We start from the raw sequence: 116,567 nt of genomic DNA on the forward strand, positions 1-116,567 counted from the left end.
CTAGACACACCCTAAGTTTGCAGATGACACTAAGCTAAGGGGAGAGGTAGAGACGCTCGAAGGCAGAGATAGGGTCCAGAATGACTTAGACAAATGGGAGGATTGGGCCACAAGAAATCTGATGAGTGCAGAGTCCTTCCCTTGGGACGGAAGAATCCCAAGCATTGTTACAGGCTGGGGACCAATCAGCTAAGTAGTAGTTCTGCAGAAAAGGACCTGTGGGTTACAGTGGATGAGAAGCTGGATATGAGTCAACAGTGTGCCCTTGTAGGCTAATGGCATATTAGGGTGCATTAGGAGGAGCATTGCCAGCAGATCTATAGAAGTGATTATTCCCCTTTATTCGGCTCTGGTGAGGCTACATCTGGAGTATTGTGTCCAGTTCTGGGCCCTCCACTACGAAAAGGATGTGGACGCATTAGAGAGGGTCCAGCGGAGGGCAACCAAAATGATATGGGGCTGGAGCATATGACTTATGAGGAGAGGCTGAGGGAGTTGGGTCTGTTTAGTCTGCAGAAGCGAAGAGTGAGGGGGGATTTGATAGCAGCCTTCAACTTTCTGAAGGGAGGTTCCAGAGAGGCTGGAGAGAGGCTGTTCTCAGTAGTGACAGATGGCAGGACAAGGAGCAATGGTCTCAAGTTGTGGTGGGAGAGGTCCAGGTTGGATATTAGGAAAAACTATTTCACTAGGAGGGTGGTGAAGCACTGGGATGGGTTACCTAGGGAAGTAGTGGAGTCTCCATCCCTAGAGGTGTTTAAGTCTCGGCTTGACAAAGCCCTGGCCGGGTTGATTTAGTTGGGATTGGTCCTGCCTTGGGCAGGGGACTGGACTTGATGACCTTCTGAGGTCTCTTGCAGGTCTATGGTTCTATGATTCTATTTGCTCATTTCCATTGTCTCAATTTGTTTCAGACAGAAAGCTCAAATACTGGACTGTCCGGTTCAAAACTGGACACCTGGCAACCCTATCTTCTGGGCCTGTGCTGGGGTGAGGATGGGGGCGGTGGTTATCTGCTCTGTCCTTCTCGCTTCTCCCCCAGTCCCTCATGACTGGGGGATTTGGAGGGCGTGGCGGAGCACAGACACCCCAAGGCATGAGGAGAAGGGGCAGGCCTGGCTTCACCACCCCAGCAGGCCTCATTTGGGTGCCAGGCCCAGGGCTAAGTGACAGGACATAGGGGTGTGGGAAGCAGGGCAAGATGCAGCAGCAAGCCCCCATTTTCTTCATAGGGGAATCATTCAACATTTTGGACTGACTTGAAAGGCGTCTGATTCCACTGATCACCCAGAGAGCCCAGCGTGGGGGTCTAAGTGTGCAGGAGGAATTCCTGAAGTCTCCTACCCCACAATGCCCCTCACCCTGACATCTGGGCACATGTCCAATTCTCTACCCGCCGTCCAAGCGGCTGGTTTGTTTGGGGCAGGGGGAGGGGCAGGTGGCCCCCTGGCTAATCCTGTAATCTCATTAAGAGAAGCTGATTAATTGCCAACAATCCCTACAATTAATTAGAAAAGGGGACGGGGAGAGGAGCGGCTGGTGCGGGGTGAGGCAGGTTGGCTGGCAGTGCCAGGTCACACGACTGGCACTGCTGGGGGGGGCGGTGGGGCAGTGAAAGGCGGCACCAGCTGGAAAGGAAGCGGGAGGGGCAGAGGGGGGCAGTCCTGCCCGTTGATCCGTATTTCCTAGCTGTGGATTTTCGCACAGTCGGTTGGTTTAAAGCACGCAGCCTTAAAGCCCTCGCTCGGCGGCGGATTAAGTTCTCAGCCCGTTTGCACAGGGCATATGTCCTGCCATTATGTTCACTTGCGTGTGCACAGAACCTACTAGCATCTTGCCGCCACCTGATGGCCAAGCGTGGCAATGCTGGGCGACTCCCACCCGCTGGGCCCGTTAGGAGGCGAATTCTTTACCCACTTAAGTAATTAGTGGCTGGTGGGAGGCTGGGGTGAGGCCCTGGGTCTAGGACAGTCTCTCCCCTTTGCAAAGCCCTGGGAAATGCCAGGCAGGCAAGGAAAGGGATTTCCCGCACAACCCCAGTAGCTCCAGCGCTGCGTGGAGATGAAGACTCTCTGGGAGGGGACGCCCGCGGCACTGGGCAGGCACCCAGGGTCGGTCACAAGAGTGTCCCCCCCAAACAACTCCCAGACAGGAGAAAGTGGAAGGTCTCTGCAGAGAGGGGACCCCAGAGCCCTGTCCCGGCCCTCCTTCGGGGGCTTGGGTACCCCAGATCCTTGGCCCGGCCCTCCTTTGGGGGCTTGGGGACCCCAGAGCCCTGTCCCGGCCCTCCTTTGGGGGCTTGGGGACCCCAGAGCCCTGTCCCGGCCCTCCTTTGGGGGCTTGGGGACCCCAGAGCCCTGTCCCGGCCCTCCTTCAGTGGTTTGGGGACCCCAGAGCCCTGTCCCGGCCCTCCTTTGGGGGCTTGGGGACCCCAGAGCCCTGTCCCGGCCCTCCTTCAGTGGTTTGGGGACCCCAGAGCCCTGTCCCGGCCCTCCTTTGGGGGCTTGGGGACCCCAGAGCCCTGTCCCGGCCCTCCTTTGGGGGCTTGGGGACCCCAGAGCCCTGTCCCGGCCCTCCTTTGGGGGCTTGGGGACCCCAGAGCCCTGTCCCGGCCCTCCTTCAGTGGTTTGGGGACCCCAGAGCCCTGTCCCGGCCCTCCTTTGGGGGCTTGGGGACCCCAGAGCCCTGTCCTGGCCCTCCTTCAGTGGTTTGGGGACCCTAGAGCCTTGGCCCGGCCCTCCTTCTGGGACTTGGGGACCCCAGAGCCCTGTCCCGGCCCTCCTTTGGGGGCTTGGGGACCCCAGAGCCCTGTCCCGGCCCTCCTTTGGGGGCTTGGGGACCCCAGAGCCCTGTCCTGGCCCTCCTTCAGTGGTTTGGGGACCCTAGAGCCTTGGCCCGGCCCTCCTTTGGGGGCTTGGGGACCCCAGAGCCTTGTAGGGTTGCCAGATGGTTTCAACAAAAACACCGGCCACATTTGACCTTCCATCACAATCTCATTTCTATTTTATCAATTTGTTTCCCGAACAGACAGTTCAAAAACCGGACTGTCTGTTTCAAAGCCGGACACCTAGAGGCTTGGCCCTGTCCTCCCTCAGGAGCTTGGGGTCAGCGGTGCCTGCACTGCCCTCCCCACGGGCAGCTCTGCGGTGATGTACCCTGCTTCGGGGTAGTAGGCGAGTGAGTGCGGGAGCAGAAAGGGTTTTGCCTCCCCCCCCCACCATGCACAACTGGCCGGATGGATTCTGAATTGGTTTCTGCCTGCAGTGCCAGGGGTTGGCCACAGCTGGGCACAGGACACCCGGAGGAAGGTTACTGGAGAACTAGTCCAGGCAGGGGCACCATGGGCTGTTCTGGGGGGCGGAGGGATGCTAACTGTGACTTGGGACCCCCTCTGCTCACTGCTCACCCCGAGCATCATTGCTTAGCCAGCGAGAGTTATTTCACCCCGTCTTCTCAGTGCAGTAAGAGCAATTCAATGAGCACAGATTTAATGGCACCTAGGATTTCGCAGGGGTGAAAGTCACATTTCTCACAGGTATTGTGGTTGGGGGCGGTTCAGGAATAGGGGCAGGAAATCTGGGTGTGTTCAGGAGTAAGGGTTGGGGCTGGGGTTAGGAAGGAGCTGGGGTCAGAGTACGGGTGGGATTTGGGGGTGTTTGGGGTTCAGGAGTAAGCATGGGGGCTGAGGGCGTAGGTGATTCAGGAGTCAGGGCGGGGGCTAGGCATGCAGGGGGTTCAGGAGTAAGGGCGGGGGCTGAGGGTTTAGGGGGTTCAGGAGTAAGGGCGGAGGCTAGGAATGCAGGGGGTTCAGGAGTAAGGGCGGGGGCTAGGAATGCAGGGGGTTCAGGAGTAAGGGCGGGGGCTAGGGGTTTAGGGGGTTCAGGAGTAAGGGCGGGGGCTAGGGGTTTAGGGGGTTCAGGAGTAAGGGCGGGGGCTGAGGGTTTAGGGGGTTCAGGAGTAAGGGCGGAGGCTAGGAATGCAGGGGGTTCAGGAGTAAGGGCGGGGGCTGGGGGTTTAGGGGGTTCAGGAGTAAGGGCGGAGGCTAGGAATGCAGGGGGTTCAGGAGTAAGGGCGGAGGCTAGGAATGCAGGGGGTTCAGGAGTAAGGGCGGGGGCTGAGGGTTTAGGGGGTTCAGGAGTAAGGGCGGGGGCTAGGAATGCAGGGGGTTCAGGAGTAAGGGCGGAGGCTAGGAATGCAGGGGGTTCAGGAGTAAGGGTGGGGGCTGAGGGTTTAGGGGGTTCAGGAGTAAGGGCGGGGGCTAGGAATGCAGGGGGTTCAGGAGTAAGGGCGGGGGCTAGGAATGCAGGGGGTTCAGGAGTAAGGGCGGGGGCTAGGAATGCAGGGGGTTCAGGAGTAAGGGTGGGGGCTGAGGGTTTAGGGGGTTCAGGAGTAAGGGCGGGGGCTAGGAATGCAGGGGGTTCAGGAGTAAGGGTGGGGGCTGAGGGTTTAGGGGGTTCAGGAGTAAGGGCGGGGGCTAGGAATGCAGGGGGTTCAGGAGTAAGGGTGGGGGCTGAGGGTTTAGGGGGTTCAGGAGTAAGGGCGGGGGCTAGGAATGCAGGGGGTTCAGGAGTAAGGGCGGGGGCTGAGGGTTTAGGGGGTTCAGGAGTAAGGGCGGGGGCTAGGAATGCAGGGGGTTCAGGAGTAAGGGTGGGGGCTGAGGGTTTAGGGGGTTCAGGAGTAAGGGCGGGGGCTAGGAATGCAGGGGGTTCAGGAGTAAGGGCGGGGGCTGAGGGTTTAGGGGGTTCAGGAGTAAGGGCGGGGGCTGAGGGTTTAGGGGGTTCAGGAGTAAGGGCGGAGGCTAGGAATGCAGGGGGTTCAGGAGTAAGGGCAGGGGCTGGGGGTTTAGGGGGTTCAGGAGTAAGGGCGGGGGCTGAGGGTTTAGGGGGTTCAGGAGTAAGGGCGGAGGCTAGGAATGCAGGGGGTTCAGGAGTAAGGGCAGGGGCTGGGGGTTTAGGGGGTTCAGGAGTAAGGGCGGAGGCTAGGAATGCAGGGGGTTCAGGAGTAAGGGCGGGGGCTGAGGGTTTAGGGGGTTCAGGAGTAAGGGCGGAGGCTGTACGGGTGAGGGTGGGGCCAGGGGGGCATTTCAGGAGGGGGGGCTCACTGCACATCCTGGTCACTGCTGCTCTTCCTCGGCCCGGTGACTGGGGGGGAGGGCGCAGTTTGCGGGACGTCTCCTTTGCCCTGCCCTGAGTGGCGGGTGAGGGAGGCTCACCCGCTGCACACTGTTCCCGCGCTCCCATGTCCTCCGGGGAGGAGCAGCCGAGGTCCCGCTACACGCCGCTGCCGCCTCCCCCGCCAAAAGGCACAAGGGGGGAGTGTTGGGGGTGGGGCAGCCCTGGACTCATGGGGGAGGGGGGCGCACACCCCCAGCCTGCCCTTGCCCTTGCTGGGCTCCCTGCAGGGGTGCCCCGGGAGCCTGGCTGGGAGCAGCTGCAGCCCAGTGCCCCCGCCTGCCGGCTGTTCGGGCTTGGGCCCCTGTGGCCCTCATGCAGCATGTCCTGCCCCCCATCCCCTTCCGGCTGCCAGGCTGGCGGGCCTGGCTCATGTGCTCAGGGTAGGCGGGTTGCCAGGCTTGGGCTGGGACAGGGATGCCCCCAATCAGATGGGTTGGGCCAGAGGAGAGTGTGGGGGGGCATGGATGAGCTGGGCAGCTGGGTCCCGCCCGTCTGCCTTGCCCCACAGCACTTGAGTCTCTTGAGGCCTGAAATGCCCCAGCCTAAGTCCGGGGCCCATTAGCTGGGTCCTAGGGCAGCCCCAGCCTGGGTTCTCCTGGCACTCAGCCTAGACACTTGGGTGCTGCGCTCCAGGGCGCTGTGGCTGGCTTGCTCCTGCCCAAGCCCAGCACAGGGCGGGAAGGGGGTCGAGGTGCAGAGGGCGCAGGATGCACATACAGCCACTGAGGGGCTGGTTTGCTCTCCCTGCCCCCAGAGCTAGCAGCGGCAGTCGCGGGTCACAAGCAGGGCCTGGAGCCACCCAAGGTATGATGCCACATGTGCATCCCTGCCGCCCCTCTGTGGGTCATAGCCCTTGTACTGCTCCTGGCTGTGGGGGATTCTCCTGCAGCTGAGACCTGAGCAGTGGGGCAGGTGCTGAGCTCTCGGAAGTGGGGTGGAACAGGCCCTGGGGTTCTGATGGGCAATGGGGGAGAGACAGGGCAGGATGTCCTGTCCTGGGCCCAGCCAGCTCTCACAGGCCTCTGCCTCATCCTGTAATTAACTGAGCCACCCCCACGGCCTCCAGCCGCATCCCTGGACAGGGTCTTCACAGTCAGGCAGGGGCAGTGCTGGGAGATGTCCCAGCTGGTGTCAGCTGGTGGAAGGGGGCAGGGCTGGGGGCGTCATCCAGGGCCAGAATCCATCTCTTTCTCTCCGCGGCAGGCAGCCGGCGGCTGGGCGCAACAAGCCAGCACATCCCCAGGGAGATCCTCCTGCAGAGCTAGGGGCTCTGGGGGGCCCCAGGCCACTGGGTAAGGGGGGGGCAGGGTAGGATGGCACCCGGGGTCTAATCCAGGATGGGGGAGATCCAGGGTCTGATGTGGGGTGGGAGGGAAACGGGATGGGACAGGCCCAGAGGTCTGATGGGAGTGGGGGGCATTTGGGGTGGGACGGGCCCAGAGGTCTGATGGGAGTGGGGAGCATTCAGGGTGGGACAGGCCCAGGAGTCTAATGTGGTGGGGGGGCATTTGGGGTGGGACGGGCCCAGGGGTCTGATGGGGGTGGGGGGAGAGAAAGAGAAATCCTGGTTCCTGCTCTGGGACAGTTAGGATGGACAGGGGTTGGGGGGGGGGGGGTATGGGGATAGATAGATCGATCGTTGGGTCGCTGGGTGGGGTGTGACTGACAGTCCCTGGGAAGATGGAGGACAGCACCCCCAGAATGGCTGGGTGACAGAGGGTGGCATCTGCAAGTGCCAGGCCAGGGAGATGGGGCATTGCAGAGGGATGGAGAGCAGTGCCCCCTAGCGCCGGGCTGGGGGATAGGCAGGGCCGGGGGTGGAAGGGCAGTGCCCCCTAGCGCCGGGCTGGGGGATAGGCAGGGCCGGGGGTGGAAGGGCAGTGCCCCCTGGGCTGGGCTGGGGGATGGGCAGTGCCCCCTGGGCTGGGCTGGGCTGGGGGATGGGTAGGGCCAGGGGTGGAAGGGCAGTGCCCCCTGGGCCGGGCTGGGGGGAAGGGCACTGCCCCCTGGGCCGGGCTGGGGGGAAGGGCAGTGCCCCCTGGGCCGGGCTGGGGGAAGGGCAGTGCCCCCTGGGCCGGGCTGGGGGGAAGGACAGTGCCCCCTGGGCCGGGCTGGGGGAAGGGCAGTGTCCCCTGGGCCGGGCTGGGGGGAAGGGCACTGCCCCCTGGGCAGGGCTGGGAAGGAAGGGCAGTGCCCCCTGGGCCGGGCTGGGGGAAGGGCAGTGCCCCCTGGGCCGGGCTGGGGGGAAGGGCAGTGCCCCCTGGGCCGGGCTGGGGGAAGGGCAGTGCCCCCTGGGCCGGGCTGGGGGAAGGGCAGTGCCCCCAGGCCGGGCTGGGGGAAGGGCAGTGTCCCCTAGTGCCGGGCCGGGGGCGGTAGGTAGCTCGCTCACCCCACATGCTGCCAGTACCTGTCCAGTTGTATTTCAGACTCTCAACCTTCCCAGTGGTTCCCATTTATCCCCCTGCCTGGCCCAGCGGCGCCGGCGGGAATGGAGCAGCCGGTCACGGCCTTCCTCTGCCTGCTCCTCGGTGCCTGCGCAGGAGGTGAGAGCAGTTCTGCCGACGTTCGCTGCAGCCGAGCATCCCCGGCGCGACACGGGCCCAGCGTCCCCAGCCTGCCCACCCCCATTCCCCGCAGCCTCCCCCAACGGCCTGCCAGGCATGGTTTCCAACAGGGGCCTTGCACTAGAGGGCGCCATTTTGGAAATTGCATTCAAAACCATCTGAGCTCTTCTGGGTTACAGTCCAAGCAGTGAAAGCATCAATGTTGGGTTTTTGCCCGGCTGCCAGTCCAGAACACCTGCCCATTTCCTTCACACCTGGCTGGCTGTGGAGATCTCACTGGCATCTAAACAAGACAAGCAGGATGAAAAATGGCATCAGAGGATTTAAAGTGATGGTCGTTTCAAGCTCTGTTTTCTCCAACGGTCCCATCAGAAATGTTGCATGTAAATCAACTGAGAACAGCTGGGTCCATTTCCTTCAAACGTGGCTAGTTTTGGAGCTCACAGGAACATCTAACAATAAGCCAGGTTGGATGAAAATGGAACAAGGGATTTCAAGTCGCGCGGTGCTTCGGCGTTGCAGCTTTCTGAAGCTGGGGGATAGATGGGCCATGGCGTAGGATTCTGTGGGATTTCCTCGCATAGAATCATAGAATCCTCAGGCTGGAAGAGACCTCAGGAGTCATCGAGTCCAGCCCCCTGCCCACAGCAGGACCCACCCCAACTCCATCACCCCAGCCAGGGCTTGGTCAAGCTTTAAAAACCTCTAGGGATGGAGATGGACTCCCTACGGAACCCATCCCAGCGCTTCCCCACCCTCCTAGGAAAACAATTTTTCCTAATATCCAACCTAAGCCTCCCCCACTGTAACTTGAGCCCATTGCTCCTTGTTCTGCCAACTACCACCACAGAGAACAGCCTCTCTCCATCCTCTTTGGAACCTCCCTTCAGGAAGTTGCAGGCTGCTCTCAAATCCCCCCTCACTCTTAGCTTCTGCAGACTAAACAAGCCCAACTCCCTCAGCCTCTCCTCATAGGTCATGTGCTCCAGCCCCCTCATCATTTTGGTTGCCCTCCGCTGGACCCTCTCCAATGCGTCCGCATCCTTTCTATAGTGGGGGGCCCAAAACTGGACGCAATACTCCAGATGTGGCCTCACCAGAGCCGAATAAAGGGGAATAATGACATCTCTGGATCTGCTGGCAATGCTCCTCCTAATGCACCTAATATGCCATTTGCCTTCTTGGCTACAAGGGCACCCTATTGACTCATATCCAGCTCCTCATCCACTGTCATCCCCAGGCCCTTTTCTGTCGAACTGCTGTAGCGAGTCGGCCCCCAGCCTGTAACAATGCTTGGGATTCTTCCATCCCAAGGGCAGGACTCGGCACAGCTGACGAATACTCGATTCTGATGTGAAATCTTTTTTAAAAACTAGAGGTTAATGAAGTTCCTCCTGTTTTCTCCGCCAGGGGCCAGTCTGCAGCAGGCTTTCAGGGTGGAGCCGGATAACATCACAGTCCTGGAAGGGGCTGCGGCTGTCTTGCAGTGCATGGTGGACAATCCCTCAGGCGTGGTCCAGTGGGTGAAGGACGGGTTACTGCTCGGACCGGACCGAAGCATCCCCGGATTCCCCCGCTACAGCATGACAGGAGACCCCAGCAAAGGTGAGTGGGTCTCCAGGCAGCCAGATGCAGCTGAGGGTGGGCTGGCTGGAGCCCTCTGTCCCTCCCACGTCCAGCCCAGCTCTGGCAGCTGTGAACCAGCTGGCTACGTCTACATTGGCCCCTATTACGGAATAGGGATGCAAATGTAGAACTTTGGAAGAGGCAAATGGGCGGGGGATTTAAATATCCCCCGCGGCATTTGCATTTTCATGGCCGCCGCTTTTTTCCGGCTTGGAGATAAGCGGAGAAAAGCTTAAGTCCAGACTGGAATAAGAGATCCTCCGGAATAGGGCTTTATTCCGGAGGATTGCGCCAGTCTGGACGCTTTTCTCCGGCTTATCTTCAAGCCGGAAAAAAGCGGCGGCCATGAAAATGCAAATGCCGCGGGGGATATTTAAATCCCCCGCCCATTTGCTTCTTCCAAAGTTCTACATTTGCATCCCTATTCCGTAATAGGCGGCCAGTGTAGACACAGCCGCTGTGTGTGAAACCCTGACAGGCCTTGTTCTAGGACTTCTGGGTTCTATCCCAGCTCTGGGAGGGGAGCGATGTCTAGTGGTTAGAGCAGGGGGGTGTTGGGAGCAGAGCTGGGCACAGAACCTAGGTGTCCTGGACGTATAGATTCACAACCCTTTCTGTGCCATGCCTGGCAGGGGAGCACCATCTGCGGATCGTGGGCAGCCGGCTGGCAGATGATGCGAGTTATGAGTGCCAGGCAGGGCGCTCCGAGGATAGCCCAGGCATTGTGTCGCGCACGGCGCTGCTCAGCGTGCTGGGTGAGCTGTGGGCCATGGGGGGCTTTGGCTCTGGGAGATGGGGGAGGAGCAAATCTTCAGGACCAATCCTCGTCTCCCCTCCCCCACAGTGCCCCCCAAGCTGCCCATCATGAAGGAGTATGAGGCTGACAGCACCGTGACCTGGGTGGCCGGCGTGGAGTACAGCGTAACCTGCAGCGCCAGCGATGCCAAACCCGCCGCAGAGATCTCCTTCAACAAGGGTGCGGCCGGGGGCCTGAGGGGGGCCTGGGCAAAAGGGGCCCCGAGTCTGATCTGGCAAGGTGGGCTAGGCTGGAGGCGCCCATGGATCTGTGTTGGGGGTGGAGCTGGGCTGGAGGAGCCCATAGGTCTGTACTGGGGGGGCAGGGCTGTGGAGATGCCAGAACAGGGCCGTGGGGTGTCCTCAGGGATGCTGCATTGGCTGGGGGGGCTGTGCAAAGAACCTCATTCCCCTCATAGCCCCTCCCACCCCCAGGTGGCTCCCCCCTCCCTGAGGTGTCGCTCCAGGTGAACTCCGGGTCCAACGAGAAACTCTCCAGCACCGAGGCCGTGCTCAGGTGAGAGGGTCCAGGGGATGGGCTGCGCTGGGGAGGAAGGTCCCATGGGCCTGGGCCTGAGGATGGGCTGGAGGGGCCCAGGGGTCTGTGCTGGGGGGTGAGCTGTGGTGGAAGGGCCCGTGGGTCTGTGTTGGGGGGGAGGGGAGGCTGGGCTGGAGGGGCTCCCCACCTGGACCCCCTTGCAAGTGCTAGATGACTCAACCCGTCCCCCTCTGCCCCCAGGGTCACTCCACAGAGCTCGGACAACGGGAAGCGTCTGGTCTGTGCAGCCACAAATGAGGCTGTGTCGGCCCCTTTGGTAGCTGGTGTTACCATGAACATCCTGTGTGAGTCACGCACCCCGGGCCTTTCGCGGGGCGCGCCCGGGACCACTCAGCACCGGGGCTGACAAGCCCCCACTGCCCTGGCCTCCTCACTCTGCTCGGGACTTCTGCCCTTGGTGTCTCCCACAGCCCCCCGCGTGGTCACCCCAGCCGACTGCTTTAACTCCCCCAAGAGACTCAGGTGAACAGCGACCCCCACCGTGGCCCCAGGAACAGGAGTCAAAGACCAGGCGGTGCCCTGCTCAGCCAACCCCTCAGGGGCTCACCCTGCACCCGCAAGACAAGAGCCTTCCTGGCTCGTGCCCAGAAGCCAGCCCGCAAAGGGCAACTGTTGGGGGTGGGAAGCCACGTCAGCGACCAGCCTTTGGTGCCTGAGGGGCGAAGAGGGGCTGGCTCCCTGTTTCAGCCGCCCCCTCAGCCATTCCCGCAGAGCCCAAGGAGGAGACTCGTGCCCATCAGCTGGGCGCTGCCTGGGGGCCCGGCACAGGGACCTTCTGAAGAGCCGAGGTCGGCTCGTGTGGGCCCCTTGAGCCCTTAGAACAACATGCGGGGCTCCGGCCTCTGCCAGCCATCTCCCTCGCTGGCCCGCCCACGGAGACATGCTCACGGCCCACTCCACTGCCAGCCCCTGGAGCCCTGAGCAGTTTGGGCCATGGGGGTCCGTCAGCCACGCCTCAGGCACCCTGTAGACCAATGGGGAGTCACAGAGGAGGTGGACTGAGCCCCCCCCACCCCGTAACTTCACTCCCTGTACATGCCGGCCCATGGCCATCAGCCTTTCCCAGCCAGGGGCACTGCAGGACGTCGTGTGGACATGGATAAGCACAGCTGAGGGCACCACATGCCTGGAGCTGATAGGAAGGCCTGTGCCGAGCTGCTTGGGGAGCGTGGGGTACATTGGCGGGGGGCTGAATGCGTAGGCAGGTTTCCCTGCCCCACCCCCAATCTGGGGACACCTACCAGCTTTCTGTGCGACTCCACGAAGCAAATGGGGTGGGAGGGGGTGAGTTGATAGGGAGGTGATTCTGCCTCTGCTCGTTAGGCAGCTCGTTAATTATGCACCCAGCACCCTGGGCTGCTGCTGTCCCCAAGCACCCACTGAGTGAGCAGGTGCAGCTACACTGAGTCCCCAGGGGGCCCTGCAGAGTGGGGAGGACCGTGTGTGTTTCATGCATCGTTCCCGGCCCCTGTCCATCCATCCGTCCGTCTGTCTGTCTGTGTGGAGTCTCTTCTCTGCCTCCCACTCCCCTGCCCCCTCCTGTTCTGATATCCTGGCAGCCTCCTGCCCCTCAGTCCACAAGAGCTGGATGCCCCTAGGATAGGGGGTATGGTTCAGCCTGGATCCAATAGTTTGTGGTCATCCACAGCTGCCTCCCCAACCCCCGCTGGCCCCACTGACTCCCCCCCCCCCCGTGGCAGGGACAGGACACTGAGTGCAGGCTGTGGGTCCCAGCTCCCCTGCCCTGGGTCCCCCCCCTCCACCTGCAATCTTTGTCTCCCACCCCCAGTCCCGCCCGAGCCACCCACCATTGAAGGACACACGCGCCCCGAAATCAAAGCTGGGGAGACCCTGAAACTCACCTGCATCTCCCGGAGCGGGAACCCTCTGGCCACGCTGCAATGGCTGAAGGTACAAGGATGGACAGCGGAGCTGGGGGTCCAGAGTGAGGGGCCTGGCAGAGCTGGGAGGAGGGAGCCCAGGGCTGGCAAGGGCTGGGGGTCTGGAGGGAGGGCCCAGCAGAGCAGTGGGGGACGCTAGCCCTTGTGCCCACAGAATGGGGACGTGGTCTCCACGAGCTGGGAGACGGATGACACCGGCCGCGCCTCCCGCAGCCTCCTGACGCTCAGCATCAAACCCGAGGACAACGGGGCCCAGCTGTGCTGTGAAGCCGTGAACCAAGTGTCACCCCTGCCCCTGCCAGCCAGCCTCACCCTGCGCGTGGTCTGTGAGTGCCCCCAGTGCCACTGCTCCCCCTTCCCCTGCCGGCCTCACCCTGCGCGTGGTCTGTGAGTGCCCCCAGTGCCACTGCTCCCTCTTCCCCTGCCGGCCTCACCCTGCGCGTGGTCTGTGAGTGCCCCCAGTGCCACTGCTCCCCCTTCCCCTGCCGGCCTCACCCTGCGCGTGGTCTGTGAGTGTCCCCAGTGCCACTGCTCCCCCAGCCCCCTGCTGGCCTCACCCTGCGCGTGGTCTGTGAGTGTCCCCAGTGCCACTGCTCCCCCAGCCCCCTGCCGGCCTCACCCTGCGCGTGGTCTGTGAGTGTCCCCAGTGCCACTGCTCCCCCTTCCCCTGCCGGCCTCACCCTGCGCGTGGTCTGTGAGTGTCCCCAGTGCCACTGCTCCCCCAGCCCCCTGCCGGCCTCACCCTGCGCGTGGTCTGTGAGTGCCCCCAGTGCCACTGCTCCCCCAGCCCCCTGCCGGCCTCACCCTGCGCGTGGTCTGTGAGTGTCCCCAGTGCCACTGCTCCCCCAGCCCCCTGCCGGCCTCACCCTGCGCGTGGTCTGTGAGTGTCCCCAGTGCCACTGCTCCCCCAGCCCCCTGCCGGCCTCACCCTGCGCGTGGTCTGTGAGTGTCCCCAGTGCCACTGCTCCCCCTTCTCCTGCCGGCCTCACCCTGCGCGTGGTCTGTGAGTGTCCCCAGTGCCACTGCTCCCCCGGCCCCCTGCCAGCCTCACCCTGCGCGTGGTCTGTGAGTGCCCCCAGTGCCACTGCTCCCCCAGCCCCCTGCCGGCCTCACCCTGCGCGTGGTCTGTGAGTGTCCCCAGTGCCACTGCTCTCCCGGCCCCTCTGCCGGCCTCACCCTGCGCGTGGTCTGTGAGTGTCCCCAGTGCCACTGCTCCCCCTTCCCCTGCCGGCCTCACCCTGCGAGTGGTCTGTGAGTGTCCCCAGTGCCACTGCTCCCCCTTCCCCTGCCGGCCTCACCCTGCGCGTGGTCTGTGAGTGTCCCCAGTGCCACTGCTCCCCCAGCCCCCTGCCCCCCCCCCTGCCGGCCTCACCCTGCGAGTGGTCTGTGAGTGTCCCCAGTGCCACTGCTCCCCCTTCCCCTGCCGGCCTCACCCTGCGCGTGGTCTGTGAGTGCCCCCAGTGCCACTGCTCCCCCGACCCCCTGCCGGCCTCACCCTGCGCGTGGTCTGTGAGTGCCCCCAGTGCCACTGCTCCCCCGGCCCCTCTGCCGGCCTCACCCTGCGCGTGGTCTGTGAGTGTCCCCAGTGCCACTGCTCCCCCAGCCCCCTGCCGGCCTCACCCTGCGCGTGGTCTGTGAGTGTCCCCAGTGCCACTGCTCCCCCTTCCCCTACCGGCCTCACCCTGCGCGTGGTCTGTGAGTGCCCCCAGTGCCACTGCTCCCCCAGCCCCCTGCCGGCCTCACCCTGCGCGTGGTCTGTGAGTGTCCCCAGTGCCACTGCTCCCCCTTCCCCTGCCGGCCTCACCCTGCGCATGGTCTGTGAGTGTCCCCAGTGCCACTGCTCCCCCAGCCCCCTGCCGGCCTCACCCTGCGCGTGGTCTGTGAGTGCCCCCAGTGCCACTGCTCCCCCTTCCCCTGCCGGCCTCACCCTGCGCGTGGTCTGTGAGTGCCCCCAGTGCCACTGCTCCCCCTCCCCCTGCCGGCCTCACCCTGCGCGTGGTCTGTGAGTGTCCCCAGTGCCACTGCTCCCCCTTCCTCTGCCGGCCTCACCCTGCGCGTGGTCTGTGAGTGTCCCCAGTGCCACTGCTCCCCCTCCCCCTGCCGGCCTCACCCTGCGTGTGGTCTGTGAGTGTCCCCAGTGCCACTGCTCCCCCGGCCCCCTGCCGGCCTCACCCTGCGCGTGGTCTGTGAGTGTCCCCAGCCCTCCCATTGTGTACGCGTTGGGCAGCCTGAGGCAGCCTCTCCTCAGTGAGAGCCACACCCAAAACTCCCACCCCCAGCCAGGCACCAGTGCAGTCCCCAGGAAAACTGAGGCACACCCAGCATTACTACAGAACAGCAGGGGTCAGTAGAAATCCCACGCCACGGAGCGGAGTGAACAGATACAGTCTCCACTTCCTCACAATGTCCCACCCCCACCCTCAGCACCACCGCTCCCTGAGCCTTAATTCCCAGCCCCCCTGCCGGCCAGCCTCACCCTGCGAGTGGCCTGTGAGTGCCCCAGCTGGGCCAGGCTGGGGCTGGAGTACCCCTGAGCCAGCTCCCCTGCCCTACTGTGCCCCACTGGTGGCAGCTGGGGCTGTGGTTCTGAGGTCTCTCCCCCCCCCACTCCCCCAGTTCTCCCCACAGAGGTTTCCATCCTGGGCTCCAGTAACACCCCGGAGAACAAGCAGATCTCTCTGTCCTGCTCCACCGCCCCCAGCAACCCCCCAGTGCAGCTGCGCTGGTGGCTGGGCTGGCGGGAACTCACCACCGCCGAAGTCACCGTCTCCGAGGTCAGTCCCCTGCCACGGGCCTGCTGCTCCCATGGCCACCACAGCTGGAGACACGGCGCAAGAGGAGAACGGGGAGGGCTTGGGGGGCTGGGAGTCCAGACTCCTGGGATCTCTTCTTGCCTCTGCAAGGGGAGTAGGGTCCAGTGGGTAGAGAAGGGGGAATGGAGCCAGGGCACCTAGGTTCTCTCCTAAATCCTTTGTGAATTTCAATGACCCTGTCCCTTTATGGGTGCCTCAGTTTCCCTTGCTACTTAACAATAGAGACTGTCCCATTCCCAGCCCTGCCCAGCCAGTGAGTTCCCTGCCCTGGGGCTAGGTGGGAGCTGGCAACCCTAGATGGAGCAGGCCCTGTGCTCCATTCCCTGCCCACCTGAACCAGCCAGACCCACCCTGGAGCTGGGTGGGAGCCCCAGACCCCCTCCCCCCCTCCCCAGCCAACTCACGCCCTGGGAGCAGGGGGCTGGGTGCCAGGTTCTCTCCCCAGGCAGCGCATGGCGGGACAGTGACCGTCTCCAACCTGACGCACGTGGCCCGGCGCGAGGAGAACGGGCTGCCCCTCACCTGCGAGGCCTTCAACGAGGCCGTGCTCTTCACCCGCAGCGCCAGCCTGCCCCTCAACGTGCAGTGTGAGCCCCCCCGGCAGACAGGCGTGGGGGAGGGATGCCCATGGGAGGTGGGGCTATGGGGAGGGATGAGGGGGCAGTGGGGGAGGAGAGAATAGGGAGGTAGAGCAGAGGGGCTGGGGGGCAGAGGAAGTGGGGAGCCAGAGGAGGGAAGGTGCCCCCCTGTTCTGCCCCACAACCCCTTGCTGAGACCCCAGGTCCCCACCTCTGTGGTAGCCTCCCAGCCCTGCTCCCTCTCACCCCAGCCTGGGAGGGCAGAGAACAGGGGCCCTGGCGATGGGGGAGCGGTGGGCTGCCCCACCCCTGTGGTGCTATTTAGAGGGAGGGTAGGGGACTGATACAGGTTGTCATGACATCGTGGGAGTTGATTGGCATTACACCCTCCTTTCATTCCCCACCCCACAGATCCCCCCCAGAAGCTTTGGATTGAGGCCCCGCCCCCCAACAGCCAGTTCCGGGCTGGCACCAAGGTCAGGCTGACCTGCTTCGCCAGTGGGGGGAACCCAGCCCCACGCCTCGTCTGGATCAAGGTCCTGGGGGCACCGTGCTGTGGGGAGTGGGGCGGAGGCTCAGCGGGAGGCGCCGTGCTGTGGGGAGTGGGGCAGGGGGCTCAGCAGGAGGCGCCGTGCTGTGGGGAGTGGGGCGGAGGCTCAGCGGGAGGCGCCGTGCTGTGGGGAGTGGGGCAGGGGGCTCAGCAGGAGGCACCGTGCTGTGGGGAGTGGGGCAGGGGGCTCAGCAGGAGGCACCATGCTGTGGGGAGTGGGGCAGGGGGCTCAGCGGGAGGCGCCGTGCTGTGGGGAGTGGGGCGGAGGCTCAGCGGGAGGCGCCGTGCTGTGGGGAGTGGGGCAGGGGGCTCAGCGGGAGGCGCCGTGCTGTGGGGAGTGGGGTGGAGGCTCAGCAGGAGGCACCGTGCTGTGGGGTGTGGGGCAGGGGGCTCAGCGGGAGGCGCCGTGCTGTGGGGTGTGGGGCAGGGGGCTCAGCGGGAGGCGCCGTGCTGTGGGGAGTGGGGCGGAGGCTCAGCGGGAGGCACCGTGCTGTGGGGAGTGGGGCAGGGGGCTCAGCGGGAGGCGCCGTGCTGTGGGGAGTGGGGCAGGGGGCTCAGCGGGAGGCGCCGTGCTGTGGGGAGTGGGGCAGGGGGCTCAGCGGGAGGCGCCGTGCTGTGGGGAGTGGGGCAGGGGGCTCAGCGGGAGGCGCCGTGCTGTGGGGAGTGGGGCAGGGGGCTCAGCGGGAGGCGCCGTGCTGTGGGGAGTGGGGCAGGGGGCTCAGCGGGAGGCGCCGTGCTGTGGGGAGTGGGGCAGGGGGCTCAGCGGGAGGCGCCGTGCTGTGGGGAGTGGGGCAGGGGGCTCAGCAGGAGGCGCCGTGCTGTGGGGAGTGGGGCAGAGGCTCAGCGGGAGGCGCCGTGCTGTGGGGAGTGGGGCAGGGGGCTCAGCGGGAGGCGCCGTGCTGTGGGGAGTGGGGCAGGGGGCTCAGCGGGAGGCACCGTGCTGTGGGGAGTGGGGCGGAGGCTCAGCGGGAGGCACCGTGCTGTGGGGAGTGGGGCAGGGGGCTCAGCGGGAGGCACCGTGCTGTGGGGAGTGGGGCAGAGGGCTCAGCGGGAGGCGCCGTGCTGTGGGGAGTGGGGCACAGGCTCAGCGGGAGGCGCCGTGCTGTGGGGAGTGGGGCAGGAGGCTCAGCAGGAGGCACCGTGCTGTGGGGAGTGGGGCACAGGCTCAGCGGGAGGCGCCGTGCTGTGGGGAGTGGGGCACAGGCTCAGCAGGAGGCGCCGTGCTGTGGGGAGGGAGGGGCTCAGCGGGAGGCGCCGTGCTGTGGGGAGTGGGGCACAGGCTCAGCGGGAGGCACCGTGCTGTGGGGAGTGGGGCACAGGCTCAGCGGGAGGCACCGTGCTGTGGGGAGTGGGGCACAGGCTCAGCGGGAGGCACCGTGCTGTGGGGAGTGGGGCACAGGCTCAGCGGGAGGCACCGTGCTGTGGGGAGTGGGGCACAGGCTCAGCGGGAGGCGCCGTGCTGTGGGGAGTGGGGCACAGGCTCAGCGGGAGGCACCGTGCTGTGGGGAGTGGGGCACAGGCTCAGCGGGAGGCGCCGTGCTGTGGGGAGTGGGGCACAGGCTCAGCGGGAGGCGCCGTGCTGTGGGGAGTGGGGCACAGGCTCAGCGGGAGGCGCCGTGCTGTGGGGAGTGGGGCACAGGCTCAGCGGGAGGCGCCGTGCTGTGGGGAGGGAGGGGCTCAGCAGGAAGCATGTGCTGGGGGGGCTCAGCAGGAGGTGCCATGATATGGCAGTGGGGGGGGGCACTTAGCAGGGGGCGATTCCCTTTACCCCAGAAGTGGCTTCATTTCTATGATGGGTGAGCCTTATCTAGGGGGTGTTATATGCCCCAGAGGTGGCTGTATCTGTCACCAAAGGGTGGGGGAGTCTCCGGGCCCTGCACCCCCACCCACAGCCAGACATGACTCCCAGCCAGCAGGCAGGACAGAAGGTTCATGGATTCCCAGGGACACAGCATGGAGCAGCCCAGGAACCAGGAGCAGCCAGCACAGCCCAGCTTAGGGAGAGGGGCTCAGAGCCAAGGCCCCTGCCCCTCAAACTACCCAAGACTAACCAGACCCCTACCAGCCTGGTCCAACCCTGCAGCCAGCCCACCTGCCCTGTGTTCCCCTTCCCAGACCAAAGGTGTCACTTGGCCGGTTACAGAGGCCTTGGCCATACGCACTGGGCTAGGGTAGCTTCCCCCATCTAGGTACTAGTGCAGTACCCAGGGAAACTGAGGCACACACGGGCTACAACAGGACAGTAGCACTCACATGCAGCACAGCCAAGTGAATCCAGTCCCCCTTCTCCACATCTCTGGTCGCTCACTGGGCTCTGGGCTCTCCCGACAGGATACCAAGTCCCTCAGGGAGGGGACCCAGGTGGCCTCGGGCAAGATTGTCTCCAAAGAGCTGATCCTGACCACCAGCCCCAGCGACAACCGGGCCACCTATCGCTGCAACGCCTCCAACGACGCCAAGAGCCCAGCGCTCACCGCCCAGACCCGCCTCCACATCCAGTGTGCGTCCCCAGGCCCGGGGGCAGGGTGGCATGTGCATTACCCCCCCCCCCCGGCCACCGGGGGGGGGGGGCAGCGTGTGCACAAGGCGGAGCCAAGTAACCCCGCCCCTTAAAGGCACAGCCCCCCTTGGGTGGTGGCAGTCATGCACCCAGCTCAGTTCTGCCCCTTTGCTCCCCTCCCACCGCCCAGTTCCCCCGATCGACGTGAAGATCACGACCACCGCCAAGGAGGTGCGACGAGGCCAGGCGCTGACCCTGACCTGCACCACCGGGAGCAGCAACCCCTTTGCCACCCTGGCCTGGTTCAAGGATGCAGAGAAGTAAGAGGGTGCCCCGCTCTCACGACCCATCCTGGGCTGCCCCACCCGCCCCTGCCAGGGCTCCTCATTCCCAACCCACAGCCCTGCTCTCCCATCTTGTGCTGCTCTTGCAGGCTGAAGGGGGTGGATCTGGGGCGGAAGCCAGCAGAGTTCGGGGGGCTCTCCACCTCGGGGAAGGTGACCCTGGTAGTGTCATCCTCGGACAACGGGCGGCGGGTGACGTGCCAGGCTCACAGCTCCATCCTGGCAGAGACCGTCAACACCTTCCACAAGCTCAACGTCCTGTGTGAGAACTTCCCCTGCCTGGAGAGCGGGGCGCTGGGCCCCAGGGAGCGGGGCGGGGGCTCGGCAGGGGTCGCTGGGCCCCAGGGAGCGGGGCGGGGGCCCGGCAGGGGGCGCTGGGCCCCAGGGAGCGGGGCGGGGGCCCGGCAGGGGGCGCTGGGCCCCAGGGAGCGGGGCGGGGGCCCGGCAGAGGGCGCTGGGCCCCAGGGAGCGGGGCGGGGGCTCGGCAGGGGGCGCTGGGCCCCAGGGAGCGGGGCGGGGGCCCGGCAGGGGGCGCTGGGCCCCAGGGAGCGGGGCGGGGGCCCGGCAGGGAGCGCTGGGCCCCAGGGAGCGGGGCGGGGGCCCGGCAGGGAGCGCTGGGCCCCAGGGAGCGGGGCGGGGGTCCGGCACGGGGCGCTGGGCTGCAGGGTGGGGGGCAGGAGCCCAGCAGGGGGCGCTGGGCCCCAGCGAGCGGGGCGGGGACCCAGCAGGGGGCGCTGGGCTGCAGGGTGGGGGGCGGGGGCCCGGCAGGGGGCGCTGGGCTGCGGGGTGGGGAGCAGGGGCCCGGCAGGGGGCGCTGGGCTGCAGGGTGGGGGGCAGGGGCCCGGCAGGGGGCGCTGGGCTGCGGGGTGGGGAGCAGGGGCCCGGCAGGGGGCGCTGGGCTGCAGAGTGGGGGGCAGGGGCCCGGCACGGGGCGCTGGGCTGCGGGGAGCAGGGCAGGAGCCCAGCAGGGGGCGCTGGGCTGCAGGGTGGGGGGCGGGGGCCCGGCACGGGGCGCTGGGCTGCAGGGTGGGGGGCAGGGGCCCGGCACGGGGCGCTGGCCTGCAGGGTGGGGGGCAGGAGCCCAGCAGGGGGCGCTGGGCCCCAGGGAGCGGGGCGGGGACCCAGCAGGGGGCGCTGGGCTGCAGGGTGGGAGGCAGGGGCCCGGCAGGGGGCGCTGGGCTGCAGGGTGGGGGGCAGGGGCCCGGCAGGGGGCGCTGGGCTGCAGGGTGGGGGGCAGGGGCCCGGCAGGGGGCGCTGGGCTGCAGGGTGGGGGGCTCATTTGCTGTTGCTCCCTGTGTGCCCCAGTTCCCCCTGAGTTCTCGGCAGAGCAGCCGGCCACGGCCCAAGCCGTAGAACATGGGGCCGTGGAGCTGCCCCTGCGCGTCTCCGCCAACCCCCCCGAACTGAGCTGCAGCTGGAGCTTCCGTGGGCAGGCGCTGATACCAGGTGGGAGGAGCTTGGGGGCAGGTGTTAGGGGCTCCCCCTGGGGTAGGTGTTGGAATCTCAACCTCCTTCATGGAGTCCCTGTGGAGGTGGAGTTTGGCTGCGGGTGGGGGAAGGGCTGTGGGTCTCCGGGGGCGCTGTCCGTGCCCACACTGGGGGTGGGGGAAGGGCGGTGGGTCTCCGGGGGGGCTGTCCGTGCCCACACTGGGGGTGGGGGAAGGGCTGTGGGTCTCTGGGGGCGCTGTCCGTGCCCACACTGGGGGTGGGGGAAGGGCTGTGGGTCTCCGGGGGCGCTGTCCGTGCCCACACTGGGGGTGGGGGAAGGGCTGTGGGTCTCCGGGGGCGCTGTCCGTGCCCACACTGGGGGTGGGGGAAGGGCGGTGGGTCTCCGGGGGGGCTGTCCGTGCCCACACTGGGGGTGGGGGAAGGGCTGTGGGTCTCTGGGGGCGCTGTCCGTGCCCACACTGGGGGTGGGGGAAGGGCTGTGGGTCTCCGGGGGCGCTGTCCGTGCCCACACTGGGGGTGGGGGAAGGGCTGTGGGTCTCCGGGGGCGCTGTCCGTGCCCACACTGGGGGTGGGGGAAGGGCTGTGGGTCTCCGGGGGCGCTGTCCGTGCCCACACTGGGGGTGGGGGAAGGGCTGTGGGTCTCCGGGGGTGCTGTCCGTGCCCACACTGGGGGTGGGGGAAGGGCTGTGGGTCTCTGGGGGCGCTGTCCGTGCCCACACTGGGGGTGGGGGAAGGGCTGTGGGTCTCTGGGGGCGCTGTCCGTGCCCACACTGGGGGTGGGGGAAGGGCTGTGGGTCTCCGGGGGGGCTGTCCGTGCCCACACTGGGGGTGGGGGAAGGGCGGTGGGTCTCCGGGGGTGCTGTCCGTGCCCACACTGGGGGTGGGGGAAGGGCTGTGGGTCTCCGGGGGTGCTGTCTGTGCCTAGGCAGGGCACAGGATCCAGGGGTGACCCCCTCTCTGTCTGGCTTGCAGAGGGGTCCCCCCGGCACCACCTGCGGGAGGGGGCCAGTCTGTGCATCTGGAACGTGAGCCGGGCCGATGCAGGACCGTACTGGGCACGGTGCCAGAACCCCGAGGGGCAGAACGAGACCCTCCTCCACCTGGACGTGCACTGTGAGTGCCAGTCCCACGCGCGCCCCCCCACTGCCCCTCTCTCAGCACCCCTCTGAGCCCTGCCCTCTGCCCCAGACGCGCCCTCCATCCGCAGCCTGGGCGACCCCGTCTCCGTGGACCTGGGCGCCACAGCTGAGCTGGTCTGCGTGGCCAATGCCAACCCTGCCCCCGCAGGCATGTTCCAGTGGACCTGGCTGGTAAGGGGGCAGCAACCTTTGACCTGCACGGGCCCCGTGCCCCACTCGTGACCTTTGCGCCTGCTCAGGCCAGTCTGACCGGGGCTCATTCCCCTCCCTGGTGTCCTGGCCCTTGCCCGCTGACCTTTGCCCTTCCTCGGCTGGTCTCTGTGCTGAACTCTGACCTTTGACATCTCATGTGACCTTTGCCCCCCTGGCATTTGGATGTATCTTGGACCTTTGACCTTATGTATCCAGCTCTGGTCCTTGCCCTCCAAGCTGTGACCTTTGCACCTTCCCATCCCTGGCTCGGGACCTTTCAGGTGCGCGGTCACCATCCGGCCGCGTTCCTCCCATGCAGTGCTCGGGCGGCCTGTGACCCAGGCTGACCTTCACCCGCGCGTATTTCACTTCTGCACTGAACTCTGACCCTTGACAGCTCCGATGTGACCTTTCTCCCTCCCCCAGATCCTCTGATTGTGTCACGTTTAGCCTTGATGGACTCTGCCCCCACTTTGACCTTTGATCCTCTTCTGACCTTTCATTTTTCTCTAACCTTTAACATTTGCTGTTGCCTGCCCAGCCCCTGGCCCCCCGCTGTGGCCTGTGAGCCGCGCAAATATCAGGGTGACCTTTGCCCTCCCTGGGTGCCCCCCACCTGCTGACCCTGCCTTTCCTGCAGGGGATGGAAGAGCGCAGCCTGGAGGAGCTGGAGCTGGAGCCGGAGGCCTCGGGGGCCGTGGGGCGGCTGCGGATCCGGGGGGCCCGGCGGGCTCAGGCCGGGCTGTACGAGTGCCGTGTGGACAACGGGGTGCCGCCCCCTGCCCGGGGCAGTGCCCGCCTCATCGTGCGCTGTGAGTGCCCCACGCAGACCTTCCCACCGAGAACCCCACCCTGGAGCCCTCCAACCCCAGAGACCCTCACCCCGAGCATCTCCTCACCTCTGCTCCTCCCCTTCCCAACATCCGCCCCAAGGTCCCATCCTGGTCCCCCCACACTGGGGAGCCTTCTCACAAACTGTCTCTTCATCTCAGACTCCCTGATGCCCTCTGGAGCCCCCACCTGGGAACCCCCTCTCCAGGGAGCTGCCCCCCAACAGTGATGCAGATCCTATGTGGCCTTTGCCCATCCCCCTCTGATCTCCCCCCCCCAGGACTTCTCTGACCCTCCCGGAGCCCCCCGACTCTCTGCCCCTCAGTCTCTAGACTGCCCCCCTTTCTCCCTCCAGTCAAGCCAGAGCTCGAGAAGGGAGTGGGGCTGGGGAAAGTGGCCGTGCCCGGGGACAGGAGCTCGCCTGCCTCCCTGCAGTGTCGCGCCCAGGGGGTGCCCAGCGTGCAGTTCAGCTGGGCCAAGAACGGGGCAGCCCTGCCACCCGACAACCCCAGGTAGGGGAGCCCTACGCTGGCGGGGGGGAGGGGACGCCATAACCCCCTAACCTGGGTATGCAGCCAGAATGGCCTGAGCCAGGTGGGGGTGATCAGTCCCCAGCACACTCGCATCGGAAGCCCTGAGACTGGCTGTGCTGCCCCCACCTGGCCCCTCCTTTCCCAGCTCCGCGGCACCGGCACTGCCAGGGCACAGCTGGGCATCGCTTCCAAAGCCGGGCCTGGTGGCCGGCCGGCCCTCTGCAGGCCTGGGGCACCCATGTGGGGCAGCCAGACTACAAGCGCAGAAACCTGGGACAGGCTTTTCCGGGGTAGGGGGGTGCGATTCCTTATCTAAGACAAAGCCCCTGGTATGGGGATATCCAGTCGTCCCAGCCCCACATCCTCTGCCAGACAGAGCTGCCCTCTCTGTTGGACCCCCAGCCGGCGGCAGGAGAGGCAGGTGCTGGGGGGGTGAGAATCACCTTAGCCGGCTCCAATGCCACTCGCTGTTGGTGTCACTGCCTGGCCCCCACCACGGGCCTGCTCTCTGCAGCCACAAGCCGGGGAATTTGCATCCAGCTTGCTGAGACGTGGGGAAGGGGGGATTTTCCGGCAAGGTGCAGGGCTGTCCGCAGGTGAGGTTGGCAACCTGCGCTCAGCTAGGCTGTAACTTTTGGAATCTCGAATCGAGGCTCCCATCGCCCACCCCTGCCATTCCCCACAACCACGAAAACATCAGCTGTTCCAATAGCCCCAGAGTGATTCCCAATAAACATGGGGACACGGACACACACACCCCTTGGCAGCCCCTGGGGAGTGATGCAGAGAGGGAAACTGAGGCAAGCAGCACCTTCGTTAAAACGTCACAGAAAATGCCAGCATTGGCACAGAAATGACAGGATAGGATTCCAGTGTGTCCCCTGTTGCCTGGATACAGGGCACCCCAGTGACCCCAAACTGAGACCTCCCACCCCAGACAAGTGCCTTCCCACAGCCCCTCCCCACCCTGTCCTGATCAAACCCTTGTTCTGGTCCCGTCCTGGTCTTTATTCAGCCCCTGAGCCTGGTTCTGATTCAGCGTGTGGGTCATAAGAACAGCCAGGCTGGGTCAGACCAAAGGTCCATCTAGCCCAGTGTCCTGTCTGCCCACAGTGGCCAATGCCAGATGCTCCAGAGGGAGGGGTCACCCCAGGTAATCCTCACATGATCCCTCCCCTGTCACCCACCTCCAGAGAAACAGAGGCCAGGGACACCATTCCTACCCATGCTGGCTAATCGCCATTGATGGTCCTAACCTCCATGAATCTAGCTAGCTCTTTTTTGAACCCTGTTAAAGTCCTAGCCTTCACCGCATCCTCTGGCAAGGAGTTCCACAGGTACAGCATCTAGGCCTGGACCTGTTCTGATTCAGCGCCTGGGTCCGGGCTGGTTTTGACAGTGTCCTGCCCCAGGTACACGGAGCACACGTGGCACGAGGGCGCCTGGCACAGCAGCACCCTGACCATTGCCAACGTGAGCGCGGTGCACGACTACGCCACCTTCACCTGCCGCGCCAGCAATGCGCTGGGCACCGACACCCTCGACATTCAGCTCCTCAGCACCAGTACGGCCAGGGCTGTGGTCAGGAGTGAGGGGCACCGGCAGAGCTGGGGGGGCATGGGCTGTGGGTCGGGAGTGAGGGGCACTGGCAGAGTTGGGGGGGCATGGGCTGTGGGTCGGGAGTGAGGGGCACCGGCAGAGCTGGGGGGGCATGGGCTGTGGTCAGGAGTGAGGGGCACCGGCAGAGCTGGGGGGGCAGGGGCTGTGGGTCGGGAGTGAGGGGCACCGGCAGAGCTGGGGGGGCAGGGGCTGTGGGTCGGGAGTGAGGGGCACCGGCAGAGCTGGGGGGGCAGGGGCTGTGGGTCGGGAGTGAGGGGCACCGGCAGAGCTGGGGGGGCATGGGCCGTGGGTCGGGAGTGAGGGGCACCGGCAGAGCTGGGGGGGTATGGGCCGTGGTTCGGGAGTGAGGAGCACCGGCAGAGCTGGGGGGGCATGGGCTGTGGGTCGGGAGTGAGGGGCACCGGCAGAGCTGGGGGGGCATGGGCTGTGGGTTGGGAGTGAGGGGCACCGGCAGAGCTGAGGGGGTATGGGCTGTGGGTCGGGAGTGAGGAGCACCGGCAGAGCTGGGGGGGCAGGGGCTGTGGGTCGGGAGTGAGGGGCACCGGCAGAGCTGGGGGGGCATGGGCTGTGGGTCAGGAGTGAGGGGCACCGGCAGAGCTGGGGGGGGCAGGGGCTGTGGGTCGGGAGTGAGGGGCACCGGCAGAGCTGGGGGGGTCAAGAGCTGTGGGTCAGGAGTGAGGGGCACCGGCAGGGCTGGGGGGGCAGGGGCTGTGGGTTGGGAGTGAGGGGCACCGGCAGAGCTGGGGGGGCAGGGGCTGTGGGTTGGGAGTGAGGGGCACCGGCAGAGCTGGGGGGAGCCCAAGGCTGGGGGGGAAGGGCTGCGGGTGGGAAGTGAGGGGCACTGGCAGCAGAGCAGGGTGATCTCTGCCCCCCCCACCTCTACAGGCCGCCCCGACCCCCCCACGGGATTAAAGATCGTGAGCGTCACCCACAATTCAGCTGCCCTGGAGTGGATCCCTGGGTTTGATGGGGGGCTACCCCAAAGATTCCGCATCAGGTAGGACACAGGAGTGGGGACTGTGGCGCTCAGAGCTGGGAGGTGGAGGGGCCGTGGACTCAGAGCTGGGGGCTGGGATGGGTGGAGCTTGTGTTGGGTGGAGGAGATGAGCTGGGCCCCCCGCAACCTCTGGCCTGGGGCACTGCCCCGGAGAAGCTCACAGCCTGGGCTCCCTCACCCCTCTGTGCCCCCCAGGTATCGCTGGCCAGGCGCCCCCAGCGCCCTGTATGTGGACGTGTTCCCCGCCCAGACCCCCGCGTTCACCCTGACGGGGCTGAGCCCAGCTACCCCCTACAGCGTCGGCGTCAGTGCCCACAACGCGCTGGGAGAGAGCGCCCAGGGCCCCAGCATCACCATCACCACCGCAGGTGGAGGGCACCGTGCTGGGGCAGCTGGGTGGGGAGAGCTTTGCTATGGGGGGCTTAGCGGCTGTTCTGTGCTATGGGGGATGCTATGCCATGGCAGGGGGCAGGGCTCCGTGCTGGGATGGGGGGCTCGTGGCCGTGGCGGGGGGCTCATTCGGAGGTGCCATGGCAGGGGGCAGGGCTCCGTGCTGGGATGGGGGGCTCGTGGCCGTGGCGGGGGGCTCATTCGGAGGTGCCATGGCAGGGGGCAGGGCTCCGTGCTGGGATGGGGGGCTCGCGGCCGTGGCGGGGGGCTCATTCGGAGGTGCCATGGCAGGGGGCAGGGCTCCGTGCTGGGATGGGGGGCTCGTGGCCGTGGCGGGGGGCTCATTCGGAGGTGCCATGGCAGGGGGCAGGGCTCTGTGCTGGGATGGGGGGGCTCGTGGCCGTGGCGGGGGGCTCATTCGGAGGTGCCATGGCAGGGGGTGGGGCTCCGTGCTGGGATGGGGGGCTCGTGGCCGTGGCGGGGGGCTCATTCGGGGGTGCCATGGCAGGGGGCAGGGCTCCGTGCTGGGATGGGGGGCTCGTGGCCGTGGAAGGGGGCTCATTCGGGGGTGCCATGGCAGGGGGCAGGGCTCTGTGCTGGGATGGGGGGGCTCGCGGCCGTGGCGGGGGGCTCATTCGGAGGTGCCATGGCAGGGGGCAGGGGCTCTGTGCTGGGATGGGGGGGCTCGCGGCCGTGGCGGGGGGCTCATTCGGAGGTGCCATGGCAGGGGGCAGGAGCTCTGTGCTGGGATGGGGGGGCTCGCGGCCGTGGCGGGGGGCTCATTCGGAGGTGCCATGGCAGGGGGCAGGAGCTCTGTGCTAGGATGGGGGGGCTCGCGGCCGTGGCGGGGGGCTCATTCGGAGGTGCCATGGCAGAGGGCAGGGCTCCGTGCTGGGATGGGGGGGCTCGCGGCCGTGGCGGGGGGCTCATTCGGGGGTGCCATGGCAGGGGGTGGGGCTCCGTGCTGGGATGGGGGGCTCGTGGCCGTGGCGGGGGGCTCATTCGGGGGTGCCATGGCAGGGGGCAGGGGCTCTGTGCTGGGATGGGGGGCGTGTGGCCGTGGCGGGGGGCTCATTCGGGGGTGCCATGGCAGGGGGCAGGGGCTCTGTGCTGGGATGGGGGAGCTCGTGGCCGTGGCGGGGGGCTCATTCGGAGGTGCCATGGCAGGGGGTGGGGGCTCTATGCTGGGATGGGGGGCGCGTGGCCGTGGCGGGGGGCTCATTCGAGGGTGCCATGGCAGGGAGTGGGGGCTCTATGCTGGGATGGGGGGGCACGTGGCCGTGGCGGGGGGCTCATACGGGGGTGCCATGGCAGGGGGTGGGGGCTCTATGCTGGGATGGGGGGGCACGTGGCCGTGGCGGGGGGCTCATACGGGGGTGCCATGGCAGGGGGTGGGGCCTCCGTGCTGGGATGGGGGGCGCGTGGCCATGGCGGGGGGCTCATTCAGGAGTGCCATGGCAGGGGGTGGGGGCTCCATGCTGGGATGGGGGGCGCGTGGCCGTGGCGGGGGGCTCATTCGGGGTTGCCATGGCAGGGGGCAGTGGCTCCGTGCTGGGATGGGGGGGCTCGTGGCCGTGGCGGGGGGCTCATTCAGGGGTGCCATGGCAGGGGGTGGGGGCTCCGTGCTGGGATGGGGGGCTCGTGGCCGTGGCGGGGGGCTCATTCGGGGGTGCCATGGCAGGGGGTGGGGGCTCTGTGCTGGGATGGGGGGGCTCGCGGCCGTGGCGGGGGGCTCATTTGGAGGTGCCATGGCAGGGGGTGGGGCTCCGTGGTGGGATGGGGGGCTCGTGGCCGTGGCGGGGGGCTCATTCGGGGGTGCCATGGCAGGGGGCAGGGCTCCGTGCTGGGATGGGGGGCTCGTGGCCGTGGCGGGGGGCTCATTCGGGGGTGCCATGGCAGGGGGCAGGGCTCCGTGCTGGGATGGGGGGCTCGTGGCCATGGCGGGGGGCTCATTCGGGGGTGCCATGGCAGGGGGTGGGGGCTCCGTGCTGGGATGGGGGGCTCCTGGCCGTGGCGGGGGGCTCATTCGGGGGTGCCATGGCAGTGGGTGGGGGCTCTATGCTGGGATGGGGGGGCTCGTGGCTGTGGCACGGGGCTCATTCGGGGGTGCCATGGCAGGGGGCAGTGGCTCCGTGCTGGGATGGGGGGCTCGTGGCCGTGGCGGGGGGCTCATTCGGAGGTGCCATGGCAGGGGGTGGGGGCTCCGTGCTGGGATGGGGGGCTCATGGCCGTGGCAGGGGGCTCATTCGGGGGTGCCATGGCAGGGGGTGGGGGCTCCGTGCTGGGATGGGGGGCTCATGGCCGTGGCAGGGGGCTCATTCGAGGGTGCCATGGCAGGGGGTGGGGGCTCCGTGCTGGGATGGGGGGCTCATGGCCGTGGCAGGGGGCTCATTCGGGGGTGCCATGGCAGGGGGCGGGGGCTCCGTGCTGGGATGGGGGGCTCATGGCCGTGGCGGGGGGCTCATTCGGGGGTGCCATGGCAGGGGGCAGTGGCTCCGTGCTGGGATGGGGGGCTCGTGGCCGTGGCGGGGGGCTCATTCGGGGGTGCCATGGCAGGGGGCGGGGGCTCCGTGCTGGGATGGGGGGCTCGTGGCCGTGGCGGGGGGCTCATTCGGGGGTGCCATGGCAGGGGGCAGGGGCTCCGTGCTGGGATGGGGGGGCTCGTGGCCGTGGCGGGGGGCTCATTCGGGGGTGCCATGGCAGGGGGCAGGGGCTCCGTGCTGGGATGGGGGGCTCGTGGCCGTGGCGGGGGGCTCATTCGGGGGTGCCATGGCAGGGGGCAGGGGCTCCGTGCTGGGATGGGGGGCTCGTGGCCGTGGCGGGGGGCTCATTCGGGGGTGCCATGGCAGGGGGCAGGGGCTCCGTGCTGGGATGGGGGGCTCGTGGCCGTGGCGGGGGGCTCATTCGGGGGTGCCATGGCAGGGGGTGGGGGCTCCGTGCTGGGATGGGGGGCTCGTGGCCGTGGCGGGGGGCTCATTCGGAGGTGCCATGGCAGGGGGTGGGGGCTCCGTGCTGGGATGGGGGGCTCGTGGCCGTGGCGGGGGGCTCATTCGGGGGTGCCATGGCAGGGGGCAGTGGCTCCGTGCTGGGATGGGGGGCTCGTGGCCGTGGCGGGGGGCTCATTCGGAGGTGCCATGGCAGGGGGCAGTGGCTCCGTGCTGGGATGGGGGGGCTCGTGGGCATAAGGGGGCCCAGCAGGAGGTCTGGAGGTTTTGACCCGACTGGGCTGGTGCCGTTTCAGAACTGCATGTGGTGGAGCCGACAGCTCTGGCGTCTGAGGAACCGAAAGCAGGTGGGTCCCAGTGGGCTGGGAGCCCGGACACAGCGGTTCTCTCCTGGCTTGGGGAGGGCAGTGGGGGCTAGTGGTTAGTGTGGGGACAGGTTGCCTGGGGGTGTGTGAATGGGACCTGACATGTTCCCTCTGGGACACTCGTCTTTGCTTTCCCAGAAGCCCCGGCGCTGCCCGTGGGCCTTGCTGGGGGGCTGAGTGCACTGGGGGCCCTGCTGCTGTTCTCCAATGCCGCCCTCCTCTTCTGCCTGCTCCGACGGTGCCAGGCGCGGGCAGGTAACCCCTCCCCACCTCCCGGCCTGGGGCACTGCCCCAGGGAAGCTCACAACACTGAGTGGCCTCCCCGCAAGGAGGCCCTGCCCAGCTGACCCTTGCTGTTTTCTGGTTCTGACTTGCAGGGATCCAGCGGGAGGCTGAGGAGAGGTGAGTGTCATGGGCAGGAATCGGGGGCGGGGGGGGCAGTTCTGCATCCTGTTGCCCTCCAGCACCATAACACAAACCTGCAGCCCCCCTGAGCTGGGGAGAGAACCAGGGATCTGGCATCCTGGCTCCCACCTTTGCCTTGCAGGAGGAAGCCCAGTGCCATGAATGACTACGGCTCCGGGGAGGCTGTGAATCCAGCCGCCCGGCGCACGCTGCTGGACAGCTACTCAGAGAGCTGCACCTCCTCTGCGGTGAGAGCACAAGGCAGCGTGGAGGCTCAGCAGGGGGCTCTGGGCTGTGGGGAGGAGGGCGGGTTATGGAGTGCAGATGCTGGCAGAGGAGAGATGCAGGCTCAGGGGCTGTGGGGCATGGGTGCTGGCAGGAGGGGAGTGGGGCAGAGCAGGGGCTAGAGGGGCACAGATGCTGGTGGAGGAGAGATGCAGGCTCAGGGTCTATGGGGCGCTGAGAAGCACGATGGGGCTATGGGGTGTGGATGCTGGTCAGGGGAGATGGAAGCGAAGGGACATGGAAGCTGGTGTAAAGGAGATGGGGGCTAAGGAGCGTGGATGTTGGCGGTGGGGAGATGGAGGCTAGGGGGCGTGGATGCTGGTGTAAGGGAGATGGGGCTAAGGGGCGTGGATGCTGGCGGGGAGGAGATGGAGGCTGGGGGCGTGGATGCTGGCAGAGGGGAGATAGAGGCTAGGGAGCGTGGATGCTGGTGGGGGAGATGGAGGCTAGGGGGCGTGGATGCTGGCGGGGGGGAGATGGAGGCTAGGGGGCGTGGATGCTGGCGGGGGGGAGATGGAGGCTAGGGGGCGTGGATGCTGGCGGGGGGGAGATGGAGGCTAGGGGGCGTGGATGCTGGCGGGGGGGAGATGGAGGCTAGGGGGTGTGGATGCTGGCGGGGAGGGGGGAGATGGAGGCTAGGGGGCGTGGATGCTGGCGGGGGGGAGATGGAGGCTAGGGGGTGTGGATGCTGGCAGTGGGGAGATGGAGTCTAAGGAGTGTGGATGCTGGCGGGGAGGGTGGAGATGGAGGCTAGGGGGCGTGGATGCTGGCGGGGGGGAGATGGAGGCTAGGGGGTGTGGATGCTGGCAGTGGGGAGATGGAGTCTAAGGAGTGTGGATGCTGGCGGGGAGGGGGGAGATGGAGGCTAGGGGGCGTGGATGCTGGCGGGGAGGGGGAAGATGGAGGCTGGGGGCGTGGATGCTGGCAGGGAGGGGGGAGATGGAGGCTAGGGGGCTATTTCAGGCTGGGAGGTTGTGACAGGGTCTCTCTGTGGCTCCCCCACAGGGCAGCTCCATGGGTGCCTGGCCAGGGTATGGGCCCACCCGGGCGTATCATCCCCAGCTGTCCTCCCATCCCGAGGGGGAGACAGACGTTGGCACCACAGGTGGGTGAGGCCCCCTGTCCATCCCTCACTCCCCTAGTCCCCCCGCTGGCACCCCCCTAGAGCAGAGCGGCCCCTGCCCGATTCCCAAGGCAGCTGGCCCCCCTCTTGGGCCACAGGTGAGCCAGCGCCCCCTTGGCCAGACAGGCCCCCTTGTTCTTTGTTTGACCCCCCCCAGGTGCCTTTGCCTCTACAGACTCTGTGTTCCATGCCCGCTGGCATGGCCCCCCACTCCTCCATGAATATGAGGACATGATGGAGCCTAGGGTCTATGAGGAACTGGGGGCCCTTTACCCACAAACTCCTACCCCACTGCGCCCAGGACTGGCCCCCTGTCAGGATTACATGGTGAGTGGTCTGCCCCCTCCCCCCACTTCAGCAGCATTCCCGCTTCTCTCCCTGGCTTCGCAAGAGGCGCAGGGTCTAGTGCTTGGAGCAATTGGGGCTGGGAGCCAGGACTGCTGAGTTCTCTCCCTGGCTCGGGGAGGGGAATGGAATGGGGCCCAATGGTTGGGAGGAGATGGGAGCCAGGACACCTGGGCTCCCTGCCTGGCTCCGGGAAGGCAGTGGGGGGTCTAGTGGCTGTTGGGGGAAGGGAGGAGATGAGGGGGCTGGGAGCCAGGATGCCTGGGCTCCCTGCCTGAGCGAGGGAGGGGTGACCAGCTGTCTCTCTTCCCAGGGTACCTATGCATGGAGGGGCCAGGCCCTTGCTGGCTCCGAGGCCCCCCTGAGGATCTACGACCGGGTGGCAGACACCCCACCCCCTGGGGCAGATGAGGAGCTGCCCTTTGAGCTCAGAGGCGAGCTGGTGTGAGGGGGCTGGGGGCTTAGTATCTGACCATGTAATAAACCCCTGACCATGTAATAAACCTCTGCCCACAGGCCTTGACCCCTACTTGGGGGGAGGGACCATGGGCTGGAGGGCAGGGGACTGGGTAGGGAAGAATCAACCAGCTGTCTCCCTCTCCCCCGACAAGGAGCCAGGCAGTAGGGAGTCAATAGCCATTTATTATTCAGGGGTGTCAGGGAGCCACTGATGCCAACACCCCCCACATAACACAGCCCCAGGCAGGCAGGCCTGTGGGGAGATGCAGCCCCCCCCAGGCCGCATGCTCCTGGGCCCAGAGGTGGGGCCAGGATTTCTGCCTGGACGGCTGCTGTTGGCTCAGGGGGATGAGGAAAACGGGGAACAAGATTCTTCAGCTGAAGGGAGCAGCTCTAATGGAAAGGGGGCGGGGACAGAGGACACTGTCCCCGGGTAGGCAGGGCCAGGCCCTGGCCCTGGCCCTATGCCCAGCCTGGCAGGAGAGCGCCCAGTGCTACCCCAGGGCAATAGGCCCAGCATGATACTGGCTGCAGTCAGCCGCTAGGACAGGTGGGCTAGGAGGGGGTTATCTGGGGCAAGAGCCCCACTGATGCCCACAGGGCTAGGCAAGTAACTCTGTCAGTGCCAGTGGCAGGAGCTGAGGGGCCTGGCCCTGGCACACTGGGGGCCGTACAACCCAGGACAAGCTCAGTCTGCCCCCGTGCACGGACAGAGCGCTGGAGTTTGGAGGAAGATGGTGCCACCCCTGATGTGGGGGAGTCAGGGCACAGCTGCATGTAACACTGGCCAGTGCAGAGATGCAGCCACCTCTGGGGCTGGGCCACTGGGCCCAGTGGTAAGTTGAACCAGGGTATCTGGCCTACGGGTTTCTGTAACACAGATGCTGTGTGGGAAGTTTGAACAGGCAAGAAGCATAAACCTTAAACCTTAATTCTTGTGTTCCAACAGGGGAACAAACTTGGGAACCCCCTGCAGGGGTAGCAGCAGTCTGGAGTCCAAACTGCTGTTACCTCCCACGGAGAATGGCTCTTGGCAGTATGGGGGCTATGAAACACAGACAGCAGTTGTGCTTGCTACCCCTAGAGGGTCACTGCCCTGCCATCACCCTTACCACAGTCAGTCCCTCAAGCCTGCTTGGGGGAGGCGGTGCTGTGGTAACTGGGGGTGAGAGGAGACCCAGGGTGGGGGTGGAAGGCCACATCAGACACACAAGTCTGCCCCACACCCTGCCTCCCCTGTGTGAGCCACTGTGGCTCATAAGGCACATTTCACAGAAATGATACGAGTGGGGGCGGGGGAACCCCCACCAGGGGGCTGGACACAGCCCAACCAAGACGATTTCACAGAAATCAGAGAGCCCGGGGCTGGTGCTGAAGGACACACCGCTGCCCCTCTGCCCCAGTAGGAGGGGGGCTGCCCCAGGTGCAGATCTGGACTAAGGAAAGGGACCCCCCCTTCCCTTACAGGGGGGAGGGGGGCAGGGAGGCTCAAGTCAGGACACCTGAGTTCTAGGCTGGGGGGGTGGATTTAGGGGGTTACAGCCAAGGCTGCCCCAGCCATCCCCCTCAGCTGCACTGGCATGTGCCGCCCTTCTGTCAGTGCAGTAGGGGGCAGTCCTATGCCTAGCCCCCCCCAGGGGCTCTGGCCCCCAGGGATGCAGCAGGCAGCAGACCCAGCGGTCCAAACGACAAGAGTGTAGGACCTGGAGAATCCAGGTGTCCAGGCGCAAGGCACCCGGCCTCTGCAGAACCCAGGCCCCTGGGCCCCCTGCCCGCTACAATAAGTTAGTTAAATAGAGACAATATTACAGACGATTTCCCAGCAAAATCCCAAGCCCTCCCCCCTCCCCTTCAGCGCGCGGTCCTAGACACGCCCCTGGCCCTTCCTTCGGCAGCTAGGGGGGCTGGGAGGAGCGGCGGGCAGTGCCAGGGGCTGGGCGCCGGCTCTTCAGCAAGAAGCGCAGCTGGGGAGAAGAGGAGAGGTTGAGTTAGGGGGATCCTGGAGCACCCCAACCCCCACCAAACCCTGCACCCTGGTTATGCTGGAAGGCTCCTGCTTCCCTTGGGGGAAGAGTTGAGGTCCCCTAGGCCTGAGGGCCTCAGCAGGTCCTGGGGGTCAAGGAGGCCTCACTCAGTCTCCTGGGGCAGGGGTCTCACCTGGTCTCCCCCAGGCCCAGGGGGCAGTAGATGGGCCGGCTGTTCGTTCTCCAGGTTGCGGGCACTGGGGTCAGCCCCCCGGCTCAGAAGTAGACGCACGAGGCTCTCCTGGCAGGGGGGGCCTGGCAGGGCTGCAGCCATGTGCAGGGCTGTGTTCCCGTGAGCCTGGGCGGGGGGGGGGGGGGGGGAGGCAGAGGGTTACACACAGTCCCTGCCCCCCCTCCCCCAATGATATGGCATCCCCTCCCCAGCAGGCCTGGCTGAGCCTCCCCCCCACCCCGTGACATGATTCCCCTGCCAGATCAGCCCCCCATTGCATCCCACCCCCTCCCCTTGCAGAATGGCCCCTCCCCAATCCAACCCCCCCCCCTCCCCATCCTCACCTTCATGTTGATGAAGTTCTGGGGGTGGGATCCTGGCAGCTGCAGGAAGAACTGAACCAAGGGCAGGTTCCCGTCCTGCACGGCCAGGTGCAGAACCGTCTTGCTGCTCTTTATGTCCTGGGGGGAGGGGGGGCAGGGATAGGAAGGTGGTGAGCAGGGGCTGGGGAACCAGCCACCCAAATCCCCAGGCAGCTGCCCTCCAGCACACCAAGACTGAAATCTCCAGCACCGCCCCCCTGGAATCAGTCAGGGGAGGGACTGGGGCGGGTCTGCTCCAGGCCCCAGGGGTTGGGAGAGAGCACAGCGCCCACTGGGTCACCTACCTGGCTGGTGTAATCTGCCCCCATGTGCAGCAGGGCCTGGATGCAGGCCAGCGTCTCCTGCAGCCGCTCTGGGGTCGAGGTCCTGGTGTCCAGTGCCCGCAGGGTTGCATTGTGGGAGATCACTGCGCAGTGCAGAGGGGTCTGCCCTGGGGGTGCCAAGGGGAGTGAGGGGCCCATGCACAAGATCTTCCCCCACATAGCATGTTCCCCCTCCCCCACGGCAGCCCCTGCTGGGAGAGGCTAGGAGACCCCCCTCCCGCATGCTCCCCCTCCCACCATGGTAGCCCCTGCTGGGAGAGGCCAGGAGACACCCCCCACCCCCCGCATGCTCCCCCTCCCACCATGGTAGCCCCTGCTGGGAGAGGCCAGGAGACACCCCCCACCCCCCGCATGCTCCCCCTCCCACCATGGTAGCCCCTGCTGGGAGAGGCCAGGAGACACCCCCCACCCCCCGCATGCTCCCCCTCCCCCACGGCAGCCCCTGCTGGGAGAGGCCAGGAGACACCCCCCCCACCCCCCGCATGCTCCCCCTCCCCCACGGCAGCCCCTGCTGGGAGAGGCTAGGAGACACCCCCCCCACCCCCCGCATGCTCCCCCTCCCCCACGGCAGCCCCTGCTGGGAGAGGCCAGGAGACACCCCCCCCACCCCCCGCATGCTCCCCCTCCCACCATGGTAGCCCCTGCTGGGAGAGGCTAGGAGACACCCCCCCCACCCCCCGCATGCTCCCCCTCCCCCACGGCAGCCCCTGCTGGGAGAGGCCAGGAGACCCCTCCCCCCAGCACACTCCCCCTTCCCCTACAGCACCCAGCTGGGCATGTCCTACCTTCAAAGTTCCTGGCCTCCACATTGACAGGGACTCCGGAGGCCATCACAGCCTGGGGGAGGGAATCGGGGCTCAGTTAAATGGGGCGGCGGGGGTAACCCCGGTCCAGAGGCTGTCCCTGGGCAGGGGAGCGGGGGAGAGTGGCCCAAGCCAAGCCGGACTCACCATGAGGACGTTGGGGAACCCGTAGGTGGCCGCGAGGTGCAGCAGCGTCTGGCCCTTGTGGTCGGCGGCGTTGGCATCTGCTCCTAGCGCCAGCAGGTCCCGCACCAGCTCGGCTTGGTTGGCCGTGGCCGCCACCAGCAGGGGAGTCTGGGAGGGGGAGGCGAGAGACCCCAGCGTTAGAGGGCAACACAGGGACTCAGGGCCTGTCCACTAATGCCCTGAGTCTGACAGGGACCCCAGCCCCACTGCTGGCCAAGTCACCTGCATTTCTTCCCCCCCCCCCGCCCACCTGCAGCAGCACGACCTCTGCTGCCCCCCCTGCTCACCTTGCCCTTGTGCTCCTTGACCTCCAGCCGCCCGCACTCCTTGAAGGCCTCTGCAGCCGCCTGGGCAAAGTGACGCAGCCCCTTGGCAGCCAGCAGGTGGAGGATCCTGCCAGGAGGAGGCGGGGAGATGTCAGAGACCCGTGCCCAGACTCCCCACCCAGGGCCACCTGCTCCCTGCTCCTCCCTAAACCCCGGAGATCCTCCACCCGCTCCTCGGCACCCCCCTCCACTTCCACTAGTGTTCCCCTCCAGTCTGGCCCCCTGTTCTCTCCATTACTCCCCTTGGGACACGGCCACCCAGTCCTCCCCAGGGCATGTGGGGGCTGGGGAGCCCCCCTCCCTCTTCTCCTAGGAGTGAGGGGCCAGGGTGCGTTTCAGGGTCCCTCCTCACACTCACGTGTCCCCATCTTCATCCTGCTGCAGCAGGCGCATCAGGTCCATGCTCCGGATCTCAGCGCGGGCCCTTGCCAGCTCCCCAGGGTCCAGAGCCCCAGCAAGGTCTCCGAAGCTGCCTGGCTCGAGGGGCTCAGGGTAGGGGCTGTGCTGGGCAGGCTGTAGCCAGGGGGCATCAGACACCTGCTGGGTTGGGAACAGGTCCAGTGATGGGGGTGCCAGGGGGACCTGGCAAGGGGAAGGAGTGGAGGGAGTTTTAGCCTCCATGCTCTGCCAGATCCCCCTCACTCCACCTCCCCCCTGCTCCACCAGTGCTCCCCACTCCCTCAGTTCCCTCCACTCCACTGGTGCCCCCATCTCACATCCAAGTCTCCTGTGGCTGCCATCATGGTGCTGTAGGGATCCCCTGCTGCTAACACCCCGGTGCCCACGGGGGCATAGGAATCCGTCGCGTCGTACGTGGATCCTGGGGGCTGGTAGCTGCTGGCCGCAGCTGAGCAGTGGTAGTGGCAGTCGGGGAAGGCTGCATGGCAGGAAGGGTCAACTTGCCATGGCGGGTAGGGAGCCAGGGGGAGCCCGGGGGCAGATTCCCCCCCAGATCCCCCTCCCAGCCCCATGGACTCCGGGTGTTCGTCTGGAAAGGAGAGACATGGATGGTGGGTGCAAAGCACCAGGGGGAGGAGCAAGGAAGGTCCCCACTGGAGGGAGGGAAAACATGTTCCAGGGGAGGGGGCTGGTGGGGCTGCATGGGATCCAAGGGAAGGGGACTGCTCTCCTGAGCACTAGGAGTGGCATGCCCTGGACAGGGAGTAGGGACCCCAGGGGAAAATCAAAGGGTGTCTAGAGCTGGGAAGTTACCAGGGCTCCTTGTTGGACTCACCTGCCTGGGGAGGGTTGATAGCATCGGTTGGAATCTACAGGGGGGGAAAAAAACAAACTGCTGAAGAGCCAAAGGACAACTTCCTGGCACTGAGCTGCAGCTGCCTCTGGAGTGAGGTAGCCAAGAAACAGCCACATATAACACTGAGTGGCCAGGAAGTGAAGGCAGCACCCCTACTGCAGCATGCAACATGGGGGAGGCAGAATGGAAATGACCCCAGGGAGTCTGGCCCACACCCCTGGCTCGGGGGCTGGAGAGGTCCCAGAGAAATTGGGGGCTCACCTGAGAACTGGCTGCATGGCCCAGCACCGCCTGCTGCCGCCTCTTCTGCTCCAAAAGCCTCTTTACTGTCTGGGGAGGGACGGCGCTTCTGTCTCCTCTGCCGCCTGCCAAGGGAAGTATGGCCAAGGGCTCAGCCCGGGTCTGGGCTCCATCCCTGGCTGTGACAGGGAGTGGGGTCTAGTGGTTAGAGCCGGGGGCTGGGCTCTCTCCGGCTCTGGGACCTAGCAGGTAGGGCACTAGCGCCCCTCCTCCCCCCATGGAGCAATCGTTTCCATCCGACCGGTGCCCACACAGCGGATTTTTCCTTTCCTGCCGCCCCAGGAGGAAAACGTGTCATGGGCCGTGTGAGACACTGGAGCCGAGGCCCGTGTCTCCTCCGCCGCCCGCCCCGAGCCCGGCAGGGCGCCCGGCCCCGCGCGTTCCTTCCACGGGGGGACGGAACCGCTCGCTCAGCCGCCCGCCCGCCCGCCCGCCGGGGAAGTGACGTGGGCGGCCCCAGCGACCGGCGGGGGCGGGGGCCAGGCAGCCTGGGTTCTCCCCCAGCTGCAGGTGGAGGGTGAGAAGCCAGGCGTGCCGGCTCCCCGCCCCCTCCCGGAGTCCCCACTCCCAGGGGAGGAGACAAGAGTTTAGTGCCCCCCAGCCGCAGCTCCCACCCACTTCCATGTCGGGGGGGGGGGGGGAGGTCTGCGCAGATCGCTCAGGGCTTCCCTTTGGGGGTCATATCCCCCTTCGCTCCGTAGCTGCCTTCACCATGCACCCCCTTCCCTGCCCCTCCCCTCCGTGGGAGCCCAAGCGCCCCAACACACCCCCGGGCCCTCCCAGCGCGCCCCACCGCTCAGCCGATTTCATTTCCGCCCCCCGCCCCCACACTGACACCGACACGGAGCCATTCGCACCCCGATGACACCTGCCCGCTGGGAAATGAGCCAGTGTGTCCTGGAAACGGGGGTGGGAGGGGAACTCGCAGAGGGTCAGGTGCTAGGACTCCGGGGTCCTACCTGGGGGGCGGGGGGGGGCCGGCAGCCAGGACTCCCGGGCTCTGTCCTCGGCTCCAAGGGCCAGCGCAGTGCTGTGGTGGGGGGGGGGGGGGCTGGCAGCCAGGACTCCCGGGCTCTGTCCTCGGCTCCAAGGGGCAGCGCAGTGCTGTGGTGGGGGGGGGGGGGGGGGGGGGGCTGGCAGCCAGGACTCCTGGGTCCGCGCCCCCGAGTGGGGGCTGGGCAGGGCGGCGGGTTCCCCACACTCTGCTCCCTTGGGGCCAGAGGCTGTTTCCTCCCCAGGCCAGGGCTCGGCGCTGCAGGGGTTTCCCGGTGACGCAGGGCTCCTGCTCGGGGATTCCGCTTCGCGCACCAGTGCCCTGGGACTGTCAGGGCCAGCGGTGGGAGGGGAACTCAGACCAGCCCCGCCCCAGAAGTGACCTCCCAGGGGAGCGATGGGGTCCAGGCGCCCTGGCTCCCGCCCCCCTTGCCCACTTGACCCCACGCCGCTCTCCACGCGAGGACGAGGACCACAAGGCGGGGGTGTCCCAGTGCGGTCTGGCCCCAGCCAGCCCTAACAGCAGCGCCAGCCCATAGAGAGCCCGCAGCGCCTCCCAGACGCGGAGCGGAGCCCTGGTCCAGCGCGCACGGGCTGCACGGAGACCGGGCCAGTACAGCCCCCCGGGCGGACTAGATTATACCTGCCCCTTACGGCCCGATCCCGGGCCATAGAGAGCCCCCCGCCCCCGCCCCCGCCATACGCCCCAGGCGCAGCAATGCCCGACCCGTACAGCCCCCCTCCAGCTACGGCAGCCTGGGCACCGGCCGCACGGACCCTCCCTCAAGGCGCGGCGGTAGCCAGTAAGCGCCAATATATGGCCCGGAGCAGCCACGCCCCCCCTTAAAGGGCCAGCGCGCCCCACTCACCTTTCTGCGAGCGCATGCCCCCCGGCCGCCGTGCCCCGCGAGCTCACTGCCCCACTGAGCCGGCCCCAGCGCCTCCCGCTTATAAGTGCGAGTCCCGCCCCGCCTTGGACGAGGAAACATTAGACACGCTCCCGAGACCGGCCCAGCCACACCTCCCCACCCCCGCCCGGGGCGGGGCTACGACAAACCGGCTTGTGCCCCGATCACTGGCACCAGGGCACCGGGGGTCTCGCCTGGCTCTGGGGGTGTCCAAAGTGCTTGGGGGGGGGGGGGCCAGAAACCTTAGATTCCCGGGGTCTCTCGGGCTCGGGGGGGGGGGGTGTCCAGTGCTCGGGGGGGGGGGGAGCCCGGACTCCTGGTGTCTCGCCCCGCTCTTGGGGGTGTCCATTGCTGGGGGGGCTGGGACCTTAGATTCCCGGGGTCTCGCCTGGCTCGGAGGGGTGTCCAGTACTCGGGGGGGGGGGAGCCCGGACTCCTGGTGTCTCGCCCGGCTCTGGGGGTGTCCATTGCTGGGGGGGCTGGGACCTTAGATTCCCGGGGTCTCCCCGGCTCGCGGGGGGGGGGGTGTCCAGTGCTTGGGGGGGGGCGGAGAGCCCGGACTCCTGGTGTCTCGCCCCGCTCTTGGGGGTGTCCATTGCTGGGGGGGCTGGGACCTTAGATTCCCGGGGTCTCGCCTGGCTCCGGGGGGTGTCCAGTACTCGGGGGGCTGGGACCCCGGACTTCTGGGGTCTCGCCCGGCTCTGGGGGTGTCCAGTGCTCGGGGGGGGAGCTGGGAGCCCGGACTCGTGGGGTCTCCCCCGGCTCTGGCCGAGGGGTTCCCCCGTGCACGACGTCACCGTTCCCACTGACTGCGTTTGCAGAAGTGACACCGGGCGGGGCACAGCGCCGGGGCAGGGAGCTTCCCCCCCCCCCCCCCCGCGCCCTCGGGTGTTCCCCGCAGCCCGGCCCCCGGCCCGCGACACCCACCAGCAGCCACAGCTGCCCCCGCGCGGCCACGTGTCCCTGGCGGCCAATCACACAGCCCCGCGGACGCGACGCGGCTGGTCCCCACGGCAACCACAGATCTGGACCCCCCCCCCCCGACACGGCCACAGGGGAGGGGGGCGGGGTTTGTCCCCGCGCGGCGCCTCGCGCCCCCGGCTTCCCTGCAGGGGCCCCTGCGCCGCCCGCCGCCCGCCCCCGCTGTGCCCACTGGGCCGCACTGCCCTCCCGAGAGGCGTATGGCCCGGGCCGGGGCACGCGCAGGGCGCTGCACCTGTTTCCCCCGACACCGGCCTGTCCCCACGCGCCCCCCTCGGTCTGCCTGTCCTGTCCCCACGTGCTTCCCCTCTGTCTGCCTGTCCTCTTGTGCACACCTCGGTCTGCCTGTCCCCACGTGCTTCCCCTCCCTCTGCCTGTCCCCATGCGCACCCCTCGGTCTGCCTGTCCCCACGTGCTTCCCCTACCTCTGCCTGTCCCCATGCGCCCCCTCTGTCTGCCTGTCCTGTCCCCACGTGCTTCCCCTCTGTCTGCCTGTCCTCTTGTGCACACCTCGGTCTGCCTGTCCCCACGTGCTTCCCCTCCCTCTGCCTGTCCCCATGCGCCCCCTCCATCTGCCTGTCCCAATGCGCCCCCTCTGTCTGCCTGTCCTGTCCCCACGTGCTTCCCCTCCGTCTGCCTGTCCCCATGCACACACCTCTGTCTGCCTGTTCCCACGTGCTTCCCCTCCCTCTGCCTGTCCCCATGCGCACCCCTCGGTCTGCCTGTCCTGTCCCCACGTGCTTCCCCTCTGTCTGCCTGTCCTCTTGTGCACACCTCGGTCTGCCTGTCCCCACGTGCTTCCCCTCCCTCTGCCTGTCCCCATGCGCCCCCTCCATCTGCCTGTCCCAATGCGCCCCCTCTGTCTGCCTGTCCTGTCCCCACGTGCTTCCCCTCCGTCTGCCTGTCCCCATGCACACACCTCTGTCTGCCTGTTCCCACGTGCTTCCCCTCCCTCTGCCTGTCCCCATGCGCACCCGTCCCCACGTGCCTGTCTGCCTATCCCCATGCGCACCCCTCGGTCTGCCTGTCCCCACGTGCTTCCCCTACCTCTGCCTGTCCCCATGCGCCCCCTCTGTCTGCCTGTCCTGTCCCCACGTGCTTCCCCTCTGTCTGCCTGTCCTCTTGTGCACACCTCGGTCTGCCTGTCCCCACGTGCTTCCCCTCCCTCTGCCTGTCCCTACGCACACCCCCTCCGTCTGCCTGTCCCCACATGCTTCCCCTCTGTCTGCCTGTCCTCTTGTGCACACCTCGGTCTGCCTGTCCCCACGTGCTTCCCCTCCGTCTGCTTGTCCCCATGCACGCCCTCCATCTGCCTGTCCTGTCCCCACATGCTTCCCCTCCATCTGCCTGTTCTGTCCCCATGCGCCCCCTTGGTCTGCCTGTCCCCATGCGCACCCCCTCTTTCTGCCTGTCCTGTCCCCATGTGCTTCCCCTCCGTCTGCCTGTCCCCATGCGCCCTGTCTGTCTGCCTGTCCCCATGCGCACCCCTCGGTCTGCCTGTCCTGTCCCCACGTGCTTCCCCTCCGTCTGCCTGTCCCCATGCGCACCCCCTCCGTCTGCCTGTCCTGTCCCCATGTGCTTCCCCTCCATCTGCCTGTCCCCATGCGCCCCATCCATCTGCCTGTCCCCATGTGCCTCCTCTGTTTGCCTGTTGCCATGTGCACCCCCTGCATCTGCCTGTCCCCATATACTCCCTCTGTCTGCCAATCCCCATGTGCACCCCCTGTTTCTGCCTGTCCCCATACATGCGCTCCTTCTGCCTGTCCCCAAGTGCACTCCCTTCATCTGCCTGTCCCCATACTCCCCCTATGTTTGCCTGTCCCCATACATTCCTCTGCCTGCTTGTCCCCATACACTCCTCCATCTGCCTTTCCCTATGTGCACCCCTCCATCTCACTGAACCCCCCTCTGTCTGCCAGCCCCTATGTACACCCCCACCTACCTGTCTCCATGAGCACCCCCTCCATCTACCTGTACCCATGTACATCCCCCTCCACCTCATATGTCTGCCTGTCCCCATGTACACTCCCCACCACCTCCTCAGTCTGCCTGTCCCCATACAACCCCTCTCCACTCCCTCATTTTGCCTGTCCCCTTATGCACCCCTTCTGTCTCCCTGTCCCCATACACCCCCTCTACCTCTTCTGTCTGCCTTTCCCCATATACACCCTTCTCTCCATCCCATTCACACCCCTCTCTCTGCCCATCTATCCCCATTTACACCACCTTAACCTCCCACCCTCCTAGAGACAGCACAGGTTCTATCTAGCCCCGAGTCCCCAGCTTGAGGCTCAGTGGCAGTGAAGCTGCTACCCATGGGGGCAGGCATTGCGGACAGTTTGTGGGGCAGGCTGTGTGGATGGGGCAGATCCTGGTCCATGCACTGCCCAGGTGCTGAGTGAGGTTCTCAGTCCTGAATCCACCACAGAGAAATCCTTGGGCATCCTTGCCACCCCACCCCTCTCTGCAGGGCAGGGGCTCGGTGTCCCTCTGCAACGTGAGCCACGGCCCCCCCAGCCTTGGGAGGGCAGCAGGAGCTAGTGGGGGGAGCCAGGAGTCAGGACACCTGGGTTCTATCCCCAGGCCTGGGAGGGGAGCAGGATCTGGGGGGTAGAGCCGGGGGAGGGGCTGGGATCAGAGTCAGCATTTATAGCACCGATCATTTTAGTCCCCGAGACGCAAGGGGAAGTGAAGAGTCATTAGTTGTAGGAGCAGAAAGAGGGCGCCTGTGTGACTCATAGAGTGTCCTTCCGCCTAGGGGCACCCACGGTGGAGATGGTCAGAGAGTGGGGGGTGCATGGAGCTGCGTAATGGGGTGAGGGGAGGGATAGATGGAGAGTAAGTTGGATGAGGATCAGGGTGCTGCCCAGACCCAGCCAGCGACAGACCTTACTGAGAGATAGAACCCCAGAACCCTGCCCCTCCTTGCTCTAATACATCTATTGCTCACATTGTACAATTACAGATGCATCTAATGTCTCCTCAAAACACTGCACAGGATGTGAACATTGTGACCCATTCGCCAGCCCTCGAAGTGCAGTTGCTTCTGGGGTGGGGGTGGGGGGAAGCAGTCACTATTTCATAGAGAAGCCACACAGGGATGGCGGGATGGGTCAGCTGGCTGCCGGCTCTAAACAACACTCTCTGGTACCTTGTTACCCATTGAAGCTGTTCTGATTTGCCTTGCAGACACCAAGAGCCCTTTGTGTCCCCTAAATGTGATGTCTGTGGGCCCATACTAGGCAAAGCTGGGGGGAGGGTGAGAACTAAGAGTGATTCTCCCTGGAGCTGCAATAGTAGCTGGTTGTCTGGGCTGATCCCACCGCTGACACCCATCTCGGAGGCAGTGGGGTTAAGGCTGATAAAAATAATCTCTCCCCTTGAGAGTTGAGAGAGTGGAGCTGAAACTTCCTAGCTCTCAGGAGCAAGACATTTGCTGTTTAGGAGATAATAAATCCTAGTGGTTAGAAGCAGTGTGGGGAAGGGAAGGGCGGGCTCAGAGGGTCGCGTTAAAGCACCCTCATCTCTGCCCCCATTCATGCATGCCCTCAACTCTGCCCCCTTCGTAGATTACAAGCCCATATCTGGTGGCCAAGCTGCAGTACCCTTAACTCCACCCCCTGTGTAGATTTCAAGCGCATATCTGGTAGTTGAGCTAGAGCAGAGCTGCTGAAAGGAGCCATCCATGTCTGCCTTTGTGATCTGGGTTAAAAAGCCCTCTGCACCCCAAAATCTCCTCCTCGGGGATAAGGGTAGGGGGAAATGTGTGTGTGTGTGTGTGTGTTATCATTTAATGACTCAGTTTCCCCACTTGCTTGGCCTGGCTTCCCACTGGATGCGAAGGGCTTAACTTCTCCCAGGGAGAGTGACATGCAGACAGATGCCGAGGAGGCCGGCAAGGAGCAGACCACGCTGTGCAAAGTAGCAGGCAGAATGGGTGCAGACAGTGCCGGGGGATCGAGGGTAGTTCCTCGCCCGGCTGCCCTCGCTGATTCGCTGTCAACTCCCCGCTGCTGCCCAGGCCTGCTCTGTGTGGTGACCTCCAGTTCCAGATCCTCTAACCACCAGACCCCACTCCCCTCTCAGAGCTGGGGTACAACCCAGGAGTCCTGGCTCCCAGCCCCTCCCACCCCATCTTGTCTTGACATGTGAAAATCAGACTGGTGTCATGAAGAGCCAGGAAGCCTTTATCACAGTTCCTTTTCCTCCCCTCCTTCCTCCCCCCAGGGCTAGTGGGTAGAAATACATGAGCAGGGATATTTGTTTAGCTGCCAGAGTTACATCCCATTGCCTAGCGGGTTGCTGTCCCCTAGGGGCTTGGACCGGACACCCAGAGGCTAGCCCAATCCCAGGGCCAGGGTAAGTGCTGTGCAGAGTGTCTGTGTTTACTTCTGGAGCAGGGGACATGTTTTGGGACAGGGGCTCTTAGACTTGCAAAGCAGCTTAAACTAAAACAGAAGGTGCTGCTCTTAATTTACTATCAGCTGTCCCACCCCAGAAGTGGCTGCATCTTAGCACTGGGTGAGCCATCCCCACATGGTGTTCTGTGCAGATGTTCCCTGGCTGCTCCACCTCAGAGGTGGCTGCATCTCAGCATTGGGTGAGCCATCCCTAGGGAGTGTCATTTTGTGGGTGCTCCCCTGCCCCAGAGCAGGCTGCTATGCATGTAGCATTGGTGGGCAGCTGGTAACAGTGCAAAAGTGTAACTGAAGTTTTATTGTCGATTTATTGTTCATTATTATTTGCACTGTTGTGATGCTGAGCCCCACACGGACAGGTGCCCCGTTGTGCTAGGTGCTGTACAAAGGACTAGCACTGCCCCTCTGGGCAGCCGGGGCAGAGTTCAGGGCTGGGGAGGTCGGGGCAGAGTTCAGGGCTTGCACTCTGGGCATGTGGCTCAGCCAGGCCGTTTGTAACCGCGCCGGCTGGAAGCTTCGGGCAGAGCCAACGCAGGGAGCAGCTTATGAGCCAGAGAGACTCCCTGGGGTCTTTGCTGAGCCATTCTGCGCCACACCCTACAGACCTCCTCCTCTCTGGGGGGGAGCGGGGACCTCAGTCCCATGGCCTGTCCAGCCGGCAAGGGGCTGGTTAATGCCACCTGGGACGGCGACTCGACAGGGTTTGCTAAGAACACGTCTCAGCTACTCACAGCTCACTCCACCCAGCCGCCTCCCAGGGAGAAACCCTTCCCCCAGTATGGCCCCTTGGGAGCCATCCAGCCCCAACCCCACCTGCCCCGCCTCTCATCTCAAAGCCAAAGGTAGAACCTGATGTCCAGTCCCCTATAGCCCTAACCACTAGCCACCGCTCCCTTCCAAGAGCCAGGGAGAGAACCCAGGAGTCCTGACTCCCCACCCTCATCCCTTGCTCTAACCACTAGACCCCACTCCTCTCTAAGGGTATGTCTAAGGGTAGTTCGAACTAGGGGGTGAGTGTAGACATACCCTGAGAGCTGGAGAAAGAACCCAGGAGTCCTGCTTTCACCACTAATCTTTGTGCTGCAAGCCCCAAAGAGCTGCCTGTAGCTGGCCCCTTCCGCCTCCTCTATGAGAATCTGTTCTTAGAATCCCTGTCACATCAGATTGGCCAAGAGGTGAACTCAGTGTCTCTGGTGCGGGTGGGCAGGACAGGCGGGCTCAGCTCGAGGCGCTGTGCACACAGACTGCCTCCTGGTCAGCAGTGACCTTGGGAAGGGCCCAGATGTCCTGGGGGAGCCCGCTGCCCAGGACCTCCCGCTGGAGCTGCTGAGGAACGGTGCATGGCATGGGAGAGGCCACGCCTGGTGACTGCACCCAGCTCTGGGGGGCCGCACGTCAGACCGGACATTGGGAAATCAGGAAAGGGTCAAAGAAGAGCAGCGGGAATGATCTGAAACCTGCTCTAGAGCCCAGGCTGGCGGCAAGCGATCGAGTGCCTCTAACCTGGAGATGAGCTCTGGGCCTGTCACATTTCGGGGAGCAGAGGGCTCGTCAACCAGACAGGCAAAGCAAGAGCTGGAGAAGGAGCTGGGGGATGGAGCCAGAACCCGACACTGGGCATAAGGGGCAGAGTTTCCCCAGGAGGGGGCTGCCCCTGGGAACGACTGCCCAGGATCAGACCCACTAGACCCTCCAGCCCTCGGAGTCTTTCTATGGAGATCAGAGGACCTTAAAAACACGGCTGTAGCTCGACCATCTGATGAAGGCTGGGGGCCAGGATCCCTGGGGGGCGCTCTCTAGCCTGGGCAAACTGCGCAGGCACACTGGTTCCTGCTGGCGCTAAGATCAATGAACACAGGCTTGGCAGGGAGCCTGTGAGTTTTCCCTGGTGAGTCAGGAAGCTGCCGTGCTGCATAACGTTAAACAAGCGAGGGCGTAAGTGCTGTTTGCCACGTGGGTTACAGTCGTGTCTAATGACCCAGCTGGGATCAGGGCCCCGTTGTGCCAGGCGCTGGCCACACCCAGCCAGAGTGCCAAGCCTGGGAAATGGAGGCAGGGGACGCTGTGCATGGACACACGGGGTCCCTGCGGGAGCCTCGCGCAGTTCATGAAGCCGGCTTTAGCACTGATTTGATGCAGCAGTAGGGCAAGGAACCCCCAGGCCTGTCTCCTTGCTTCAGCAGCTGGCCCACAGCTTGGGGTCCTGTGAGCTTTGGCGCAGACCAGCAGCCCCACATAATCCCTGAGTTCTGGGGACCTGGGAGCAGAGTGTTCAGGGGCGTTTTGTCCTGAATGGCACCGGGAGCGCGAGCTAACACCAGCTGGGGTGTTTTAGCCTGAGCCCACTGCAAGGGAGCCATGACCTTCCAGGAGGAGATGGGCCCCAGCGCGGGGGAGGGGGGGTACGTAAGCAGGAGGGGAGACAGCCCCATGGAACAGGCACTAGGTGGTCTCCTAGATCTCCTGCCTCAGCCCCAGCCCCACAACTCCTGACCTTTTGAAGACACCCTTTGTGCTCAAACCGTTTTCACAGGAAGCCTTGGTGGGCCCAAACCCAGCCCCTTTTCGTACAGGCCCTCTGGCCACGCGCCCCCTGGAGGAGATGGAGACCCTGCTGCTGGCCCTCTCCATCCTGACTGGTGAGTGTGCCCGCTGCCCTGGGGCTGGGGCTGGGGCTGGGATGCCACGGCCGGGAGGAAGAGGGAGCTGGGAATGTGGGAGACTCTGCCATGGGAACAGCCCCACACAGCAGCACTTGGAATCCAGCAGGGGGCATGTGGAATGACTGGGGTTCAGCTGTGACCTCTAGGGGGCGCTGTGCTGTGGGGGGCTCTCCCCAGGCAGTCAGGGCTGTCTGCAATGCCCCAAGGCGGTACTAGGGAGTGCTGTGCACTCTCCCCGGGCCCCAGGGCGGTACTAGGGGGCGCTGTGCTGTGGGGGGGCTCTCCCCAGGCAGTCAGAGCTGGCTGCAATGCTCCAAGGCGGTACTAGGGGGCGCTGTGCACTCTCCCCGGGCAGTCAGGGCTGGCTGTGGTGCCCCAGGGCAGTGCTAGGGGGCACTGTGCTGTGGGGGGCTCTCCCCCGGCAGTCAGTTGAGAGGTGGATATGAAAGTTGAGAGGTGGATAAGCAACTGGTTAAAGGGGAGACTACAGCGGGTCATACTGAAAGGTGAACTGTCAGGCTGGAGGAAGGTTACTAGCGGAGTTCCTCAGGGATCAGTTTTGGGGCCAATTTTAAATTTTAATCTTTTTATCGCTGACCTTGGCACCAAAAGTGGAAGTATCCTGATAAAATTTGCGGATGACACAAAGTTGGGAGCTATTGCCAATTCAGAAAAGGATCGGGATATCATACAGGAAGATCTGGATGATCTTGTAAATTGGAGTGACAGCAATAGGATGAAATTTAATAGTGAGAAGTGTAAGGTTTTGCATTTAGGGATTAACAACAAGAATGTTAGTTATAAGCTGGGGACACATCAGTTGGAAGTAACGGAGGAGGAGAAGGACCTCGGAGTCCTGGTTGATTATAGGATGACTATGAGCCGCCATTGTGACATGGCCGTGAAAAAGGCTAATACGATCTTGGGATGTATTAGGCGAGGTATTTCCAGTAGGGATAAGGAGGTGTTAGTGCCATTATACAAGGCATTGGTGAGACCCCATTTGGAATACTGTGTGCAATTCTGGTCTCCCATGTTTAAGAAGGATGAATTCAAACTGGAACAGGTACAAAGAAGGGCCACTAGGATGATCCGAGGAATGGAAAACCTGTCTTATGAAAGGAGACTCAAGGAGCTTGGCTTGTTTACTTTAACCAAAAGAAGGCTGAGGGGGGACATGATTGCACTCTTTAAATATATTTGAGGGATAAATACCAGGGAGGGAGAGGAATTATTTAAGCTTAATACCAATGTGGGCACAAGAACAAATGGATATAAGCTGGCTAGTAGGAAGTTTAGACTTGAGATTAGAGGAAGGTTTCTAACCATTAGAGGAGTGAGGTTCTGGAACGGCCTTCCAAGGGAAGTAGTGGGGGCAAAAGATCTATCTGGTTTCAAGATTAAACTAGAGGGGTTTATGAAGGGGATGGTTTGATGAGATAACATGATCTTGGTAACTAATTGACCTTTCACTATCAGAGTTAAATAGGTCAATGGAGGGATGATAGGAGTTACTATAGAGAACTTTCTGGGTGTCTGGCTGGTGAGTCTTGCCCACATGCTCAGGGTTTAGCTGATCGCCATATTTGGGGTCGGGAAGGAATTTTCCTCCAGGGTAGATTGGCAGAGGCCCTGGAGGTTTTTCGCCTTCCTCTGTAGCATGGGGTACAGATCACAGCTAGAGGATTCTCTGCATCTTGGGGTCTTCGAAGTATTTGAAGGCTTCAATATCTGAGCTATAGGTGAGAGGATTATTCTAGGAGGGGTGGGTGAGATTTTGTGGCCTGCACTGTGCAGGGGGTCAGACTAAATGATCATAATGGTCCCTTCTGGCCTTAAAGTCTATGAGTCTATGGGTCTATGAGGGCGGTACTAGGGGGCGCTATGCAGTCTCCCCGGGGCAGTCAGGGCTGGCTGCAGTGCCCCAGGGCGGTACTAGGGGGCGCTGTGCAGTCTCCCCAGGCAGTCAGGGCTGGCTGCAGTGCCCCAGGGCGGTACTAGGGGGTGCTGTGCAGTCTCCCCGGGGCAGTCAGGGCTGGCTGCGGTGCCCCAGGGCGGTACTAGGGGGCGCTGTGCAGTCTCCCCGGGAAGTCAGGGCTGGCTGCAGTGCCCCAGGGCGGTACTAGGGGGCGCTGTGCAGTCTCCCCGGGGCAGTCAGGGCTGGCTGCGGTGCCCCAGGGCGGTACTAGGGGACGCTGTGCAGTCTCCCCAGGGCAGTCAGGGCTGGCTGTGGTGCCCCAGGGCGGTACTAGGGGGCGCTGTGCAGTCTCCCCAGGCAGTCAGGGCTGGCTGCAGTGCCCCAGGGCGGTACTAGGGGGCGCTGTGCAGTCTCCCCGGGCAGTCAGGGCTGGCTGCGGTGCCCCAGGGCGGTACTAGGGGGCGCTGTGCAGTCTCCCCGGGCAGTCAGGGCTGGCTGCGGTGCCCCAGGGCGGTACTAGGGGGCGCTGTGCAGTCTCCCCGGGCAGTCAGGGCTGGCTGCAGTGCCCCAGGGCGGTACTAGGGGGCGCTGTGCAGTTTCCCCAGGCAGTCAGGGCTGGCTGCGGTGCCCCAGGGAGGTACTAGGGGACGCTGTGCAGTTTCCCCAGGCAGTCAGGGCTGGCTGCGGTGCCCCAGGGCGGTACTAGGGGGTGCTGTGCAGTCTCCCCAGGGCAGTCAGGGCTGGCTGTGGTGCCCCAGGGTGGTACTAGGGGGCGCTGTGCAGTCTCCCCAGGCAGTCAGGGCTGGCTGCGGTGCCCCAGGGCGGTACTAGGGGGTGCTGTGCAGTCTCCCCAGGCAGTCAGGGCTGGCTGCGGTGCCCCAGGGCGGTACTAGGGGACGCTGTGCAGTCTCCCCAGGGCAGTCAGGGCTGGCTGCGGTGCCCCAGGGCGGTACTAGGGGGTGCTGTGCAGTCTCCCCGGGGCAGTCAGGGCTGGCTGCAGTGCCCCAGGGCGGTACTAGGGGGCGCTGTGCAGTTTCCCCGGGCAGTCAGGGCTGGCTGCAGTGCCCCAGGGCGGTACTAGGGGGCGCTGTGCAGTTTCCCCGGGCAGTCAGGGCTGGCTGCAGTGCCCCAGGGCGGTACTAGGGGGCGCTGTGCAGTCTCCCCAGGCAGTCAGGGCTGGCTGCAGTGCCCCAGGGCGGTACTAGGGGGCGCTGTGCAGTCTCCCCAGGCAGTCAGGGCTGGCTGCGGTGCCCCAGGGCGGTACTAGGGGGCGCTGTGCAGTCTCCCCAGGCAGTCAGGGCTGGCTGCGGTGCCCCAGGGCAGTACTAGGGGGCGCTGTGCAGTTTCCCCAGGCAGTCAGGGCTGGCTGCAGTGCCCCAGGGCGGTATTAGGGGGTGCTGTGCAGTCTCCCCGGGGCAGTCAGGGCTGGCTGCGGTGCCCCAGGGCGGTGCTAGGGGGCGCTGTGCAGTCTCCCCGGGGCAGTCAGGGCTGGCTGCAGTGCCCCAGGGCGGTACTAGGGGGCGCTGTGCAGTCTCCCCGGGGCAGTCAGGACTGGCTGCGGTGCCCCAGGGCGGTACTAGGGGGCGCTGTGCAGTCTCCCCGGGGCAGTCAGGGCTGGCTGCAGTGCCCCAGGGCGGTACTAGGGGGCGCTGTGCAGTCTCCCCGGGCAGTCGGGGCTGCCCCACTGCGGCATTAGGGGCGCTGTGCCGCAGATAGCAGGGTGCTGTTTCCTCTCCAGGCGCCTGCTGCCATAACTGGGGTGTGACCCTGCCCCAGCACGTGACTGGCTGGAGAGACTCCTGTGTGACGATCCCTTGCTCCTACACCTACCCCAAGGGGCAGCTGGTCAGAAGCGTGACCTGGTGCCGGGGCAAGGAGAAAATTGTGCAGCTCCCTGGGGCAACGGGGCAGGACTACAGCAAGGCCAAGCGCGCCCAGCTCCTGGGCGACCTGCAGCACAACTGCAGCCTGCGCCTCGGGCCACTGGAGCTGGGAGACGGGGGCACGTACCATGTTGAGTTCCAGACTGAGACCAATAAAATGTGGAGAAGCCCTCGAGCCCTGTGCCTCACGGTGTCAGGTAATCACAGCCCCCGCTTGCAAACGAGGGTTACCCATCCCACAGCCTGGCCCTGTGTAGCTGCTCCTCACTGCCCCGCCCCAGAGGTGGCTGCAGGTCAGCGCTGGGTGAGCCGTCTCTGTATGGCATTATGGGTGACCGTTCTGCCCCTGCTCTACCCCAGAGGTGGCTGCACCTTAGAGCCCATCGAGCCGTCCCCTGTACACCTCTGCTCACGTGTCTCTCCAATCACATGACTCCGTTCTGCTCAGCCATGAAGTCACAGTGGAGCCCAGAGGTCAGAGCGCGGGGTGGGGGGGGACCAGGACTCCTGGGTTTTATCCCAGCTCTGGGAGGGGAGCCTGGGACAGGTCACACCCCACCTGACCTTGATGTAGCTCTCAAAGAGGAGCAGGGGTGTTGGCTGGAGATGGCCGTGCCCCCAGTAGTGACTGGCTCCCCTGGCACCCTCTGCCCAGAACATCCCTGCAGCGTTGGAATTGGCTTCGGCAGGACATCAGGAGCCCTGACGGGCCGCTTGCTGTGCCACGTGTCCGAGCAGTGTGCCTGTTCTAACCTAGCGTGGTACGACAGAGCTGGTGCGCAACTCCGGGAGCAAAAGGCGGGGAGCCGCAGTGCCTACGTGGGCATGAACATCATCTGGCAGCACCGGGGCACGGCGCTGGAGTGCCGGGTGCAGGGCTTCCAGAAAAGATGCCTCCCCCAAGGGTGCCAGCCCCCAGCCACAGGTGAGTGAAGTTATGTGCAGGGCCTTTCCCCTCCAGAGGGCGCTGGTTCTGACCCATCTCCGATGACGTTTCCAGGCCGGCCTCGCCAGCTGAAGGTCCTGGTGGACACGGAAGGCCCGGGCCCAATCCGGGAGGGCGACTCGTTCACACTGAGATGCGTGGGGGACATGGAGCCATCGCACCGGAGCTACTACTGGGTTCACAATGACGTGGACTTGCCCTCCGCCTACTCCGTGCGGGTGGAGGCAGCGACCTTGTCTGACAGGGGCAACTATACCTGCATAGAGTGGGTCTCCGGGCCCGGGTGGGGCTACCTGGCTGTGTCCCACACGATCTACGTGGGCATCCTTGGTGGGTAGCCAGTCCCGGGGCAGGGCCACAGCTGGGGGGAGCTGTGAAACCAAGGAGCATAGATGGGAGGGGCCTCCTCTCACCCACATTCCATTTGGGGGCGGGGCCACAGCCATAAGGGGTGGGACCAGGTTCACAAATGGGAGGAGCCTGCCTTATGTGGGTGGGGCTAGAGTATTGGGGACAGAGCAATGGAGCCCCTCTGCACCCTGCAGACTGTGCCTAACCCCCCCGGTCGCTGTCCCACCAGTGTGCCGTGCCTCATCTCTTGTTCCGCTTCCTCTGCAGTGCCCCCCGTGGTGCATGTGGTGGCCACCCCAGGCCCTCATTGCAGCGCGGGGGAACCCTTGTCCCTGATATGCCGGCTGAACACCAGTGCCTATGGTGGAGTGGGCTTCTCCTGGTACAAGGATGGCAAGCGGCTGGAATGGGCAGAGCCAGAGCTGGCTTTTCCGGGGGTCCAAGTGAAGGATGCGGGGCAGTATCAGTGTGAAGTGCACAACACCCTAGGGAAATCCACCTCCCTGCCACTCATCATCACTGTTGTGTGTAAGTACCCAACACATTTGACTCCCCAGTACACAGCCGAGGGGGGGGGGGCTTAGAGACCCCAAGTACCATAATTGAACTTTCCCCCCAGTGCCGCTCTGTCACCATCCTTCTTCAGGATCATCCACAGTAGATAAGCGTCCAGCTCCTGCTCCAGCTGAGTTCCCTTTGTTGACCTGGCTCCTTTCTCCCTGTCCAGTGCACAGAGCCATTTAGCAACTGAATGGTTGCCCTGTCGTCAGGCTGAGAAACACCATTCAAATCCCATACATTTGGTTGAAATTTAATATTTTTTTAATCATCAGTAAAAAAAAGTCTGGTTCTCTCCCACCATTAGCTCTTTGCCAGACTTTACATTACATTTCACAGTATTTCTGAAAGGGCAGTTGTTGAAAATTATAATAAATAAAAATGAAAGTCAAATAATCTGTTAAACAGAAAATGGTGGGGGTGGCAAAAAAAACTGTGTAGGTTTTTGAGGAACTGACAATTGTTATGGCTGATCAAAATGTAGATAAACCATGAGACGAACAGTTTGAGGAAACGCTCGCTCAAAGTCGGATTCAGCATTTGACGAAAAGCTGGATTCAAAGTTTAGCAAAAGTTTCAAATAGCAAATTCCCAACCCTTTTGGGAGGAACACCCACATCCTGCTGTGATTATACTCAACTTTTCATTCTACCATTTGCCTTTTGGGTCTCTCACTTGGGGCAGGTTGAATCTCACTGCAATCTCAGCTCGGGCTGGGCCTGTCTATGGCTGGGGCTAGGCAGCGCCTGGCACAACGGGGTTTTATGAACTTGGGAAATTTCAATGTCCAATAAACACTTGGGAGGAAAAATCTCCCAGTTAAAAATCCAGCTTCCTTCCCACCCCCTCCAGTGAGATGTACCTTCATTGCCCACCGCTTCCCCCAGCCCCCTGGACTATGCTTTCCCCTCAACCAGCTCCCACCACCTGTTAGTCCCCAGCTCGGCACAGGGACTAACAGCTCTTGTCCACTCCCCCAGATGGCAGTGACTGGTACCGGCTGAGCCCTGGCCCCATGGCTGGCTTCGGGGCAGGGGTCCTGCTGCTCCTCCTCCTGAGCAACCTCGGGGTTTATTGCCTGGCCAGGAGAATCTGCCCCTGGCAGGAACCGGAAGAGACTCTGCCAGGTAAGGGTCTCCCTGGGGGCGGCAGGGAGAAGAGGGGACCCTGCCTTCTGGAAAACCTGGAGTATGGGCGTGGGAAGGAAACAGCGTGTCTCTGTCCCTGCTGGAGGAGTTGAGTCCTGCCCTGAGAGAGTCTGTGTCCCTGCTGCCCCCTGCTGGAGGGCCATCTCTCTCGCTCTCTGTGTGCCCGTGTGCATCCCTGCTGGAGGGGATGCGCCAGCCCTGTGGGGGCAGGGGGAGGGGACAGGCCCTGCCCTGAGAGAGAGAGAGAGAGAGAGAGTCCTCCTGCTGGACAGGATGAAGAGACAGTGTCTGTGTCCCTGCTGCCCCCTGCTGGAGAGAACGGGCCCTGCCCTGACAGAGAGTCCTGTGTCCGACCAGAACACCTGGTCGAAAAGGGACCCTGGAATCTCTGGTCAGCACAATGGGCCGGACCATTAAAAGTCCAGCTGGCGCAGGGCTCGCAGGCTCCCTGCCCAGCTCTGCTGGCTCCTGGGAAGCGCAGGCATGGGGAGGTGCTGGCAGCAGAGTCCCCAGGCCAGACCTCCGCCTAGGCCCTAGGAGCTGGAGGGACAGGAATCTGGATCCAAGGTCATTGCTGCCCTAAACTAGGGGTGTAGGCGAGTAGTCGGGTACCGAGAAGCCTGGGCTTACTGCTTAGTGGAGTCACTCTTCGACTACTTGCTCCCCCCTTGCTGCCTCTATTAAAAGCCGGCTCCCCACAGCACTGTCTCCACGGTGCCACCTACCCTCCACCCTGCGCTGCTGCCTCTACCAATCCCGGCTCAGTCCCGGCTCATGCTGGGTCCGGGGCTACCACCGCTGCGCCTCTGCAGCTTAGGTACTGCGAGCCAGGACTTCCCTTATCGACTCATCGTGTAGTCGATAAAAATTGTATCGACTACACGATTCGTGGATCACCCACCTCTTAACAGCCTTACCCTAAACCCCCATCACACCCTACACTTCTGCCCTGAGCTCCTCCCACACCCCAACCCCGAGCTCCCACTCCCACCCCTACCCCCTGCCCCAGACTAGAGCTGCTTCCTACACCCTGAACCCCTCATTTCTGGCCCCATGCCAGAGCCCACACCCCTTCCCACCCCTCACTGTCCCAACCTAGGGAAAATGAGCCAGTGGGGGAGAGCAAGCAATGGGGGGGAGGGTGCAGTGAAGGGGCAGGGTAAAAGTGTTTGGGTTGGCAGCTCAAGTCTCCCTGCCACCCCCTGCTGCCCTGCGGGTGTGATGTTTGGCAGAAGCAGCCTGCGGGGGCTGCCGGGGGCGGTGGAAATGGTCGACTTGCAGAAACATAAAAAGCGAAAGGGGTAAATTGTCTCCTTCCCCAGGGGGCAACAGAGTGGACTCCAGCGCCCCACAGGAAGACTCACTGTATGAGGTTAGTGGGGAAGCATCTGCCAGCCCTGGGCCCCACTGCCCCCCCTGCTGGCTGGGAGTGATGTGCAGCCTCTCCCCCCAGCCATCTGAAGCTCTGCCCTGGCTGGACAGAACCAGCACCACCCACCCCCGTCATAAAGCAGTGGTCCCCAACGTGGTGCCAGTGGGCGCCATGGTGCCGCCGGGCCATTTCTGTGCACCCACTGAGTGATCGGGGCCGGCCCCGCCCCCAGGCGCGCGGTGCATGGGCGGTGCCAGTCCCTGGGTGCATTGGCGGCGCCGGCCCTGGGCGCACAGCACACGGCCAGTGCCACCCCTGGGTGCGCGGCGCAAGGTCTGTGCCAGCCCCGGCCCCGGGCATGCGGCGTACGGGCAGTGCCAGCCCAGGTGCGCAGCACAGGGGCGCTGCCGGCTCCTGGGCGCATGGCACAGGCCATGGGCTGTTCCAGCCCCGGGCACTCGGTGTATGGGCGGCCCCACCCCGGGAGTGAAGCATAGTTGCGGCGCCAGCCCTGGGAGTGCGACACATGGGTGGCGCCAGCTCTGGGCACGCAGCGTATGGGTAGCCTCACCCCCGGGCGCGTGTGTGGCCCCGCCCCCAGATGCCGACATGTGAGCAGCCCCCCCCGGGCGCCCGGCAGCCCCAAAAGGTTGGGGACCACTGTCATAGACCCTCTCACACTGATGGCTAGGGAAGATTCTCCTCATCAAATAGCCAGGACCTGCGCTGGTGCAGGAGGCTGGGAGACCTCTGCCCAAACCCAGCTGGGGATGCTCAGGCTGAGTGTGCCACATAACTGCAGTTCACAGCTCTGTAAGGTGGTAAAGGCAGAGATGGAACCCAGGAGTCCGGGCTCCAAGCCATCTGCCCCCTACCTAGCTCTAACCACTAGACCAGAGCTGGACTAAGAACCCAGGAGTCCTGGCTCCCAGTTGCCAGGTACAGGTACCCACTATTGTAGGTACAGGCAGATATCACACACACATCTCCTACTGGGGGGCTGACCCCTTTCACACACCCTGTCTCTCTTCCTGTGCCCCTGGCAGGAAATCATAGGAGTTGGGGAGATTCCTCACCCCTCGGATAACACAGAGGACTATTACAACAGCTCAAAGAACTACTGTAACTGAGCACAGCTGAGATCCCTGCTGTCCGCGCTCCCACATCTACTGCGAGCCAGAACTCGATCAGATACCACTCTTCACTCCCTGGACAGCCTCCGGAAGCAGGGAAAGCCACGGGAACCCAGGTGTCCTGACTCCCAGACCTGCAGCAGCCTCACCTGGGCCACTGGCATTGGGTACCTCTGGGCAGGTTAACTGTAGCTTCCCTTTTCCAGGCTGAATTGGCGTTCAGGAGGCAGGTTGACCTAGCAGCCAGAGAGCGGGACTGGGAGGAAGGCAATCTGAGGTCTGCTTGCCCCTGAGGAACTCACAGCCCTGCTTTGTGCCTCAGTTTCCCCATGTGTGCAAGAGGGGTAATGATCCTGCCCTCTTGTCTGTAGCACTTGGCCATCTCTGGCTGGAGAATGCCGGGCAGGGCAGTGTTACCGCCTTGCTGCTTTTTGCTTCAGTTCCTGCCCCTTTCCTGGATTTCACACAGTTTTGGTCGGGGAATTGCCCCTTATGTTTCTGGTCATTGGATAATAAAGTGGCTTTACAAAACCATCAGTCGGGGACCTGGGGCTGATTGTGCAGGGTCTGCAGGGAGCTGGGGGCTCCCAGCACGGAGCTGGGCCCAGGGGCTCTGGTTGTCACCTGCCTGTGAATGGAAAAAACTGCAAATTACAGCTCCCAGCCCGCCCCCCCCCACACACACACTCTTCAGCTCCCGGCACCCTCCTCCCCCGAACTACAGCTCCCGGCATCCCTCGCGGCTCTCGGCGGTCGCTCCGAACTACAGCTCCCAGCGCCCCTCGCGCCTCCCGTGAGGCTCTGCGGCGGGTCTCGGTCCGAAATGGAGCGGGCCGGGCCCGCGCTGGAGCTGAAGCTTTGGGCGGCCCGAGAGATGGGGCTGCCCCCCGCCAAGGCACCGCCCGACGCGGCCTTCCGCCGGTGAGCCCCCCCCCGCATCACCCCCCCGGCACCTCTGGGACCCCCCCCCGCATCACCCCCCCGGCACCTCTGGGACCCTCCCCCCGCATCGCCCCCCCCAGCGCCTCTGGGACCCTCCCCCCCCGCATCGCCCCCCCGGCGCCTCTGGGACCCTCCCCCCCCGCATCGCCCCCCCCAGCGCCTCTGGGACCCCCCCCCCGCATCCCCCCCGGCGCCTCTGGGACCCCCCCCCGCATCCCCCCCCGGCGCCTCTGGGACCCCCCCCGCATCCCCCCCCGGCGCCTCTGGGACCCCCCCCCGCATCCCCCCCCCGGCGCCTCTGGGACCCCCCCCCCCCGCATCCCCCCCCCGGCGCCTCTGGCACCCCCCCCCGCATCCCCCCCGGCGCCTCTGGGACCCCCCCCGCATCACCCCCCCGGCGCCTCTGGGACCCCCCCCCCGCATCCCCCCCCGGCGCCTCTGGGACCCCCCCCGCATCCCCCCCCGGCGCCTCTGGGACCCCCCCCCCGCATCCCCCCCCCCAGCGCCTCTGGGACCCCCCCCGCATCACCCCCCCGGCGCCTCTGGGACCCCCCCCCCGCATCACCCCCGGCGCCTCTGGGACCCCCCCCCGCATCACCCCCGGCGCCTCTGGGACCCCCCCCCCGCATCCCCCCCCGGCGCCTCTGGGACCCCCCCCGCATCCCCCCCCGGCGCCTCTGGGACCCCCCCCCGCATCACCCCCCCGGCGCCTCTGGGACCCCCCCCCGCATCCCCCCCCGGCGCCTCTGGGACCCCCCCCCGCATCCCCCCCGGCGCCTCTGGGACCCCCCCCGCATCCCCCCCGGCGCCTCTGGGACCCCCCCCGCATCCCCCCCCGGCGCCTCTGGGACCCCCCCCGCATCCCCCCCGGCGCCTCTGGGACCCCCCCCCCCGCATCACCCCCCCAGCGCCTCTGGGACCCCCCCCCGCATCACCCCCCCCGGCGCCTCTGGGACCCCCCCCCCCCGCATCCCCCCCGGCGCCTCTGGGACCCCCCCCCCCGCATCCCCCCCGGCGCCTCTGGGACCCCCCCCGCATCACCCCCCCGGCGCCTCTGGGACCCCCCCCCCCCCGCATCACCCCCCCCGGCGCCTCTGGGACCCCCCCCCGCATCACCCCCCCGGCGCCTCTGGGACCCCCCCCCCGCATCACCCCCCCGGCGCCTCTGGGACCCCCCCCCCGCATCACCCCCCCGGCGCCTCTGGGACCCCCCCCCGCATCACCCCCCCCGGCGCCTCTGGGACCCTCCCCCCCGCATCACCCCCGGGACCCTCCCCCCCGCATCACCCCCCCGGCGCCTCTGGGACCCTCCCCCCCCCCGCATCACCCCCCCCCAGCGCCTCTGGGACCCTCCCCCCCCCGCATCACCCCCGGGACCCTCCCCCCCCGCATCACCCCCCCGGCGCCTCTGGGACCCCCCCCCCCGCATCACCCCCCCGGCGCCTCTGGGACCCCCCCCCGCATCCCCCCCCGGCGCCTCTGTGACCCCCCCCCGCATCACCCCCCCCCGGCGCCTCTGGGACCCCCCCCGCATCCCCCCCCGGCGCCTCTGGGACCCCCCCCGCATCCCCCCCGGCGCCTCTGGGACCCCCCCCCGCATCACCCCCCCGGCGCCTCTGGGACCCCCCCCCCGCATCACCCCCCCGGCGCCTCTGGGACCCCCCCCCCCCCCCCGCATCACCCCCCCGGCGCCTCTGGGACCCCCCCCCCCGCATCACCCCCCCGGCGCCTCTGGGACCCCCCCCCCGCATCACCCCCCCGGCGCCTCTGGGACCCTCCCCCCCCCCGCATCACCCCCGGGACCCTCCCCCCCCCGCATCACCCCCCCGGCGCCTCTGGGACCCTCCCCCCCGCATCCCCCCCCCAGCGCCTCTGGGACCCTCCCCCCCCCGCATCACCCCCGGGACCCCCCCCCCCCGGCGCCTCTGGGACCCCCCCCCCCGCATCACCCCCCCCCCCGGCGCCTCTGGGACCCTTCCCCCCCGCATCACCCCCCCCCCGGCGCCTCTGGGACCCTCCCCCCCCCGCATCACCCCCCCCCCCCCCCGGCGCCTCTGGGACCCTCCCCCCCCGCATCACCCCCCCGGCGCCTCTGGGACCCTCCCCCCCCCGCATCACCCCCCCCCCGGCGCCTCTGGGACCCTCCCCCCCCCCGCATCACACCCCCCCCCCCCGGCGCCTCTGGGACCCTCCCCCCCCGCATCACCCCCCCGGCGCCTCTGGGACCCTCCCCCCCCCGCATCGCACCCCCCGGCGCCTCTGGGACCCTCCCCCCCGCATCACCCCCCCGGCGCCTCTGGGACCCTCCCCCCCCCGCATCGCACCCCCCGGCGCCTCTGGGACCCTCCCCCCCCCCGCATCGCACCCCCCGGCGCCTCTGGGACCCCCCCCCCCCCCCCGCATCACACCCCCCCGGCGCCTCTGGGACCCTCCCCCCCTGCATCACACCCCCCGGCGCCTCTGGGACCCTCCCCCCCGCATCACACCCCCCCGGCGCCTCTGGGACCCTCCCCCCCCCCCGCATCACACCCCCCCGGCGCCTCTGGGACCCTCCCCCCCCGCATAACGCCCCCCCGGCGCCTCTGGGACCCTCCCCCCCGCATAACCCCCCCCAGCGCCTCTGGGACCCTCCCCCCCCCGCATAACCCCCCTCCAGCGCCTCTGGGACCTTCCCCCCCGCATAACCCCCCCCCCCCCGGCGCCTCTGGGACCCTCCCCCCCGCATCACCCCCCCGGCGCCTCTGGGACCCTCCCCCCCCGCATAACGCCCCCCCGGCGCCTCTGGGACCCCCCCCCCCCCGCATCGCACCCCCCAGCGCCTCTGGGAACCCCCCCCGGCCTCCTGGCTGCTCCCTGCGACCTCCCCACCCGGAAGGGCCCGGGCCGTGCGGGGTTCCCCCGCGAGCCAGGCCGGGGGGTCCAGCCCGGGGCCGGGCCCTGCGCCCCCCGCCCGCGCAGTGTCCCGCCGGGGTGACGCGCCCGCTGTGTCCCCAGGTTGTGCTCGGGCCAGTGCACGGAGATCTGGAGATATGTCACCCGGCACGTGCGCCACCAGCGGTGAGAGCAGCGGGGCGGGGCGGGGGGCGGGGCTGGCTCCGGAGGGGAGGGGGCGGGGCCTGACCCCTCGGTGTGGGGGGCTGGCTCCGGAGGGGAGGGGGCGGGGCCTGACCCCTCGGTGTGGGGGGCTGGCTCCGGAGGGGAGGGGGCGGGGCCTGACCCCTCGGTGTGGGGCGCTGGCTCCCATCCAGCCGCAGGGTGGAGACTGGCTGGTTGGGGCGGCAGCAAATGGGGCATGGAGCCCTCTTGCTCTAACCTGGGCTGGGCAATACTGTTCTGCTGGGGCCACTTCAAAAATCCAGAAGGCACAGGGCCTCAAGCAGGAGGGGCGGGGCGGGGATACTTCTGGGTCCCCCCCCCGGACTTTTGCCCACCTGCCCCTTGTTGCCCCCTAGGTGTGCCCCTGGCTGGGAGGAGACTTCCCACGCTCCCCTATCCCCAGGCCAATCGGGTGGGGGAGCGTGGGAAGTTTCCGCTGCTCTGTCCCCACCCTGCGAGCAGCGCCGTGTGCTCCTGGCAGGGCAGAGGAAACTTTGTGTGTCCCCCCCACCCCCCAGGCTCTAATTGACCTCTGGGGAGGGTCATGTGGGGGGAGGAGGGGAGGGGTGTGCAGTGATCTATTGGCCTGGGGGCGGGGGAGCAGCCAGGCCTCTGCAGGCCAGATCCACCCGCTTGCCAGATCCGGCTCGTGGAGGCCCTTTTGCCAACTCCTGCTCTAACCACTGGACCCCAGTCCCCTCCTAGAGCCGTTGGTTTCAACAGTAGATTCACTCTCTTTCCTTGCAGGAACGTAAAGAAGATCCGGGGGAACTTACTGTGGTATCCTTCCCTCATCTCCCTCCACTTTGGGAACTATGTTAGCTATCTGCAGGCTTCTCACCACAGGGCCTGTCCAGTAGTGTCCCACCTTTCTCTGCCCCCTAGATCAGACCCCTGGGCCTGTCCTGCCCAGTGTTCCACCCTCTCTCTGCTCCCCAGATCAGACCCCTGGGCCTGGTCTGCCTGATGTCCCCCTGCCCCCTACAGCAGTTGGGAGCAGGTTTGATTCCTTTGCCAACCCTTGGCTGGCTTCTATCTCCCGGCCTTGCACCCCCCCAGCCTGGTGGCTCTCACCCCTCCCTGACATCTGTCCGTCCATCAGGCCTCTGTCACTTATCACATTCAGCCTCCTTAACTCAGGCCTTGCTTCAGGTACCAGCATCTGGAGGAGGCAGAGGTGAGGGGGCCTTGTGGGGGCAGAGGCTGCTGGTGGAGTGGAATGGGAGTGGGCAGTAGGATTGTGATTGAGGGGAAAGGGGATCAGCAGGTGCTGGGAGGGAGGATGCGGGCCAGGTTGGGGGGGGTAGTACAGGGTGGGGGGCAGGTTTGGGGGGATCAGAGTTCCATGGGGTGAGGATGCCCAAGTCAACAGCAGTGGGCTGATGGGGGGCGGGGAGACAAGCTCATCTAGGCAAGGCCCTGCCCCCAGTCAGCATCTCTCTTTCCCCCCTCAATCCTGGCTCCAGAGAAAGCCCAGCGGGTCGGAACCAGACCAGGAGCGGCGCCAGCAGCTGGCCCAGGGCGTGGCCCGCCTGCGTGGGGAGCTGCAGCAGCTGGACCTGCAGATCGAGACAGCCCAGCGCGAGGTCATGGCTGATGGTGAGGAGGGAGTCCGAAGGCGGGGGGGGGGGGCAGCACAGTCTGTGCCCCCAGCCCTGGGGCACAAAATCCACCCCACAGATCCCATCTGTCCCCCTTCAGCGCAGATGCATGTTCCCCCACTTCTTCCTGGGAGAAGGGTTGTTGCCCTGCCATCCTGGGGGGCAGCGTCTCCCCATGTGGTCTCTTCCCAGGGCCCTGGCAATGCCGGCTTTCCCCCGGCTCCCCACACCCGTGGGTGTCACACCCATCACCTCCTCCTGGGAGGGGAGAGGGGCCTAGCGATTAGCGTCTGGAGGTTCCCTGATGCTCTTTCTCCTCCCACCCCAGAGGCCTCCCTGGAGGGGACCCAGGAGCGGATCCGGGACGCACAGCGCCGCTCCCTGCTGCTCAGGGCCTATGCAGCCCGTGCGGCCAAGGAGCGCCAGCGTCTGCAGGGCAGCGTGGCACAGCTGGGGGGACGGCTGGAGCAGCTGCAGGACATCAGCAGGTGTGTGTATGGAGGGGCGGGGTCCCTGCTGTGCTGGCAGCATCCCCCAGAATCCTTTGCTCCCGAGGGTGGTCTGTCCCAGGATGCTTTGCTCCCTGGCAGGGTCCGGCTGAGGTTACAGTCTGGGAGCTCTGAACTGTGCTCCCCCCATGTCCCATCTTCACGGCCCCTCTGGTCTCTGCAGAAAGGCCAAGGTGGAGCTGCCGGTGGGAGGGAAAGTGTCCGACCTTGGATTTCCCGGTGGCATGGAGCCGGAAGTGCTGGTGAGTTGCGGAGGGGAGGAGGGGATTTGGGAATGTCCTGTGTTGAGGGGTGGATTCATGGGGTTCCAGCACTGTGATCCTGTGGGGGGAATCTGGTGATCCTGAGACAGGACAAGACAAGATGATCTGAACTCCAGGGAGCCCGCTGAAGGATCTGGAGGGGCGGGGAGGGTGTTCGGGGACAAGGAGGGAGTCAGGCTGACCCTGGAGCTGGGACACAGAGAGGCTGCTGGGCAGTCCAGTGGTCCCCGGGGGAGGAGTCAGTCGGTCGCTGCAGGGCAGAATCGCAGCGATCCCTGGTGATCTGCAGCTTGGAGGCTGTCGTCTGCTCCCCACCCTGCCCAGTAACCTGTCCTCGTGTCTGTCCGTCTCTCTGCAGCGGGACGTGCGGACGGCCTGCCAGCTACGCTTCCACTTCCTGAAGTCGCTCTTTGAGCACAGCACGGCTGGGACCCTCCCGTAAGACCCCGCAACTGCCCCGGCCCAGGCCCCTTCACACCTGCTCCTTTTCTGACCCCCTCCTCCCATCTCTCGCTCTCTCTCAGCAGCGGGATGAGCGAGGATTCGCTGGATTCATCCTACCAGCACTGGCTGAGCAAGGTGGAGGTAACATGGGAGTGAGCCTGGGGACAGCTCGCCTGGTGCAGAGATGCAGCCACCTCTGGGCTGGGGCAGCTGGGAACAGCTGCACATAACACTGCATGGGGACAGCTTGCCCAGCGCTGAGGGCAGCCATCTGTGGGAGGGGCAGCTGGGCACTTCCTGGCACTACCTGGGGCGCCAGGCCAGCCCTGCCTGCTGGGGAGAGCCCCCACCCTGCCCCCTGCAACACAGCACCGCCTGGGGCCTTGGACCAGCCCTGCCTGCTGCAGAGAGCCCCTCCCCCCACTCCCTGCTGTGGTTCATGCCACCTCCCTGCCCGTGCAGGACATCGTGGGTTCCCACCCGCCCAGCCACGTGCTGGCGGCCCTGGAGCACCTGGCCCTGGAGAACACGCTGCAGCTGCAGGAGCTCACCAGCCGCATCGACATCCCTCGTGACGTGGAGGCCCTCAGGTGGGTACCGCTGCGGGGCAGGCAGGCCGGGTGCACGTCCCCTGCCTGTCCTGGGGGAGGAGGGCCGTGGGGCTCTGGCCCCAGCAGTGGCAGCGTGCGGGGAACCCGTCGCCCAGGGATGCTGCAGGAGCCTGTGTCTCCTCCCGGCAGGTTCCGCTATGAGAAGTCACACCTGGAAGACCTGGCAGGGCCTCCAGCAGCCCTGCCCTCTGTCCAGGGCCTCATCCAGGTGAGTGAGGGCAGGGGCAGGCCAGGACACCCCCACTCCCAGGGGTTGTCCCTGTGCTGGTCTGGGTGCTGGGGAGCCCTGGGAGCTGGGATATATGGCGGGGGAGCTGAGTGATGGGAGGCCCTTGGCTCTAGCAGGGGGAGGGTCGTGTCTGGGTGCTGTGGGCACAGGCAGTGTGTGGGGGGTGCACATAGGGCTCACACACCCCTTCCCAAGGCAGGAGGCGCAGCTGCTAGGAGGGCCGGCGGCAGGAGTCCGTGGCACCCCCCCACCCAGCAGAGGCTGGTGGGGAAGCTGCAGGCTGGGTGGCTCCAGGCCATGCTGTGCCACTCCCCACCACAATGGAAAGAGACTGGTGGAGAGGGGCGGAGCAAGGGCAGGGGGCGGAGCAAGGGGTGGTGAGAGGCGGGGCTGGTGCCCTCCTCCTTCCCCTGCCATGTTATCGCTGGCTGCAGAGTTTGCGGGAGGGGCTGCATCCCTGGACGGGGGTTCCTGGGGCCGTAGTGGGCTACGTGGCTGGGATGTGATGGGGAGAGGGGGCATGTCCCCTGCCCCCTCCTAACCTGCCCTCCCCCGGCTGCAGGAAGGCTGGAGCAAGTGTGAGGCGCTGTGGGTGCAGCAGCTCCCCCTACGGGCCCAGGAGCAGCGCGGCGCAGCCCAGCTGGCCTCCCTCCTGCAGAAGATGCACCGACAGCTCGCGGACGGCTCCGAGCGTGCCATCCTTGCCAGGTGAGGGGGATAACGCGCCCACGCCCCGCACGGTCACCACCCGCCCGCCTCGGGGGATAACGCGCCCACGCCCCACACGGTCACCACCCGCCTCGGGGGATAACGCGCCCACGCCCCGCACGGTCGCCGCCCGCCTCAGGGGATAACGCGCCCACGCCCCGCACGGTCACCACCCGCCTCGGGGGATAACGCGCCCACGCCCCGCACGGTCGCCGCCCGCCTCGGGGGATAACGTGCCCACGCCCCGCACGGTCACCACCCGCCTCGGGGGATAACGTGCCCACGCCCCACACGGTCACCACCCGCCTCGGGGGATAACGCGCCCACGCCCCGCACGGTCGCCGCCCGCCTCGGGGGATAACGAGCCCGCGCCCCGCACGGTCGCCGCCCGCCCGCCTCGGGGGATAACGCGCCCACGCCCCGCACGGTCGCCGCCCACCTCGGGGGATAACGCGCCCACGCCCCGCACGGTCGCCGCCCACCTCGGGGGATAACGCGCCCACGCCCCGCACGGTCGCCGCCCACCTCTGGGGATAACGCGCCCACGCCCCGCACGGTCACCGCCCGCCTCGGGGGATAACGCGCCCACGCCCCGCACGGTCGCCGCCCGCCTCGGGGGATAACGTGCCCACGCCCCGCACGGTCGCCGCCCACCTCGGGGGATAACGTGCCCACGCCCCGCACGGTCGCCGCCCACCTCGGGGGATAACGTGCCCACGCCCCGCACGGTCGCCGCCCACCTCGGGGGATAACGCGCCCACGCCCCGCACGGTCGCCGCCCACCTCGGGGGTGTGACGGCGCGTTGGGGTCCCCCGTCTCCTGCACCCCGAAATGGCGCAAACAGACTGCACCAGCCAGTGGAATTGAGGGTGGTTTACTGCTCCTCCAGCACAGCGCAGCACAGATGTAATCTGGTCACAGGAACTGGGCTAGGATGCCTCAGGCCCCCTTGAGATGGGGGAGACTGGGCCCCTAAACTCCAGCTCCTCTCCCTAGGCTGTCTCATCCATGCCCTCCGACAGCCAGCAACCAACTCACTCACTTCCAGCCCTGCCCCCCAGCCAAGGCAGCATTCCACCTTCCTTTGTTCCTCTCCATGGGGGGTGTCTGGCCACTGGTTTGCATAGTGACTCATCCTGTTTTGCTGGGTCGTGGTACCCACAGCAGCCAGTGGGGGTTCCCCCAGAGCCAGCAGCATAGAAACCAGCCAGGTACCCCCACTACGTCACAGGGGGATAACGCGCCCACGCCCCACACGGTCGCCACCCGCCCACCCGCCTCGGGATAACACACCCACACCATGCACAGTCAGCAGCCACCCAGCCGTTCCCTGCTGGGGAACCTCTATCTTCTGCTCTCTATGGCACCCCAGCTCTTGTAGCAGGGGTGGGCAATAATTTTTGAAGGGGAGCAACTTCATGAATTTCAGGGCTGCCCCGGAAGGGGTGGGGCCTTGGCTGGAAGCCCTGGCCAGGACTTCCCTTGCTCCCCCAGCTTCGGTCTCGATTGGCCTGGGAGTGGGAGAGTGGCAGGTGGCCACAGGTCGGATCAAAGGGCTTGGTGGGCCGGAGCCAGCCTGTGGCCTTGCCCACCCCTGCTGAGCTGTCCCGTCCCATTCGGCCCCAGGGCGGCGCTGGAGCTGGAGCTACGGGCCGTGAGGCTGGCGGGGCTGCAGGCCGGGCTGCGCCAGAGCTGCTGGGAGCTGGAGCGGGAGGCGAGCGCCCGCCACACCGAGCTCCAGGCCCTGCAGAGCAAGCGCCAGCGCATCCTGGACTTCCGTCACCTGGTGGTGAGTGTGGTGGAGGTTGGGGGCCTGGCTGGGATGGAAGGCTCCTCTGTGACCATGGGATGACTGGCTAGCCTGGGGGGGAGAGCAGGTGGAGGGGTACAGGATGGGGGAAAAGAGGGGTGTGCAGCTGGTGGGGGGCAGGGGGAATGGACAGGGCAGGGGGAGGAGCCTGCTGGGGGGGCCTGCTGGGGCTCAGGAGAGTGTCACACACTGCCCAGCTGGCCAGCAGAGCACCCCCAGCTGGGTGTGTTTCTCCTGGTGGTGCACGACAACACACGCCTCGGCACACAGGGGCGAATGTATTCAAGTGGAAGGAAAGGATTCGGGGGACTGTTGATTGGGTAAATGTGGGGGTGCCTGGCTGGCATGTAAAGGGGGAGTAGCCCAGGATTTCCCCTTTATTCAGCTCTGGTGAGGCCACATCTGGAGTATTGTGTCCAGTTCTGGGCCCCCACTATAGAAAGAATGTGGACGCATTGGAGAGGGTCCAGCGGAGGGCGACCAAAATCATTAGGGGGCTGGAGCATATGACCTACGAGGAGAGGCTGAGGGAGTTGGGTCTGTTTAGTCTGCAGAAGAGAAGTGTGAGGGGGGATTTGATAGCAGCCTTCAACTTCCTGAAGGGAGGTTCCAAAGAGCTGGAGAGAGGCTGTTCTCAGTAGTGACAGATGGCAGAACAAGGAGCAATGGTCTCAAGTTGTGGTGGGAGGGGTCCAGGTTGGATATTAGGAAAAACTATTTCACTAGGGGTGCATCTAGACTGGCAAGATTTTGCGCCAAAGCTTGCCAGCTGTCTACACTGGCCACTTGCATTTGCGCAAGAGCACGGACGTTCTAATGTAAGAATTCAGGGCTTCTTGCGCAAATACTTTGATGCTCCCGCTCAGGGATAAGCCCTCTTGCGCAAGAATACTTGTGCAAGAGGCCAGAGTAGACAGGCACCTTAAGTTTTTGCGCAAGAAAGCCCGATGGCTAAAATGGCTATCAGAGCTTTCTTGCGCAAAAGCGCGTCTATACTGGGCGCGGATGTTTTTGCGCAAAAGCATCTGTGCCAATCTAGACACTCTTTGGAGGAAATACTTTTAACAGAAAAACTTCTCTGTTAAAAGTATTTCCGCAAAATCATGCCAGTCTAGACGCAGCCTAGGAGAGTGGGGAAGCGCTGGGATAGGTTCCCTAGGGAAGTAGTGGAGTCTCCATCCCTAGAGGTATTTAAGTCTTGGCTTGACAAAGCCCTGGCTGGGTTGATTTAGTTGGATTGGTCCTGCTTTGGGCAGGGGGCTGGACTTGATGACCCCCTGAGGTCTCTTCCAGCTCTATGGTTCTATGATCTTCCCCTCCTCTCCCTGCCCCACAGCATGAAAAGCAGCAGCACATCCGGGCACTAATCAAAGGTACTTCCTACATCAAGTCCCAGCTCCGCAAGGACCAGGCCGAGGTGAGGCATGGCATGGGGCAGGAGTGGGGGCACCGGCAGAGGCAGGGGGTAGGGCAGGGGTGGCTGATAGGAGTTGCAGGGCAGGAGTGAGGGGCACTGGCAGAGGCTGGTGAGGGCTGCAGGCCAGGACTGAGGCGCACCAGCCGGGCTAGGCTAGCAGGGGCTGTGGGGTGAGATTGAGGGGCACCAGCAGGGCTGGGGGGAGGGCTAGTGGGGGTTGCAGATCAGGACTAGAGGGCACTGCCGTGCTCTCCTGCCCACCCTGCCCCTCTCTCAGGTCCAGGCCTTCGTGCAGAGGAAGCTGCTGGGCCCAGAGCAGGCGGTGGCGCTGGAGACGCAGCGGCTGCATGGGGGCGTGGAGCGCGAGGTCCGGCAGCTGGGGGCCATCGCCCTCCCCTGCCTGCTGCGCCGCAGCCTCCCAGGGTGAGTCCCTCAGCTCTGCCTGCCCCCTGGGTGCTCTCCCTGCAGCTGGCAAGGCCTCGGGGCCCCATCTCCATGGCGGGCAGCCCCCCGCCTGCTGGACTTGGGGCATGCAGGGTTCCTGGGTTCTCCCCTCCCCTGCCGCCTGTGCCCTGTTGAACCGGCTCAGCCCCGTGGGGAGCAGCAGGTGGAGGGTCAGGCCTGTGGAGGGGCCTGGTGACCTGGGTGGGAGATGGCTGCGGCCAGAGCGGGGTGCTGGGGACAGGAGAGTGACTACCCTGGGAATGGGGCGGGGAGTCGCCGGGCCCTGCACCCCCGTCCCAGCCACTGGATCCCAGCTGGCAGAGCAGGAGGTTCACTGGTTCCCAGGGACACAGTGTGGGGCAGACTGGTCAGCACAGGAGCAGCCAGCACAGCCCAGCTTGTGGGGAGGGCCCTGCCCCCGGGGATCCAGAGCTGGGTGATGCTGCAGCGCTCAGGTGCCCCCAAAATAACCCCCCATACCTAGCAGGTCAGGGCCCCAGCCCTGTTTGTCAGCCCCACAGTGTCACTCTCCCCCAGCTCCCCGAGCCTGGCAACCCCTGCCCCATGTCCCCCCACTTCTTCCTGCCCCAGAAGTGCCCCAGAGCCTCGGCTCCAGCAAGTTCCCACCCCACTCCCCTTTTGCTGCCCCCCGCCAGCCCTGAGGATTGCAGCAGGGGGCTGGATCTGCCCCCCTCCTGCCGTTGTGGCCCCATCTCACCTCTTGCCCCGCCAGGCTCAGGAGTCCCCTTGCAACCACTAGGGGGTGTCTGCCTACTGCCCCCTACCCCCAGCCAGCCCCGCCTCCAGCCTGTGCCCAAACATGCCACCTGCGCGCACCCCCTTATAGAAAGTATCAGCCGTGTGTACCCAAATCCCCACCTGCACGAAGAGAGTGGGGCAGAGCCTAGGGAAACTGAGTCACACAGAGGGGGTTACTGCAGGACAGTAGCACTCAAAGCAAAGTGAAGAGAGGGAATGTGAGCCCCCCTTGTTACCCCCTCCCTCCGGGGTAACAATGATCCGAGAGCGTCGGTCCCCCAGCTGGGGGAGGAACACAGCCGCTCTCTGGGCTGGCAGGGCTGTAGGGGCCTCGGGCCTCGTAGCCCTGACCCTGTCTGGGAGCTCTGGGGCTGGCAGAAATGCCTGGGTTTGCCTCGTCAGCCCTTCCTGGGGCGGGGGGGGGGGGGCATGTGGGCTGGGGTGGCTGGGAGTGGGGGGTTCAGGGGCTGATGTTTGGCATCTTCCGCCCCCCTCCCAGGTCCCAGCTGGTGCCAGCCCACGAGCTCTCCATCCACAGGCTGGACCGGACGGCGCCTGCCCAACACCGGGCCTTCCTCACCGTGTGCCTGGCTGCTGGCTTTCCCCTCTACAAGGTGGCACACGCTTTGGGGGGCTGAACTCCTCTGGGCTATGGGATCGTCTTGTGGGGGAGGGGATGGGGTCCCGGAGGAGGGGTGAGGCAGGAGCACCCCCTAGTTTGTGCTAAAGCGTCTCGGGGGGAGCGGCTCTGACTCCCTTCACCCCGTCTGTCTGCCCAGGCCCCGGAGCACCTCCTGCCCCATGTGGCTGAGCTGAAGAAGGAGCTGCTGGCGCTACGGGCCCAGCTGGGCTACAAGAGCCGGGCGCTGGCCAGCCTGCAGCAGTGCCAGGGCTCCCCCGGGACGGACGCGCAAGGTGAGTCCCCTCCCTTCCCCCGGGGCTGCGTGAGGCCCCATCATGCCTGGCCGGGGGGCAGCACACTCCTGGCACCCTCCCAGCCAGTGCGCGGCTCCCGGGCGTCACCGGCCTCTCTCCCCCAGCCCTGGTGCAGGCCGTGCGGGCCCACGACCGGGAGCAGGCTGGAGCCCTGGGGCCGCGGATCCGGTTGGTGACGGAGCAGTGCGAGCGCCGCATCGAGCGCTGGCCCACGGTGCAGGCCGCCATCGACGCCTGGTGAGACCCCGCCCACCTGGCTCCCGGGGGGGGCTGGGAGGAGGAAGGGGGCTTGCCCAGGTGGGGGCTGATTGGGAGAGTTAAGGGCTGGGGTGCCCTGGTGTCTGGCTAGGGGAAGGCTGGGGGGCAGGGGCTGAGGGCTGGGGGGTGGCTCTGCAGGGGCAGGGCTGGAAGGAGCCATCTCATCCCCCTCTTGCCCCCCACAGGTGGGAGCAGCCGGGGCAGTTCGCCCTGCCTGAGGAGCGCCGTCGGGGCCTCACCCTGCAGCAGTGGCTGGAGCGCTGGACCCTGGCCCTCCGGACCCTGCAGCAGCAGCAGCAGCAGCACCACAGTTGGGCCTGACAGTCCGGCTGGGCCTGGGGGCAGGGCTCCCCAGGCCCCTCCTAGGGGGCGGAGTTGTAGGCGGCCCCGCCCAGTGAGGGAGGGGCTATGGCTGGGGCGTGTGGTTAATGGGGGTGTAGCCCTGTGGAGCTGCCCTTCTGTGCAGGCTTGGGCGTAGGAAGGGGGGACCAGGTGCTGGTCATGGGAGGGTTTGAGGGGGGCTTTGTGGCACCCGCCCCCTGGGCTTTGTGGCTCCCGTTGTTCTGAATAAATCGGACCAAATTCACAGTCAGACCTTGAGCAGGGACTGGGCTACGGGGCCTTTCCCCGGGCAGGGGCGGGGCGGGGCGGGGCTCCTTCCCCTTTCCCCCGGGGCTGCTCATCCCAGGCTTCCTCCTGCCCTGCTCAAGGGGGTGTCTTTTTCCTGGTCTAGCAGGGCTCAGGGCAGAGCCAGCTCTCAAGCCATTCTGAGGGTGGGGGGGGAGAGGAAGTGTCATGGTCCCTCTTCCACAGAGAAACTGAGGCACAGGCGAGGTGAATGGCCCAAACCCAGGAGTCCTGGCCCCTCCCTTTGCAGAGCTGGCAATAAGCCCAGGAATCCTAGTTCCCACCCCCCTGTCCTGCTGCCTGTTTGGGCCCTGTGCTGCCCAGCGTGCTGGAGTGGCCCAGGACCAAGGGGGGGGGGTTGTCTGTCCGTGGGGGAAGGGATCACAGAGCTGGCCATGGGGCTGGGCCCCTGAAGGAGGGGGCAGCATGTGGGTCCAGGAGTTGCTCCAGCAGGAGGGGTGGGCCCTGGTCTCCGGCAGGGCCTGGTGGTGGCGGTCGGCCTGCAGTGCCTGGGATTACAGGGGGAGGTGAAGGGAGTTGTAGGGGGGTCTGCCCGAGGGGCCCATCCCCAGAGCTGGGTGATGCTGCAGCGCCCAGGCTCCCCCAAAATAACCCCCCTTACCTAGCAGGTTAGGGCCTGCCCCCTGGGCCCTGCTGTGCTGGCTGGGTGACAGTGGAGGGCTAACAGGCCCCAGCCCTGTTTGTCAGCCCCACCCTGAGCCCCATAGTGTCCCCCAGAGCCTCGGCTCCAGCAAGTTCCCACCCCACTCCCCTTTTGCTGCCCCCCGCCAGCCCTGAGGATTGCAGCAGGGGCCTGGATCTGCCCCCCTCCTGCCGTTGTGGCCCCATCTCACCTCTTGCCCCGCCAGGCTCAGGAGTCCCCTTGCAACCACCAGGGGGTGTCTGCCTGAGACCCCAGTGAACCCACCAGCTGACTCTGCCAGAGTGGGGGAGGGGGTCAAATCACACCCTTGGGGTCAGGCTGCGCCCCTCTCCTATCCCCCCCACTAAGAGGGCTGGCCTGGGATCTCGGAACGAGATGGAAAAGGAACCCAGGAGTCCTGGCTCCCAGTGCCCCCCACTCCCTGCCCTGGGGTTGCGCTTTCTTCGCTGGCTGGGCTAAGGGCCTTGCCTGATTGTGCTGGCGTGCTTCACACTGTCCCAGCCCCATGGCTGCCTCCCGCTCCCCAGTGTGGGGCACCAGTGGTGGGTAGGGGCCTAATGGGAAGCCCCCTAAGGCGGCCAGAGGGAGGGCCTGCTACTGCCGCCCCTGCTGGTGGGGCTGAGCCCTGCTCTGTGTCCATGAGATGCTGTGAGGGCAGGGCTGGGCTTTGCAGGGGAAAACAACACACACACACATACAGGCACACCCCCAGCCAGCCGCGCACACACACCCCGGCCAGTCTGTGCGGACGCCCACAATCCCAAGCACACGCATGACACACCCAGGGGCATACACTGGCCTACCCCACCCCCCAGAGAGAGACAAGCGCTCCCGCAACACCTGTAGAATACTCACAGTCGCACTCAGACACAACTGTGCAGCGTTGACTCCCACTGCTCCCCCCCTCCCCGAGGACCTGGCCAGTGGAACTCCCTGCCACTGGACAACTCTGAAATGGAGTGGGACCTGGCCAGGAGCCCAGAACTGTGATGATAGTGGGGGTTGGGCCCCCAGGATCTGCCCCAGGCTGGGACTGGGCTAGTGCGGCCTGTGCAGCAAGGGCAGTGTGACCCCCCCGGGGGACTCCCCAGCCATCCCCTGCCCTGCCCCTGGTTGAGTAACAAAGGGCTGGCGCAGGACTCTTGGGCCTGTTGCAACCCAGCCCCAGCCCCTTACCCGCTGGTGGGTTGGGTAACGGCTCAGGGATTGCACAAGAGAGTCAGAGCTGGGAAGAGAACCCAGGAGCTCTGGCTCCTCCCCCGTAGCCAGCAGACCCCACCGGGGAGAGAACCCAGGAGGCCTGAGCCCCAGCCTCCCCCTCTCTAACCACTAGACCCTGCTCCCCTTTAGATCTTAGACTGCCTCATCTGTCCATCCCTTTGCTGCTGGTTTTGGGGTCTCCCTCCCCTCTCCCCCAGCCACCTCCCCCCCCCGTGCTGGGTCAGCTGCTCCACCCCTCTCCCCCCGCATGCTGTGCAGCAGGGCTGGGGATTGTGCAACGGCCTAACACCAGGCAACGCCGAACGGAAACCACAGGGCCTGGCCCGCCCTGCCTACGCTGCCCTCCAGGTGCATCGGAGCCTGGCGCCACGCCTGCCCCATGGGGGCACACTGCAGCCCTGCCACACTCCGCAGGGGAGGGCGGGGCAGGGTCGGCCAGCCCCCAAAGGAAGGGGGATTCTCCCAGCTGTGTGTGGGCTCTGACACATGGAGGCGTGGTTGTGGCTGCAGCCAGCAGAGGGCGGCAGAGCATGCACACACAAACGTACAAATCCAGGCACAAGCCAACATTCACACACAGTCCTACGCATGCACAAATCCAGTCACACACACACATAATGGCTAACAAATGCAAACAGCACCACCAATCTCGCCCCCCCCCCCCCATCAACATAAACACACAAATCCAGACACTGGCCCCACACAGTCATAACCCCCACACCCTCAATTTGACACACGCCCCACAACGCCTGCAGAACTCGCAAATCTGTACACACCCCCGGGGGTTACTGCAGCACCTCGCACGCAGCCGGATGGGGTCCCAGCACTGTGGCTGTTCCCTGGCCCCCAGGCTCTCTAGGCACCCTCAGTGGCTATTCCCTCCCCCTGGGACAGAGGGGCACAAAGATGGGGAGGGGGGCCGTGGGTTTTGCACCTCTGGGTTCCTGGCATAGGCTCCTTCGAGGATTTGCATTTCTTGGTAGTTCACCCCTTCACCACTTCCTGCCCAGCCCCCTCCTGCTGTGTGAGATGGTTAAGGGGGGGATGGGAAGAACCCAGGAGTCCTACTCCCAGCCCCACCTGTGCTAACGTACCAGACCCCACTGTAACCCCAGAGCCGGGCACGGAACCCAGGAGTCCTGACGCCCAGCCTCCCGCTAACCATTAGTCTCCTCTCCCCTCTAGATGCCAGGACTCCTGGTTGTATGCGGGGGGAGGGGGGGGGTGAAAGCCAGAACTTTTGGGTTCCATCTCCAATTCTAGGAGCAGAGTGCGGTCTAGTGGTTAGAGCAGGAGGAGCCAGGACTCCTGAGTTCTATTCTCAATGCTGTGACATTGGGCCTCAGTTTCTCTTCCCACTTTCGAGTATGGAGACTAAATTCTTTGGGGGCAGGGCCTGTCTCTGGCTGGGTCTGGGTAGCACCCGGCACAAGGGGGCCCTGATCCCGGCTGGGCAGGGCCTGTCTCTGGCTGGGTCTGGGTAGCACTGGGCACAAGGGGGCCCTGATCCCGGCTGGGCAGGGCCTGTCTCCGGCTGGGTCTGGGTAGCACCGGGCACAAGGGGGCCCTGATCCCGGCTGGGCAGGGCCTGTCTCTGGCTGGGTCTGGGTAGCACCCGGCACAAGGGGGCCCTGATCCCGGCTGGGCAGGGCCTGTCTCTGGCTGGGTCTGGGTAGCACTGGGCACAAGGGGGCCCTGATCCCGGCTGGGCAGGGCCTGTCTCTGGCTGGGTCTGGGCAGCACCCGGCACAAGGGGGCCCTGATCCCGGCTGGGCAGGGCCTGTCTCTGGCTGGGTCTGGGTAGCACCGGGCACAAGGGGGCCCTGATCCCGGCTGGGCAGGGCCTGTCTCTGGCTGGGTCTGGGCAGCACCGGGCACAAGGGGGCCCTGATCCCGGCTGGGCAGGGCCTGTCTCTGGCTGGGTCTGGGTAGCACCGGGCACAAGGGGGCCCTGATCCTGACTGGGCAGGGCCTGTCTCTGGCTGGGTCTGGGCAGCACCGGGCACAAGGGGGCCCTGATTTTGCCTTGGCCTTTCTAGATGCTACCATTGTGCAGATCAATAGTGAATACGGAGAGGTGTGCACGTGCATGCACCAGCGTTGTGCAAGGGCTAAATGTGATATCCCCCCCGTACCCCCTCCTCCCTCCCCCCAGCTCCCCAGATCTCCACACTGAGCCCCTAGTGCTGCTGCCCTCAAGAGCAGTACAGGAGCACCCAGCCCTAGCGCCAAAAGAAGAAGAAGAAAAAAAAGCTTTGCAAAATTCGGTCACACCAATAGGAAACCAGCAACAGCGGTTTGTGTGACTTCACTTCCCAAAATTAGACGCACACACACACATACACACACACACACATACACACACACACACACACACATACACACCCCAAGCCCCGCTCATCCGGCCCCCTCTGCCAATGCACCACCTCGCCTCGTTCATGGAGCTCTAAGCAGGAGCTCTGCGCGGGCCCGGCGATGGACGGCACCATCAAGGTAGGTTCTGGAGATGTTCCTCCAGGTGTGGGCGTCTCGGCTCCAGCTGGTGCTGGATTCACGCCGGGCGGGCGGTGTTCAGTTCCTCTCTCTGGTGCGCGCCCCGGCTCCACAAACGCCCCCCCCCCCCGTCCGCTCTTTCCTTCTGGTACAAAAAATTTCCTCTTCCTTCCCGTTCGTGGCGGTCGATGTCGCTGAGCTTAAATAACCCAAACCAAACCGCCCCAGAGAGAGACACGCACGGCACGGCACAGCCAGAGCCCCACACATCTCTCCCCCTCCCTCCCCAGGCGTGTGTGAGAAGGGGGCCAGGATCGGGGAGCACCTGCACCCCAAGGGAAGGAAATGGGGGGCTCCCCTCCATGGAGCACTGGGGCGCCATGGGGCAACTGCACCCCCCCGCCCCAAGCAGGGGAGAAAAGACCTGAGACTGGGCTGGAGATAGGGGGCTGTGCCCGCACCGTGGAGGTACCGGGGTGCAACCTTGCTTAACAGGTCAGCCTGTCCCTTCTGTGCCTGTCCCAGCCGGGGTGCTGCTGGCCCTTGGGTTTGTTCTTTCGTTCCTTTTCTAGCTTGTGTGGTCCTTTTGTGCCCTCTCCCCTTCCTGCCCAGCCTTCCTTCCTTCCTTCCTCTCCTTCGCATTTGACTGTTTTTCTCTCCCTTTCTTTTTCTCTCGGTTTTGGTGTTTTGTTTTGGTTTTTTTTTTCACTCTCCGCTGGCCGCCCTGTCCTTGCTGCTGTCTGAGCAAAGCAAGCGCTCCCGGTGCACCGATTTCAGGCCCGAAGCGCGCCCACCGGTGGGTCGCGTGCCTCCCAGCTGAGAGCCGAACGGCCAGCCTGGGAAGCCGGGAATCTCGCACGCTGCTCAGGGGAACCGGATCTGGAGCTGAGCCCTGCTTGGATTTGGGGGGGCTCCCTTTGCTGCTTGGAGACAGGGCCCCTTTCTCCAAGGGGAGGGCTCAACGCCACTTGGCTGGTCTCCAGGATTTGAGCCTGCAGGGAGAGATGGGGCTGGAAGCTGGTGTGCGCCGTGGGGAGGGGCCCGGCACCAGCAGATAACACAGAAGGTCTATTAATGTTGATCTCCCCCATTCTAACAAATCAGTGGCACTGATGCCTGGGGAGGGGCGGGCCGGCCGGGGGCCCCGCGCCTGGCTGATGCTAGATCCCCGCACACGGTTCCCCGGCCACTCTAAGCCTGTCCGGCGAGAGGACGTTTTCCCCGGCCAGGCCGTGCCTGAGGCTGAGGGGAATCGGAAGCCTCGGCAATGAGAGCGGGGTCCCGGCGGCTCCTTGGCCAGCCCAGGGGAGCTGTTGTGCAGGGCGCTGCAGGCCCTGCCCTGGCTGGGATCAGGGCCCTGTTGTGCCAGACGCTGCCCAGAGACAGGCCCTGCCTAAAGAGTTCACAGTCTGAACACAAGTAGCAACTGAGGCAGCAGGCAGGTTAGGGATTCGTCTGGGTTCTCAGGCCCCAGCCCGCAGCCGTGCCCTGCGCAAACTATGGTCGTGCTCCGCTCACGGGGGTCTCTGGGGCACCCCTTCTGCACCTGCGGGAGGGCAAGGACGGCTCCTGCCAAGGGCGAACAGCCGCAAAAGCTGAACAAACCCCGCCAGGCGAACAGACAGGCCTGGCTCCACGTAGGGTGGCCGGACCTGTTCCTGGAGATGGCCTCATGTGACATGATCTTTCATCCCTGGAGACTCCAGGCCAGACTTGGAGGGTGGGTTCCCTGCCTAGCAGGCCTGGCTCCCAGCCCCCTCGCGGCCAGCGCCCCCGTTCTCCTGCTCCAACCAGCCCCCCGACATGGCTTGTTTTCAAACAACGTTTGGCAGCTCTGCCGGCGTCTCCCAAAGTCCAGATTCAGCGTCTGGGCTGTTCCCAGGTTGAAAGCCCCTTACCACACTGGGTGGGTGGATCTGCCCTAGAAACGCACAGGCGGGGACACCCCCTTCTTATAGGGAGTCCCTTCTCCTTGGCTTTGTGGGCTGTTCTGAGGGGATGGGGGGTAGTTGCCTCTCAGTCTGTGTGTGTGTGAGTGTCCGCTTGTTTCCCTGTGTGTCTGTGCATCTATGCGGCTCCTGTTTCTGCATGTCTGCCCCTTTCCCTGTGTGTGCTTGTATTGGCGTGTCTCTGGGCATGTCCGCCTGTCTGCGTCTGCCTGTCTTTGGGTCTGTGTCTGTATATCTACCTGGCTAGGTGTAGCTATGCGTGTATGTACTTGCCCCCTGCCGGTTTGTGTCTGCCTGCCTGTCTTTGTATCTGTGTGAGTATACAGCTACTGCTTGCTGTATTATAGTTTCCAGGTGACTGTAAATGAACTAGCTGGGGGTGGGGGAGGGTTGTCATTGGCAGGCTGGTGTGGCCCCCTGCTCCCTGGCTGCAAACACAAAGGGAGAGTCCTTCTTATTGTGTGGAGGGGGAAACTGAGGCACAGAGTGATGTGACAACGAACACAAGTTCACTAGGGAGTCTGGCCCAAATCCAGCAGCTTCCCCACCAGCCCTGCCTTCCTCCCACACAGTGTCGAGCGGGGAGAGGGGCCAGGACTCCTGGGCTGTGGGCAGAAGCTGGAGGGGTTTTCAAGCAGGGGCCCCCGCCCAGCTGGTGCCCAGCCCCCAGCCATTGTCTGGCCGGATGGGAGCTATTTACAGCAGCCCAGGCCAGCCGCTCAGAGCCTCGCTCCCCATCAGGTGGCCTTATCAGGAGCCCAAGAGGCTTCCGGCTTCGCAGCCTCAGGCTTCCTGCCTCAGCTTCCTGTGCTGCTGCCCCACAGCTCCGCACGGCTCTTACAGCCCCCTCCCCCAGCCTGCCAGGTCGGCCCCACAGCCCATTGCCCCTGGTATCCCGCCTCAATTACACCCTGGGTCCTATCTACCCTGGCATCCCGCCCCCATGGCCACCTGCCCTGGTACCCCACCCCAAGCAGACCCACCGGCCCATCTACTCCAGTATGCTGCCCTGGGGCAGACCCACAGGCCCACCTACGCTGGTAACCCGTCATTCATCAGACCCCCGGGCCCATCTACCCTGGTATCCCGCCTCTCGTCAGACCCATGGGCCCACCTACCCTGATATCCCACCCCCAATCAGACCCACGAGCCCACCTACTCTGGGATCCCAACTTTCATCAGACTCATGGGCCCACCTACCCAGGTGTGACAACACACTGGGGAGCCCTGACCCTGCACCCCCTGTCCGCAGCCAGACGTGACTCTGCCAGCCATAGAACAGAAGGGTTATTGGTTCTCAGAGGTACAGCACAGCAAAGGCGCTTGCTGATCTAGGAGCCAGGGCCGACAGCCTGAGTCCTCTTGGGGAAAAGGTGTTCACAGGCCCCTGAACTCCCCCCGTACTCGACTTAGTCTGCTCCCTTCATGCTCCCCCCAACCAGACTAAAGCAAGGCCCAGCAACTGGTCCCTGAGCCCCCAGGCAGCTCCGCCGCCTGCACTGGCCTGCTCCCAGACCAAAGGTGAATCTTTTGTCACCTGGTCCCCAGCAGGTGAGACACTGACACTTCCACAGTGAGTCATGCCTGGCCTCTTCCCCCTCTTGCAGAGAGAGCTGCAAAGGGGGGCGGGGGGGGAATGAGGTACACCCCCCCACACACACACACACTACAGCAGTGACTGTAACAGCACCCCCCACTATGTCACACCAGGTATCCTGCCTCAATCAGACCCACCAGCCCATCTACTCCAGTATCCTGCCCTGGGTCAGACCCATGGGCCCACCTACCCTGGTATCCCCTCATTCATCAGACCCACCGGCCCATCTACCCTGGATCAGACCCACATGCCCATCTACCCTGGGATCCCGCCGTTCATCAGACCCAGGGGCCCGTCTACCCTGGGATCCTGCCGTTCATCAGACCCCGGGGCCTGTCTACCCTGGGATCCCGCCGTTCATCAGACCCAGGGGCCCGTCTACCCTGGGATCCTGCTGTTCATCAGACCCCGGGGCCCGTCTACCCTGGGATCCCCTCATTCATCAGACCCACATGCCCATCTACCCTGGGATCCTGCCGTTCATCAGACCCCAGGGCCCATCTATCCTGGGATCCCGCCGTTCATCAGACCCCGGGGCCCATCTACCCTGGGATCCCGCCGTTCATCAGACCCCAGGGCCCATCTACCCTGGGATCCCGCCGTTCATCAGACCCACATGCCCATCTACCCTGGGATCCTGCCGTTCATCAGACCCCGGGGCCCGTCTACCCTGGGATCCCGCCGTTCATCAGACCCCAGGGCCCGTCTACCCTGGGATCCTGCCGTTCATCAGACCCCGGGGCCCGTCTACCCTGGGATCCTGCCGTTCATCAGACCCCGGGGCCCGTCTACCCTGGGATCCCGCCGTTCATCAGACCCCGGGGCCCGTCTACCCTGGGATCCTGCCGTTCATCAGACCCCGGGGCCCGTCTACCCTGGGATCCCGCCGTTCATCAGACCCCGGGGCCTGTCTACCCTGGGATCCTGCCGTTCATCAGACCCCGGGGCCTGTCTACCCTGGGATCCCGCCGTTCATCAGACCCTGGGGCCCGTCTACCCCGGGATCCTGCCGTTCATCAGACCCTGGGGCCCGTCTACCCTGGGATCCCGCCGTTCATCAGACCCTGGGGCCCGTCTACCCTGGGATCCCGCCGTTCATCAGACCCCGGGGCCCGTCTACCCTGGGATCCTGCCGTTCATCAGACCCTGGGGCCCGTCTACCCTGGGATCCCGCCGTTCATCAGGCCCAGGGGCCCGTCTATCCTGGGATCCCGCCGTTCATCAGACCCCGGGGCCCGTCTACCCTGGGATCCTGCCGTTCATCAGACCCCGGGGCCCGTCTACCCCGGTATTCCGTCCCCCTTCCTGCCCCCTAGGTCAGAGCCCTGCCTGTAGCACTGACAGAGCGTTCGTGTGGAGATGCTCCACCATGGCCGGTCACTCCCTGCTGTGCAGCCGAAGGGAAGGGTTCAGATGGTGACACACAGAACCTTGTGCCGAGCCAGGTGTCCCTCCCTCCAGGCACTGGACCTGGCTCCCCTCCCTGGCACCTTGGCACAGGCTAGCTGTGCCTCCTTGCAGTGCAGGGCATGGGCTTGTGCCTCCCTCGATTTTATGGCCATGGCATATGGCCTACATGCTATTGCGCCCCTCACCAGGCACCATAGTTCCTCTTCCCCCATGGCTTGTGTTACACGGGACCCTCCGTTGTGCACGGGGCTTCCAACAGTGTATCTGCCAGGTGCCACGGGGCTATTGATGGGACTGGTCATGCATGTGCTGAGTGTGGCACAGCTGTCGTGCAATTGCACGGATGGTGCCTGCTCTGAATGAGAAGCATGCAACTCATCCATCGTGCAACGTGTGTGCAGTTGCAGTGCTGGTGCATGCGCCAAGTGTTATGCGTCTTGCATGGATGCACTGTAACAGGTATGCTGTTGCACTGGTTGGCCTCTGATTTGATGCATATGGCACAGCTGTTGTGCAATGGGTGTGCAAATGCACTCGTGCATGCTGCATTGGTGTACACGTCACACCCATCATGCAGTGAGTGTGCACTTGCACTGATTGCGCATGTTGCTTTTGATGCACCTGGCTCAGCTGCCGTGCAATGACAGTGCAAGTGCTCTCGTTGTGCACGCTCTGCTTGTGATTCAACTGGCACATCCCTCATGCTATGGCTGTGCAATTGCACTGATTGTGATGCCTGAGGTACGGCCTCACGGTTAGTGTGCAGTTGCATGGATTGTGCCTGTTCCGACTGTGATCCATGGAGTGCACTGACTGGGAGGCAAATGGCACGTCCCTCGTGCAGTGGGGTCATGTTTGCACTGTTGTGGTGCACGTGGAGTTTGCACTGCTTAGGCTCACACCGGTTGTGATGTGAGTGGTGCCTCTGTTGCTGGAAGGGCTGCCTTTGTGCACACACTGAAGAGGTGGTGACAGGGCTTGTGGGGCACATGGTGCATCCGTCATGTGATGGGGAGGCACAATATGGGGCCAGCTCTGTGGGGCTCTGTGCTGCAAGACATGGCCCCTGCTTTGGGCGCAGGCCACAGGCTGCTCACCCCAGCTGGGCACCCAGAGCCCGTGCAGCAACCCCGACCTGCCCTTTGTGCGCCACCGTGGCATCTTTGCTGCACCCTGTGCCCCGCAGTGGCTACGGCCCAGCCCAGGGTGGTTTGTACGAGGTTGGATGCCCCCCTGCAATATCCTGCAGCCCCCCCGTCCCGTCACCACTTCTGGTGTCATGCAGGCAGGGCTGCACCTCACCCCGTGGGCATTGTGCTGCTCGTGCAGCCTTGCCGGTGGCACGCGCCTCGCCCCACATGGGGCACCCTGCAGGCGGCCTTCCCCGGCGCCCCACTGGGGGGTCCCTTGCACCTCATGGCTCCTACCTGCCGTTGCAAGGAGGGGTGCTGCATGCACGCTCAGCCGAGGCCTGTGCAGCAGCGGGCTCGGGGGCGGGCAGGCATGGTAAGGGAGCAACCACAGCCAGCCCCCCTCCCCCTCTAGGGCCCGATAACATCTCCAGCGCAGCAGCTCAGGCTGCAAAAAAAGATCAGCCCAGCTCCCCCGAGACTTCTGCTTTCTGTGCAAAGAGCCCACACCCAGTGCACAGCCGGGGGGGGTGGGGGGCGGGGAATCTGGCGGCAGCATCCCCCCCAGCCCCACAGAGCAGCGCCCCCCAGCCCCACAGAGCAGCACCCCCCAGCCCCACAGAGCAGCGCCCCCCAGCCCCACAGAGCAGCGCCCCCCAGCCCCACAGAGCAGCACCCCCCAGCCCTGCAGAAGAGGCACTTTTAGGGGGAGAGGGAAGATCTGTGGTGGCTGAGTCTGGCTGGGAGGGGCTCCTCTGAGGTCTGGGTCTTCCTGCAGCTCTGGCCGCCCTCACCAGCAGGGGGTGCTGTGAGCGCGGGGGGGGGGGGAGATTGCAGTGCTCAGTTCCCTCACCCCAGCAGGGGGTGCTGCGAGCGCAGGGGGGGGGGATTTCAGGGCTCAGTTCCCTCACCCCAGCAGGGGGCGCTGCGAGCGCAGGGGGGGGGGATTTCAGGGCTCAGTTCCCTCACCCCAGCAGGGGGCGCTGCGAGCGCAGGGGGGGGGGAGATTGCAGTGCTCAGTTCCCTCACCCCAGCAGGGGGCGCTGCGAGCGCAGGGGGTGGGGAGGTGGAGCTATGACTGGTGCGTGTAACCCAGGGCAGGGAAGGGGAGAGGGAAGAGGTCGAGCTATGAACTGGTGTGGGAGGGACCTTCCCACCTCTGCTTCCCTGCCTGTGCCCGGGACTCCCCATGTCTGCCTTTCCCACCTCTGCTTGTATCTGGGACTTTTTACCTGTAGCCTGAGACTCCCTGCCTGTTTGCTGCTGTACCTCCCTGGGGGTGTGCACTTTCTCCGCCTGTATTTTCTGCTTGTACTTCTGCAGGTGGCTTCTCTGAGCTCTGGCCCAACTTCATGGCCCTTCTCTGCTCCCTTGGCTACAAAGCGCTGAGGCCACAGCCCCTCCCAACTGCACAGCCAGCCCAGTGTCACAACCCTGTGCAAGTCTCCTGCAGAACGGGGAGCCAGGACTCTGGGGTTCTAGCCCCAGCTCGGGGAGGGCAGTGGGTTGCAGCAAGAGATGGGATCCAGGTCTCACTCTGCCAGTAAATATGTGACTTTGGATAGGTTATCCCTCCCCCCGTGCCTCAGTTTCTCCAGGAGCCAAATAACTACAAGGGAACACAACCACGTATACCCCTGCCCACATTACAGTGCATGACGTCTGTGTGTCCGGTTGTACGTTTTCATGAGGGCATTGGGCGTGGCTGACTGTTTTGCATGCACTGTGCAAGTCTGTATAATGATATGCATGGACCATGTATCACTGTCCAGGTCTGCCCAAGGCATGTGTGTGTATGTGTGATTCACTGTGTGTCAGGCTATGAAGTGCAGGTGTCCGTCTGTGTGTTGGCTGGTGCAGCGGGTGTGTCCATGTGGCTGTACCTGGCCTGGGTGTGTCACCCGGCCAAGTTCAGCTGCAGCTGCCCAAGGATGGATGAGCTCCTTGGGACCCAGGGCTGGGGGAGGAAGGGGGTTTGTAGGGCTAGGCTAGGCAGGAAGTCAGTCAGGGCCACTAACTGTCACCTGCCAGCAGCCACGCTTGGGCTCTGGCAAACAGGAAATGTCCCCTCCCCCCAGGGCTAACAGCCGGGGACAGACACCACCTTGCTAGGGGCAGAATAACACAGGCGCACCGGGCAGGAGGGTGCCCCAATGCCCCAGTGCAGCACTAGAGTGTATGTGCCGTGGAGCACAAGCTGGGGGTTCAGCAGGGGGCGCTGGGCTGCAGGGGGTTCAGCAGAGGGCACTGGGCTACAGGGAGCAGGGGCGAGCAGGGGGCGCTGGGCTGCAGGGAGCAGGGGGTGCTGGGCTGCAGGGAGCAGGGGGTGCTGGGCTGCAGGGGGCGCTGGGCTGCAGGGAGCAGGGGGTGCTGGGCTGCAGGAGGCGCTGGGCTGCAGGGAGCAGTGGGCTCTGGGCTGCAGGGAGCAGGGGGGGCTGGGCTGCAGGGAGCAGGGGGCGCTGGGCTGCAGGGAGCAGGGGGCTGGGCTGCAGGGAGCAGGGGGGAGCAGGGGGCGCTGGGCTGCAGGGAGCAGGGGGCTGGGCTGCAGGGAGCAGGGGGTTCTGGGCTGCAGGGAGCAGGGGGCGCTGGGCTGCAGGGGGGGGGCTGGGCTGCAGGGAGCAGGGGGTTCTGGGCTGCAGGGAGCAGGGGGCTGGGCTGCAGGGAGCAGGGGACGCTGGGCTGCAGGGGGCGCTGGGCTGCAGGGAGCAGGGTGCTAGGCTGCAGGGAGCAGGGGGTTCTGGGCTGCAGGGAGCAGGGGGCTGGGCTGCAGGGAGCAGGGGGGAGCAGGGGGCGCTGGGCTGCAGGGAGCAGGGGGCTGGGCTGCAGGGAGCAGGGGGCGCTGGGCTGCAGGGAGCAGGGGGGAGCAGGGGGCGCTGGGCTGCAGGGAGCAGGGGGCTGGGCTGCAGGGAGCAGGGGGCTGGGCTGCAGCGAGCAGGGGGCTCTGGGCTGCAGGGAGCAGGGGCTGGGCTGCAGGGAGCAGGGGGCGCTGGGCTGCAGGGAGCAGGGGGCTGGGCTGCAGGGAGCAGGGGGCTGGGCTGCAGCGAGCAGGGGGCTCTGGGCTGCAGGGAGCAGGGGGCTGGGCTGCAGGGAGCAGGGGGCTGGGCTGCAGCGAGCAGGGGGCTCTGGGCTGCAGGGAGCAGGGGGCTGGGCTGCAGGGAGCAGGGGGCGCTGGGCTGCAGGGAGCAGGGGCTGGGCTGCAGGGAGCAGGGGGCTGGGCTGCAGCGAGCAGGGGGCTCTGGGCTGCAGGGAGCAGGGGCTGGGCTGCAGGGAGCAGGCCAGGGGCTCTAACCCCACCATGTGTCCTCCCTGCAGGAGGCGCTTTCCGTGGTGAGCGAGGACCAGTCCATATTCAACCCGTCCTACGGCCCCCCCCACCTCATGAAGACTGAGGTTGCCCCCGCTGAGGAGTACAATGGCAAGGAAGGGCCCGAGCTGGGGGAGCCAGACTGGTCCAGTCAGACCAGCAGGGGGCACCCTGTGAAGCGGGAGAACGAAAACGTCAACTGCTCCAGGTTAGGAGGTTTGACTCGCGGGACTCCCTGCGCCTGGGTGTTCATGGAGTTAACCTGCGGGACTCCCTGCCACTGTGCAGACTGGCCCATGGAGCTAGGCCACAGACGGGGGGTCCATGGCCCAGCAGGACCTGGCACAGCCCAAGCTCCTGGCTCAGTCGAGCTGGGCTGTGGTGGCATCCACAGGAAGTGACTCATTTCCCTCGTCTCATCCCCAGGAAACCTCAGTCAGTGCCAGGGGCTGCACTGTGAGCCCAGCCGGCATCAGTGCTCCAGGGCAGGGTGGCCCAACCCTCGGCCCAGTGTCCCTCACTCCTGACCCACAGCCCCTGCCCCCCCCCCAGCTGCCTGAAACTGGCTAAGCTCACTGCCCCTGTCGCCTGCAGACAGTCCCCGGTCGACTGCAGCGTGTCCAGGCGGGGCAAGTCCGGGAGCGACCCCCACCCCATCCCCTACCCGGCCAGCTACAGCGACCAGCGGAGCAGCCCCCCAGCCAACCCCCACAGCGAGGAGAAGAGGGTCATCGTCCCAGCGGGTGAGTGCCCCCCCGCCCCTCGTGCTCACCAGGGACCTTCCCCTGGCGCATGCCCAGCCCCAAGGTCTCCAGAGTCCTAGCTTGGGGCAGGGCTGGTAAACACCTCTGGGAACCCAGGCGTCCGGGCCAGCCGGCCCCTCACCGTGCCATGGCTCTGGGGGGGCCGTAGCCCAGGAACCCAGGCGTCCGGGCCAGCTGCCCCCTCACCGTGCCATGGCTCTGGGGGGGCCGTAGCCCAGGAACCCAGGCGTCCGGGCCAGCCGGCCCCTCACCGTGCCATGGCTCTGGGGGGCCGCAGCCCAGGAACCCAGGCGTCCGGGCCAGCCGGCCCCTCACCGTGCCATGGCTCTGGGGGGGCCGTAGCCCAGGAACCCAGGCGTCCGGGCCAGCTGCCCCCTCACCGTGCCATGGCTCTGGGGGGCCGCAGCCCAGGAACCCAGGCGTCCGGGCCAGCCGGCCCCTCACCGTGCCATGGCTCTGGGGGGGCCGTAGCCCAGGAACCCAGGCGTCCGGGCCAGCCGGCCCCTCACCGTGCCATGGCTCTGGGGGGGCCACAGCCCAGGAACCCAGGCGTCCGGGCCAGCCGGCCCCTCACCGTGCCATGGCTCTGGGGGGGCCGCAGCCCAGGAACCCAGGCTGCCCCTCACCGTGCCATGGCTCTGGGGGGGCCGTAGCCCAGGAACCCAGGCGTCCGGGCCAGCTGGACTCTTTCCTCTCCGAGCGAGGCGCAAGGGGGTTGCTCTTCCCCTGGACTCAGGCATCCGGGCCGGCGCCCGCCCGTGTCTGTGGGGACCGCGCTTCGGGTGGGTAGAGCTCTGAGGAGCCTGGACCACTCGGGCTCCCCCCGCCGTATTTGTGACATGCCCTGGGTGGGTCGCTGTACTCGGGAACCCGGCGTCCGGGCCGGCTGGACTCCGTGTGTCTGTCTCCCGCAGACCCGGGCGTGTGGACGCAGGAGCACGTACGCCAGTGGCTGGACTGGGCGGTGAAGGAATACGGGCTGGAGGGGGTGGATGTGGCCCTGTTCCAGCATGTCGACGGCAAGGAGCTGTGCAAGATGGGCAAGGAGGAGTTCCTGCGCCTCACCTCGCCCTACAACGCCGACGTGCTGCTGTCCCACCTGGCCTACCTGCGGCAGAGTACGGCCCTGGCCCCAGACCCCGGCCACTGGCAGGGAGCCCCCGCCCTGCTCCCAGCGCCCCCTGCCAGGCCCCCGCTCCCCACAGCTCAGCGCCCCCTGCTGGGCCCCGCCCCGCTCCCCAGTGCCCCATGATGGGCCCCCAACCCGCTCCCCGCAGCTCAGCGCCCCCTGCTGGGCCCCGCCCCGCTCCCCAGTGCCCCATGATGGGCCCCCAACCCGCTCCCCACAGCTCAGCGCCCCCTGCTGGGCCCCGCCCCGCTCCCCAGTGCCCCATGATGGGCCCCCAAACCGCTCCCCACAGCTCAGCGCCCCCTGCTGGGCCCCGCCCCGCTCCCCAGTGCCCCATGATGGGCCCCCAACCCGCTCCCCGCAGCTCAGCGCCCCCTGCTGGGCCCCACCCTGCTACCCAGTGCCCCATGATGGGCCCCCAACCCGCTCCCCGCAGCTCAGCGCCCCCTGCTGGGCCCTGCCCCGCTCCCCAGTGCCCCATGATGGGCCCCCGACCCACTCCCCGCAGCTCAGCGCCCCCTGCTGGGCCCCACCCTGCTACCCAGTGCCCCATGATGGGCCCCAACCCGCTCCCCGCAGCTCAGCGCCCCCTGCTGGGCCCCGCCCCGCTCCCCAGTGCCCCATGATGGGCCCCCAACCCACTCCCCACAGCTCAGCGCCCCCTGCTGGGCCCCGCCCCGCTCCCCAGTGCCCCATGATGGGCCCCCAACCCGCTCCCCGCAGCTCAGCGCCCCCTGCTGGGCCCCACCCTGCTACCCAGTGCCCCATGATGGGCCCCCAACCCGCTCCCCGCAGCTCAGCGCCCCCTGCTGGGCCCCGCCCCGCTCCCCAGTGCCCCATGATGGGCCCCCAACCCTCTCCCTGCAGCTCAGAGCCCCCTGCCGGGCCATGCCTGCTCCCCAGAGCCCCATTGTGGGGCACCCAATCTGCAGCCCAGCGGCCCCTGCTGAGACCCCGCCCTGCTCCCTGCTGCCCAGCACCCCCTGCTGGCCCCTGCCCCACTCCCCAGCACCCCCTGCCGGGCCCCCCTCCCGCTCCCTGCAGCCCAGTGCCCCCTGCTGGGCCCCTGTCCCACTCCCCAGCGCCCCCTGCTGAGACCCCCTCCGGCTCCCTGCAGCCCAGCGCCCCCTGCTGGGCCTCTGCCCATCAATGGACCCACTCACCCACCTTCCCCTGCCCTTGGCGCCTTAGCAGCAGGATGGCCGTGGCCTGGCTGGGAGCGCCACCCCACCCAGGCCCTCGCCCCCTGCCCCACCCAGACTCCAGCTCTGAGCAGAGCTCTCTGGTCTTCCCACACAGGCAGCCCGACCTTCAGCTACCCGGCCGCCCCAGCTGTGACGCCCCAGCCCCCTGCGCCCCCGTCACGGGTGCAGGTGAAAACTGGTGAGTCTACAAACACCAGTCCTGGTGCGCACAGGCCCCCCCGGGAGGGCTGGCAGCCAGGCCACCTGGCGTCTATCCCGGGGGGAGCGGGGTCTAGTGGTTAGAACAGGGGGGTGCTGGGACCAGACACTGCTGGGCTTGTCCCTCCTGCAGTGATTTCACCCCCCCCACACACTACTAATGGGCTGTCTCTCCCCCTCCCCCCATTTGCCTGCAGAATCCCCCTATGAGGAAATCAGGCGCAACAGCTGGAGCAGTTCTGTCAGCAGCGGCCCCAAAGGTACCAGCCCCTTGTCCCCATCCCTTGGGGGGCAGTGCCCCATGGCCCCGGAACCCCTGCATGGGGGTGAACCCTGGGGTTATTACCCGGGATTGGCAGCTGGCATACCCATTCCCTCCCCTAACCCTCCCCCTCCCTCTCCCGCAGGCTCCCCTCCACAGATCCAGGGGGTGACTCGGACGAGTGACTCCCCACGAATCGTACCAGGTGGGTGCCGCTGCTTGGGGGTTAGGGCGATTGAGCCTGTAGCTAACCCCCCCCCCAAACTGGGCGAGGGTTACGAAGGCCCAGAGCTCCAGCCACTGCAGAGTTGCGGGTTGGGGTCTGATTGGATGGGGGGTAGCTGGCCCCTGGGATTTGGGGTGAAGCCCCTTTGGGGGTGATGGGGCCAGGGGAGGGATCTTACGGGAGGGTCTCTGACACCCATAAAACTAACTCCCCCGACTCCCTTTTCACCCCCCAGATCCATACCAGGTCCTGGGACCCACCAGCAGCCGCTTGGCAAACCCAGGTGGGTCTGGGTACCTATTCCCTCTTGGGGGACTATAGAATGGCTGGAGGCTTGGGGAGGGGGGCCCTCTGGCAGGGGAGTGGCACCTAGTGGGGCTGAAGGAGCGGGGAGAGGAGAGGGGGCTGGGAATCAGGACTCCTGGGTTTTACCCGGGCTGTGGGTGGGGAGTGGGGTCTAGGGTGTTAGAGACCCTACAATAACAAACCAGGAAAGACCCCCCCATTAACCAGCCAGTGCACACAGCAGGCCCTCCAATAACAAAGCCAAGTGCTGCGCGGACGCCCCAGGGCCCTGCTCCCTGGGCAGAGGCCAGCCCCTCGGCTCACAGCCCGTCTCCCCGCCCGGCAGGCAGCGGGCAGATCCAGCTCTGGCAGTTCCTGCTGGAGCTGCTGTCGGACAGCAGCAACTCCGGCTGCATCACGTGGGAGGGCACCAACGGGGAGTTCAAGATGACGGACCCGGACGAGGTGGCGCGGCGCTGGGGCGCCCGCAAGAGCAAGCCCAACATGAACTACGACAAGCTGAGCCGGGCGCTGCGCTACTACTACGACAAGAGCATCATGACCAAGGTGCACGGCAAGCGCTACGCCTACAAGTTCGACTTCCAGGGCATCAGCCAGGCCCAGCAGAACCACCCGGGCGAGGGGGCTGCCTACAAGTACCACCCGGGCGAGCTGGCCTACCTGCCGCCCTACCACCAGCAGAAGGTTGGCTTCGGCCTGGGCCACAGCACCCAGCTGCCCGTCTCCTCCGCCAGCTTCTTCGGCACCCCCACGCCCTACTGGAATGCCAGCTCCGGGAACCTCTACCAGAGCCCGCCTGTGGCCCGGCCCCCGGGTGGCCACCTGACCTCCTTCTACTAGCCACGGGGTGCCCCGGCCCGCCGGCAGCCAGCTGGACTCCTTCTACTAGCCACGGGGTGCCCCGGCCCGCCGGCAGCCAGCTGGACTCCTTCTACTAGCCACGGGGTGCCCCGGCCCGCCGGCAGCCAGCTGGACTCCTTCTACTAGCCACGGGGTGCCCCGGCCCGCCGGCAGCCAGCTGGACTCCTTCTACTAGCCACAGGGTGCCCCGGCCCGCCGGCAGCCAGCTGGACTCCTTCTACTAGCCACGGGGTGCCCCGGCCCGCCGGCAGCCAGCTGGACTCCTTCTACTAGCCACAGGGTGCCCCGGCCCGCCGGCAGCCAGCTGGACTCCTTCTACTAGCCACAGGGTGCCCCGGCCCGCCGGCAGCCAGCTGGACTCCTACTAGCCACCGGGTGCCCCAGCCCGCCGGCAGCCAGCTGGACTCCTTCTACTAGCCATGGGGTGTCCCGGCCCGCCGGCAGCCAGCTGGACTCCTCCTACTAGCCACGGGGTGCCCCGGCCCGTCTGTGGCCAATTGGACTCCTCCTACTAGCCACAGGGTGCCCCGCCCCACCGGCAGCCAGCTGGACTCCTGCTACTAGCCACGGGGTGCCCTGGCCCATCCGTGGCCAATTGGACTCCTTGTACTAGCCCCAGGTTGCCCCGCCCCACCGGCAGCCAGCTGGACTCCTGCTACTAGCCACGGGTGCCCTGGCCCACCAGTGGTCACCTGACTCCTCCTACTAGCCACACGGTGCCCTGCCCCGCCAGCAGCCACCTGCCAGCCTTCTACTAGCTGTGGGGTCTCCTGACCCGTGGGTAGTCTTGGGGGGCCAAGGGAGAGTCTGGGGCACAGCCCAGGAGTCCAGGGTTAGTTGGGGTGCAGGGTTTTTAAAGGAGAGGTTAACCTGCAGTTGTCCCTGCCCCCAAATCCTGCTTTCAGCAGATGCCACCCCTCCCCAGCCCTTGCACAGGGGCACTGAACAGCCTGAGTAGCCTGTTGGCTCAGGCCGCCGCTGGTCTAGGCTGGCTACCCGCTGGGTGGATGCCGCTGGGGTAGGCTGGCTACCCGCTGGGGTGGATGCCGCTGGTGTAGGCTGGCTACCCGCTGGGGTGGATGCCGCTGGTGTAGGCTGGCTACCCGCTGGGTGGATGCCGCTGGGGTAGGCTGGCTACCCGCTGGGGTGGATGCCGCTGGGGTAGGCTGGCTACCCGCTGGGGTGGATGCCGCTGGGGTAGGCTGGCTACCCGCTGGGGTGGATGCCGCTGGGGTAGGCTGGCTACCCGCTGGGTGGATGCCGCTGGGGTAGGCTGGCTACCCGCTGGGTGGATGCCGCTGGTCTAGGCTGGCTACCCGCTGGGGTGGATGCCGCTGGAGTAGGCTGGCTACCCGCTGGGGTGGATGCCGCTGGTCTAGGCTGGCTACCCGCTGGGGTGGATGCCGCTGGGGTAGGCTGGCTACCCGCTGGGGTGGATGCCGCTGGTCTAGGCTGGCTACCCGCTGGGGTGGATGCCGCTGGTGTAGGCTGGCTACCCGCTGGGTGGATGCCGCTGGTGTAGGCTGGCTACCCGCTGGGGTGGATGCCGCTGGTCTAGGCTGGCTACCCGCTGGGGTGGATGCCGCTGGTCTAGGCTGGCTACCCGCTGGGTGGATGCCGCTGGTGTAGGCTGGCTACCCGCTGGGGTGGATGCCGCTGGGGTAGGCTGGCTACCCGCTGGGGTGGATGCCGCTGGGGTAGGCTGGCTACCCGCTGGGGTGGATGCCGCTGGGGTAGGCTGGCTACCCGCTGGGGTGGATGCCGCTGGGGTAGGCTGGCTACCCGCTGGGGTGGATGCCGCTGGGGTAGGCTGGCTACCCGCTGGGGTGGATGCCGCTGGGGTAGGCTGGCTACCCGCTGGGTGGATGCAGCGTGGGGGTGGGGGCTGCCGCATGGAGCCCTCTGTGGCCGTGGAGCAGCCGTTGCCTCTACCCCCAAGAGGTGCAGAGGTTGGCGAGCGAGTGGGGGCTCTGCCTGGCGCCTGCACACCCCAGGACGCTGACTGAGGGCCGGAAACCAGCTCCCGCACCTGGACCCGGACCAAGGAGCCAAGCCAGATGCCCCCCATCCCCTTTACCCCACCCCTCCAGGCAGACCCTGTGCGGCTCATGGCAGCAGCCCCCCTCCCTGGGAAGCGGTGCGCAGAGACGCGGCTCTGTGAGGGACTGTATCTGGGACAGCCCACCGGCTTCCACGGGGCTGACAGCGACTGTAATGTGTCCCCCCTCCCCCCGTATTAAAGGTTGCATTGTTATGTGAGAGACTGTTTGCAAAATAATTGCGGGGCACCCTGGAGGGACGGGTGGGGGGGGGGGAAGCAGGGGTTAGGGACGGGGATTAGCTGTGGGGGGTAAGAACTCCAGAACCCCCCCCCCCCCCCGAGGCTACAGCTGCCCTGCGCCACCAGCCCAACCCTGGCACTGCTGCTTCCTGGCCCCCAGGCGCTGGGATGGGGGCAGCCGGGGATGCCTGGCTGAATGGGGCTGAGGCCAGGCCCAGACCTGGGAGCCAGCCCCGAGGAGCCACACAGCGCTACTGCCCCCTAGGGGAGACAGCAGGGCTCTCCACCTTCCACAGCCAGAGCCTGAATCCAGTACCCCCAGCCGGGGCAGCCTGGGGCTGGGACTGCAGTAACCACCTTTCCCTCTGCCCGCCCGCCTCCGCAGCCAGGGCACCATCCCTGCCCTGGCTCAGAGGGGAGAGAAAGAGGCCCTCAGCCGGGGAGAGGGGCAAGCATTTTTGATTTTTGGGTAAGTGGTCAAGGGCTGCACTTTTCTGGATGCAGGAGGGGGGTGCAGGATCAGGGAGGAGCTGTGACCGGGGCGGAGAGGACACTGGCCTGGGGGAGGGGTGGGGAAGGGGTGCAGGGTCAGGGAGGAGCTGTGACCGGGGCAGGAGAGGATGCTGGCCTGGGGGAGGGGTGCAGGGTCAGGGAGGAGCTGGGACTGGGGTGGGGTGCAGGAGAGGGTCCTGGCCTGGGGGAGGGGTGGAGAAGGGGTGCAGGGTCAGGGAGGAGCTGGGACTGGGGCAGGAGAGGATGCTGGCCTGGGGGAGGGGTGCAGGGTCAGGGAGGAGCTGGGACTGGGGTGGGGTGCAGGAGAGGGTCCTGGCCTGGGGGAGGGGTGGGGAAGGGGTGCAGGGTCAGGGAGGAGCTGTGACCGGGGCAGGAGAGGATGCTGGCCTGGGGGAGGGGTGCAGGGTCAGGGAGGAGCTGGGACTGGGGTGGGGTGCAGGAGAGGGTCCTGGCCTGGGGGAGGGGTGGGGAAGGGATGCAGGGTCAGGGAGGAGCTGGGACTGGGGCAGGAGAGGGTCCTGGCCTGGGGGAGGAGCTGGGACAGTGTTTGGTTTGTGATCTGTGGCGGGGAGCTGGGGCGGGGACACGGGGCACGGGCTCCGCCCAGGAGTCGCTTACCTAGGTGGCTCTCGGCCAGCAGGACCCTCCGGCAGCTTCCCGCCTGCCACCCCAAGGCGCGCGTCTCTGCGCAGCACGTGGCCCGGGAGCTGCCCGTGCCCACAAGCAGGCGGGGCCCCTCCCTGGCAGCTTCAAGCAGGGAGCAGAGCACTGGTGGCCCCGCCCCTCCAGCCGGAGCCCTCTACAACCCCAGCACTTGGGCCTGGAAGTACAAAAACCCAAGAACCTTTATTAGGGTGGAGCCCCGACCCCCGGGGCTCCCCAGAGTCCATGGAGGAGCAGCCCTGGGGCAGGCGCTGGCAGGGGCAGGGCGGGCGGCTGGCCCCCCGGCCCGGAGCTCCCAGGGCAGGTGGGGGCGGGGGCGGCGGGAGCACAGGCCCTGCCCCCCCCTCGCTATCTCAGGCCCAGCTTCTTCTTCTCTTTCTGCTTCTTGCGCACCACGTCGATGTTGCGATCCTTCCACATGCTCTTGCGCAGCTTGATGGGGCGGCTGCCCACGTACTTCCCTGCGGCACAGAGGGGCGGGCTCAGCACAGGCACAGGGGGCATCTGGCTGCATCTCACCTCACCCCATCAGCACCGCAACAGCCTGACCCCCCTTCCCACCCCCCTCAGCAGCCCGACAGCCGAGCCCCTCCCCTTCCCCCGCCCATCAGCCACGTGACAGCCGAGCCCCTCCCCTTCCCCCGCCCATCAGCCACGTGACAGCCGAGCCCCTCCCCTTCCCCCGCCCATCAGCCACGTGACAGCTGAGCCCCTCCCCTTCCCCCGCCCATCAGCCGCGTGACAGCCGAGCCCCTCCCCTTCCCCCGCCCATCAGCCGCGTGACAGCCGAGCCCCTCCCCTTCCCCCGCCCATCAGCCGCATGACAGCCTAGCCCCTCCCCTTCCCACGCCCATCAGCAGCGGGGCAGCCTAGCCCCTTCCCCTGCCCCAGGCTCTCACCGTTCATCTCACGCATGGCGCGGACGTAGTCGTTGGGGTCCTTGAAGCTGACGAAGCCGTAGCCTTTGGTCTTGCCGGTGCGCTTGTCCCGGATCACCTTGGCTTTGAGGAAGGACGGGTAGCGGCTGAAGGCCCTGGCCAGGATGTCGTCGTTCACTTCGTTGCCCAGGTCCCCGCAGAAGATCCGGAAGTCGTCTGGCATGGAGGAGGGGAGGAGTGAGAGGGGCAGGGCCAGGTCAAGGCTGCCTGTGCTCGCAGCATCATCTGCCATGGCCCAGCACCTGCTCCATGGAACGCGCCCTCTAGTTAACCCCCAGCAGCATCCAGTGGCGGGGAGTTCCGGAGGTTAACAGTCAACCTCAATCCCCCAGCAGCAGAGTTGCACCAGCTAACAGCAGTATCCTGGAGCTCACCTGCTCCAGCAGCGATCGCTCCCGCCCCCCCACCCCCCAGATTCCTCTCCCCTCACTCACCAGGGTCCCACTCCAGCAAGCTGGAATCCTCCCAGCAGCTCCCAGCTGCCGTGCGAATGCAGCGCTTCAGCTTCTCCTGCCTGGTTTTCTTTTTGTCCTCGACTACTGGCTCCACCATGGGCTGGGGGGAGGCCAGGGGTCAATGACAGGCAGAGCCCGGAGCAGCCCTTCCACCACTCTCCCCTCTCCTCCAGGGCGGACCAGCCTCGGCACAGACGCCTCCTTACCCACTGGCACAGAGCCCACCCCTAGCCCCACTCCATCCCAGCCCCCCAACTACCCCATAATCCCCCCGCCCCTTGCAGGCCCCTCACTCCTGCCTCGATCTGTCCCGCCTCCGGCCAGATGCCCCCTTTACCTCCATTGGTGCAAATCCGGCTTCGGGGCCCCTGGGCCGCCGCCCCCGGATGGGCCCCAGCTCTGGCATTCGCAGTGGCGGCAGGACCCTGACCTCTGGCATCACAGGCTCCATCTCGGGCATGCTGGGGCCGATCATAGCCTCCTCCAGCCCACATGGCTCCTTCTCCTCCACCACGACTGGCGGGGGTGGCTCCCGCAACTCCTCCTGCGGCAACGAGGAGACTAGCACCCGGGCCATGTGACTGTAGAGGGATTAGCCTGTGGAACTCCCCTCCTCATGACCCCCCGAGGGCAGGGGGTAGCGTGCTAGCCTGTGGGACTCCTTGCCCCATGAATCTCATAGACCAGTCTGATGTGCTGAGTTAACTGAATAACCTGCAGGGGTTCCTCTTGCCTGGTTATTATAAAGGAATGGACCAATAGGATGGCAGAGCTGGCCCATGAGACTCCCTGGCGCTAGGGCAGTTAACGGGGTTAACCTGTGGAACTCCCTGCCAGTGGGACACATATTGGAGGTTCTGCAAGTTCCATGCACCAATCCCCTCCAGGTCAATGCCAGGGGATAAATCCCAAGATTCATTATAAGGCTTGAATTCTGGCGACATTAATTCGGGGGAACCTCCACTCCCACTACAAGAACCAGCCCCACCTGACCAGAATCAAACCCCTTCTAGGAAACTTCCCCACCACAGGGCCACTGAGGCAATCCGCTTGGCATGTTTAAAAGGGGCATTCGCTGTGCGACAACCCCATGTGAGGCTGGGATGGCAGGGACCAGAGCTTCAGGGCATGGCACAAGCCCACACGGGCCAGGAGGGAAGGACCCCGAGGATCAGGTGACCCAGCGAGATGCACCACAGGGAGCGGGGTAGTAAAGCTTCCTCCCAGCATGGATGGAGGTTGAGTGGCAGCAGGCTCCCCCCCCCCCCCCCCCCACTCACCTCCTGCTTTTTCACGGGTGGGGCAGAATACACGGTGGGGGCTGCCTGGATCACCATGGGGTTTATCTTCGGAGCGGCCATGACGGGGGGGCGGGGAACCGACATGAGAGGTGTGATCGGGCCGACGGGGACCCCGGGTCCCACCTAGAAAGCAGCGACAGTGAGGCTGTTAAAGGGGCGAATGCAGACGCTGGCTCCCCAGCATGGGTCTGTCCAGCTGCTGAGAGCCCAGGATACAGGCCCGTCAAAGCCGATGATGCACCCCGTGCTGACGTGCTGCTGCCTCTGGGGTGGGGCATAAATGTGTCTGTTCAGAGCCCTTCCTCCTCCCTGCAGCACAGCGCCCCCTAGCACTGTCTGGGGTTACACGACTGCTGGAGGAGGGCACCCTCTCTGCCCACCACCCTGTCACAGGAACAGCCAACTCTCCCCTCGGCCGACGCCTCCCCCCCACTGCAGGAAACACACTCACCGGAGGGCCAGTCCTCATCGGTCCTATGGGCCCTAGGGGTGGGCCAGGGGGCCTTTGCATGGGGGGGCCCATCATCATCTGTGGGCCCTGGGGACCGGGCATGGGGGGCCCCACCATAGCAGGGTGGTGAGGCGGGCGCATTGCCAGGGGCCTGGGAGCACCTGCTGAGAGACAGACAGACAGACAGGGGCGTTTCATTTCTGTGGCAACGGGATTTCCCACATAGATTTGATTCCGGGACTAGCCAAATCTAGGCAGTGAAACTGACCCAACAGGAAGTGAAACTGACCACCCTCCCCTGGGCTTTGGGAAGTTCAAGGAAAAGAGCGAGCAAAGGGCAAAAGTCGCTAGGATAACAGGCTTCCCCTTCGTGCTCGATGGTCATTTCCTCTGACCATCTTAGGGACCACCCTCCCCAGTCCCTTGGCCACACCAGACTGCCAATCTCAGGGTTTATAAGGTGGCCTGGGGGCTTTTTTCTGCAAGAATCTTATCAGGAAAACTCAGGATGGAACTTTTAATTCAACCCAACGTCAGACTCAGTGTCTCCCAGCATGGAGCCTGGTGCAAAGATGGGGCTGGCGAAGGACACTTACCGGATCGCTGCAGGACGTGAGGCACAAAGGCTGGCCGAAGGATGGGAGGCCTCTGTGGAGGGACAACTGCAGAGGGCGAGAAGGACGGTTTTATGTTAAGGCACCAGGCTGGGTCTTGGGAGGGGTGGATTCAATTCCCAGCAAGGCCGCACGCTCCCTGCGTGACCGCAGACAAGTTACATGTGACTCTCTGTGCCTCAGTTTCCTCACCTGAAAAACTAAGAGAATGGTCTGTCCTTTGTTTTGTCCAGTTGCCCTGAGAGCTTTCCAGGGCAGCGCCTGGTACGAGACCCTGATCCCAACTGGGGCAGGGCCTGTCTCTGGTTGGGCCTGGGCAGCGCCTGGTACAACGGGGCCCTGATCCCAGCTGGGCAGGGCCTGTATCCAGATGGGTCTGAACAGTGCCTGGCACAAGGGGGCTCCGATCTCAGCTGAGGGGTGCTACAGCATTACACGCAGACAGTCCATGCGTACCAGCTCTGGAATAGATCATTAGGGGAAAACCCCTTCTAGACTGGAGGCCATAAGGGAGCATTGCTCAGGAATCGTGGAGCACTGAGGGAGTTGCATCCTGGCTGATTAGACAGCTGCTTTTGGAGGAGGGACCGTGTTAATATCCATCAACCCAAACCCGATTCTGTACAGGGATCGCACAGTTACATCCAGCGTCTGGAGAGAAGGAAGATGACAGCCAGAATCCCCTCCCCCAGCTGGAGGGCAGGTGTCCACAAACATGTCGCAAACACTGGGCAAACTGAGTCACAGCTCACCGCTGACTGAGCTGGATTCATCCCCACCCCCGTCTGGTCACATCAGCACAGCCGACAGAACACACACAGCATCTTGCTACACCTCTGCAGCTGACGCTTCCCACAGCCCTTCAGATGCTGCACAGTCCTCGTTCACTCAGTGATGACATGGCCCTGCGGATACAGCTGCTGTGCTCTACCCTAGAGACAGGTGCATCTCACCACAGAGAACGACGACTGCGTATGCAGCCTCCAACGCGCTAGCCACTAGTGGCTATTTGGCCCATTGAGGGTGGCTAGTTCACTACAGCAGCAGCCCCTACAGCGGCTACTGTTTCTGAAGAGGTTGGACGCTACGGTGCTAAAGGGCTTGGAAATCCTCTGTTGGAGTCCCCAGGGCAGGGTTACAGTGCAGCTGCCTCTGGGGTGGTGCGCAGCTTTTGTACAGGATTCTTCAGGAGCAAACTTTTCCCAAGAGCAGGTTACTCCATAACGGGGACCAGCGGCTGGTGTAGGTCACTTGGCGGAAGCGGGAGACCTCGCTAGGTGGACTTGCTGGTTTGATGCAGACGGCAGGGAGGCAGCCACGGGTCTGATCCGTGGCAGCAGGATATCCGCTTAGAAGGGCCCATTGCTAGATACAGGATAAAGTTGCGCCCTAGAGACGACAGTTCAGTTGCCCCATTTATGAAGTGGAGCTGCTGGGCCCCCTGGCAGTCCCCAGCGGTATTGATGCCCCAGCAAACCCAGCACCCAGCTGGCACAAACAGCTCATCGGCAGCCGTGGCAGGGGAGCCGCGGGCTGGCCGAGCCTCCCTCCAGGCGGTGAGGTACGGGGGGACTTTTGCCCTGTCTCCGTACCTGCCCTGCGGATGAAGAGGGGGCTTCGGCTCTCGGGGCTGTCGATCCGGCACCTCTCGCCAGCGCTGAAGTTCACTCAAAAGAGAAAGAACAGACATTGCCTTGGAATCTCAGACGGGCCAGGTGCAGCCAGACACCAGGCCCCCGAGACTCGCTACCTACCTGGTCCCACAAACGGCACCGGGGGGGCAACAATGGGGGCCACGACGGTGGCTGCAGCAGCCGCTCGGGCTTCTAAGCTCTGCTGGACCTGGGGCAGAACGGACACAGGACCAAAGGTCAATGTAGACATAAGAATGGCCACAATGGGCAGACCAAAGGTCCATCCATCCCAGTGTCCTATCTGCCGACAGTGGCCACTGCCAGCTGCCCCAGAGGGAGGGAGGGATCACAACAGAACTCTGCAATACCTCTGGGGGAGAGGCACCTGGGCTAGTGCAGGAGGAACACCCACCTCTGCCCAGGCCCCTGCCCTGAAACATCTGTCTGGAGGCTCACCGGCCTCAGGTGACATAGCCCCCACCTCCCCAGGAAGTCGCTGGCCAGCTGAAGAAAGGAGCAGCAGGTTAAAGGGCACAGGACCAGGGGGACTTACTCCCCTCAGCTGCCCTGTCAAACCTGGCATAAGAGTGGAGGGTTAATTTAGCTTCGGCTCAGCCACACCCCTGGCCTCTACAACCCCACAGCCATGAGCAGAGCCAGGGACCCACAGTGGAGCATGGTACTGACACCTGGGCACAGCCTATTAGCAGGCTGGATCCCAGCCAGTCTGGATGCACCAAGCTCCTGCCAACTAGGGATGTTAAAATGTGATTCATTTACTACTCGAGCAGTTGATAAGGGTCAGCAGTTCCAGCACAGTCTGGCTCGTGCCAGTTCACAGCATAACCTCCCCAGCTGCTGCTCTGCATCCCACAGCCCAGGGAAGCTGGGTCAGTCCCTGCTCCGGGGGTCGCTTATCACTGAGCATAACACCCCCCTCCTCCCCAGCTGCTGCTCTGTATCACACGGCCCAGGGGAGTCTCTTATTAGAAGACCCACGGAGCAGGGACTGACCCAGCATCTCTGTGCCGGTTTCCCTGTGCTGTGCAAAGCAGAGTGGCAGCCGGGGGGATGGGACTAGTCAACAGTGCTCCTGCTTATTGGTTAGCTGGCCAGTTGCTACCATCCCTACTGCCAACCCACAACTATACAAAACAGGGGTACAGCCAGCCAGGGCAAGGACATGGCGACCCACGTTTTGTGCTGCGGCTACTGCTTCTCATGCAGGTTCCAAGATCAAAAGAGACCATTAGAGCAAGTGTGACCGCCTGGCTAACACAGGCTAGAAAATTTAAGCTAGCTCCCACTGTCCTGAGCCCAATCACTCATATCTGAGTCAAGCATCTGCCAGTAAGGAGACATCAACAAACTTGCTCCCAAGGACCACGGTGGATTGTATGCACCAAAGATTTATTTGGATTAAGCTAAACAGGAACAAGACATCCTTAAACTTCTCTGTGTAGACAAGTCTAGAACAAGACAGGGCAACAGCTTTCAACTTTTCTTCATTTACAGTCCCCTAAAAACCCTGGAGATGCAGGCCTCTTTGGAAAGCTTAGACAGTCTGCAGATCCCCAGGTTGAAAACCCCCAAGGAAGGGTGTGAATTTAAAAGCGCAGTACCTATTCCTATGTGAACACCTTTATTCACTTGGGAACATGCAAACACGGAAGTTATTTGGGAACACTTGTTCCCAACTAGTTGCACACACAAACAATTTTAAATCTCCTGGGGAAGGAATGTCTGTTTCATTGTGTATTTGTACAGCACCTAGGAGAAGCCCTGCACACATGGCAGAATTTGATTTTTTTTAAAACAGTTATGATACTAATATTGATCCCCCCCAATACACACACAATTTATCCATTTAAATTTCCACAGTTGCAGGAAATTATCAGAAGTCGGACATTTATTTACCAACAGTAGATGCTGAGATTCAAAAAGTTATAAGTTTATAACAGTTAAAACACAACCTGTTAACATCACATTTCAAAATATGCAAAGTAAACAACCTTAAATCAAATAAGTTGTCAAGCTAATTTTGCTTACTTTGAATGTAAATTTTGACTATCATGCATGGAAAAATCTTTTCAGCATTTGCAAGTAAAATTGACATCTCAAAAAAAAAATCAAGTCCTTCCCAGCCTAGTAATGAATAGGACTGTAGGAGCTACTGCAACACAAATAAGGGAATGTCACAATGGAGAGAGGTGTTTTGCATTTCATGACATTTCCGCCACAATTTACTCCACCACTAACAAAGCAACCTACAAGCACAGCCCGCAAAAAGCCAATGTGGGAGAAAGACACATGCACAGCCTGTCCCCCGAGGTCAATGAGAGACGCCATTACGTTGATTTACTAACCTGGAGGAAAAGGTACTTTGGGTGGGCATATGTACATATAATAAGCAGGAGGAGGGGAGCACTCATTCCCTAGTGAGGGGTGTCACCACTTACCCCTGAGCAGGCAAGATGGACATGCAGCAGTGGCGGCAGGGTACAAATGGGGGACAGGGAGAGTGGAGTCACAGAGAGCCCAAGTCATGGCTGTGGCCAGCATGTGCCCAGGGAATCTGTTTTTTAATCTCTTGGCTGCCACCAAATACATTCTCTCATTGCATTTCTGCGCAACAAACAGCAGCTGCACCCAGCACCACCCCTGTGCTGCTCATGGCCTTTGGTGAGGGACAAGTCAGTGCCTTACCTGCTGGTAGGTGTTGGTGGCAATAATGGGCCGGATCACTGGGACTGGGGGCACCGCGGGCACAGCTGGCACTGCCAGAGCTACTGGAACAGCCTCAACCACTGGAGCCCCAGGAGGGAGGGAAACAGGGGCCCCCAGCACCTCCTGCTCAAACCTGTACAGTGTGAGAAATGGAAGCGTGTTGAAGTTTCCCCACCATCATCTCAGGGCCCCGAGACCCCAAGTCTCCCTCCTGATGCAAGGTCCATTCCTTCTTCAATTCAGGATCTTTTACTGCTTTGCCCTGGTATCTGCCCACCTCCAGCCCTCTTCCACCCAGCTCTCCATTCCCTCCCGGAAAAGGCTCCCCATCACCCTTCCAAACACCCCCAAGGACTCCTATGGCTCCTATACTAGGCCTGGGCAAAATTCAGCCAATGAGGAGCTCCAGGCAGGCTCCCCTGCTTGCCCCTGCATGCCACTCAGAAACATGGCTGCTGAGTCCTGTTTTTTTTTAAAAACTGGAGGGGATGGAGGAAAGCTTCAGGAGCTATTTGAATAACAGGCAGCCAAGAAGAACCCCCTCCCCCCACCCTTCTTGGCTCAGTTAGCCACAAAAGCACATGGCTGGGCAGGCAGGCAGGTTTGGCTGCTGGCTGGTAAGTCTCCTGGCCAGAACCTGCCTCTGGCACTCCAGCTCCCATCTTCCCCAATCCTCTGCCCCACCCAGTCAACATACCCAAATCCTCTGCCTCCCTTTTGCATCCATACCCCCTCCCAGATCTGGCACCTCAGTCTCCTGACCCAGATCACAATCCCGTCCTAACATAGGTCACTTCCCAAACTCTAGTCCCCTGACCTAGGTCACAATGACTGCCTTTACCCAATCTCCCTCCCAGCCTCCATTCTCCCTTCTGCACCCCAATCCCTGCTCCACCCAGCCTCCATCCCAGCCCCTGCACCTCCTCCATTAATATCATGGAAGAGTACAGCCCATGACCACTTTCCAAAATCTTGGAGTGCCCCCCCTCCCCATACAAAATATTGCCTACCCCATCCTACACTCTTGCACCCACTGAAAGATTTCCATCCTTTTGACCTTCAGTCTCCCTCCAGAACACTCCACTGCTCAAATATCTACTGACCTATAACACCACAGTCCCTTTCTCCTTCTCCCTCCAGAATTCTCTGTTCTGGGCTATGCACCAGCTTTAATTCCTCATCTGAACCCTCCCATTCCCATCAGCTCCTCCACAACCTTTTCATCCTCCTTCCACCTGCTCCACGTCACTCCCCCCCCCCCCCAGGGGTCTCAGTCTTTTGCCCTAGCTTGGTTGAGCCACCCCCTAGGTCTCCCCTTGCGTCTCTCCCCACCCATGGGCTCCCTCCTCCCTTTTACCCGGGGATCTCCACGGATCCTCCCGTCCATGCTCCAGCTCCCCCTTCTCCCCCCACCTGCTCTTGATCCCTCCCAGCCCCTGGAGCCTGCAGGCTCCTCTTTTCCTGAAACCAGGGACCAGGTCCCCGCCCTCAGACTCCCCCTAAACTCCCCTGCCCCCGGGTCTCCCCAGAACCCCCCCCAGATCCCCCCCCGCGCTCACAGCGCCATCTCCGCCTCCATCTCTTTCAGTCGCTCCTCCCCGCTCTTGGCGCCCCCCGCAGCCGCGGCTCCCCCGGCGGGGCCGGGGGCCGGGGCGGGTGCCGGGGCCGGAGCCCCCCCGGCGGGGGGCGGGGCAGGCGGAGCCGCCATGGCGGGGTCTGGACTCAGCCTCCGCCGCTCCGCGCTGCGGCCCGACGCACCCGCTTCCGGCGGGCCGGTGATGACGTAAGGAGGCTTCCGGCGCGGAGCCGGAAGTTAGACACCACTGTGGAAGTTGTCTCTCATCATTTCCGGCGCGATCTTATGGCGTAACAGAAGGGCGGGGCGCACGGGAACCTTCCTAGCGGGAAGGGGGCGTGGCTTGCATGTCTCACGTGGGACGGGGCCGAGAAGGCAGGGCTCCCATTGGCCTTTGCCCGGGGCACGTGATTCTAATTCATTTTCCGTCTCCTACGCCGAGTAGAGCGGCGAGTCCCGCAGGACCCCGCCCCTGCTCTGGCCCCGCCCCAAACACTGGCCCCGCCTCTCCCTCCCCATTGCCCAGCCCTTCCACTGCGCCCAAATTGGCCCCGCCCGCCTACGTGGCCCCTCCCCTCCCAGGCTCCGCCCCTGTTGGAGTCTCCCAGGCCAGTGTCGGGAAACACGTGGGCTGTGTCTAGACTGGCAAGTTTTTCCGGAAAATCAGCCGCTTTTCCGGAAAAACTTGCCAGCTGCCTACACTGGCCGCTTGAATTTCTGGAAAAGCGCTGACGATCTCATGTAAGATTGTCAGTGATCTTGTGGAAATACTGTGCTGCTCCCGCTCGGGCAAAAGTCTTTTTCCAAAAGACTTTTGCGCAAAAGGGCCAGTGTAGACAGCACAGTGCTGTTTTCCGCAAAAAAGCCCTGATGGCGAAAATGGCAATCGGAGCTTTTTTGCGGAAAAGCGCGTCTAGATTGGCCACAGACGCTTTTCCACAAAAAGTGCTTTTGTGGAAAATCATCCTGCCAATCTAGACGCGCTTTTCCGAAAATGCTTTTAACTGAAAACTTTTCCGTTAAAAGCATTTTCGGAAATTCATGCCAGTGTAGACGTAGCCGTGGAGCGGTGGGAGACGGTCCAGAGGAGCAACAGACTGATGCGCAGTCTGGAGAACAGGAGCTAGGAGGCGGGGCTGGAAGAATCCAGAGTGTTTAGTTTGGAAAAGATACGGCGGAGAGGGGGCGAGAGCGGTGTCCAAGTTTCAGAAAGGGCGTTACAAGGAGAAGAGAGAAATCTTGTTCTCCTTGGCCTCTGAGATCAAGAAGCAATGGGCTTGAATTGCAGCAAAGGAGGTTTAGGTTGCACATCAGGAAAAACTCCCTGGCTGTCAGAGTGGTGAAACACTGGAATAAATTGCTTAGGGTGGTTGTCCAATCTCCATCACTGGAGATATTTAAGAGCAAGTTAGAGAGACACCGGTCAGGGATGATCTGCATCAGTGGTCTCCAACCTTTTTAAACACAAGATCACTTTTTCAATTTAAGTGCAATGTAAGATCTACCTCAAACACAAATACCCTTGCCCACTTCCTTGCCCACCTCTCTGAGGCCTCACCCTGCTCGCTCCCTCCACCTTCCTCCTGGAATCTCAATCACTTTCACCAGGTTGGAGTGGGGGGTTGGGGTGCAGACTTTGGTCTTGGGCCACAGGGTTTGGCATGGGGGAGGGGACACCCTGAAAGTAGGGAACTGGGGAAGTTCTGAAGTGGTTTAGGGGCTAGGGCATTTGCCTGGGGAGAGCAGGGTGGTGGATTGAAGTCCCACTTTTGCCCACTCTGGGGGCAGCTGGACAGCAAACAAAGGATGCTAGAGACATAGACCTGGCTCCTGCATTTAGAAACCAGGATAAGGGACCCAAAGAAGGAAGGGTGCTAAGGTGGATTCTGGAGTGGCATAGCAATGTGTGCATTCACTTAGGGTGGTGAATTCAAGTCCCACCTACCTACCTGGGGAACTGTTAACACAGATTGCCCCAGTGATGGAGCTGGCACCTGCAGTCCAAATGCAGGATTAGGGACCTGCAGAAGGTAGGGAGGTGGGATAGGTTCTGGTGTGGATTAGGAGATAAGGCATGAGCAGAGTGGTTGCACCCAAGCAGTATGAAGGACCAGCAGAAAGCTCTGAGCAGGAGGGGTGGTTTCTAGAGTGGTCTAGGAGATAGGGCATTCACTTGGGGACAGCGGGGTGGCATCCATAGTTAGAAAGCAGGATGAGATAACCCTAGTAGTTACCTCTCTCCACTCAGAAAACTGACCATTTATTCCTACCCTTTGTTTCCTGTCTTTTAACCAGTTATCAGTCCATGAAAGGACTTTCCCTCTTACGCCATGATAACTTACTTTACTTAAGATTCTTTGGTGAGGGACTTTGTCAAAGGCTTTCTGGAAATCTAAGTACACTATATCCACTGGATCCAATCTTGTCCACATGTTTGTTGGCCCTCTCAAAGAACTCTAGCAGATTAGTAAGGCATGATTTCCTTTTACAGAAACCATGTTGACTTTCCCCTAACAAATTATATTCATCTTCACTATAGTTTCATCTAATTTGCCTGGTACTGATGTTAGACTTACTCATCTGTAATTGCCAGACGATTCCACCACCTTGTGTCCCCAGGCGAACGCCATATCTCCTAGGCCTCTCCAGAACCCACCCCACCTCTTTACTGGGGCAGTGGTGAGCTGCATACGGGCTGTGGCCTGAGGGCTGCATATGGCCCATTGGGATTCTAGGTGTGGCCTGCGAGACATTTTGTTTCCCCTTGCCCATGGCCAGAGTTGCCAGATTCCGCTGCTTTCCGCCTACACAAGTGTTTTTGTTACTAAAGTGACGCTCACCTAAACGGCCCGTGGTGCGAGGGGCGCACGGATTGCACCAGCACTGACGGGGGCGGGGGGGGGAGCCGTGCGCTCGCTCTGCAGCCAGTCCACACGCTGTGACTGCTCCGTCAGCTCACCCGCGAATCCAAGGTGCGCAAGCGCGGACAGCAACTCTACCCTACCCGGGGAGACCGCCTGGGCTCCCACAGTCTTGCAGCTACTGAGCTGAAGGAGGCTGCTAACATGGCCCACTCACTAGCCAAGGTTGCCCATTGCTGGGGCAGTGCTGACTTTGAGGGCCTCAGGCAGATGGGCCGAGGGACTCAATTTCTGTGAAGGGCTAACAGTGCCAGGAAACAGGCTAGTAGGACCCAAGAGGCTGGCTCCCTTCATTGCAGTCCAGGGGGTGGCTGTGAGCCAGCGGCGCAGGGGAGGGGGAAGGAAAGGGGGCACTGAGCTGACATCGGTGGCAACTCCCGTACTAACTGGCACTTTGCAATTTTTTTCTTATAGAAATCTGCCCTGCACATCACTGCGTCTCACCTGAGGGCGCTCGTGTGTTTGTCCCAATTGACTACCCAAGAGCATGTGGAGTCTCTGTCAGCAGGCAAACTGTGCACTCACTCCGTGATATCATGGTGCTGAGGGACGGAAAGGCAAACTGCCTCAATAATACCTACAAAGGCTCCATGTCCCTCTCCCCGGGCGGCTTTGCTGCGAACATGAGTAAATGGCTAGAAGGAGAATGTCGGATTCTAACCAGCCTGGACAGAGACTTCGTGGCTTGTGTGACTCTGGTGATGGCAGGTTAGTTTCTGCTCTTGTGTCCTGGGATCATCTTTCCTCGCTCCTCTGCTAGGTTGTTTTGCACGTCTGCACCTCCCTTGGCATTGAACCAGCCGTGTAGAACGTTCCTTGTCATCTAACAAAACCTGGGATTGTAAGGACCGTGCCACTCGTGTGTTTGGGGTCAGATACTTTTCTGAGGTTCAAATGGCTGTAGGTCTAGTGTTCACCTGCACTTTGAAACACCATCCCCACTTCTCTAACTTTGTATTCCAAAAGCATCGCACCATGAGAAAATAAAGAAGAGGATCAGGGCTTGTCTACACTTAGGCCACGCTCCACTAGCCGCACCTGAGATTGATCTTCTGGCGGTTGATTTAGCGGGTCTAGGAAAGACCTGCTAAATCAAACGCTGAGGGCGCCCCTGGTCATGGATGCTGGTACTCCTGGCAGTCAGGAGGGAGCCTTTGCTCTCATCAACCTCCCACTGGGAAGATGGTGCCAAGCTCAGCTTAAGGTATGTTGACTCCAGCTACGTTATTTACATCTCTGGAGCGGCGTCCCTTCAGCCGGACTTCCAGGGCTGGGGCAGAGCTGGCTGTAAGGGGTGTCTCCAAAACTGGGTGGATTTTACTTTGACTCATTTAACAAATGCAATTTTGCATGTCCCCACAAGGTGGCTGTAGCGGACTGAGCCCATCCTCCCTGCCAGGGGTTGCATGGGCTCCAGGAGTGATGCCCAGTGGGTAGCTGTGACATGGTCCCTGCAGCATATTAGAATCCCAGGCGAGGGTCCCTGTCCCTCATGGAATGAGCACGTCATCAGCCTGCCACGTCTGTGGTTCTTGTCCTCTGTGACACGGGTCTTGGTGCTTTTACCTTCACATGGCAGTCCCCGGAGTAGCCTGTACCCGCCCTGCCCTGTGCACTCTGGGCATTTCCTTGATTGGTTCAGAGCTCTGCCCCCAGGGACTCTCCCCCTCCCCAGCAGTCAGATCCAGTGTCTCTCCGGCATCTCTCCTGAGGGATCCCAGCTGGAGTGTGTCCCTGCCTCTGGCCAGGCCTGCTCAGCTGTCCTACTGAGCTCGCCACCTGCTCCAGCGGGGAATGACCATTCAGAAGCTCCTCAGGGCTTTCCCTGCTTGCCCGGCTGAGCAGCACTGGAGTCTACAGTGCCCACTGGAGGGTCACGCCGGAGACCTCTGGGCCATCACCTGGAGACCAGTAACTCCGAATTACGACACATTGTGTTGACACTGCCCTCCATTCGGGTCTGAGTATGGACTCTGGCTTTCCTCTGCTCCTTCAGGTGGAGAACGGGAGCGACTGAAGAGCCCGTGAGGTGGAAGGGAGGGAACAGCAATGTAGACGCACTCATTACCACTTCCACCTAGTGCTGAATATGTGGGTTGAAGTGTGTAGTTTATATATATAAACGTTTAAAAAAGACAATTTTTCTAAAAGCGCATCAAAAGAATAAAAATAAATTGTTTAGCTGCCAATTTAGGACAAAGATTGGATAGCTAACTGTTAGCAACTATCTTGAATCGTACCTAGCCATCCAATCTTTCTCCTAAATTGGTAGCTGAACAATTAATTTTTACTCTTTGGTGCGCTTTTAGAAAGATTGTCTTTTAAAAAAGATCTTATATATTTTTTTTGTTTTAATTGTGCTAATGATTGTTTTAGCAGGTAAACGGTAGGAGTCAGTTAACCTCGCGCGGTTGAAGAGCAAGAGCTGTCTATGCAATTCACCCTGGCTGTGATTTTACTGGGAGGTTTTCAACAGAGGTGAGATTATCTGTCCCACCCTCGGTTTGTCTGGCATAGCAGGGCACGGAAGGGATGGCACATCCACACTAGAGAGCCGCCATGTGCTCTTCTAAAGTATCCACCTCCAGAGGGCTACTGGGAATGAAATAGGTGAGAACAAATTAGGTCAAGAGCAGACCATAGCTTCAGCTTAATGTTCTTGTTTCTCCAGTTGATTGGCACCTGAGAAGATACATCCGCTAAACACCAGTCCAGGGCACTAGGGGGCAGTGTACAGCCCCCTGTCTGTGTGGGCCGGAGGGCCCAGTGCTCCCCACAGCCACCAGGGAGCCCTGGCCTGTTGCCCCACCCCAGCCTCCTGGGGGAGAGGATTGGAAGGGGACTGCTCCACGGCCTCACCAGGCCCCATGCTCTCCCCTGGTCACCACCAGGGAGGGCTGGGCTGCAGCTGTGCCAGCCAGACTCCCTCTCCCTCCTCCCCCAGGCACGCCAGCCCAGGCCCTCTTTCTCTCCCCCACACCCTGCCGCTGCCTAACCTTAACCCCACTTTCCAGCCAAGGCAGCATCAGGCCCCGCTCTGCCCCCTGCTGGTGGTGGTGGGGAGCTGCTCCGAGGCCTCGCACACCCCGCTCTCTCCTCCTGACAGCCAAGCCCGGGGGAAAGGGGAGGGAGGGGCTGCGGGACACCAGAGTGACATGATGATGTCACTGTCATCCCGCAGGAAAAACTTTTTTATCAGCACAGTAAGATTATTGTGGCACTGCTCGTTCTTCAGTCAGGATGATCACACGGGGAAGGGGCGGGGGGAATTCACTCCGGTGCAGAAGGCCAGCATGAGAGCTATTCACCAGGGCAGTTCCTCACCTGCCTGTCTTTGCACCAGCAGAAATACTGTCATCAGCTGGCACCAGGGTTGTATCTTCCCACTGAAATCTCGGCAGTCTGAATTGTACCCACTGAGGGAGAGCAGTAGCTGTGACCAAATCCCTTCCTTGCCCCACGTTGATTGGTTGTTTATGCCATCGCAAAGCCGTGGTTTTAAAAGTGGCCTGTTTTGTATTTATCCAGAGGAAAGGCAATTGAATCGTATGTACATTGAAGAAAGTATTTAAAACTCTGCCAACTCTGAGCTCCCCCAAGCCCAGGCCAATCAGGAAGCAATGGAAGTATCCTGGACCCGCCCCTTCTGGGGCAGCCTGGCGTTACTTTAAACATTTCTGCAATGGCCTCTGGTCAAAAATGATTGTCCACTCCAGCCCAGAACCATTTTGCTCTCCAGTGGCGCAAAGGGACCCTAAAGGCAGTGATCTCGCCTCCCTCCTTGGGTCGTACCCCCAGTGTAGCTAGGGGAAGCCCTAGGTGCTTTGAGACAATTAAATGGTGCTATGGTGCCCCTCCCAAACTCCTGGTATAGGGGCACGCTGGAGGAAAACTGGAGCTGTGCTGTGTGTATTCTTGGCCTCCTATGGGCCTTGGCCAGAGCAGACTTGGAGCAGCCCAGAGGCTGCTCTAAGACACAACAGCAGCTGTAGGAAAACACAGAGGCACGACAGGGGATGGCCTGGCTGAGGGGACTGCACCCGCAGTAAGTTAACGGATGATACTAACCTAGGGGAAGAGGTAGATACGCTGGAGGGCAGGGATAGGGTCTAGAGTGACTTAGACACATTGGAGGATTGGGCCAAAAGAAATCTGATGAGGTTCAACAAGGACAAGTGCAGAGTCCTGCCCTTGGGACAGAAGAATCCCAAGCATTGTGACAGGCTGGGGACCGACTAGCTAAGCATCAGTTTGGCAGAAAAGTCCTGGGGATTAGAAGGGATGAGAAGCTGGATATGAGTTAACAAGCTGCCCTTGTAGCCAAGAAGGCTAATTAGGTTGCATTGGGGTAGCATTTCCAGTAGATCTAGAGAGCTGATTATTCCCCTTTATTCCGCATTGGGGAGGCCACATCTGCAGTGTTGCGTCCAGTTCTGGGATCCCCGCTACAGAAAGGATGTGGACGCACTGGAGAGGGTCCAGAGGAGAGCGACCAAAATGATGAGGGGGTTGAGACACATGACCTATGAGGAGAGACTGAGGGATTTGGGATTGTTTAGTCTGCAGAAGAGAAGAGTGAGGGGGGATTTGATAGCAGCCTTCAACTTCCTGCAGGGAGGTTCCAAAGAGGATGGAGAGAGGCTGGTCTCAGTAGTGACGGATGCAGAACAAGGAGCAATGGTCTTAAGTTACAGTGGGGGAAGTCTAGGTTGGATATTAGGAAAAACGATTTCACTAGGAGGATGGGGAAGCGCTGGGATGGGTTCCCCAGGGAGGGGGTGGAATCTCCATTCGTAGAGGCTTTTAAGTCCCGGCTGGACCAAGCCCTGGCTGGGATGATTTAGTTGGGATTGGTCCTGCTTCGGGCAGGGGGCTGGACTCGCTGGCTCCTGAGTTCTCTGCCAGCCCTGGGATTCTAGGATTCACCAGCAGGGCAGAGAAAGGGTGGCAAAGCTCCCTAGACCAGGCCACCCTTACTTCTGCGCTGCTGCTGGCGGTGTCGTTGCCTTTGGCCCGGGGCACCCGACCTGCAAACACTGGGGCTAGGTCGCCAGGGCTGGGCTCCAACATCTCTGTCATCAAGCACTGGAGGGTAGCGGGGTCCAGAGGTGATGGGGCGGGGAAGCCCAGGGAGGCCTTGGAGACCAAGGGGGATGGCCTAGGGTGCAATTTGCCTAGGATGCAATTTTCCCTAAGGCTGGGCTTTTTAAATCGCCAGCCCCAGGGAAACTGCCCCCTCCCTGACAGCCCTGCCTGGGCCTTCTCTCCTCAGCCCATTAGCCTCTCACTGGCCAGAAACAACTGACTGCTAGCCGGCGGGGGAGGGGGGTGTTACCAGTCGCTACCAGGGTGCCCCATCTCCAGGCTGTTGTCTGGGGTCCAGGCCAGTCACAGCGAGTCCTGTGCTGCAGCAAAGCCCTGGTGAGCTGGGACACGTCGCACTCGTGCAAGGCCCCCCCACAAGGTGCCAGGCTTCCACTCAGCACAGAGCCCCCCCCCCCCCCCCCACTCCAGACCTTCTAGCTAATCTGGTGGCTGGCATCCCTGGGGGAGAGTCTCCGGCCGGGGCTAGGCAGTCTCCGGCAGGCTGGACAGGCAGATCCTCTCCTGGGCTATAGGCTTTCAATCAGCTCCACTGTCATCCTTTGTATCCCGCCCACCATTGTCTGGAGCCACGGCTGCAGGGACTGGCCAGGAGCAGGTAGGAGACTTAGCCCCTTGGCTTGCGGGGCTCGGCTTCCCCCAGCCTGGCAGCAGCTCTGGGATGGGACCTTCAGCCCCCTGCCCTGCAGCTGGGCGAGGGGGCAGAACACAGGGAGGGGGGTGAGTATGGGGGGCTGGTATGAGGGGGGTGGGGGGATACCAAGGCTGAGGTCTCTGAAGCTGGAAAAGGCCCTGTGGAAAATCAGCACAGGGCTGGGGAACCCTGTAGCCCCCCCCCCCCCTGCAGCTCCTTCCCTGCCGCCCTCTGCAGTTTGTCAGCTGTCAGCTAATTGCCCCTCCCCCACTGAGCTCAGCGCCACCTAACGTGACTCAGCACTGCTGGGCCAGACCCTGAGCTGGGGGCGATGGGCCCTGGGCCCTGGCAGCGCATGCCAGGCTGGGGCCTGGTCCGGGGTTGCATGGGGCAGAGGGCGGGTACCAGCCAGGATGGGGCCAGCAGGGGTCTGGCAATCTCCCCAGTCTGGGAAGGGGTTTGACGGGCGCATCCCCTGGCCCCTTGTGCTGTCTCCGTTGTGCCCATCCCCAGCTCCTCTGGGCTCGGAGCAGCAGGGAGTCGCCTAACCTAGATCTTCAGGGTCCTGCTCTCTCAGTGCCTGACCTGCACTGGGACTTGGGGATGGGAGAGTGTGCAGCAGGCTGGGCCAGCTGAGCCTGGCGTAGACACCCCCCCCCCCAGCAGGTACAAAAGCGCCACTAGACAAAGAAGGCCAGATCCAGCCCCCAGAGCCAGGCACCTGCTGTCACAAAGCAAGTGAAGTTTGCACCTCCACTCCCATCCAAGGGGGACGGGCAGGATTTGCACCTTCCTTTGCCTAGATGTGACTTGCACCTCTGCAGGCTGGCACTTCCTGACAGAGCGGGGTTAGAATCATTGAACCCTAAACCCACAGGACTCCCTGCCACTGGGTGTGAGTGGGGTTAACCTGTGGAACTCCCTGCCACTGGGAATGAGTGGGGTTCGCCCAGCCATGGGCAGGGGCATGGAAGGAGGGAAGTCTGGGTGATGAACCCATTGGATTGCTGGCCAGGAGCCTCCCAAGTAAGCAACTTCTGGCCAGAGCCTGCCTTTGACACCCCAGCCCCACCCTATCCCCAAACCTCTGCGCCCTTCTTGTACCCATACTCCCTCCCGGACCCTGCACCCCAATCCCTTACACCCCACCTGCACTCCTGCCCCAGGTCAAGCCCCCTCCCGAACCGTGTGTAGCCAACATGCAGCAGCCCCGTCGTGGCACTAGACAGTAATAAGCCCTCTGTGGTGATTGGCTGATCCGTTCTGTGGGTTGCACTTGACCCCGCCAGGCACCTGCCATGGCTCGGCAATATTGGAAGAAGGGCTGGCTTCTTGTTAGCGCTACAGGCTTGTGCCTCTTGTCTGCACCGCCAACCGCCCTGCCCTTAGTAACCGTGTCTCCCTTCCATAGAATCATAGAATCATAGAACTGGAAGAGACCTCAGAAGGTCATCAAGTCCAGCCCCCTGCTCTAGGCAGGACCAATCCCAACTAAATCAACCCGGCCAGGGCTTTGCCAAGCCGAGACTTAAACACCTCTAGGGATGGAGACTCCACTACTTCCCTAGGTAACCCATTCCAGTGCTTCACCACCCTCCTAGTGAAATAGTTTTTCCTAATATCCAACCTGGACCTCTCCCACCACAACTTGAGACCATTGCTCCTTGTTCTGCCATCTGTCACTACTGAGAACAGCCTCTCTCCAGCCTCTTTGGAACCTCCCTTCAGGAAGTTGAAGGCTGCTATCAAATCCCCCCTCACCCTTCACTTCTGCAGACTAAATAGACCCAACTCCCTCAGCCTCTCCTCATAAGTCATATACTCCAGCCCCCTAATCATTTTGGTTGCCGTCCGCTGGACCCTCTTCAATGCGTCCACATCCTTTTTGTAGTGGGGGGGCCCCCAGAACTGGACACAATACTCCAGATGTGGCCTCTCCAGAGCTGAATAAAGGGGAATAATGACATCTCTGGATCTGCTGGCAATGCTCCTCCTAATGCAACCTAATATGCTATTAGCCTTCTAGGCTACAAGGACACACTGTTGACTCATATCCAGCTTCTCATCCACTGTAACCCCAGGTCCTTTTCTGCAGAACTACAACTTAACTGGTTGGTCCCCAGCTTGTAACTATGCTTGGGATTCTTCCGTCCCAAGTGCAGGACTCTACACTTGTCCTTGTTGAACCTCATCAGATTTCTTGTGGCCCAATCCTCCAATTTGTCTAAGTCACTCTGGACCCTATCTCTGCCCTCAAGCGTATCTACCTCTCCCCCCAGCTTAGTGTCATCCGCAAACTTGCTGAAAGTGCAATCCATCCCCTCATTCAGGTCATTAATAAAGATATTGAACAAAATGGGTCCTAAAACCGAACCTTGGGGCACTATGCTAGAAACCGACCGCCATCCTGACATCGAGCCATTGATCACTACCCACTGGGCCCGGCCTTCTAGCCATCTTTCTATCCATCTTACCGTCCATGTATCCAATCCACAATCCCTTAACGTGCTGGCAAGAATATTGTGGGAGACCATATCAAAAGCCTTGCTAAAGTCAAGGTATATAACATCCACTGACTTCCCCATGTCCACCGAGCCAGTTACCTCATCATAGAAGCTAATCAGCTTGGTCAGGCACAACTTGCCCTTTGTGAATCCATGCTGACTATTCCTAATCACTTTCCTCTCTTCTAAGTGCCTCAAAATGGATTCCTTAAGGATCCCTTCCATGATTTTTCCAGGAACCGAGGTAAGACTGACCAGCCTATAGTTCCCTGGATCGTCCTTTTTCCCTTTTTTGAAGATGGGCGCTACATTTGCCTTTTTCCAATCATCTCTCCCGATCTCCACGACTTTTCAAAGATAATGGCCAAAGGCTCCTCAATGACATTTGCCAACTCCCTCAGTACCCTCGGATGCATTAAGTCCGGACCCATGGATTTGTGTCCATTTAGCTTTTCTAAATAGTTCCTAACCTGTTCTTTACCCACCAAGGGCTGTCCATCTTCATCCCATCTTGCATCACTTAGCGCACAAGTTCCACGCCGCAGCCCCGTCGGACACTCTCTGCATACCTGGGGAGCAGGAAATGCCGTGAGTATGGTGTGGGGTATGTAGAGGGCAGGCGCGTGGCTTAGGCTTCGTGTGAGAGCCACGGCACATTCCCAGGTGGTTCGGAACAAGTGAGACCCTTGCGGAGAAGCAGGAAGCATCCACTGACGCTAGAATGAAACCTGCAGAGTTGATTAAGCTCGCAGGCTGGCTGAGAGGAAAGGGACATTTTGTTCACGCTGTTCACTCCACTGTGTGTCACCTGATTCTACTCACCCGTGCTGTTCTGTAGTAACGTGGGGCGTGCCTCAGTTTCCCTGGGCACTGCACCTGGTGCCCGGCTGGGGCTGGAAGTTTTGGGGGTGGCTTTCACTGAGGGGAGGCTGCCCCAGGCTGCCCTACCCAGCCTGTACACAATGGGCCAGGCTCTCTGTAACCTGAGCCTAGATGGGGGGTGCAACCAGGTGTCACCTTTTGCCTGGGAAGGTCACAGAGGAGGGGGTGGGGCTGCCTGCTGGCTTGGACTGATTGCTGGGTGTGTGAGTGGGTCTCTGCTGGCTCAGGGTACAGGGAGGGGGCCCCGGGCCCTGGCTCTGAGCCCCCCTCTCCTCAGGATGGATGGTGCTGGCTGCTCCTGGTTCCTGTGCTGACAAGTCTGTTCTACGCTGTGCCCCTGGGAACCAATAACCCTTCTGTTCTCCCTGCCGCGGGTGGGGGCGCAGGGCCCGGTGCCTCCCCGCCCTCCGTCACACAGGTGGACACTCTGCAGGGGAGACCACAAATGAGATAAGGGAGCCTGGACAGAAACA

At 63.9% G+C, this 116,567-nt stretch overlaps 6 protein-coding genes across 18 annotated transcripts; 4 read left to right on the forward strand and 2 right to left on the reverse strand.

The window, feature by feature from the left end:
• Positions 1 to 6,328: 6,328 nt before the first annotated feature.
• NPHS1 (NPHS1 adhesion molecule, nephrin) lies at positions 6,329 to 32,536 on the forward strand. 4 transcript variants are annotated; one of them, XM_089772366.1, is made up of 30 exons: positions 6,329 to 6,463; positions 7,598 to 7,714; positions 9,146 to 9,340; positions 9,994 to 10,116; positions 10,206 to 10,337; positions 10,592 to 10,673; positions 10,896 to 10,999; positions 12,505 to 12,626; positions 12,771 to 12,942; positions 15,233 to 15,390; positions 15,875 to 16,016; positions 16,419 to 16,543; positions 18,889 to 19,057; positions 19,248 to 19,377; positions 19,491 to 19,663; positions 20,707 to 20,847; positions 21,823 to 21,963; positions 22,039 to 22,160; positions 22,822 to 22,993; positions 23,368 to 23,524; positions 24,958 to 25,109; positions 26,051 to 26,162; positions 26,358 to 26,530; positions 29,794 to 29,844; positions 30,001 to 30,117; positions 30,240 to 30,264; positions 30,410 to 30,515; positions 31,558 to 31,657; positions 31,833 to 32,002; positions 32,334 to 32,536. In XM_089772366.1, the coding sequence occupies exons 2-30, from the start codon at positions 7,660 to 7,662 to the stop codon at positions 32,466 to 32,468; spliced, it is 3,756 nt and encodes a 1,251-aa protein (XP_089628492.1). In that variant the 5' UTR covers positions 6,329 to 6,463; positions 7,598 to 7,659; the 3' UTR covers positions 32,469 to 32,536. The 4 variants fall into 4 exon arrangements, with proteins under 4 accessions (XP_089628492.1, XP_089628493.1, XP_089628491.1 ...); XM_089772367.1 differs by having other exon boundaries at positions 6,344 to 6,463; positions 7,615 to 7,714; XM_089772365.1 differs by lacking the exon at positions 6,329 to 6,463 and having other exon boundaries at positions 7,587 to 7,714; positions 31,851 to 32,002.
• A 553-nt stretch (positions 32,537 to 33,089) lies between these two features.
• NFKBID (NFKB inhibitor delta) lies at positions 33,090 to 40,253 on the reverse strand. Of its 3 annotated transcripts, none has more exons than XM_089772371.1 (12): positions 40,114 to 40,253; positions 38,213 to 38,316; positions 37,931 to 37,964; positions 37,413 to 37,684; positions 37,055 to 37,233; positions 36,658 to 36,763; positions 36,332 to 36,478; positions 36,167 to 36,218; positions 35,343 to 35,488; positions 35,020 to 35,136; positions 34,637 to 34,801; positions 33,090 to 34,443 (listed from the first exon to the last, which is right to left on the reverse strand). In XM_089772371.1, the coding sequence occupies exons 1-12, from the start codon at positions 40,127 to 40,129 to the stop codon at positions 34,375 to 34,377; spliced, it is 1,407 nt and encodes a 468-aa protein (XP_089628497.1). In that variant the 5' UTR covers positions 40,130 to 40,253; the 3' UTR covers positions 33,090 to 34,374. The 3 variants fall into 3 exon arrangements, with proteins under 3 accessions (XP_089628497.1, XP_089628496.1, XP_089628495.1); XM_089772370.1 differs by having other exon boundaries at positions 37,055 to 37,236; XM_089772369.1 differs by having other exon boundaries at positions 37,055 to 37,278.
• A 4,750-nt stretch (positions 40,254 to 45,003) lies between these two features.
• Positions 45,004 to 58,018, forward strand: LOC112544195 (B-cell receptor CD22-like). Its single transcript, XM_089772731.1, has 8 exons — positions 45,004 to 45,054; positions 51,852 to 52,212; positions 52,671 to 52,940; positions 53,016 to 53,291; positions 53,580 to 53,840; positions 54,851 to 54,997; positions 56,341 to 56,390; positions 57,437 to 58,018. The coding sequence occupies exons 1-8, from the start codon at positions 45,004 to 45,006 to the stop codon at positions 57,518 to 57,520; spliced, it is 1,500 nt and encodes a 499-aa protein (XP_089628857.1). The 3' UTR covers positions 57,521 to 58,018.
• A 328-nt stretch (positions 58,019 to 58,346) lies between these two features.
• On the forward strand, positions 58,347 to 73,141 carry HAUS5 (HAUS augmin like complex subunit 5). The gene is made up of 19 exons (XM_075908323.2): positions 58,347 to 58,444; positions 61,460 to 61,522; positions 62,309 to 62,341; positions 62,714 to 62,738; positions 63,028 to 63,160; positions 63,491 to 63,650; positions 63,835 to 63,913; positions 64,293 to 64,372; positions 64,459 to 64,519; positions 64,841 to 64,968; positions 65,119 to 65,197; positions 65,781 to 65,926; positions 67,554 to 67,716; positions 69,074 to 69,154; positions 69,432 to 69,577; positions 70,857 to 70,971; positions 71,137 to 71,272; positions 71,398 to 71,530; positions 71,737 to 73,141. Exons 1-19 carry the CDS (start codon positions 58,347 to 58,349, stop codon positions 71,870 to 71,872), a joined length of 1,995 nt encoding a protein of 664 aa, XP_075764438.2. The 3' UTR covers positions 71,873 to 73,141.
• A 3,257-nt stretch (positions 73,142 to 76,398) lies between these two features.
• On the forward strand, positions 76,399 to 93,158 carry LOC102456818 (FEV transcription factor, ETS family member). Of its 5 annotated transcripts, none has more exons than XM_089772786.1 (9): positions 76,399 to 76,556; positions 85,955 to 86,154; positions 86,541 to 86,689; positions 87,625 to 87,828; positions 89,139 to 89,222; positions 89,440 to 89,502; positions 89,650 to 89,709; positions 89,966 to 90,013; positions 90,260 to 93,158. In XM_089772786.1, exons 1-9 carry the CDS (start codon positions 76,539 to 76,541, stop codon positions 90,874 to 90,876), a joined length of 1,443 nt encoding a protein of 480 aa, XP_089628912.1. In that variant the 5' UTR covers positions 76,399 to 76,538; the 3' UTR covers positions 90,877 to 93,158. The 5 variants fall into 5 exon arrangements, with proteins under 5 accessions (XP_089628912.1, XP_089628915.1, XP_089628916.1 ...); XM_089772789.1 differs by having other exon boundaries at positions 90,362 to 93,158; XM_089772787.1 differs by lacking the exon at positions 76,399 to 76,556 and adding an exon at positions 76,582 to 77,051.
• Positions 93,159 to 94,518: 1,360 nt separating this feature from the next.
• Positions 94,519 to 104,256, reverse strand: RBM42 (RNA binding motif protein 42). 4 transcript variants are annotated; one of them, XM_075908325.2, is made up of 11 exons: positions 104,034 to 104,255; positions 102,454 to 102,607; positions 99,868 to 99,955; positions 99,706 to 99,780; positions 98,096 to 98,161; positions 97,500 to 97,660; positions 97,028 to 97,171; positions 96,085 to 96,291; positions 95,727 to 95,847; positions 95,254 to 95,448; positions 94,519 to 94,815 (listed from the first exon to the last, which is right to left on the reverse strand). In XM_075908325.2, the coding sequence occupies exons 1-11, from the start codon at positions 104,180 to 104,182 to the stop codon at positions 94,703 to 94,705; spliced, it is 1,473 nt and encodes a 490-aa protein (XP_075764440.1). In that variant the 5' UTR covers positions 104,183 to 104,255; the 3' UTR covers positions 94,519 to 94,702. The 4 variants fall into 4 exon arrangements, with proteins under 4 accessions (XP_075764440.1, XP_075764439.1, XP_075764442.1 ...); XM_075908324.2 differs by having other exon boundaries at positions 97,500 to 97,663; positions 104,034 to 104,254; XM_075908327.2 differs by lacking the exon at positions 99,706 to 99,780 and having other exon boundaries at positions 104,034 to 104,256.
• Positions 104,257 to 116,567: the final 12,311 nt, after the last annotated feature.

Source organism: Pelodiscus sinensis, chromosome 22 (assembly GCF_052426305.1).
Source record: "Pelodiscus sinensis isolate ZL-2025 chromosome 22, ASM5242630v1, whole genome shotgun sequence".
Lineage (NCBI taxonomy): Eukaryota > Metazoa > Chordata > Testudines > Trionychidae > Pelodiscus > Pelodiscus sinensis.

Excerpts from the sequence above, each read along its gene's own strand:
- RBM42 (XM_075908324.2), bottom strand. The coding sequence starts at position 104,182 with ATGGCGGCTCCGCCTGCCCCGCCCCCCGCCGGGGGGGCTCCGGCCCCG. Across the intron at positions 98,162-99,705 it reads CCTCTTCATCCGCAGGGCAG|TTGTCCCTCCACAGAGGCCT; the intron begins GTACGGAGACAG and ends CGCCCTCTGCAG. Across the intron at positions 97,172-97,499 it reads CGATGAGGACTGGCCCTCCG|GTGGGACCCGGGGTCCCCGT; the intron begins GTGAGTGTGTTT and ends GCTGCTTTCTAG.
- HAUS5 (XM_075908323.2), top strand. The coding sequence starts at position 58,347 with ATGGAGCGGGCCGGGCCCGCGCTGGAGCTGAAGCTTTGGGCGGCCCGA. Across the intron at positions 63,651-63,834 it reads CAGCTGCAGGACATCAGCAG|AAAGGCCAAGGTGGAGCTGC; the intron begins GTGTGTGTATGG and ends TGGTCTCTGCAG. Across the intron at positions 63,914-64,292 it reads GCATGGAGCCGGAAGTGCTG|CGGGACGTGCGGACGGCCTG; the intron begins GTGAGTTGCGGA and ends GTCTCTCTGCAG.
- NFKBID (XM_089772369.1), bottom strand. Across the intron at positions 37,279-37,412 it reads CAGCCACAGGAGACTTGGAT|GTCCCCCTGGCACCCCCATC; the intron begins GTGAGATGGGGG and ends TCCCCTTGCCAG. Across the intron at positions 34,802-35,019 it reads AGAACTTCATCAACATGAAG|GCTCACGGGAACACAGCCCT; the intron begins GTGAGGATGGGG and ends CCCCCCGCCCAG.
- LOC102456818 (XM_089772786.1), top strand. Across the intron at positions 86,690-87,624 it reads GAGGGTCATCGTCCCAGCGG|ACCCGGGCGTGTGGACGCAG; the intron begins GTGAGTGCCCCC and ends TGTCTCCCGCAG. Across the intron at positions 89,503-89,649 it reads TGTCAGCAGCGGCCCCAAAG|GCTCCCCTCCACAGATCCAG; the intron begins GTACCAGCCCCT and ends CCTCTCCCGCAG.
- LOC112544195 (XM_089772731.1), top strand. The coding sequence starts at position 45,004 with ATGCAGACAGATGCCGAGGAGGCCGGCAAGGAGCAGACCACGCTGTGC. Across the intron at positions 53,292-53,579 it reads GATCTACGTGGGCATCCTTG|TGCCCCCCGTGGTGCATGTG; the intron begins GTGGGTAGCCAG and ends CTTCCTCTGCAG. Across the intron at positions 56,391-57,436 it reads AGGAAGACTCACTGTATGAG|GAAATCATAGGAGTTGGGGA; the intron begins GTTAGTGGGGAA and ends TGCCCCTGGCAG.
- NPHS1 (XM_089772366.1), top strand. The coding sequence starts at position 7,660 with ATGGAGCAGCCGGTCACGGCCTTCCTCTGCCTGCTCCTCGGTGCCTGC. Across the intron at positions 26,531-29,793 it reads CATCACCATCACCACCGCAG|AACTGCATGTGGTGGAGCCG; the intron begins GTGGAGGGCACC and ends GTGCCGTTTCAG. Across the intron at positions 32,003-32,333 it reads CCCCCTGTCAGGATTACATG|GGTACCTATGCATGGAGGGG; the intron begins GTGAGTGGTCTG and ends CTCTCTTCCCAG.